At 50.0% G+C, this 139,664-nt stretch overlaps 1 protein-coding gene across 2 annotated transcripts; it reads left to right on the top strand.

The window, feature by feature from the left end:
• Positions 1 to 43,702: 43,702 nt before the first annotated feature.
• On the top strand, positions 43,703 to 102,698 carry LAMTOR4 (late endosomal/lysosomal adaptor, MAPK and MTOR activator 4). 2 transcript variants are annotated; one of them, XM_078668437.1, is made up of 4 exons: positions 43,703 to 44,100; positions 46,212 to 46,292; positions 100,717 to 100,834; positions 102,193 to 102,698. In XM_078668437.1, the coding sequence occupies exons 1-4, from the start codon at positions 43,954 to 43,956 to the stop codon at positions 102,288 to 102,290; spliced, it is 444 nt and encodes a 147-aa protein (XP_078524563.1). In that variant the 5' UTR covers positions 43,703 to 43,953; the 3' UTR covers positions 102,291 to 102,698. The 2 variants fall into 2 exon arrangements, with proteins under 2 accessions (XP_078524563.1, XP_078524564.1); XM_078668438.1 differs by lacking the exon at positions 43,703 to 44,100 and adding an exon at positions 44,288 to 44,353.
• The last annotated feature ends 36,966 nt before the right edge of the window (positions 102,699 to 139,664 follow it).

A 139,664-nucleotide genomic window follows, 5' to 3' on the forward strand; every position in this document is an offset into this window, starting at 1 on the left:
CGTAATGCTAATACCGTTATTCCGTTTCCTTCTATTGATTATTGCAGCACACAATTTCTCTGAAGAATCACAATGCTTTAATAAATATTAAAACTGCATGTTGTGTATTTCATGTGTATCTCTTTGGGTATGCATGAGTAACCAAACAAAAAGGGTCTAGATCTGTTAACATAATTTCCTTGGAGATTCATTTGTTACCTTGTAAGGTTTAGGATACAGATGGTGCACTGTGAAATAGCAGGACAAGGTCCAACATATTCTTAGGGTTTGCTCTGAATCAGTCAGGCACAGTTCTGACGTTTATGTTGTATAATAAAACACACAGCTTTAATTGGGAAAGTATAAGCCATACAACATCAGGATAATGCCTTTTAGAGTAACAACTAGCTCATCTTTGATATTTTTTACGTTCTGGTATTCACTGTAACTCAGAAGAAGTCGAGTGTGCTGGTTCCAAGACTGACATGTAATAATGTCATTTTAGTTTTAACATATCACTGTCTTGACTCGTGGCAGTGACCATTTGTTCCAACAAAATGGCAGTTGGTGGGCTTGATTTCACAATCAAATTTATGTAGACTTTAGCCATCCTGAAAATGGTACCATGGCACTGCAGAGGCACTCTTGAGGATTTTTTTTTATCTTTCCCTGGACAGTGCACGATTGTGTTGTTGTACTCTTGGAATCGTAGACCCCAATGTTCAATGCGAGGGTGCATCTTGGCCTTTGGATTGCCAAATATGATTAACAATTCTTGATGAGTCATCACAAGCACAAAAGGCTTTCCATATAAGAATGAGTGAAAATTATCACAAGCCCACACAACTGCTAAACTTTCTTTCTCAGGTTGTGAATAAGCACGTTCAGTTTGAGACAAACTTCTACTCGCATATGCCACACTATTTTCTCGGGCATTTAAATGTTTGGTGTGCAAGGACTGAGCCTAACCCAACTGAGCTAGCATCAACAGAAGCCTCTGTATGAAGCCTTGGATCAAAGTATGCCATTTCAGTAGCATTCACAATAGCTTGCTTGATTTTCTTGAAGTTTTGCTCACATTCATGTGACCAATTAAATGAAAAATTGATTTTTTGTCAAGTATCTCAAAGGAGCATTTACGGTGGTAAAGTCTTGTATGTATCTAGAACAGTAGCAGGCCATGCTAAAGAATGAATGTAACACGGGAACATCTTGTGGGGGATTGGCAGCTGACAACACTTACAGTTTAGCTTGAGCGTATATCATACCCCATGAGAAAGTATATGGACAAAGAAATTTTGCATTGTCTTATGGAACTCACATTTCTCATAATTCAAAGTCAAACCTGCAACAGTGAGCAAATGACACACTTGCATGAGAGCTTTATCATGCTCCTTCTGTGTAGCTCCGAAAAACAATATGTCATCACTATATTTGAAAGCATTCATGACAGGCTGCATGAAACATTGAATGACATCTTCAAAAAAGCTCTGCAGCTGATGACATATCGAAACGTACCTCTTAAAACGGAACAGACCAACCTATGTAGAAAAGGTTGTAATGTACCTACAATTCTCCTTATTTTCCAACTGATGATATCCTTTGTAGAAATCAAGGCGAGAGAAGACCTTGTGCGGACCTGGATGTCATTCTCTTTCAATTGCCTTATTCACCTGATGCATGTCAACACCGAAGCATACACCTCCTTCACTGTTCTTTTTGGATACTACCACTATGGGAGAAATCCATGGCGTTGGACCAGTGGAACGCTCAATGATATCGTGTTTGAGTAAGGATTGAAGTTGTTTTTCAACAGCTTCTTGTAAATTAAATGCAATATAGTCTGTGTCTTTGAACAATAGGACACATCCTCATTAATCTGTAATCGTACTTTTGTAGCCTTGAGTTTTCCTGATCTGTGAAACAACAAAGGAAACTGACTTACTATTTCATGTTGAGCATTCCTGTTATAGTTCACTGATATAAGTCCCAAGTCAGCAGCTGTGCTGAAGCTGAGTAAACAGAGCGATACAAAAGGGGATGATGGACGGAGCGTTTGAGCAAATCAAACACTCACCCCCAGTCAACTGATCTGGGTTTAATCCATCACCATTCTTTAGCCCACTCAGCCACCCCATTTCAGACATGGCTATATGCAAATCAGTCTGACCCTGTGCCTCATGGGAACAGTCCAGCCCGAACTGCCAAGCCATGTCTTCCATGGACCGGAAACAAGCATCCTGGGACCGGTTTCGGATTCATAATCCTCATCAGCCAGGCTATCTTGAATCCAGTGGCCAAGTGAGCAAGGGACTGACATCTGAGCATACCCTGCCACACTTAGGGCGAACAAAGCGATACAAAAGGGGATGATGGACGGAGCGTTTGAGCAAATCAAACACTCACCCCCAGTCAACTGATCTGGGTTTAATCCATCACCATTCTTTAGCCCACTCAGCCACCCCATTTCAGACATGGCTATATGCAAATCAGTCTGACCCTGTGCCTCATGGGAACAGTCCAGCCCGAACTGCCAAGCCATGTCTTCCATGGACCGGAAACAAGCATCCTGGGACAAGTTTCGGATTCATAATCCTCATCAGCCAGGCTATCTTGAATCCAGTGGCCAAGTGAGCAAGGGACTCACGTCTGAGCATACCCTGCCACACTTAGGGCGAACAAAGCGATACAAAAGGGGATGATGGACGGAGCGTTTGAGCAAATCAAACACTCACCCCCAGTCAACTGATCTGGGTTTAATCCATCACCATTCTTTAGCCCACTCAGCCACCCCATTTCAGACATGGCTATATGCAAATCAGTCTGACCCTGTGCCTCATGGGAACAGTCCAGCCCGAACTGCCAAGCCATGTCTTCCATGGACAGGAAACAAGCATCCTGGGACCGGTTTCGGATTCATAATCCTCATCAGCCAGGCTATCTTGAATCCAGTGGCCAAGTGAGCAAGGGACTCACGTCTGAGCATACCCTGCCACACTTAGGGCGAACAAAGCGATACAAAAGAGGATGATGGACGGAGCGTTTGAGCAAATCAAACACTCACTCCCAGTCAACTGATCTGGGTTTAATCCATCACCATTCTTTAGCCCACTCAGCCACCCCATTTCAGACATGGCTATATGCAAATCAGTCTGACCCTGTGCCTCAGGGGAACAGTCCAGCCCGAACTGCCAAGCCATGTCTTCCATGGACCGGAAACAAGCATCCTGGGAGCGGTTTCGGATTCATAATCCTCATCAGCCAGGCTATCTTGAATCCAGTGGCCAAGTGAGCAAGGGACTCACGTCTGAGCATACCCTGCCACACTCCGGGCGAACAAAGCGATACAAAAGGGGATGATGGACGGAGCGTTTGAGCAAATCAAACACTCACCCCAGTCAACTGATCTGGGTTTAATCCATCACCATTCTTTAGCCCACTCAGCCACCCCATTTCAGACATGGCTACATGCAAATCAGTCTGACCCTGTGCCTCATGGGAACAGTCCAGCCCGAACTGCCAAGCCACGTCTTCCATGGACGGGCAACAAGCATCCTGGTACCGGTTTTGGATTCATAATTCTCACCAGCCAGGCTATCTTGAATCCAGTGGCCAAGTGAGCAAGGGACTCACGTCTGAGCATACCCTGCCACACTTAGGGCGAACAAATCGATACAAAAGGGGATGATGGACGGAGCGTTTGAGCAAATCAAACACTCACCCCCAGTCAACTGATCTGGGTTTAATCCATCACCATTCTTTAGCCCACTCAGCCACCCCATTTCAGACATGGCTATATGCAAATCAGTCTGACCCTGTGCCTCATGGGAACAGTCCAGCCTGAACTGCCAAGCCATGTCTTCCATGGACCGGAAACAAGCATCCTGGGACCGGTTTCGGATTCATAATCCTCATGAGCCAGGCTATCTTGAATTCAGTGGCCAAGTGCTCAAGCGCTCTGTCCATCATCCTCTTTTGTATCGCTTTGTTCGCCCTAAGTGTGGCAGGGTATGCTCAGACGTGAGTCCCTTGCTCACTTGGCCACTGGATTCAAGATAGCCTGGCTGATGAGGATTATGAATCCGAAACCGGTCCCAGGATGCTTGTTTCCGGTCCAGGGAAGACATGGCTTGGTAGTTCGGCTGGACTGTTCCCATGAGGCACAGGGTCAGACTGATTTGCATATGGCCATGTCTGAACTGGGGTGGCTGAGTGAGCTAAAGAATGGTGATGGATTAAACCCAGATCAGTTGACTGGGGGTGAGTGTTTGATTTGCTCAAGCTCTCTATCCATCATCCTCTTTTGTATCGCTTTGTTCGCCCTAAGTGTGGCAGGGTATGCTCAGGCGTGAGTCCCTTGCTCACTTGGCCACTGGATTCAAGATAGCCTGGCTGATGAGGATTATTAATCCGAAACTGGTCCCAGGATGCTTGTTTCCGGTCCAGGGAAGACATGGCTTGGTAGTTCGGCTGGACTGTTCCCATGAGGCACAGGGTCAGACTGATTTGCATATGGCCATGTCTGAACTGGGGTGGCTGAGTGAGCTAAAGAATGGTGAGTTTCAGTTTGAGTTTAAAATATTTCTTAAGCGCGTGAACACCGAGCGGTTTCATGGCGCTGTAAAGTACTAAAACCCTGAGGGGGAGAAAGACAGGAACACAAAAAGGGGCTTTATGGTGAGAAGGCTTGTGTAAAGAGGAAGGTTTTGAGTGCCTTACGGAAGAGTGTGTACTGGGGGCAGGATCTCAGGTGCGCCGGGAGGGAGTTCCAGAAAGCAGGAGCGAGTGTGGAGAATTTGGAGCCTCCCCATTTTTTGCGTTTAAAACGGGGAACTACGAGCAGTTGTTGGGTAGATGAGCGTAGCTCCCTGGGAGGAACATAGGAGTGAATTTCGGAAGTGATAAAAGCAGGGGCTGAGCCGGACAGGGCATTGAAGATGATGCAGCCCAGCTTGAACAGGGCTCGTTCCTGTATGGGGACCCAGTGTAGGGACTTGAGGAGGGGCGTGACGTGGTGTGATTTGGACAAATTGAATACCAGGCGGGCCGCCTGGTTCTGGACCAGCTGGAGACGTCGCACGTTGTACGCGGGCATGCCACAGTAGAGGGCATTGCCGTAATCCAGGCAGGAGGTAACCATCGCCAGGACTATGAGTTTGAGTGCGGAGGGAGAGAAAAACCGAGAGACTTTGCGGATTGTATGGAGGGAGAGAAAGGATGAGGATACAACAGAGCTGACTTGGGAATGAAGGGAGAGTTGGTCATTCAGTTTGAATCCAAGAGTTTTTACAGAGGAAGATGGAGTCGGGGGGGCCTAAGGAGGGGGGCCAGAAGAGAGAAGACCAGGGACTGGAACAACCACCTGTCAGCACCAACTCCGTTTTGTCTGGGTTTAACTTCAGGTGGTTGTGATTCATCCAGTCCTGGATGAAGATCATGACAGACTGGAAATTGGATATTGACTCGGGGGAAGAAGATAGGGAAAAAATAAGCTGGAGGTCATCCGCATAGTTGTAGACGGAGACCTCCAGCTGTTGGAGGGCGAAGATGAGAGGGGCGATATACACATTAAATAGCAGAGGGGAAAGGGAGGAACCCTGGGGAACCCCGCATTGAACCGCACGGAAGTCCGCCGAAAAGTCACCCAATCGCACTGCTTGGGTGCGGTCACGCAGGAAGGAGGACAGCCAGACCAAGGCCGAACCTTCGATTCCCGCCGCTCTGACACGGGAAAGTAAGATGGCATGATCAACCGTGTCAAAAGCGGCGGAGAGATCGAGGAGGACCAGGGCCTGAGGATGGTTGGTGTCCATACCCTCTCTGAGGTTGTCAAGGACCGATAATACCACGGACTCCGTGGAGTGTGCGGGGCGGAAACCAGCCTGCCTGGGGGCTAAAACCCTGTTCTCCTCCACGAAGGTACTCAGTGTTCTGGTTACATGGCGTTCCAGTACCTTCGCCAAAAAGGGTAAGAGTGAGATGGGGCGATAGTTAATAGGAACCGAGGGGTCAGCACCAGGTTTTTTGAGGATGGGTAGGATAACGGCCGATTTAAGGGGTGAAATGACAATGCCCTGTGATAGTGAGCTATTAAGAAGGGTGAGGGGTGGCAAAACACAGGCAGAGTAGATCTGTTTCAGGATGTGTGCTGGGCAGGGGTCTAGAGGGGAACCGGACTTAACCAAAGGCAGAAGAGAGAGGAAAGAGTCTTCTGTAAGAAGAGGGATGGAGTCGAGGCGTGCTGCCACTGGGGGACACTGGGGGCTAACGAAAGAGGGGGGGGGATGTTAGCTTTGATAGTGGCGATTTTGTCAAGAAAGAAAGAATTGAGGGAGTCACAGAGGTGCTGGGTGGGGGAGGGTTTAAGGGTGGCCCTGTCGGAGTATGCGAGGTCGTGCACAATAGCAAAGATTTCTCTGGGCCGATTTTCGGCAGTTAGGATTTTGGAGGAGAAGGAGGCGTTCTTGGTTGCCAAAATAGATTTTTTGTACAAGGCCGAGAGGGTGATGTACTGGTTTCTAAGGATCGGGCAGTAGTCTCGCGGCCAGGAGCGTTCCACGTTAAGTTTTTGAACCTTCAGTTAATCGTTGAACCAGCGATTTGCGTCGTTGGAGCGTCTGGATGATATCCGCCTTAAGGGGGCGACTTATTCGCAGCCAGCTCGCAACCATGCGTTGATGGAGTCCGCTTGTCCGAGAGATGGCAACCCGTGAAGATCCGGGCTGGATGCGGAGAGTGTGGCAGACAGGGAGGCCACATCCACACGGTTCCATGAGCGCGCCCAGATGTTTTTGGGGAGGGAGGGCTTAAGGGCTGGGCTGAGGGATAGGGAAAAAGAGATGAGGAAGTGATCGGACCAAGTGCAGGGGGAGATAGACAGCGAAGTTACCGGGCAATTGAGGGACCAGATCTGATCAAGGATGTGGCCCTGGCTATGGGTTGGGGCGTGAACAGCGGGGACAAAGTTGAGGGAGCGGAGAGACTCCGAGAACTCTTTTGATGTTGAACATTCGGCCGGGTCAGAGGGCCAAAAGTTGAAGTCCCCTAGTACCACGATGGAAGAGTTATTTACTACTAGGGTGGCCACCAAGTCTTGGAAGCTCGGAAGAAAGAGTTGAGAAGAAGGGGGAGGGCGGTACATAAGGACACAAGTGAGCGGGGTACTGAAAGAAAGTGAACGGGCCACTAAAAAGTCTGATGAGCCAATGGAGGAGAAAGCTAGAGGTTGAAAAACGATATCTTTGTGGGCAATCAGGGCGACGCCACCACCCGGTTTACCGGGGGGACGGTCGGCTCGGAGAGCATAATAAGAAGCTGGAAGCAAGGCTAATAAGGAGGGAAGGGAGCTGTCACAAAACCAGGTCTCTGTGAGAAATAAGAGGTCGGGTTTGTGTAGGTCCAGTAGAGTGAAGAGTTCATGGTGATGCTTGACTGCTAACCTGGTGTTAAGGTAAAAGGCAGACAACGCGGTGGGGGGGGGACGAGCTGATGGAGCAGAGCCGGGACAGATGGCGGGTGACGAGGTTGAGGGATGGGAGTGGGGGGAAGCGTGTGGGGGGACAGACCCAGCTTGTTGATTCGTGCTATCGCAGTAACATTCAGAGGCCACGGGCCTTGGAGACTGGCTAGCTGCGCGGAAGAGTATTGTATGGAGTGGGCAGAGTGGCCGGCCCCTAGCCCCGTTCGGACGTGGACGGGCGCAGACGGGCTTACCTTTGGCGCGCCTTCGTCGCGCAAATGTCGCGCCCGCTGCGCTCGTCCGCTGCGCGTCCGAAAGAGGCACATGATTTATGGGTGGGTGAGGAGAGGGCGTGGCCTCAGAAAAGGGGGCGTGTCCTGCGACCTCGGCAGGATGGTGGCGAGGAGTGTCTGTCTCTGGTGTCAAGCAGCGCTCAATCTGCTGCAGAAACCAGAGTAATGACAGAGGGTGAGTGGTTTAAAAGCAAATAATAGGCAATAACATACAAGTTTTTTAAAAAAGCAAAGTGACTCCCGGCTTCCGCCTCAGGAGTTAGTACATTTACAAATGGCGGCGCTTGCAATCAGCGACCCTCTGTAGTCTACGGCGGGGGGCGTGGCCTCCGAAAAGGGGGCGTGGCCTGCGACCTCGGCAGGATGGTGGCGAGGAGTGTCTGTCTCTGGTGTCAAGCAGCGCTCAATCTGCTGCAGAAACCAGAGTAATGACAGAGGGTGAGTGGTTTAAAAGCAAATAATAGGCAGTAACATACAAGTTTTTTAAAAAAGCAAAGTGACTCTCGGCTTCCGCCTCAGGAGTTAGTACATTTACAAATGGCGGCGCTTGCAATCAGCGACCCTATGTAGTCTGCGGCGGGGGGCGTGGCCTCCGAAAAGGGGGCGTGGCCTGTGACCTCGGCAGGATGGTGGCGAGGAGTGTCTGTCTCTGGTGTCAAGCAGCGCTCAATCTGCTGCAGAAACCAGAGTAATGACAGAGGGTGAGTGGTTTAAAAGCAAATAATAGGCAGTAACATACAAGTTTTTAAAAAAAGCAAAGTGACTCTCGGCTTCCGCCTCAGGAGTTAGTACATTTACAAATGGCGGCGCTTGCAATCAGCGACCCTATGTAGTCTGCGGCGGGGGGCGGGGCCTCCGAAAAGGGGGCGTGGCCTGCGACCTCGGCAGGATGGTGGCGAGGAGTGTCTGTCTCTGGTGTCAAGCAGCGCTCAATCTGCTGCAGAAACCAGAGTAATGACAGAGGGTGAGTGGTTTAAAAGCAAATAATAGGCAGTAACATACAAGTTTTTAAAAAAAAGCAAAGTGACTCTCGGCTTCCGCCTCAGGAGTTAGTACATTTACAAATGGCGGCGCTTGCAATCAGCGACCCTATGTAGTCTGCGGCGGGGAGCGTGGCCTCCGAAAAGGGGGCGTGGCCTGCGACCTCGGCGGAATGGTGGCGAGGAGTGTCTGTCTCTGGTGTCAAGCAGCGCTCAATCTGCTGCAGAAACCAGAGTAATGACAGAGGGTGAGTAGTTTAAAAGCAAATAATAGGCAGTAACATACAAGTTTTTTAAAAAAGCAAAGTGACTCCCGGCTTCCGCCTCAGGAGTTAGTACATTTACAAATGGTGATGGATTAAACCCAGATCAGTTGACTGGGGGTGAGTGTTTGATTTGCTCAAGCGCTCTGTCCATCATCCTCTTTTGTATCGCTTTGTTCGCCCTAAGTGTGGCAGGGTATGCTCAGACGTGAGTCCCTTGCTCACTTGGCCACTGGATTCAAGATAGCCTGGCTGATGAGGATTATGAATCCGAAACCGGTCCCAGGATGCTCGTTTCCGGTCCAGGGAAGACATGGCTTGGTAGTTCGGCTGGACTGTTCCCATGAGGCACAGGGTCAGACTGATTTGCATATGGCCATGTCTGAATTGGGGTGGCTGAGTGAGCTAAAGAATGGTGATGGATTAAACCCAGATCAGTTGACTGGGGGTGAGTGTTTGATTTGCTCAAGCGCTCTGTCCATCATCCTCTTTTGTGAAGCTGAGTAAACATGCCCTTGACGCCGTACATTGAAGTACCTGAATGGGTGCTTGTACTTTTGTTTTCTTGTGTTTTATTGTCGCTACAAATGAACCTGGACTTTTTAATGCTGCTGATGCAGCCCATGGAATTACGACCTCAGGTAGGAGCGGAGTGTTTTAATTCTTAACCCACTCCCACCTGGGTTTGTATTGTTTTGCTAAGGGTTTTTAGTTTCTTTGAGCACTTAATGTAGGGAGGTCCCTGGCTTCCTTCTAACTTTTGTAGTTTTTCTTTCCTTGTAGCACCTAAGCGCTGGAGATGCCTGGCTCCGTTTTTGTCTCTCTGCCTATGACCTTACCTGATCCAGCCCATAAGAAGAGGGCATGGTGAGTGCCTCCACCACCCACCCTGCTCTCTCCGGACTGGTGAGGATTCGGTCCTGCTCCTGGATGCGTCTATTTCTGCATGGCCGCAGCGCGGACGCGTCGGATCACGACCTCTGGTGGGAGGGGAATGTTTTAATTCTTGACCCACTCCCACCGGAGTGCTTACACCACATGGTTTAGAGTGTTTGTAGTGCTTTGCTTATGGTTTTCTTAGTTCCTTGTAGCACTTAATGCGGGGACGTGCCTGGCTCCCTTTTATCTTTTGTAGTTTTCTTTCCTTGTAGCACCTAAGTGCTGGAGTTGCCTTGCTCCCTTTTCGTCTCTCTGCCTAAAACCTTACCTGATCCAGCTCACAAGAAGAAGGCGTGCCTCAACCACCAGCCATGCTCTCTCCAGACTGGTGGGGAATGGGCCACGCCCCTGGGGGGTGTATTTCTGCATGGCTGTGGCACCGACGCAGCGGATCATGACCTCTGGTAGGAGCAGAGGCCCACATGCATCAAGCATTTTTGTAGTCGCAAACGGTGCGATTCCTTAAAATCGGCCGTTTGCGAATGCAAAAGTGCTTTTTGGGATGCATGAAGCAATTTTAGAATTCGTAACATTTTTGCGAGTTCTAAAATTGCGGGTGCTTTTAAGAAGTCGCAGATGTGCGATTTCTTAAAAGCAATGCATCATTAGTTTTACAAGTGCAAATTCGCAATTAGGGTGCCAAATTTACCGAGTGGTTGAACCACTCGGTAAATTTGGAAAAAGTGTTTAAAATGCATAAAATGTTTTTTTTTCAACATTCATGTTTCACACACACATGTCCTTAGGACATGTGTGTGTGAAACATGATGCGAAAAATACATTTCAGGGGTGCATGGGGGGTCCTTTGGACCCCCCCTGCACCCATGAAATTTTCAAAGTGCCACTCGCAATTTGCTGATGCCTTCCTATTCACTCCTATGGGCCTTTTGGCCCATAGGAATCAATGGGAATTGCGAAAAGTAACTAAAGAATTCGGTATTCATTTGGGATTCGGTAAAAATTGCGATTTTTACCGAATCACAAATGAATACCGAAAATAATGATGCATAGCATTTTGCACTTCTTAATTTGCGATTCCTTATTTTTCGCAAATTAGGAAGTGCAAAATGTAACAATGATGCATGTGGGCCAGAGTGTTTTAATTCTTAACCCACTCAAATTAGAGTGTTTGTAGTGCTTTGCTTATGGTTTTTAGTTCCTCGTACCATTTAGTCGGGAGGTGCCTGGCTCGCTTTTAACTTATGTAGTTTTCTTTCCTTGTAGCGCCTAAGTGATGGAGTTGCCTAGCTCCGTTTTCGTCTCTCTGCCTATGAACTTACCTGATCCAGCCCATAAGAAGAGGGCGTGGTGAGTGCCTCCACCACCCGCCCTCCTCTCTCCGGACTGGTGGGGATTGAGCCATGCATCTAGAGGTGTCTATTTCTTCATGGCCACTGCGCGGACGCAGTGGATCACGACCTCCAGTAGGAGCTGAGTGTTTTAATTCTTAACCTACTCCCACGGAGTACTTACACCACTTGGATTAGTGTGTTTGTAATGATTTGCTTATGGTTTTTAGTTCCTAGTAGCACTTAGTGCTGGGAGGTGCATGGCTCGCTTTTAACTTTTGTAGTTTTCTTTCCTTGTAGCGCCTCAGTGCTGGAGCTGCCTGGCTCGTTTTTGGCTCTCTGCCTATCATTTTACCTAACTTACCTAATCCAGCTCATGAGAAGAGGGCGTAGTGAGTGCCTCCATCGCCCGTCCTGTTCTCTCCGGACTGGTGGGGATTGGGCCATGCACCTGGAGGTGTCTATTTCTGCATGGGCACCCTACGGACGCAGCATACCATGACCTACAGTGGAAGCGGAGTGTTTTAATTCTTAACCTACTCCCACCAAGTGCTTACACCACTTGAATTAGAGTGTTTGTATTGCTTGGTTTATGGTTTTTAGTTCCTTGTAGCACTTAATGAAGGGAGGTGTCTGGCTCGCTTTTAACTTTTGTAGTTTTCTTTTCTTGTAGCACCTAAGTGCTGGAGTTGCCTTGTTCCGATATCGGCTCTCTGCCTACAACCTTACCTGATCCACCTCACGAGAAGAGGGTGTGGTGAGTAACTCCATCACCCGCCCTGCACTCTCCAGACTAGTGGAGATTGGGCCACGCCCCTGGAGGCGTCTATTTCTGCATGGCCACGGCGCGTACGCAGCGGACCCTAACCTCTGGTAGGGGCGGAGTGTTAGAATTCTTGAATTAGAGTGTTTGTATTGCTTTGTTTATGGTCTTTAGTTCCTTGTAGCACTTAATGCGGGGAGGTGCCTGGCTCGCTTTTAACTTTTCTAGTTTTCTTTCCTTGTAGCTCCTAAGTGCTGGAGTTACCTTGCTCCATTTTCGGTTCTCTGCCTGCAACCTTACCTGATCCAGTTCACGAGAAGAGGGCGTGGTCAGTGACTCCATCACCTGCCCTGCTCACGCCGGACTGGTGGGGATTGGGCCAGGCCCTTGGAGGCATCTATTTCTGTATGGCCGCGATGTGGCTACAGCGGATCATGGTCTCGGTAGGAGCGGAGTGTTTTAATTTTTAACCCACTCCCACCCGAGTGCCTAAACCAATTGGATTTGAGTGCTTGTATTGCTATGCTTATGGTTTTAGTCCCTTGTAGCACTTAATGCGGGGAGGTGCCTGGCTCGCTTTTAAAGTGGCTTCTCCACTGCATCACAGGTTATGCACAATGAAACCGAGCCAGGAAGTTATAACTTACGTACAGCTAGTAGAAACTGGGTCTAGATTTCTCTGGGCCATACGTTCTGCTACCGGACAACATGAAGTATTTTATTTTGGCTGCGGACTACTTTTCCAAGTGGATGTACTTTTCATTTGTTAAGTCACCTGACATGGATTTGTCTGTAGAGTTCTTGGAGAAGGTGTTTAGCTTAGAGGGTGCTCCTAGAAGCATTGCAACCGACAACAGAACTCACTTCACCTCTGAGCATATGTGTACGTTTTTCTTAAAAACATATTACCCATCTAAAAGTAGTACTGCACATGCCATCCTCCAATAGTCTGGTAGTGAGAGGTAACAGACTTATCAAGGAGGGAGTACACACTGCATTAGCTTCAAATCTGGGTGTGAAATTGTTTTTAAAATAGAAAGTGGGGGCTATAATACAACACCACACTGTACCACTGAGGTGCACATACAGCCCTCTTTCTCACCTGGCAGGAAAAACAAGTGGAGAAGGTTGAAACAAATCACAGAATGGGTAAGGAGGAAGTTGGAGGAAGGAGGAAGGTGATTTCTTACTTAATAAAAATTAAGCATAATTTTGACAGAAGACACAAAGTGTCCAGCCTGGATATATGCAATGGTGACTGGGTGCTTATCAAAAGTCAAGTCAAAGTGAGGATGGGTAAATCTATTTATTATGCTCCTGTCAAAGCTTGTAAAGTTGGTAAAGGTGCAGCACTACATGACAATAAGGGGTGGAGGAAAAAACGCCAACTTGAGAATCTTTCTGATCAACAGGCTAACATTATACTGAAGAGTGGGCCCTTTCTGGAATCTGATTGGGCTGCATGCGTGCAACCTGCAACTGTTACATTGGATCAGGGAGAGCATTGTGAGCCTGCTGCTGATGAGCCTTGTTTTCAATCCAGTTCAGCTGTTTCATCACAACAGGTAAATGGAAGGCTGGTTGGTACATGATAAGTTAGAATACCAGCTAGATTCAAAGATTTTGTGATGTATTCATTGTTTAATAATGTTATGGAGCAGTCCCAATTTTAGTTTGATTGTTTAAAGTGTGACGGTGACAGTGGTACGGTCTAAATAAAGAAGAGTTTTTGGAACCTGTAGTTGTATTCCAAAACTAAGTTTTATTCCAGAAAAGGACCCACGACCGCTTGCCACAGCATTAGGACAGCCAATGAGACATTACAGTTCTACATTTCAAAATTCCCCACGAACATGACACAAGTCAATTCTAATACATACATTCCTCAGTTTTAAAGAAACATGTAATATAAATTACACAATGCCCATACTACACATACCCCTTTTTAAAACCAAAAAGAAAATGTAAAATATCAATAAGACATAACCTCTTAACCTAATAGAAGCTGTTCTAATTCTGTTACTACTCCTGTGCACACCACCACCATTTTCCACTGGGAGTATTACAAACTCCTGTACATCAGATACCTGGAAATGACACAATCATTAGCTCCTATGTCACCACCAGAAATAGGAGAACCTTCACCAGGCATCGTGCCTACACTGTTATCAGCCGAATAAGTCACATCATCTAGATCAAACCAATAATTACCCAAAATACCATTCCTGTTTCGTACATTCTGTTCATTAAACCGGTGATTACTGATGACTGCTTGTTCTACACTCAATTTGACCTAGGCAGTCCATTCCACCCTTTGTCTTGCAACAATACACCCATTTTGAACACTTTAATTACCTTAACCGGTTCTGATTACTTAGATTGTCCTTTCACTACCGTAACTGGATATTTGATTAACACTCAATCACAGACATTAGGTCCCGCTCTTTCCATGCTTACGCCAATCATAATCTCTTTTGCAGGCAGCTTGCTTTTTTTCACATGTTCTCAACCTTTCTGTAAATCCAAACAATGGGCTTGTCCCACTCTTTCTAGCAACTACGAAGGATTCAACAAGGAAATAGGTTTTCTCTCCCTTAAGAGTACATACGGTGAAACAATGGTAGTACTATGCGGAGTGGTATTGTAACTCCAGACTTTGTGGTGCAAATAATCTGCAACATTAAGTTTATTTGCAATTGTCATCTGCACCCCTTCTTTCAACTAGCAATCTTCCCTATCAACAAGTCAATTGGAAAAAGGACTATATAATGGCACAAAAACATGCTTGATATTGTTCTTCCTAAAACAAACTGTTCATCTCTTCTGAAACAAAATGCATCCCATTGCCCGTAACAATCTCTTTAGTAATGCCCGAACAAGAAATAAATGCTCCAAAAATTAGATGACACTACTGGTGTCAGCAACCTTAACAAAAGCAAAATACAACCATTTCGTAAACCAGTCAATGACCACAATAAGACATTTCTTATCACCACCTAAAACACTAAATGGACCAGCAAAACCCAAACCTATCTTTTCCGATGCACACTTAGGCCACTCAACAGGACACATGTTTAGTAGAACACAAACATTCAGGATACCTCTTAACTAACAGTTTAACCTGACCATCGATGCCAGGCCACCAATAGCTCAGTCTAATCTTTCTGACAGCAGCTGTAATGCCAAGATGCCCTTCATAAGCCAGTGTAATGATATTTCCTCTCAAACCTACAGGTGGAATAACCATGTCCTGTCTGACCAGAATGTTATTAACAAGAGATAATTTGGACGCTACCTAAGCAGAAGACCTCATCTGTTAAGACAAATTTCTATCACAAGGTCATCCTTCAATCAAACATTTCATAATCTTATTCAAACACTCATCTTTCTCACAACACTCAAACCATTCATTTTCAGTAATCCTAAATTATTCCACTACATCACATACAGTTAACACAAACTCAACTTCATTCATATACATTTCATGCATGTCTTCAAACTTCACAGGCAGACGCGAAAGACAGTCAGCTCTAATATTTTTTCCATCAGGCAAATTCTTAATATCAAAATTGAATTCTTGTACCCTTGCAAGGAATCTGATATGTCTTGAAGAGGCTTTGTTAGAACAACTATCCCCCAACATGTAATTCAAATATTTGTGGACCATAAACAATTCATATTTTGTTCCCTAAATATACATATTAAATGTTTCTGCTCCCCACGAACAAGCTAAGGCCTCCTGTTCTATAGGGCTATGGTTAATCTCTGCAGCACTAAGCATTCTAGACACAAATGCTACTGTCCACTCTTGTCCCTTAACATATTGACTCAATACAGCTCCAAGCCTTTTGCACCCACATCCACAGTTGTAATGCTCCTTTTACCATGAGTAAAAAGCCCGATAGCAGAAGCATTCACAATTACATTTTAACACTATCAAAAGCATTCTGAGATTCCTCAGACAACACATACTTCATGTTCTTCTTTAACAAATTTCTTAGTGGCTGCACAATCATGGCATAACCTTGAATAAATCTGGCATAGTACTCACTAAGACCAAGAAATGTTCTAAGAGAATCTTTGTCTGCAGGAATAGGAGCATCATTAACAGCGGTCAACAGTAACAACTGTTGTTTTATACAGTCACATGAAATCTTATGGCCAAGATAATTCACTTCCTCAGAAACAAATTTGCACTTACTCGAGTTGAGTCATACCATGTCTCCCTGATTCTGTCAAAACGTTTTCCAACAAAAGATGATGCTCGTCCAAACTTTCAGTGTGGGTGAGAATATCATCCTGAGAGGCTTGAACACCAACTCCCCCAGCAAACATCTGATCCATCACCCTCTGAAATACACTGGCTGCTGGCGCCAATCTGAACGGCATGATTTATACATAAAGGCGCCAAAAGGTGTCACAAATGCTGTCAATTGTTGGGATTCCTTAGAGAGTGGGATCTGGTGGAACAATGAGCACAAATCAATGGTGGTGAAGTATCTTACTCCCTCCTAACTTGGCTAGCATATCATGAATCCTAGGAAGAGGATGACAATCAACTATAATATTGCGATTGAGGACCCTCAAGTCCCCACACAGGAGTATGTCACCGGATCTTTTATGTGCTATAACAGCAGCGGAAACCCACTCAGATGGCTGTACCTGTATTATTATACCTTGGGAACACATATTGTTTAATAATTGTTTTTTAGATCCTCCCTAGCTGAGATAGGGACTGATCTAACTTTCTGTGCAACTGGAGTGACATTATTCTTCAAATTGATAATGTGCTGAAACCCTTTAACAGCTCTAACCTTGTCATTGAACACATCAGCAAATTTGGAAAAAAAGATTATTTAAAATGTCATCATGAACATGGTCGTGCACATGCTCCACAGATATAAGAGGCAAATCTCCCAGTATTACTGGCTCAAAATGTCCAGGTCTGCGAATCATGCCTAGGTTAGCTTGATCCTGCCTTCCCAGAATACCATGTCCATTAAATGCAACATCCAGCTTGGTATAAATTTCTCTTCCTTCAAACTTGATCACCTGTGTAAAATAACCTTTCATAACAATATCAGTCAGTCAGTCAGTAAGAAAACTTTATTTGATTGGTTACAACCATAAAAGGGTACCCTATACATAACATTGTTATTAAAATATAGCAAGAATCATATTAGAAACATGGTATAAATAAATACATATCATAAAATACTCATTTTCCTTCATGTAAGATACAAATGTCTTTCATTTTCCTCAGAATCCTTCCAAGGAATTCCAAGCCGTACCATTACCTTTTACATGCAGAGCATTACCTTACCCTGAGTGCTCATATAAAATAAAAGTTTTTTACTCTGTACACTTGAGGAACACCCTGACCTTACTCATAAATTTCCCAATGGCACAAGCAATGTCTAGGTTCTTCATTTCAACTAGAAGGCTAACAGTGTGCATCCTATTTCTGATCATATATTTTTTAAATATCGGGCATAAAATCTCTTCCCGAGAATCTAAAAACTTCGTACAATCTAGTAAAATATGGACAATATCGCAATGATTACCTAACGCACAAGTACAGGTACCATTACTATGCAACATAAAAAATTTTATCTCAATATTCCCATAGCAGGGGTTTATCCCCATTCGCACTTTTAGTACCTCCCGTCTTACGTGGAAGCTCAGCAATCTGTCTAGGTAGGGGTACTGTTTCTTAGATTCCCAAGCCAGAGTCATATGTGACACCGAAACATTCCGCAAGAGGTACTCTCTATCATATGTGCGGGAGGTCTCAGCTCCCAGTATTCTTAATTCTTTCTTAGCTATGCTTGGGTGACTAAGTTGCGGACATAATTTTAAACCCAACTCTCCATATGCTTCACTTAGTGTGGCTCTTGTCTGTTTCGCGGTACAAAAGGGGGTGGTGATGGACGGAGCATCTGAACCAATCAAACACTCACACCCAGTCAAAAGATCTGGGCTTAATCCATCACCGTTCTTTAGCCCACTCTGCCACCCCAGTTCAGACATGGCTATATGCAAATCAGTCTGACCCTGTGCCTCATGGGAACAGTCCAGCCCGAACTGCCAAGCCATGCCTTCCCTGGACCGGAAACAAGCTTCCGAGGACCGGTTTCTGGCATTACAGCCGTCTTCAGCCCGGCTTGCTTGAATCCAGTGGCAAAGTGAGCAAGGGACTCACGTCTGAGCATACCCTGCCACACTTATGGTGGCCAAAAGCGGTCCAAAAGGGGGTGCTGATGGACGGAGCATCTGAACCAATCAAACACTCACACCCAGTCAAAAGATCTGGGTTTAATCCTTTACCGTTCTTTAGCCCACTCTGCCACCCCAGTTCAGACATGGCTATATGCCAAATCAATCAGTCTGACCCTGTGCCTCATGGGAACAGTCCAGCCCGAACTGCCAAGCCATGCCTTCCCTGGACCGGAAACAAGCTTCCGAGGACCGGTTTCTGGCATTACAGCCGACTTCAGCCCGGCTTGCTTGAATCCAGTGGCAAAGTGAGCAAGGGACTCACGTCTGAGCATACCCTGCCACACTTATGGTGGCCAAAAGCGGTACAAAAGGGGGTGGTGATGGACGAAGAATCTGAACCAATCAAACACTCACACCCAGTCAAAAGATCTGGGTTTAATTCATCACCGTTCTTTAGCCCACTCTGCCACCCCAGTTCAGACATGGCTATATGCAAATCAGTCTGACCCTGTGCCTCATGGGAACAGTCCAGCCCAAACTGCCAAGCCATGCCTTTCCTGGACCGGAAACAAGCTTCCGAGGACCGGTTTCTGGCATTACAGCCGTCTTCAGCCCGGCTTGCTTGAATCCAGTAGCAAAGTGAGCAAGGGACTCATGTCTGAGCATACCCTGCCACACTTATGGTGTCTGTGGAAACTGCTGAAAAACTGTGATAAGTTAGAGGGTTGGTGAGACATGAAACAGAAGTTCAAGTAACTTAAATGAGGGATCCCAATTAAAGAAAATGTGTATAACATATTAGGGTGTCAACATCATTTTCAATATAACTGTAAAGACACCACGAAGTACTTAATTTTAAATATAATTGGAGTACTTGTTTTAAATATGACTGCTCGCAACATCAGCCCTATGGAGGTTACATAAGGAAAATTGCAGGAAGGAATAAACTGATGTGACCCCCTGTACAAATAGGCTTGTCTTATAATAGAATGACGTACAATACCTAGGAAAACAAAAAGTTAAAACAAGTAAAGTAGTCACCGTGGTCTAGCTAGAGGTCTTAAAAAATCAGTTCCCATCTGCACGGAGAACAAGGAAGTCGAATCGTAGAGGACAGTACTGCAGTGAAAATGACGACCTGTTACGGTGCTCATGTATTTGAAGTATATTGTATGTTCATATGCGGTGGTACTGAAGAGTCACTAGATGGCGTTGTATTGTTTTTATGCACAGCGTGATGGAAACCCAATACTTGTGGATTTTGCCGATCACATGATGGTGGCACGCTTTTGACGTTGTGCGGGGTGGCTCTCGGCACGATGATGCACCAAACATTGCTGAGTAGCTATTCTGTAGTGGCGAAAGCATCACAGAAGAAGATGGGATGGCATCGGAGGTAAGACAAGGCAGAGGTAAGAGTGCACGCGCTGTGTGCATGTGCACATTGGGAGGCTTGAGCGAAGTTTTGCAAATGGCAGGACGGTTCAACTGCCACGGTGCGAAGGCACAAAGAAATGTATTAAAACATGGAAATAAAGTGCCCCCGCTCACCGGATAGTGTAGCAACAGAATCTGGTGCTGAAAGCATATGCCGGCTCACCAGAGGTACCGCAGCACACACGACAAATACTCTGGCAGTCACTCTTGAGAGGAGGATAGGCTCACCTGCGGTGCAGTTCCTCCTGGGACTGATCGCTACATTTGAGTCCAATAGACTAGACTCGTCCCCTGTAGGCTGACGACAATGCAGGAAATGTAGCATAATGTAGATTGAATTGTCCAGACAGCAGGGCAAGTAGGCAGCAAGGCAGCACGGCAGCACATGTAAAGCAGGCAGCAGAAAAATGTAGATGCAGTCCAAAGGCAGCAAGGAAGGCAGTAGAGAGGAAAACCAGGCAGGGACTGGCGCACTGGTATTGATGATGGAGCTGGCATGCAGGCAGGAACTGACATGCAGGCAGAAACTGTGGGAAGAAACAGGAAGGCAGCAGGATCTGCAGGTAGGAAGTGGCACTGGTATTTATTTAAGTAGTAAATAAGGAGAGCCCCACCAGGAGCAGTCTGTGCTCTACTCAGCCAATTCAGCAACTGACCAAATCATACCAACATTCTAAACTTCAACATTTTAAAATACACACGTCTTGGCTGAGCAGCATACTACATATTCTCCCTTCTTTGCAATGAGAAAGGATACTTCAAAGAGGCACATCAAATGGTTACAATCAAAGCATTAAGTGAAGGGGGGGCGTGGCCAACTGCTGACGGGAATGGTCGCTTGCTAGGGCGACTCCCGACCCATGCCCGACAATCCGCCCCACTGATCCGCCTGCAGACCAGGAACCCCTCTGCCACAGGGGGAATTCCCGTCACAAACCGACTGTGCCCACATCTCAGCGGTGCTGGCCCCATCGGCGCTCCTCGGAGCCAGCTGCAGCCCGGCGCGACGAGATCCCCCGGAGCCCTCAAGATGGCGGCCATATCATTGCTCCGGCAGGCCTACGCCTTGGGCTCGGCTGTGGGGAGCTGGACCCAGACTGGGGCCGGACCCAGATTTGTCTCACCGTTGCCTCCCGGACCTGCTCCTCACCCCGCTGGGGCTAAGCGAGCCCCTCTGGAAGTATTGGAGGCGATCTTTGGCCGGGGCGGAAGAGAGCTGAAGGGGTCGTTTATGTGCCGGGGCGCCGATCACGCGATGCCCCGGCTTTGAGGCCTGTTACCGGCAGAGCTCCGGCTCGTCCTCCTCTTGCTGGCTTGACCTGGATCTGGGTCGTGATCTGTCCTGCCTCGACGCCGCCCGCCGGAACTGCTTTTCCTCCTGCTGGGGGGGGGGGGGGGGGGGGAGTGGCTGTGTGTGACTTTCCTGGCTGTCCTGGGCCTGAGTGAGGGTGAGCTGCCGGGATCATCTGCTCGCCGGAGCGCCACTCACGCAGCGCCCCGGCTTTGGGGCCTACCGACCTCCGAGCTCCAGTGTGCTGCTCTTTTGCCCCTGGGGGACCTGCGCCCCCCCCACACCTGATGCCTACGGGTCAGACCCGACGTGAAGTCGAGGGAGGTGTGCCACGGAGGGCCCAGGTGACTACTGGTTCTCATTGGCCTCCCATTGGACCGGGTCTGGGGCACTGCCTTTGGAGTTGTGGATTCCTTCTGGGGCCGGAACCACGTGCAAGCCTATCTGGAACGGACCAGGCACTTACTCCTTGTGCACCCTGAAATTGTCGCCAATTGACTCTACGCCACCACAGTAAGTGCGCTCAGGGCGCGGTGCCCTCCGGTGCCTCGACAGTCGGCGATTTTGTTTTTGCGTCTGGGAGGCGGACCTCCCCTTCTTGAACCTACCATCGCCTTCTGGCTCCTTGGCGACCGGACATACACGGTGGCTCTTCAACGGAGGTGGGCCTGCCAGCTTTAGTGTTGCCTTGTGTGCCCTGTGGATCTTCCTGAGTTGTCTCACTCTCTCTGTCCGGGCTCCAGACGCTGGGGCGGCTTGTGTTCGTGGACGTCAGCGCGGTGGGCCCTGTCTCTGCCGAGGCGGGTGGTGCAGGTGTGTTGTGGAGTGTGCTCCTGTAGTGGTCATCCACCGTGGAGGAGTGCTTGTCCTCACCCTTCGTCTTGGCTCCACCTCGTCCTGATTGTTTCGGGGGCCTGCTGGGCGCGTAGAGATGGCGTCTGGCAAGGGCCCAAGGCCTCCTAATCAGAGACAAATTACCAAGAACTCGTGGGGCACTAAGAATGATAACAGGGAGGCTGCCCCCCCAGGGGACCCGAAGCTTGCGTCTCCTTTGCAGGGAGCAAAGACACTCACCCTAGAGGATGTTATGGAGGCTATCGCAGGAGCCCGCTCCTCCCTTGAGACCTGAATTGACTCCGTGAATATTGAGGTGACTCTCTTGCGGGCCGACCTGCGCAAAATGGACACCAAAGTCAAGGACGTGGAGGTTAAGACTGCTGCTTTGATTGACGACACATCTACGCTTCAACAGCAGGTCGCCCAGCTTCAGAAACAACAGAGGCAGATGAGTAAACAACTGGACGACTATGAAAGGAGGGCGAGACGGAACAACATCTGTATCCTAGGGGTTCCGGAGAGAATGGAGGAGCCCTCAGCTGACCTATTTGTGGAATCCCTCATTACGACGCACCTTAAACCGAAGCAGCTCTCGAACTACTTCTCCATTGAAAGAGCACACAGGGTCCCAGGCGGTAGACCTAAGCCGGGGGTCCCCCCCGTCCCATCATCGCTAGGGTCTTCAACTTTAGAGACCGAGACGCTATACCCCAGGCTGCTAGATCAGGCCCACCTCTTCTCTTAGAGAACACCCGCATCTCCATGTTCCCGGATTTTACGGTAAAGGTGCAGGCGAGGCGTCGCAGCTTTCTGGAGGTCAAAAAGGTGCTGCGGGATAAAGGCGTCAAATACTCCATGCTCTTCCCTGCAAAACTCCGTGTTGAGAGAGATGGAAAAACGGGGTTCTTTCTTTCGCCGGAGGAGGTGTGGGATTGGATGGAGGGCTGGCGCGGGGTCGGAGAATCCCCGCGAAATTGATCTGCGCCGGAGGAGCTCTCAAGAGACGGATTTTTGCCAGAAAGTCAGGAACTATTTACCGGACCTCTTGATGGAGTGGAGTAACATTCCCTATTACAGCGGAACTTTTTCAAGTAGACTGTGGTATTTGCTACGTGGCTCCCTTGTGGTTGCCGCGGGTGTCCGGGACCTTTGGCTTTCGCCTTTTGTATTGACCTTTGTTCCTGGATCCTGTTTCCATTGGCCGAGGTTGGGCCGCACCAGCTGACATACAAGTAAATTTTCTACCATGTGAATATTGCATAAGTCATATCATATGTTCTCACAAGTGTACTATGTATACATTGATTCTTTAAGTCAGGCATATGGCACTGGCGGCTCACCAGTACCCCAGTTACGAGTGGGAGGGAGACAGGCACTCTGCCTAGTTGGGGTGTGGATAGTTCTGAGTCCGCGGGCAGGGAAGCAGGGTGGGGGGGGAGGGATGTGGGGTGGGGGGGTTTGGCGATGTTTTGTTGCTATGTTGCTGTTCAATTTTGTCTTCAGCCGAGTTTCTTATGATCACATGGTCTTACTTACCTGTCCTTGCGTCTCCAGCAGAGTTGTCTTTAGCAGTACTCTTTTGTCTGTCCGGGGCCCTGTCTTGCAGAGCCCGTTGCCCTGGCTGCTGCGTGGCTCCCGGGAAACACACACTTTATTCAGTCCCATGCTTCGAGGGGATCCAGGGTTTGGCCGCCACCAGTGGTTCCTCCCCGGACTTCCCGTTCAACTGACCCTCCACTCTCTAAGTCATGACACAGTTATTTTCTAGATCCCTTACTATTCTCTCCTGGAACGTCAATGGTTTAGGTCACAAAATTAAAAGAGGTGTGGTTCTCCAGTTCCTCAGGCGCCATTCCCCAGACATTGTATTGTTGCAAGAAACACACCTAGTCGGTAACACTTGCCGGGCACTCCAGAGAGGGGGATACAAGCTTTTGGTCCACGCGGGGTTTACCTCTGGGTCCCGAGGTACCGGGATCCTGGTTAGGAAAACTTTTGCACTCACTCACTCACGAAGCTGGGCCGACCCCCTGGGCCGCTTTGCATTAGTGGAGGCCACCTGGGAGGGGCGTCCCTTGAACATAATTTCTGCGTACCTCCCGCCAACGCTAGTACGAGACTCCCTTAAGGAACTGGGTACTCAACTGTTAAACCTCTCCCCTGGTACACTCATAATTGGGGGGGGATTTCAACACTACCATGTGTGATGACCTGGACCGCAGACCCAAGAAAGGATCGCACCGTCAGAGCTCGGAGTTGGCTGACTTTGCCCATGCCTTGGGACTGAAAGACATCTGGCGCCTTCACTTTCCGGACACACCATACTTCACGCACTATTCCAACGCACACAATAGTATGTCCAGGATAGACTACTTATTTTGCCCTATTTCGACGTTGGTTGCTTTGTCCGTCCGAGAGGTCTCCCTCGCGGTATATCAGACCACTCCCCTCTTGTGGTGGACCTGACCTATAATCGTCAGGTGGTGCGGGGACCCATTATTATCAACCCATGGCTATTACAGATCCCAGACATTAGAGAGGCGCTACAGGAGAGTACTGAACTTTATTTTGATAAGAACGTTGGCTCAGTGGACTCGGCAGTTACACTCTGGGAGGCCTATGTGGCAGTTGTAAAGGGTGAAGCACTAGCCCTTAAGACGGGTTATCTGCGTAAACAAGCCAAGCAGATCACGCAGGTGGAGACTGACCTCATCAGCCTTGAGGCGTCCCACAATGCAGCACCCTCTGACTCCACCGCTGCCCGCCTCCGTGCCCAGCAACTGAGCTATAGGGCGCTGACCCAGGAAAGGGCACAAGCACAGCTCCTCCGTACACGTCATCGGGTCTATGAGTTTGGTGACTGTGCAGGTAAGATGCTCGCATGGTTGGAGCGTCGAGACAAAGGTTCTAGATGGGTGTCCTCTAAAACTAGACCGGATGGCTCTGTGGTGGTGGAACCACAAGATATTGCAGAAGCATTTGCCGACCACCTGGAAAAGGTTTATTCAGCTGGCAGTGACTATTCGTCCGCTGAATCTAGACAACTATTGGATTGACATTTCCGTAGATGAGCTCACTACGGCGCTTTTCGCTGTCAACTCCGGTAAGGCCATGGGCCCAGACGGAGTTCCAGTTGAATTCCTGAAAGGGATGGTCCCCGACATTATTCCCCATCTTTTAAATATTTTCACTGAGAGTCTAGAACTTGGGGTCCTTCCCCTCGACCAAACACTGGCCTCGATCGCGGTTATCCTAAGACCTGCTAAGCCTCCCACTGACTGTGGTTCCTATCGGCAGATTTCCTTAATCAGCGCCGGAGCCAAGGTCCTGGCTAAATTACTGGCGACTCGCCTTCTCCTAGTCCTTCCTTCCCTAATACATGACGACCAGTCTGGTTTTCTTCCGGGCCGTAACACAGCGCTGAATCTCCGTAGAGTGAATAACGTGTTGAGCCGTCGGTCTAGTAGGCAGCAAGACGCCGCCATCTTATCTCTTGATGCAGCGATGGCATTTGACTCGATCGAATGACAATATCTGTTCGAGGTCCTCCATCGCTATGGCTTTGGACCCCAATTCATTGGATGGGTGCGTCTTTTGTATACGGATCTCCTGGGCCAAGTCCGGGTTAATAACTACGTATCCCGGAGATTTTCTCTTTGTCGCGGCACCAGGCAGGGCTGCCCCCTCTCCCCCCCGCCCTCACCCTGGAGCCTCTGGCTCACTGGGTCCGTACAGATGTCTCGATCAGGGGACTACGCTGGAATGACGAGAGTGTTGATAAGATCTCCCTTTATGCTGACGACATTTTGATATATGTGTCATCCCCACAGTCCTCCATTAACAGTCTGTTTCACGTCCTTACTAACTTTGGGAAGTACTCGGGATACGCTATAAACTGAACTAAATCGGTGCTGTATATGCTACATGGCCTGCCGCCGCGCCTGCCTGGAGGGTTCTCTATCACCATAGCCACTGAAGGTTTTACATATCTTGGTATTTTTATTACACCTGACTCTAAAAAGTTCTATGACCATAATCTTCTAGGCCTATTGCGTCGGCTTCGTAGTGATGTTGTTCATTGGCGGTCACTCCCGCTTTCCCTCCCGGGCCGGGCGGCACTATTTAAAATGCTGGCGCTTCCACGCTTCCTTTATGTCTTACAGAATTGCCCATTCCCCATCCTGGATTCTTACTTTAGGACAGTGGAGGGCAAGCTCCGATTGCTACTCTGGGATGGCGGAACCGCTCGCATTGCCTTATGCAAGCTGTTCCAGGGCTGGTATGATGGGGGAATCGCCCTACCTAATCTTCGTCTGTATTATTGGGCCTCTCAGCTTGCGGTGATAAATCACTGGATACACGGTTCGCCTCTGAATCCGGCCTTCCTATTAGATAGAAATCAAACCGGACGTGAGGGTTATTTGGGGGCTCTCTACAGTACACCAACCAAAACTAGATATGTTGGACCCATGGCGCATACAGTGAAAATCTGGCACAGAGCCAACAGACGATTGGGTTGGGCTGGCAGACTTACCAAAGCCTCGCCTCTCTGGTCTGCACAAGGCTTGGGCTCACTGTGCTTCTTCCAGGGGTTTGATAGGTGGGACACGATCGGAATTTCTGAGGTTGGAGACCTTGTCCACAAGGGTAAACTGCTGACCTTTAGCGAACTCCAAGCTAAATACGCCCTTGCATCCACTGAGTTCTTCAGGACATGCAAATTACACACGCTATCGAGGCCGCTTTTCCCGACCTCACCTCCATACCTGCTACCTCCCCTTTGGAAGACAGATTGTTATCAGAACCTCTTCCTGCGAAGGCCATTTCTCTTGCCTATCGTAAGCTCTGCAATAATCTCCCAGACTCCTTGCTGTCACTATGGGCTAAATGGGAGGTGGACCTAGGTCCCTTGGATGAGGAGGACTGGCGGTTGGCACTAATGTCCCCGTGGGAATCAGCTATTTGTCACAGATTTAGATTGATCCAACTAAAAGTGCTACATAGAATGTACATGTCCGCCCTTACCCTAGCTAAGATTGGACTGCGCCCTAACACACTGTGCCTTCGTGGTTGTGGACTCCCTGGTACCTTTTATCACATCTTATGGGAGTGCCCGGTGATACAGCAGTTCTGGAAGGCTACATTGGGTAAAATGAGTAGATCCTTGGGTAAACCACTTTCCACGTCACCTAGGGAATGTGTCCTCAACATCTGGGGGCCTAATGACCTGACTGTTCCAGAGTTGCAGTGGGCGGCGCTAGGTTTTCTGCTAGCCAAACGCTCCATAGCAACGGGGTGGGGCTCCCCGGACAAGCCGCTGGTGGTGGGCTGGGTGGCTGCAATGGATCAGTGCATGATAGCTGAGAAGACGGTGTATAAAATAAGAGGTTGCCCCAAAGTATGGGACAAGAAATGGGGACATTGGAACGCATACCGTGGCGAATTGTGTGATTCCCCTACGATAGAACTGGCACTGCGCCGTGGAGGATCCAGGGGCGGACGGGTACGATGAGGGATGCTGGTCCTGATTCTATTGCGATTTGTGTGTGTTTTTATGAATCTTGTGATAGCCCTCTGATTTTGTTCTGCATCAATAGGGGCCTGAGACGACGCGCCACCAGGGGTATGTGCTGGACTCTTGAGACGTAATATATGCTATTTTGCTTTCTCTGCTGGATTTATTCATTTGATTTTTGTTTCTGTTTCAAAAGTGGTGTAACTATCCTTCCTGTGTCCAACCCGGGATTTGATTTATTTCTATCTTTGCTCTATCCTACTGATATGCCGTCCGACCTCAGGGTTGTGGACTGAAGGGCTGTGTAATGCAATCTGACCTACTTATCGTTCTTCGTTTTTATACCTGCATGTGCACAGACGTGATTGCAATGTATGTTTTTTGACAAATCACCACAATAAAAAATTTTACAAAAATAAAAGCATTAAGTGAAAAGATGTGATAAAGAATACATTTTGAAACATGTAATGAGATGATGATACATTTTAAACACGTAATGAGTGGATGATAAATTTTGAGACATGTAAAAGAAAAGCACAGAGGAAAGCACTGAAGTGTGGAAAATGAAAGCAAAGCATGTATTAAGAAGGAACACAACCCTTCTTCCCCTTTTAACGGAGACAACTGAAGTGATTAAGATGAAGTTGTAAAGAGAAGAGTGATGTAAAGAAAAACAAGCAAAGAAATAAAGGAAGAAATTTGTGCGGCAATGGTGGTGCAAAAACATGAAAAATAAGGAATTGACATACTAATCACCACCAGGGCACACTGGTTGGCCAGACCGGTGTGGAGGTGGTGAGCAGAAAGGAAATGGAAATGAACAGTAAGTGCAGGAGAGAAAGGAAAAGCACTTTAAAAATGTAGGGGATGTGTGTGAGATACACCTAGGTGGATTTTGGAAAACAAATCCACTAGACAGAGAAAAAACAAATGTAAAATCACATACAGGTACCATGTGGGGTGAAAATACAAACTGTCTTAGATCCCATGAAATGGGAATATGTAAAAAGGGTTCCGCAATAGAACGTAATGTAAGAAATAAATAAATAGCGTGTAGGCTATTGTGACACATGCCTTAGGAACATTCTACGACAGGGGTTTAGAAAGAAGGCACTGTAAAGTAAGTAAAAGTAAAATAATGTAAATAAGCACTGTAATGTAAAGTGCAAGGTGTGCGGAAATGGCACACAGAACAATGTATCGCCTGAATTTGAGACAAAGGATGTGGAGTAAGACCACATGAAGAAATTAAATGTGTGCAAAAGGCAAAGTGCAAGCATGAATTGTAATGAAAGGAAATTCACGTAACTAAAATGAATGATCCCATTCAGTGGCATTACGGCAGTGAAAATACAATGTACATAGAAATAAAATATGCTAATGCAAATATAACAGTAAAAACACCATAAAGTACACATTTTGAGAATGGGTGAAATTGTAGCACAGCAAGACGTACAGGGCATGGCACATAAGAACTAAGTGACACACTGCTAAAATGAGGTGTGTCAATGTCCTAAGAAAATAATAAAATACAATAAATTAAGTGGTCACCATGGTCTGTGGAAACTGCTGAAAAACTGTGATAAGTTAGAGGGTTGGTGAGACATGAAACAGAAGTTCAAGTAACTTAAATGAGGGATCCCAATTAAAAAAAATGTGTATAACATATAAGGCTGTCAACATCATTTTCAATATAACTGTAAAGACACCACGAAGTACTTAATTTTAAATATAATTGGAGTACTTGTTTTAAATATGACTGCTCGCAACATCACCCTATGGAGGTTACATAAGGAAAATTGCAGGAAGGAATAAAGTGATGTGACCCCCATGTACAAATAGGCTTGTCTTATAATAGAATGACGTACAATACCTAGGAAAACAAAAAGTTAAAACAAGTAAAGTAGTCACCGTGGTATAGCTGGAGGTCTTGAAAAAGCAGTTCCCATCTGCACGGAGAACAAGGAAGTCGAATTGTAGAGGACAGTACTGCAGTGAAAATGACGACCTGTTACGGTGCTCATGTATTTGAAGTATATTGTATGTTCATATGCGGTGGTACTGAAGAGCCACTAGATGGCGTTGTATTGTTTTTATGCACAGCGTGATGGAAGCACAATACTTGTGGATTTTGCCGATCACAAGATGGTGGCACGCTTTTGACGTTGTGCGGGTGGCTCTCGGCACGATGATGCACCAAACATTGCTGAGTAGCTATTCTGTAGTGGCGAAAGCATCACAGAAGAAGATGGGAAGGCATCGGAGGTAAGACAAGGCTGAGGTAAGAGTGCACGCGCTGTGTGCATGTGCACATTGGGAGGCTTGAGCGAAGTTTTGCAATTGGCAGGACGGTTCAACTGCCACGGTGCGAAGGCACAAAGAAATGGATTAAAACATGGAAATAAAGTGCCCCCGCTCACCGGATAGTGTAGCAACAGAATCTGGTGCTGAAAGCATATGCCGGCTCACCAGAGGTACCGCAGCACACACGACAAATACTCTGGCAGTCACTCTTGAGAGGAGGATAGGCTCACCTGCGGTGCAGTTCCTCCTGGGACTGATAGCTACATGTGAGTCCAATAGACTAGACTCGTACCCTGTAGGCTGACGACAATGCAGGAAATGTAGCATAATGTAGATTGAATTGACCAGACAGCAGGGCAAGTAGGCAGCAAGGCAAGCTTGCAGCAGCTGTCAAGCAGGCAGCAGAAAAATGTAGAGGCAGTCCAAAGGCAGCAAGGCAGGCAGTAGTGAGGAAAACTGTTGTAAATTACATTCTCTATGCTCTTAAGATTGTTGTATTTTCTATAACCAGTAATTCTCTATGGTACTCATTCAGTTCTGGAATTACTGTAGGTTCTGGACTCCAAGTTCTGCAGAGTCAGTTGGTTGACTGGTCAGCAGGCGTTGGGTCCTTTCTGCTGTGCTAATCAATAAAACTTCATCTACACACCTAATTCTCTGTGGTGTCTACTTACAACATTTTGGCGACTTGAGCCTGCTGTCCTTGACGTCCAGGAGAGGTTTCAGGAGAGGAAATTCAAGCCTCGAACATCGCCAGCAAAAGGATTCAACAATTCGAACCCAGTGATGTCAAAGATCCATAGCGACTGAAGAAATTGACATCGGAAACCGGAGGACATCAGAAGCCTTCATGAAATCGGTAATTTTAAATAATTATCTTAAATGGCTTCTGCTCCGATCTAGGAGTACTGTGGTCTCCTAGCAACGCGTCGGCACGAGTGCACTCTACCGTGAGCACAAGAAGACTACGCAGCCACGTTACGACGTGAGTGTCAAGCCTCTCTTTCACTAGCGGCCATTTTGTTTAGAAGTTGTTTCTATAGGAAATACTTCAATTGTCCGGAAACATAATCCCTGCATTCCAAGCCTCGTTTCCACTGAAACCAAGCCTCGTTTTCATGTGGCAGCCATTTTAACCATCAAATTACTCGAACTTAATAGAAATTTACCGTTTTTGACATTTCTTCGGTGCACACTCAGCACAACGTCTGTCAAGAAAGAAAATCAAAGACAGGTACTTATAAATTTCATTTACAAAGACATAAATGGCTACAGCACAGAATATCAACATTACACTTCCTCCTCCATTTTTAAATGAACCTGGAAATCCTCCAGTACAATGGGAGGATTGGTATATAATGTTTGATAATTATTTAGAGGCAATAGATGGGCAGGAGTTCTCCTCCAAGAGAAAGAAAGCAATATTATTGAGTACACTTGGCAAGGAGGGACAAAGAGTTTTTAGATTCTTACCAATTGCTCTACAAGCAAATGGAGAAGCAATACCAGATCTTTACAAAGAGGCTATATCACGTTTAGAGGTGAAATTCGCAAAGGAAGAAAATTTAGTGATGCATCGATACAAATTTTATACTCAAAAGCAGAGATCAGAAGAAAATATTGATGATTTTGTCACTGGGTTAAGAGAATTATCAATAAAGTGCACGTTTGGTAATATGGCTGAAGAACTAATACGGGATCAACTCATAGTCCAATGTAGTAGCCGAAAGATCCAAGAGAGACTATGGGCTGCCAAGAATCCTACTCTCAAAGTAGCCATCGAACTTGCACAAGTAATAGAGGAATCAGAAAAATGCATCAGAGTTATAGAGAACTCAAAGAGAAAACAGTCAGAAGAAGTATCAGTTGTCTCAGACAAAGAAACAGAAAATGATAATCAAAATTATTCTGATGATGCAATTGCTATTGTCAAAAGCAAATTCAGAACATTTACGAAGAAAGCTCCAACTTCAAACAGATTTTGCAGTAGATGTGGCAGTAATTCACATTCTTCGGAAGCACGATTCTGTTTTGCAGCCAACAAAGAATGTCTCAAATGTGGGAAATTTGGACATTTCTCTAAGATGTGCAAAACAAAGAACAAACAGAAAATTGCTGTAGTGGAGGATTACCCCAGTGACAAATCTTCCATTAGTGAAAGAATGTTAGTGATATGTGAGTCCGACATAATTGCTAACTTAGATGATCGAAGATTGAACAGACCCAAAGCTATGTTAATTATTGATGGACGAGAAGTCCAATTAATGATTGATACGGGCTCACGACATACAATCATTCCTCAATGTACATTTAAAGAACTTTGGTCCAGTATGCCACTACAGAAAAGTGACATTTCACCTAAAGGCTTTAAAGGGGAAGTAATAGACATTCTGGGATATTTTGAATCTAATATTACTTTCAAACAGAGGTCTATAATTGGAAAAGTATATGTGTCCGTTGATGGACCACCGATTTTAGGATGGTTTCATCAATACGATTTATATATCATCATAAATCCAAGGGCCCCTGACCAAGTAATGGTGTTAGAGGATGATTCAATAGACACTATTTTGAATGAATTTAACTCTGTCTTTAGGAGCGAATTGGGTGAACTTAAAGGATATTCACACATGATAAAATTGAAAGAAGGATGTATACCTGTCCAACACAAACTACGAAGAATTCCTTTAGCAATTAGGAATGATGTGAAACAATTAATAGAGGAAATGCTCCAAAATGGAGTTATAGAACCTGTTGAGGGGTCTGAATGGGTTTCACCAGTTGTAATTTCAAAGAAACCTAACAATAAGTTGCGTTTCTGTGTTGACCTTAGGTCTGTAAATAAGAATGTGGTTGCTGATACTTTTCCCCTCCCAAACATCAATGAATTAGTATCCACACTTGAGGGAGCGAAGTTTTTCTCAAAACTTGATCTGAAAAACGCTTACCATCAGGTTAAGTTACATGATTCATGTAAACATATCACCTCATTCATAACCACGGAAGGAATCTTCCAGTTCACACGCTTACCATTTGGTTTAATATCAGCGGCAAGCGTATTCCAACGCATGGTGCATGAATTATTCAGAGGTTTAAAAAAGGTGGTCTATTTTCAGGACGATATACTAGTATTTGGCAGTTCTGTTCCTGAACATAATTTACTACTCAGTCAAGTGTTGCATAGAATTAATGATGCTGGTCTCACCTTGCGCAGAGAAAAATGTTCTTTCCTTGTCCAAAAAATTGAATATCTCGGCCATGAAATATCTGAAGAAGGCATCAAGCCCAAAAGAGACCTGTTATTAGCAATAAAGTCAGCTCCTTCCCCAGGTGACAAAGACCAGCTGAGATCCTTTATGGGTCTTATAGAATATTATTCCAAGTTCGTGAGAAATTTCTCAGAGAAAACCATTAATCTAAGAATCTTACTAAAACAAGCATTTACAATGCAATAGGTTTCGCAGCATTAAAGTTTGAGTTACTGGCATTGTGAATGACAATGCTTTGCATAATTATTATTATTTTTTTTTATTTGCAAGTGGTATATAAACATTGTTTGTGAATGGTTAGCTGTTGCTTATGCTAAGCAAAGTTGGCAGTAATATAGAGTGCTAGTCTTGCTTGTTATAAGCATGCTGATTTAAAGCGCTCTGATACCTGCGGGTAAAGTTTGCGCTATATAAAAGTGAAAAGTAATAAATACATTTTAAAAAGCCTACCTGTACCACGTCCGTTCTTATTCTGCGATGCCACATATCTTTGGGTCCCTGTACTTATTAACTGCACCCAGCTGTGGGAAACCTCCATGGCAGGAACAACGTGTTGCGGGGCAGACACGGGCAATGTCGCCACTGTCCTGTGGTAACAGTGTAGGGGCAGGAAGGCAGGCAGTTGGTAGTGCTGTGCCATAGCAGTGTAGTTCTCTGTGTATGCTGGGCATGGGGGTTGCTATTGCTGACAAGAAGTGGTGAGGAGCTGCCTGTTCGGTGTGCCTGCTTCCTGATCTTGGGCAGGCGACAGGTAAAAAAAGACCATGCTGCACCAGCGCACTCCTACTGCCCTATGTCTAGTGAACATGTCTTATTACAAACTGCAGCACTGCTGCCCAGAGATGAGATGCTGCAGGGCAGCTCAACTGTGCAGACTCACTATACACTGCAGCACTGCTGTCGATAGATGACACATTGCACCCCTTCAGCCAACAAACTGCAAGCAGAAGCTCAAGTGCCCTAAACCTACACGCTCCACCCTTGTACACTGAAATGGGCGTGTGCGAAGTGCTTGTTTACGTTATACATGTCTGTGTAACAGAGTCGGTTTGTGCGTGTGTGTTTGTACGTGTGCGCTTGGACGAGTGTTCTTGTGGGACAGAACGTTATTTGTAACTGTGTGGGAGATTTATATACGGCTACTGTCTGTGTGAGAGTGGGTGTGTGTAGGAGCGCTAGGAAGTGTGTATGAGCGATGTGTGAGTCATCGTGTGCTTGTGTATGTTTTCTACCGCCTTTTCTCTTAATGTGGATAGTTCTGAGTAACCAAGCCCCCTGTAGACCTGAACAATGTGGAATTGTTTATGTAAAAAAAAAAACGGTTTAATCCCGAAGTGTCCAGCATTGTAAAATGCGCGCGCGCTCCTGTGATACTCTGCAAGCCACTACCACCTCTGCACTATATAATGCAAACAGTTTTCCCTCTTCTATCCCTCTACTAACCTCCTCAACCCAAATAACGGACTAACATATCCACCGTTCAAATTACTTTCACTATACTAATCCACTACTAATACTGTAGGGGTTCCGGAGTAGCATGCTACTCACCGAAAAAGCACTTTGCCGCCTCGGCAGGGGTAGTAAGAGCCATATAACCGCAATATATATATATATACACACATACACATATATATTCACACACACACACATAAATACAAAAAATATTAAAAATCAAATGGTCTTGGCTAACACCAGACAAAGAAAATTATACATTACCAATATGATTACCATTAGAAATTAACCAAGAGAACCCGTTTACTGAATTGATTGAATCAGGCTAAAAACGATGCTACATTGGCACAATTTAGCTGAATAGTTTAGGTTATTGTAACAAATGAAGCCTCTGTCTTTACAACAATGGAATAAACACCCACAATGTATTCCCATGTCTGAAAGAAAAAACACTCTGCCACACACCCTAGTTACATGTTGATAGAGAGCGCACGGCAGAAAAGTCGTAGCAAAAGCAAACCGGGGACAATGTGCAATTAAAGACAAATTCGCTTTTTAAGGAACGCTACAAATTAAAGACATTTTCCATTCTTCACGAACGATGCCACTCCCGTAAGCAAAAACATAGTCGGGACTGCTTAGAAGAGGGGTTCACTGGAATAAAGCAGCACATTCTTTACTTTTCAGTACAAACAACTCCAGTCACAAACACCCGCTGGGGATCTTTAAGCTTCTCCCGCCCACCCGCTCGGCGCATATGTCATAAGTCATAACATTCGCCCCTTAATCACCATTCTCGGACAGTCACGATCCTGTACGTACAGTGACGTACCCAAAGCATTTATACCTGCTCTGTGGACCCTGACGATTTCCTTTTCCCGCCACCCGCCATGACAGGCATCTCAAGGCGCGCGCACGCTCCCGACATCCACACGTCAGGAGCGTGCGGGCGTACGCGCCGGACTTCCTGTATCCGGTGACGTACTAAATAAAATACTATATACCAGGTTGAAATGTATGCGCATCTAGTGACAGGTTTTTGAGGCACTTGATTGGAATGCAGATGATACAGGGCGATGTTTTATGTGTTACTTAATTAATAGCGAAACGTAAATTGTGTATTTTCTGTTCACGTAAACGGGAGAAATGACACAAATGTCGCAGAGCAAAATATTTACAATAATGCACAAAACCGACCTTATGCTCAACTGAAACAAGATTTTGTAAGATGGCTGCCTGAGAGCGAAGCCCGGCCACACCCTCCTATCTCGTTTGCTGCGGGAACGTTGAGAGAGTAAAGACAAGTCAGGTCCCGGGCCGCGCTGTGATTGGCTGACGTCACGGGGTGTCCCGGGCCGGCAGCCAATCACAGCGCGGCCCTGGAATGACGTCACGGGGGTGTCCCGGGCCGGCAGCCAATGGCAGCGCGGCCCGGGACAAAGGGGCGGGGCTTAAAAAAAAGCACCAGAAACGCCCCCGAATCGCGTTTTCGAGAGAAAACGCGATTGACAGCCTCTGCCTCCCAATGGCTAGCCTCCATTTATGGAGCTAGCCAATGAGAGGCAGAGGCGGTTCTAACCCCACTATTAAAAACAACAGATTTCGATCTGGGAGGGGCTTCGCCCCTCGCCAGGTTACGAAACCTAAAAAATGTATTCCCTGAATTTGAGTGGAACTGAGCAGAATTCCCATTCGGAAATCCACACCACTCAATCACGAGTACTCTGTTGTTCCTGCAGTTGGATTTACCTTTGAAAAACCAACAAACTCAATTTTACCAGCTGGAAAATCAGGACGTTAAAATGAATGCAGGAACTGGCTGTATTGCAGCCTCTAACCTTTTTCCTGCCCCAACCCCACCCTCATGGGGACATGTAATGCTTCCTCCTGTCGGAATAGTCTGCTCTGCCCTCCCACACCTTCTCTGCCTTCCTTTCTCCTCCCCCTCGCCTCACAGCATTACTTGCCCAGAGCAAATGGTAAATTTGAGTGATAATACCCATAGGAAAGGGAATACTGTACATAATTAAGTCTGGTAAAACCAACCCTGCACGGTTTTCCCCATTCTATGAGGATAAACTTGAAATTGCATGGTATTAATGGGGTGTTACCAAGTGGTATTAGTTTTAACAGTTGTGAATTTACCACCAGTACTGTTCTACTCATAATAGGAATAAAATGGCTGGAAGCAGGCAAGATTTGGTAGTTCAACGATTGCAATATTCTGACTCTGAGCACACCCACAAACTTAGATGTTTAACGATATTTACCAACTCCTCTTCGATCTCTTTCCATTGCGGAAATGGTTGATAATTCACATCTGATAAAGGCAGGCGTAATGGTTTTCACAGTGGGGAAATAGGGGGTGTTTGAAATGTGAATTTGCAGTTGCTTAGCAGATTTTCCCAAGAGCAAATATATCTGCGCATATTTGCTCATGAGAAAATGGATGTCAAAAAAGTTTGCTAGGAGTACAGTTGCCAGGCCTACTTCTATAAACTTTTCTGAATTCCTGAAAGTCATAAATCTTCACTTATGCAAGGACATATACCTGCTGGTGCCATTTGCTGGCTTCCCATTTTTTTTTCTTCTAAACATGGCATTCATCGAACAGTCTTATTAAATGATGTCTCATAGAAATGGTAAAGTTGCACAATGTGTCCTGAGCAGGAGTCGTGATAGCAATTCCATACCCCTGCATATATGCTAACATTTAGGAATACTTGTGGGGTGGAAGACAATTTACTAGGGAACCTCATTTGTTATAACCAGGGCCACCGAAATAAAGTGATTTTGCGGCTGTGGCATATACGCATAATTAAGGTTTACTGCATTTGCCACATAATCATCTGCTGCATAATCTGCAGATTTAAATGTGCTGTAATGCGTGTTGCTGCGCAGTGAAAGGCTCTTCTCAATTGATTGACGGGTTGAACGATTTCTGTTGGTTACTGCTGTATGTTGGTGTTAAATTTATATTAATGAGGAGTCCAGGAGGAGTTATGGTGTAAAAATAGAAAAAATGAAGTAATACTATCACTAAGTAGGGCGTATTGCGAGGTAAAATGTGCCTTTTCTTGTCGTATTATTTTGTCAACCCTGATGCATAATCTTTTTCCAGTGGCCCTGGTCATAAACACTTAACACTGGTGAAGAAGAAGGTTTCGTGACGGAAAGTAAGTGAATTTTATTTCCCATTGACTTACATTGCTGTAATAAATGTTTTCGAATAGAGAAAGAAAAAAGTTATCAAATATTAAAATATTTGGCTACACACTAGAGGAATTCCTGGCTAATTTAGGGAAAGTTTCTGGTGCATATGTTTACGTATCCCTTCGTATTAACTGACAACTAAATACTGATCTTGCCTCCCCACAACCTTTACATTTGAGGCGAGGCAGAGCTACAGTCTCTGGGACTCGGACGGAACACTACTGGCTGAATGCAGCGCTGGCAGAGAGTGGTATGTCTGCTGTTGCTGCCTGCGCTCCAGGTCTTCCCCTGCCAAGGGAGGGAGGCTGGCTGGTTATCCCCAGACACGTGACTCTGCTCTCGGATGGGGTGCTCCTCCGAAGGGAGGGGGCACGGGCTGTATGTGTGTAAGGGTGTTTGTGCGTGTGTGTACTTAAGGTCTTGTGCTGGGCTTTGCTGCCCGAGCTGCCACCACCTCTGCTCCACCTCCTCCCCCTCCCCCTCTTTGCAAAACTATAAATAGTGGAACAAAAGGACAACTTCCTTGAAGCTTGCTGAAACTGCACCAATGTCTTTTTCCAAATAAAAGCAGCAGGCTGCGCAATATCTTCTTCGTAGAATATGGGAGGTTAATTCCACCGGCAGATTTTAATTCGGAAGATGGCATTTTGGTTGGATGTTATTCGTGGCCGAACCAATGAAGCAGGTTTTCTGTCGTCACCGGGCTCTTTTTCCTACCTGGCAGATTCGGGATCCAGTAAGTGTCTTCCGATACCTTCTTCTTGGTGAATATTGGCTGTGGGGCACTGTACCTGCTGCATCCAAAGTATCAGGAGATGTCAAGATGTGTCTGATCTGGTAACAACGGACATATCTATTCCTGCTTGCTTTGACCTAGGACACTGGGGTGAAAACTCTTCACAGGCTTTGAGGCGTTTGGTACGTGATCGATGTGGGAATGTTTTAATGTCTACAGTTCTGCTGCTCGGCTGTCAGAAGTGTCAGTCTGTCGGTTTAATGTTGCTTTCGGGGGAAGATGGGATCAAGACATTCCAGATGCCCCAACGCTTAAAATCGTCGAGAATTTTATTGCACACCTTTGAAAGAAAATTGACTTATCCGGTATCATTGATTCAAAAAGGTAAGGTACAAGTGTTGGTGGATACACTGGGTAGTACGTAGACTCGGGGAACCATTTGCAAGGGTGAATTGTAAGATGTGGCTAATAATGCCAATTTCCCTAATGCTATCATCCCATCTACTCCCTACCAGAAAAGCGGATTTGACAGAGCGAAAATATACCAAACTGCCGGTATTTTGGTTCAAGTAGCCTCAGTTATTTGATACTTTCAGATCTTTTTAGAGGGTGTGACGGAGAATCAGCTGTCATCTTACCCTCTCCCTTTTCGGCAAAGGCTTGTTTACAGCCTAGTGCCGGTTTGTTTGTTTCCTCTGCACCTTGGCGATGGAGAGCACGCACCATCCTCTTCACGACCGTTCCTGCCCCCGACCCCCTTCACCCTCTACCCCACTGGAGGACTGGAAGCTCGGTCAAGACACCTCTCAATCAGAAGCTGGCTAAACAAAAAGTGCCAGTTATTGTGACAAAATGTAAAAAGCTATGCCGCTACTGGCTGCAGTAGGTGAGGCGCATTTAAGCGTTGCTGGGCAGGGGAGGGATTACGTCATTGCACCGTGCGCCCAGTTTGTGTGTTTTGTCCCACCAAACACCAGGGGACACCGGCTACCGGGAAAGCGATGGCGAGAGCTAGCCGCCTCCGAAGAGGCGTGAACGTTGTACCACGGCCTCCTCCTTTATTCTCGACCAGGGTAGGGTTCTTCTGTCTTCGCTCCCAGTGTGCCCGAGTCAAGCCGAAGAAAAGGCTACGCTCGCGCGCAGTGTTTACAGTGCCCGTAGGAGTGCTCTGACGTCACGTGACTGACAACTCCCTCCACCAGACGGCGCGCTGCCAGGGGGTTGGCAACAGGGCTAAATTAGGAATGGGACCGCGTCACGGACGCCTTGACAACAGTGGGCGGCACTTCCGGCTCCATGTGCGCTTGTCCTGCGGTCCTCGATGTTTAGTGGGTGTTTTACTCTGCTCTTCGGGTTGGGTGTTGTGTTTCGTGTTACTTTTTCCCCCTGTTTTGTTCACTACTTCCTGCTCGCCTTTTCGGCGTTGTAAGCTGCATTTCTTTAGGCCTTTCTACACCTTGCGCCATCTAATGTTGGCCTATAAAACTAGAGTTAAAACGGCGACAAAAGTATGGTAAGTTGCTTGAACTAATTGAACGAGCGAATGGTGATTGATAAACAAAAGACGATGGGTTTGAACAACGGACAAGCAAAGAGGGAAGAAACAAGTCAGGTCCCGGGCCGCGCTGTGATTGGCTGACGTCACGGGGGTGTCCCGGCCGGCAGCCAATCACAGCGCGGCCCTGGAATGACGTCACGGGGGTGTCCCGGGCCGGCAGCCAATGGCAGCGCGGCCCGGGACAAAGGGGCGGGGCTTAAAAAAAGCACCAGAAACGCCCCCGAATCGCGTTTTCGAGAGAAAACGCGATTGACAGCCTCTGCCTCCCAATGGCTAGCCTCCATTTATGGAGCTAGCCAATTGGAAACAGAGGCTGTCCTAACCTCACTATTAGAAACAACAGATTTCGATCTGGGAGTGGCTTCGCCCCTCGCCAGGTTACGAAACCTAAAAAGGTACAACATTTCTGTGGGGTCCTGAACAAGACTCAGCGTTCAATCTAGTCAAGAATGAAATTTGTGAAGCGGGTGTTCTAGCTCCTTTTGACACTAAACTTCCTACAATTCTTTTGGTTGATGCAAGTGCATATGGTCTGGGAGCGGTTTTGGTTCAGAAGCATGATCATGGAGAGCGTCCAGTTGCTTTTGCTTCCAAACCTTGTCTGTGGCTGAAAGAAATTATAGTGTCATAGAAAAGGAGGCTTTAGCTGCGGTTTGGGGCACTTATTATTTCCGCACATACCTTTGGGGAATACATTTTGTCATTAAAACTGATCACAAACCTTTACTTAGAATTCTTGCACCTGGAGGTGCTGTCAGAGGTTCTCCTAGGTTGGCAAGATTAGCAGCAAAATTACAAGACTTTCACTTTCAGGTTGAGCACATTCAAGGGTGGAGAAATCTCCAAGCTGATTGCTTTTCGAGATTACCACAAAAGTCATTGGAATCTGACGTTTCATTGGATTTACTGGATGAGAGTATTGCTTGGGTACAGGATCTTGTTTCTTTTGGAGTTGGTTCTTTCTCTCACCAGGATTGGGTTGATGCCATGAAAACTGATGAAGTTCTAAAAGATGTCATAAAACTACTTAAGGAAGGTTCTAGGAGGGAAAGTTGTCTACAAGTTTCTGTTCGTCCTTTTGTTAAAATTTTAGACGAACTGTCTACTTGTGGGGATGACATTCTCCTAAGAAATGACAAATTTGTTCCACCCAGCAGTCTACGCAAAAAGTTGTTCGACGTAGCTCATGAAGGACATCTTGGACAAACTCTGACTCAACAAAGACTCAGGAAAAACTTTTGGTGGCCTGCTATGGATGCGCAGGTTGCCTTGTGGGTTGAGCAGTGTAACTTGTGTAAAGAGGGTGAAAAACGTCTGAAAGTTGCTACCAATAGTACTATGGGACGGATTACTTGTCCTGATATACCGTGGCATACCATATGCTTAGATTTTATAGGACCTATGTCAGAGTTAAATGTCAATCAGAGATTTGCAATTGTGTGTGTTGATGTGTTTTCAAAGTGGATTGTGGTCAAATTTGTTAGAGACATCACTACTGAGACCACTATTCAATTTTTGAAGACTGTATTTCTTTCTGAGGGTTATCCCAGTGTCATTATTACTGACAATGGGACCCAGCTAGTTTCTCAGAAAATGCAACAATTTCTGTCTCATTCAGGATTATCTCACCATCGAACCTCACTATACAATCCTCAAGGGAATGGTTTATGTGAAAGGATCAATAGATTAGTCAAAGGAACAATACAACTGGCTGTCTCCAGCGGGCGTTGTGTATCTGATCTTGTTCAAGAAATGGTTTGTGCCCATCGTGCAACTGTCCATGGGAATGCTACAAAATCTCCTTTTGAGATTTTGCGTGGGAGGTCTCCCGGCTCAAAGCTCATTCCTTCTTGGGTCAAGCAGATCTTAAACAATGGTGTTGCCTTTGATTCTAGACCAGATTTGCCCTCCTCCTCTGTGAGTAGTAGTATTTTTGAAGGAGATTTAGTCAAGGTCAAACCTGGGAGAAACTCCAAGGGACTAAGCAAATTTAGGGGACCTTTTTCTGTTAAGAAGGTTTTTCCTAATTATGTGCTTCTTGAAAATGGTGAGAAATGGAATCTAAGGAGAGTTGCCATGTATAAAAAGAAAAATGAGAAAACTAATGTTCAGAATGGTTCTGATATCTCGTATTCCACTCCTTGCAATTCTTCTTCCTCTGTTTTTTCAAATGAGGAAAGGGGTAGTGGTTACATGTTCATATCTCAAGAGTGTTCACCTATGTCTCAAAATAGTTTTTCTTCCTCCTCTGCCAGGCGGTGTCATGGTGCTGGTGATGTTTTGGATACTTGTTCCTCATATACTACGCCTGACACCATCTCTACTTCTCACACTCCTCTTCCCCCATCTCTCTCCGTTCCCAGACTACAAAGGTACCGTAAACCTCCTTCTTATTTAAGTGATTATTTGTGCTAGCATGTTTAAGCCTACATGTTTCAATTTTTATTGTTGTTTTGCAAAGATAGGAGATGTGTTGTAAATTACATTCTCTATGCTCTTAAGATTGTTGTATTTTCTATAACCAGTAATTCTCTATGGTACTCATTCAGTTCTGGAATTACTGTAGGTTCTGGACTCCAAGTTCTGCAGAGTCAGTTGGTTGACTGGTCAGCAGGCGTTGGGTCCTTTCTGCTGTGCTAATCAATAAAACTTCATCTACACACCTAATTCTCTGTGGTGTCTACTTACAACAAAAACCAGGTAGGGACTGGCGCACTGGTATTGATGACGACTGGTGTAGCGGGAGCTGGCATGCAGGCAGAAACTGACATGCAGGCAGAAACTGTGGGAAGAAACAGGAAGGCAGCAGGATCTGCAGGTAGGAAGTGGCACTTTGAAGTTGAGGGCGACAGGTGGAAGGTCACTTGTGGGGCTAGTAATGCCAGATGAGTTAATCTGTTGCCTCAGAATTTTATTATCTTGAGGAAGCTTTATCTTGAGGTTTCTTGGAAGGTGAAGAGCAGGGCCTTTCCAAATCGTCACCAAATGTAATGGAAATAAATGCGGGTAGTCCATTCTTTGTAAATTCATAGATGGTATTTATTTAAGTAGTAAATAAGGAGAGCGCCGCCAGGAGCAGTCTGTGCTCTGCTCAGCCCATTCAGCAACTGACCAAATCATACCAACATTCTAAAATACACACATCTTGGCTGAGCAGCATACTACAATGGGTGAATAACGACTGACTCACAAGCAAAAGTTGAGAAGGACGGGGATTTCTGCACATAAAACTAACGAGTCTAAGAAAATCCTGAAATCTTCAAAACTAGGTCCTTTAAAAAACGTGTCTTTATTTGAAGCAAGTGTTAGTTGTCGATGGGTCCAGAACTTCCATAATTGAGCAATAACTTGTATAACTCATCGCAATATTGTGGTATGGTCCATAATAAAGAAGAGTTCTTGGAAGCTGTAGGTGTATGTATTCCAAAGTTAGGATTTATTCCAGAAAATGACCCACACCGCCTGCCACAGCAGCCGGGTAGCAAATGAGCCATAACCGTTATATTCACGTGCATGTGTTTTCGTTTAAACTTGTCTCTGTTTAAGCTTCTCACGTGCCTGCTAGCGGTGAGCATGGATTCCAACAGCAGTTGATTCATTCATGTTGGGATGATCACAACTCGCCGGTCTCAGAGCGCCCTGGGCGTTTGATACAGGAATAAATGACTTATCTTCAACATCATGGTGTACCGCCTCTCATTACACACTGTTCGAGAAGGTTACTTAACTTCTCCAAATATCCAGCTGAGCTTCCTTAACTGGTCCAAACGGCCACTCATGCTTTGGAGAAGTAAAACATGACAGCTAGAAGCACGAGCACCTTATCACGTGACAATGAACTGTCGTTAAGGTTTATTCCTCTAATAGGAACTACCCACTACTGTAATTATTGGATGAAAAACGTTCCGCAAAGTAGAAATAACGGTCTATTAATAACGGACAACATATTTGGATGTCGGAGAAATTCAAAGCAGGTGACCGCAGCTTGGGCAAACAGCAGAACCAGACCAAGCTGTAAATTATAATTATGAAAAAAACTCATAAACACAGCAAGTGTCGGCGCAGTGTATGTGGGTAATATAGAACCCAAAATTGTTTATGATCTGCCTCCATTTCGGACGACGTGGGAAAAGCGCGGCTCGGCCCTTGAGTTCCTCATGAAAAGGTGGCGGCGGCCCGGGGGAGACCCTCCCAGACCAAGATGGCCGCCCGGCTCCCTGCGAGCGGGGCGGGATTACAGGGCCTTGTTTTCCGTGTCCGACGAGTCAGGTGATCCGCCCAGCACGGAGAGGAGGCAAAACATGGTGAGGGGCGCCGTAGGAGCAGGAGATGCTGCTGGCGGGGGTGTAATGGGTGCCACAACAGGGGGTGTAACTGGAAGAGGAAGCGGCATTAAGCGTAGGGAAATAGCTGTGCAAAGTACTGGGTTCTGGAAAAGTGGCAACTAGCCCTGGCGGGGGTCATTGAGCGAGAGTGAAAGGCGTTGAAACACCAGTGGGACCTGAGATGACGCTCCTGTGTGCCAGACAGAGCTTGAATCACTGGAAGTTATACGGGGTGGAGCACTGATTACTTTCCTGTGCACATGTCTTTCTTTGTAGATTGATTTATTTATGCGTTTTTATATAGCGTGGGCATTACCGAGAGGTGTCAGGGCGCTTACAGTAGAGCGAAATAACGTTACATGAGATATTAAGAGTAACATAATTAGTAGGTGACTATACTTATAGCTACTACAGTTACTCATGGTGAGGGTTACGTTTTTACAAATTACATATCCTTTACAAATTACATATTTAGAACATTGGGGTTATGTAAATACATAAGTACAGAGTTGAAACAGAAGGGTTGTATTGGCTCTTGAGGGCGTCATGTAACAGTCAGGTCACGCCATTAAATGTGAGGGTGTGTGTCTAGTGCGGACTTTGGCGAGGAGTGTTAGTGAGACAAAAATTATTTTTGTAAGAGAAAAGTTTTAAGGTCCGTTTTGAAGATCCAAAAGACGTTGTGGTGCAAAGGTTTTAAGTAGTGCGTTCCAAATTATAGTTTAATTATCTGAGAGAGTGCACCATGAGTCTTTAACTTTTGACAGTGGAGCTTCGAGCAGCAGATTTTTAGCATTTCATTAAGGTCTAGGGACACTTGATATTTTGAGTTAATTTGCTAGGTAGCGTGTGGTGGAATGGGTGATACAAGCAATATGAAGCTGCATATTTGTGATATGGTCAGTTCTTTTAGCCCTGCAGACGAAACGTGCAGTCTAGTGGAGGATGGATTTAAAAAGAGATATGTGGGTCTTGGGGAGGCTTGCAAGGAGAGAATTAGAGTACTCCGGTCTGGAGAATACCAAAGACAGGAATGTTACGTCAGATTCCCCCAGAGAAGGCACAGTTGGAGGCGTGCATTTTGGGCCATGGTGCTGATTTGGGATTGGAGTTTGTCTTTTGTCCAGGATGACGTGTATGGATTTGGCTCTGTTACTCATATATTCAGGCAGTTGTAGTCCATCCAGTTTAACTAACCCATCTTGAAAACAACAATATTTAAAAGAAAACTCAGCAATGAAGCATTGTATCCTTGCTTATATGATATATAGTTTGGTAGCATCATAGGAGGGGCTCCGGGTGCCAGCTCAAAGCTTCATGTGGACCCATGTCATTTGTGACAGCATGAAGCAGTCGTAGCTTTTTAGAGAACCGTGCTGTTAATGCTTGATGATCAAGTTTATACTTTTACTGCCCGTTAAAGTAATCAACGTTATTCCTCAGTGTAAAGTGCCTTAAGACATCAGGATTGGTTGACTGTGCCACACATTACTTGGGCCTTTTGGAGCTATTCCAGCGTAGGGACTACTGAGTGTTAAGTTTGGGGATAAATGGGATACCTGAGCTGGCACATGCATCACTGGGGGTGCACACAGGTGCTGGCAATGCTAACCTTAGTGAGGCACATGGGACATACTCTGGAACAAGCAATGTGGTCAAATTACCAAGCAGGAGACGCAAACTAAAGCTAGCTTCAGCACACACTGAGGGAAGGGGTGCAGAATCCGACACAGATAGTTGTAGACAACCAGTGGAAGTTGAAAATTGGTAACTGACTTTAAGTGAGTATGCTAGACCGTTCTTCTATTAGATTGTGAGGCTGTTGGGTGACCTAACAAGGGCCGCCAGTTAGGGAGTGTCACATGTCTGAGGTCCTTCGGTGTTGGCAGTCTGTACGCATATCTCTTGAGGAGATGCCATACTGTAATCACACTTGAGTTGTGGCAAAGCAAAACCCAACCGACTGGAGCATTTAAATAGTGGCTCAATGGGAATGAGGCAATCACAGAGAGGGATTTCCAGAACACATATTGGTGCTAGAATGAGGAGCTACTGAATGCACTTTAACCTTTTTTTCTGTTGTGTCTAAGGCTTCCACGCTTACTCTTGGACTGGAGCGCATTCCTGACCAGCAGGGCTACCTGATCATCAATGAAGAAGGGGTCATAGCTGTAAGTACAGAATCTCAAGGGGATGGGTCTGTTTAGGAGACCTGACCAGATGAAAGTTAGGGTCCCAGTGGCGTGTGGGAAGCTGCTCAGAATTTGTCAGGAGTATCACTGAGAGGCGCCATTCACAAATATAAATGTGAAAAACAAGGATCCCCTGAACAGTAAATCGTTCAATTCCTAGGACAGGGAAAGATAATGTAAGTGAAAAACTTCCTAGGCAATCAATCAAGGAAACAAGTAAACAAGGGAAACAATGTCTGTTATGCTGACCACATAACGTACAGTTGTACAATCAAATACAATATTAAAAAAACAATTCTTTCTTTAAAAAGAACAATTTGTAAAAAAAAAAATGTATATACAAATGGTGGCAAAAATCAATCGACGCACGTTTCGGCGTATAAAACGCCTTCTTCAGCAGTAGCCACACATACACCTGTAAATAATAATAAATAACACTCAATAACATTGTATATACTTTACATAATTTAAAATAGTGACATAGACTTATTTTCACATTTAACAAACTTTGTCTCGACAAACATCATAAAAAATCAGCATTTCATCAAATTCCCTTGATACTAAATCGTTTCCATTCCAAAAGATTTCTAATATCCGAGTACTCATATTTTATGGAGATATTTATTTTAATCAACAGAACCCACTTATCTAATGCTAAGCAAGGGTTAACCTAAGTTTAAAACACTCGCTGATAATACAGAAAAAACTCATGACTCATTCACAAATATTGCATTTCATTTAGGGAGACAAGGATGCAAACCACTGCCCCAACTTATAAATGCCTGACATCCTCTTCTCCAGGTTACATCCTTCTTTCACTCCAGATCAACACAGCATGACCCATTCTTTGTTTATATGCGCACACAAACATATCTCTGAGAAACCCATTCACACAAAGTCAGACGCCTGGATTTCCACACAGGTTTTCAAATTTTTTTAGATCTAGCCTGCCAGACAGTACAAGCTGTCTGATTGAAGAAGACCTTTTATGAACTTAACAGAAACTTACAGTGGGCGTACAATCCGCCCATTCTTTGACACTGGTTGACTTCATTCATTTACTTGTTTCTTGTTAAGTGGTTGCCTGCCCCCTCTTGTTTGTCTTCCCCTGCCCCATAATAGCATAACATCGTCACCATCCTATTGATTGTCTGCCTTGTATCCTTCCATTGATCACTTTAGGAACTTACTTTTTAGGTCGAAGCACGACCTGCTTGTAAGCATTGTTGCAGTCTGCTTCGACAACTAATGTTGCCCGTTATTGGGAATGTGGATAGGAAAGGGTGCGCAGAGCTCGGATTTCACCTCGTGGGCGCGCACAGCCCATCTCCTGCCTCGTCAGTTTCAGTTTTACACAGGCTTCTACAGTGTGCTACTTTGTTGCAGTTTTAAAGTTTCCTTTTTGTTCTTACTGGTTCAGGGGCAGTGCAGCACATACTATTTTACAACACACACCATTCTTCAGCACACACCATTCTGCAGCACACAACGCTCTGCGGCATACAGCACTCTACAATGTACACCACTCTACAGCACACAGTATTCTACATCACATAGCACTGCACTCTACAGCGCCCCGCACTCTACAGCGCCCCGCACTCTACAGCGCCCCGCACTCTACAGCCCCCCGCAATCTACAGCGCCCCGCAGCGCCCCGCACTCTGCAGCGCCCCGCGCTCTGCAGCGCCCCGCACTCTGCAGCGCCCCGCAGCGCCCCGGGCTCGACAGCGCCCCGCACTCTACAGCGCCCCGCACTCTACAGCGCCCCGCAGCGCCCCGCACTCTGCAGCGCCCCGCACTCTGCAGCGCCCCGGGCTCGACGGCGCTCTACAGCGCCCGGCGCTCTACAGCGCCCCGCAGCGCCCTGCACTCTACAGCGCCCCGCGCTCTACAGCGCCCCGCGCTCTACAGCGCCCCGCCCTCTACAGCGCCCCGCCCTCTACAGCGCCCCGCCCTCTACAGCGCCCCGCACTCTGCAGCGCACCGCACTCTACAGCGCACTGCACTCTACAGCGCACCGCACTCCACAGCGCTCTACAGCGCCCCGCAGCACCCTGCACTCTACAGCGCCCCGGGCTCGACAGCGCCCCGCACTCTACAGTGCCCCGCACTCTACAGTGCCCCGCACTCTACAGCGCCCCGCACTCTACAGCGCCCCGCAGCGCACCGCGCTCTACAGCGCCCCGCGTACTACAGCGCCCCGCAGCGCCCTGCACTCTACAGCGCCCCGGGCTCGACAGCGCTCTACAGCGCCCCACAGCGCCCCGCACTCTACAGCGCCCCACAGCGCCCCGCGCTCGACAGCGCCCCGCCCTCTACAGCGCCCCGCCCTCCGCACTCTACAGCGCACCGCACTCTACACCGCACTCTACAGCGCACCGCACTCTACAGCGCCCCGCAGCACCCCGCGCTCTACAGCGCCCCGCGCTCTACAGCGCCCCGCACTCTACAGCGCCCCGCAGCGCACCGCGCTCTACAGCGCCCCGCGTACTACAGCGCCCCGCAGCGCCCTGCACTCTACAGCGCCCCGCGCTCTACAGCGGCCCGCGCTCTACAGCGCCCCACAGCGCCCCGCACTCTACAGCGCCCCGCACTCGACAGCACTCTACAGCGCCCCGCACTCTACAGCGCTCCGCACTCTACACCGCGCTCTACAGCGCACTGCACTCTACAGCGCCCGCACCGCAGCCTACAGCGCACCACAGCGCCCCATACTCTACAGCGCAACGCGCTCTACAGCGCAACGCACTCTACAGCGCCCCGCACTCTACATCGCCCTGCACTCTATAGCGCCCCGCAGCGCCCCGCACTCTACAGCGCACCGCACTCTACAGCGCACCGCAGCGCACCGCACTCTACAGCGCACCGCACTCCACAGCGCTCTACAGCGCCCCGCAGCACCCTGCACTCTACAGCGCCCCGGGCTCGACAGCACTCTACAGTGCCCCGCACTCTACAGTGCCCCGCACTCTACAGTGCCCCGCACTCTACAGTGCCCCGCACTCTACAGCGCCCCGCACTCTACAGCGCCCCGCAGCGCACCGCGCTCTACAGCGCCCCGCGTACTACAGCGCCCCGCAGCGCCCTGCACTCTACAGCGCCCCGGGCTCGACAGCGCTCTACAGCGCCCCACAGCGCCCCGCACTCTACAGCGCCCCGCGCTCGACAGCGCCCCGCGCTCGACAGCGCCCCGCGCTCGACAGCGCCCCGCCCTCTACAGCGCGCCGCACTCTACAGCGCACCGCAGCGCACCGCACTCTACAGCGCACCGCACTCTACAGCGCACAGCGCTCTACAGCGCCCCGCAGCACCCTGCACTCGACAGCGCCCCGCGCTCTACAGCGCCCCGCACTCTACAGCGCCCCGCACTCTACAGCGCCCCGCAGCGCACCGCGCTCTACAGCGCCCCGCGTACTACAGCGCCCGCAGCGCCCTGCACTCTACAGCGCCCCGGGCTCGACAGCGCCCCGGGCTCGACAGCGCCCCGCACTCTACAGCGCCCCGCACTCTACAGCGCCCCGCACTCTACAGCGCCCCGCACTCTACAGCGCCCCGCACTCTACAGCGCCCCGCGCTCTACAGCGCCCCGCACTCGACAGCGCTCTACAGCGCCCCGCACTCTACAGCGCCCCGCACTCTACAGCGCTCCGCACTCTACACCGCGCTCTACAGCGCACTGCACTCTACAGCGCCCGCACCGCAGCCTACAGCGCACCACAGCGCCCCATACTCTACAGCGCAACGCACTCTACAGCGCAACGCGCTCTACAGCGCAACGCACTCTACAGCACTCTACAGCGCCCCGCACTCTACATCGCCCTGCACTCTACAGCGCCCCGCACTCTACAGCGCCCCGCACTCTACAGCGCCCCGCAGCGCCCCGCGCTCTACAGCGCCCCGCGCTCTACAGCGCCCCGCACTCTACAGCGCCCCGCACTCTACAGCGCCCCGCACTCTACAGCGCCCCGCATTCTACAGCGCCCCGCACTCGCCAGCGCTCTACAGCGCCCCGCACTCTACAGCGCTCCGCACTCTACAGCGCTCCGCGCTCTACAGCGCTCCGCGCTCTACAGCGCACCGCACTCTACAGCGCACCGCAGCGCCCCATACTCTACAGCGCCCCGCGCTCTACAGCGCCCCGCAGAGCCCCGCACTCTACAGCGCCCCGCACTCTACAGCGCCCCGCACTCTACAGCGCCCCGCACTCTACAGTGCCCCGCAGCGCACCGCGCTCTACAGCGCCCCGCGCTCTACAGCGCCCCGCGTACTACAGCGCCCCGCGTACTACAGCGCCCTGCGCTCTACAGCGCCCCGGGCTCTACAGCGCCCCGGGCTCTACAGCGCCCCGCGCTCTACAGCGCCCCGCGCTCTACAGCGCCCCGCACTCTACAGCGCCCCGCACTCTACAGCGCCCCGCACTCTACAGCGCCCGCACTCGACAGCGCTCTACAGCGCTCCGCACTCTACAGCGCTCCGCACTCTACAGCGCTCCGCACTCTACACCGCGCTCTACAGCGCACTGCACTCTACAGCGCCCGCACCGCAGCCTACAGCGCACCACAGCGCCCCATACTCTACAGCGCCCGCACTCTACAGCGCAACGCACTCTACATCGCCCTGCACTCTACAGCGCCCCGCAGCGCCCCGCACTCTACAGCGCCCCGCACTCTACAGCGCCCCGCACTCTACAGCGCCCCGCCCCGCGCTCTACAGCGCCCCGCACTCTACAGCGCCCCGCACTCTACAGCGCCCCGCACTCTACAGCGCCCCGGGCTCGACAGCGCCCCGCACTCTACAGCGCCCCGCAGCGCCCCGCACTCTACAGCGCCCCGCACTCTACAGCGCCCCGCACTCTACAGCGCCCCGCACTCTACAGCGCCCCGCACTCTACACCGCGCTCTACAGCGCACTGCACTCTACAGCGCCCGCAGCGCACCGCACTCTACAGCGCACCGCAGCGCCCCATACTCTACAGCACCCCGCACTCTACAGCGCAACGCGCTCTACAGCGCAACGCGCTCTACAGCGCAACGCACTCTACAGCACTCTGCAGCGCCCCGCACTCTACAGCGCCCCGCACTCTACAGGGCCCCGCACTCTACAGGGCCCCGCACTCTACAGGGCCCCGCACTCTACAGCGCCCCGCACTCTACAGCACACTCTACAGCGCCCCGCGCTCCACAGCGCCCCGCGCTCTACAGCGCCCCGCAGAACCCCGGGCTCGACAGCGCCCCGGGCTCGACAGCGCCCTGCACGCTACAGCGCACCGCACTCTACAGCGCCCCGTGCTCGACGGCGCCCCGCACTCTGCAGCGCCCCGGGCTCGACGGCGCCCGGCGCTCTACGGCGCCTGCGCTCTACAGCGCCCTGCGCTCTACAGCGCCCTGCGCTCTACAGCGCCCCGCGCTCTACAGCGCCCCGCAGCGCCCTGCACTCTACAGCGCCCTGCACTCTACAGCGCCCCGCGCTCGACAGCGCCCCGCCCTCTAGAGCGCCCCGCACTCTACAGCGCACCGCAGCGCACCGCACTCTACAGCGCACCGCACTCCACAGCGCTCTACAGCGCCCCGCGCTCTACAGCGCCCCGCAGCACCCTGCACTCTACAGCGCCCCGGGCTCGACAGCGCCCCGCAGCGCCCCGCAGCGCCCCGCACTCTACAGCGCCCCGCACTCTACAGCGCCCCGGGCTCGACAGCGCCCCGCAGCGCACCGCGCTCTACAGCGCGGCGCGTACTACAAAGCCCCGGGCTCTACAGCGCCCCGCGCTCTACAGCGCCCCGCACTCTACAGCGCCCCGCACTCTACAGCGCCCCGCGCTCTACAGCGCCCCGCGCTCGACTGCGCCCCGCACTCTACAGCGCACCGCACTCTACAGCGCTCTACAGCGCCCCGCGCTCTACAGCGCCCCGCAGCACCCTGCACTCTACAGCGCCCCGGGCTCGACAGCGCCCCGCAGCGCACCGCGCTCTACAGCGCCCCGCGTACTACAGCGCCCCGCAGCGCCCTGCACTCTACAGCGCCCCGGGCTCGACAGCGGCCTGCGCTCTACAGCGCCCCGCACTCTACAGCGCCCCGCACTCTACAGCGCCCCGCACTCTACAGCGCTCCGCACTCTACACCGCGCTCTACAGCGCACTGCACTCTACAGCGCCCGCACCGCAGCCTACAGCGCACCACAGCGCCCCGCACTCTACAGCGCCCCGCACTCTACAGCGCCCCGCACTCTACATCGCCCCGCACTCTACAGCGCCCCGCACTCTACAGCGCCCCGCACTCTACAGCGCCCCGCACTCTACAGCGCCCCGCACTCTACAGCGCCCCGCACTCTACAGCGCCCCGCACTCTACAGCGCCCCGCACTCTACAGCGCCCCGCACTCTACAGCGCCCCGCACTCTACAGCGCTCTACAGCGCCCCGCACTCTACAGCGCTCCGCACTCTACAGCGCTCCGCACTCTACAGCGCTCCGCGCTCTACACCGCGCTCTACAGCGCTCTGCACTCTACAGCGCCCGCAGCGCACTGCACTCTACAGCGCCCGCAGCGCACTGCACTCTACAGCGCCCGCAGCGCACCGCACTCTACAGCGCCCCGCACTCTACAGCGCCCCGCACTCTACAGCGCCCCGCACTCTGCAGCGCACCGCGCTCTACAGCGCCCCGCGTACTACAGCGCCCCGCAGCGCCCTGCACTCTACAGCGCCCTGCACTCTACAGCGCCCCGCGCTCTACAGCGCCCCGCGCTCTACAGCGCCCCGCGCTCTACAGCGCCCCGCGCTCTACAGCGCCCCGCGCTCTACAGCGCCCCGCGCTCTACAGCGCCCCGCACTCTACAGCGCCCCGCACTCTACAGCGCCCCGCACTCTACAGCGCTCTACAGCGCCCCGCACTCTACAGCGCTCTACAGCGCCCCGCACTCTACAGCGCCCCGCACTCGACAGCGCCCCGCACTCGACAGCGCCCCGCACTCGACAGCGCTCCGCACTCGACAGCGCTCCGCACTCTACAGCGCTCCGCACTCTACACCGCGCTCTACAGCGCCCGCACCGCAGCCTACAGCGCACCACAGCGCCCCATACTCTACAGCGCCCCGCACTCTACAGCGCAACGCACTCTACAGCGCCCCGCACTCTACAGCGCCCCGCACTCTACAGCGCCCCGCACTCTACAGCGCCCCGCGCTCTACATCGCCCTGCACTCTATAGCGCCCCGCGCTCTACAGCGCCCCGCGCTCTACAGCGCACCGCGCTCTACAGCGCCCCGCACTCTACAGCGCCCCGCAGCGCCCTGCACTCTACAGCGCCCCGGGCTCGACAGCGCCCCGCACTCTACAGCGCCCCGCAGCGCCCCGCAGCGCCCCGCACTCTACAGCGCCCCGCACTCTACAGCGCCCCGCACTCTACAGCGCCCCGCACTCTACAGCGCCCCGCACTCTACAGCGCCCCGCACTCTACAGCGCCCCGCACTCTACAGCGCCCCGCACTCTACAGCGCCCCGCACTCTACATCGCCCCGCATTCTACAGCGCCCCGCACTCGCCAGCGCTCTCTACAGCGCCCCGCACTCTACAGCGCCCCGCACTCTACAGCGCCCCGCACTCTACAACGCCCCGCACTCTACACCGCGCTGTACAGCGCACTGCACTCTACAGCGCCCGCAGCGCACCGCACTCTACAGCGCTCCGCGCTCTGCAGCGCCCCGCGCTCTGCAGCGCCCCGCACTCTGCAGCGCCCCGCACTCTGCAGCGCCCCGCACTCTGCAGCGCCCCGCACTCTATACCGCACTCTACAGCGCCCCGCGCTCCACAGCGCCCCGCGCTCTACAGCGCCCCGCGCTCTACAGCGCCCCGCACTCGCCAGCGCTCTACAGCGCCCCGCACTCTACAGCGCCCCGCACTCTACAGCGCCCCGCACTCTACAGCGCCCCGCACTCTACAACGCCCCGCACTCTACACCGCGCTCTACAGCGCACTGCACTCTACAGCGCCCGCAGCGCACCGCACTCTACAGCGCACCGCGCTCTGCAGCGCCCCGCGCTCTGCAGCGCCCCGCACTCTGCAGCGCCCCGCACTCTGCAGCGCCCCGCACTCTGCAGCGCCCCGCACTCTGCAGCGCCCCGCACTCTGCAGCGCCCCGCACTCTATACCGCACTCTACAGCGCCCCGCGCTCCACAGCGCCCCGCGCTCCACAGCGCCCCGCGCTCCACAGCGCCCCGCGCTCCACAGCGCCCCGCGCTCTACAGCGCCCCGCACTCTACAGCGCCCCGCACTCTACAGCGCCCCGCACTCTACAGCGCCCCGCACTCTACAGCGCTCTACAGCGCCCCGCACTCTACAGCGCTCTACAGCGCCCCGCACTCTACAGCGCCCCGCACTCTACACCGCGCTCTACAGCGCACTGCACTCTACAGCGCCCGCAGCGCACCGCAGCGCACCGCACTCTACAGCGCACCGCAGCGCCCCATACTCTACAGCGCCCCGCAGCGCCCTGCACTCTACAGCGCCCCGGGCTCGACAGCGCCCCGGGCTCGACAGCGCCCCGGGCTCGACAGCGCCCCGGGCTCGACAGCGCCCCGCACTCTACAGCGCCTCGCACTCTACAGCGCCTCGCACTCTACAGTGCCTCGCACTCGACAGCGCCCCGCATTCTACAGCGCCCCGCACTCGACAGCGCTCTACAGCGCCCCGCACTCTACAGCACTCCGCACTCTACAGCACTCCGCACTCTACAGCACTCCGCACTCTACAGCGCACTGCACTCTACAGCGCACTGCACTCTACAGCGCACTGCACTCTACAGCGCACCGCACTCTACAGCGCACCGCAGCGCCCCATACTCTACAGCGCCCCGCGCTCTACAGCGCCCCGCGCTCTACAGCGCCCCGCACTCTACAGCGCCCCGCACTCTACAGCGCACGCACTCTACAGCGCACCACGCTCTCAGCGCCCCGCAGCGCCATGCACTCTACAGCGCCCCGCACTCTACAGCGCCCCGCACTCTACAGCGCCCCGCACTCTACAGCGCCCCGCACTCTACAGCGCCCCGCACTCTACAGCGCCCCGCACTCTACAGCGCAGCGCACCACACTCTACAGCGCACCGCAGCGCCCCATACTCTACAGCGCCCCGCACTCTACAGCGCCCCGCACTCTACAGCGCCCCGCACTCTACAGCGCCCCGCGCTCTACAGCGCCCCGCGCTCTACAGCGCCCCGCACTCTACAGCGCCCCCGCGCTCTACAGCGCCCCCGCGCTCTACAGCGCCCCCGCACTCTACAGCGCCCCGCACTCTACAGCGCCCCCGCACTCTACAGCGCCCCGCACTCTACAGCGCCCCGCACTCTACAGCGCCCCGCACTCTACAGCGCCCCGCACTCTACAGCGCCACGCACTCTACAGCGCCACGCACTCCACAGCGCCCCGCAGCGCCCTGCACTCTACAGCGCCCCGCAGCGCCCTGCACTCTACAGCGCCCCGCACTCTACAGCGCCCCGCAGCGCACCGCACTCTACAGCGCACCGCAGCGCCCCATACTCTACAGCGCCCCGCGCTCTACAGCGCTCCGCGCTCTACAGCGCCCCGCGCTCTACAGCGCCCCGCAGCGCCATGCACTCTACAGCGCCACGCGCTCTGCAGCGCCCCGCACTCTACAGCGCCCCGCACTCTACAGCGCCCCGCACTCTACAGCGCCCCGCAGCGCACCGCACTCTACAGCGCACCGCAGCGCCCCATACTCTACAGCGCCCCGCACTCTACAGCGCCCCGCAGCACCCTGCACTCTACAGCGCCCCGGGCTCGACAGCGCCCCGCAGCGCACCGCGCCTGCGCTCTACAGCGGCCCGCACTCTACAGCGCCCCGCACTCTACAGCGCCCCGCACTCTACAGCGCCCCGCACTCTACAGCGCCCCGCACTCTACAGCGCTCCGCACTCTACACCGCGCTCTACAGCGCACTGCACTCTACAGCGCCCGCACCGCAGCCTACAGCGCACCACAGCGCCCCGCACTCTACAGCGCCCCGCACTCTACAGCGCCCCGCACTCTACAGCGCCCCGCACTCTACAGCGCCCCGCACTCTACAGCGCCCCGCACTCTACAGCGCCCCGCACTCTACAGCGCCCCGCACTCGCCAGCGCTCTACAGCGCCCCGCACTCTACAGCGCCCCGCACTCTACAGCGCCCCGCACTCTACAGCGCTCCGCACTCTACAGCGCTCCGCACTCTACAGCGCTCCGCACTCTACAGCGCTCCGCGCTCTACACCGCGCTCTACAGCGCTCTGCACTCTACAGCGCCCGCAGCGCACTGCACTCTACAGCGCCCGCAGCGCACTGCACTCTACAGCGCCCGCAGCGCACTGCACTCTACAGCGCCCGCAGCGCACCGCACTCTACAGCGCACCGCAGCGCCCCGCACTCTACAGCGCCCCGCACTCTACAGCGCCCCGCACTCTGCAGCGCACCGCGCTCTACAGCGCCCCGCGTACTACAGCGCCCCGCAGCGCCCTGCGCTCTACAGCGCCCTGCGCTCTACAGCGCCCTGCGCTCTACAGCGCCCTGCGCTCTACAGCGCCCCGCACTCTACAGCGCCCCGCACTCTACAGCGCCCCGCACTCTACAGCGCCCCGCACTCTACAGCGCCCCGCACTCTACAGCGCCCCGCACTCTACAGCGCTCCGCACTCTACACCGCGCTCTACAGCGCCCGCACCGCAGCCTACAGCGCACCACAGCGCCCCATACTCTACAGCGCAACACACTCTACAGCGCAACGCACTCTACAGCGCCCCGCACTCTACAGCGCCCCGCACTCTACAGCGCCCCGCACTCTACATCGCCCCGCACTCTACATCGCCCCGCGCTCTACAGCGCCCCGCGCTCTACAGCGCCCCGCGCTCTACAGCGCCCCGCGCTCTACAGCGCCCCGCACTCTACAGCGCCCCGCAGCGCCCTGCACTCTACAGCGCCCCGGGCTCGACAGCGCCCCGCACTCTACAGCGCCCCGCAGCGCCCCGCACTCTACAGCGCCCCGCAGCGCCCCGCACTCTACAGCGCCCCGCAGCGCCCCGCACTCTACAGCGCCCCGCACTCTACAGCGCCCCGCACTCTACAGCGCCCCGCACTCTACAGCGCCCCGCACTCTACAGCGCCCCGCACTCGCCAGCGCTCTACAGCGCCCCGCACTCTACAGCGCCCCGCACTCTACAGCGCCCCGCACTCTACAACGCCCCGCACTCTACAACGCCCCGCACTCTACACCGCGCTCTACAGCGCACTGCACTCTACAGCGCCCGCAGCGCACCGCACTCTACAGCGCACCGCACTCTACAGCGCTCCGCGCTCTGCAGCGCCCCGCGCTCTGCAGCGCCCCGCGCTCTGCAGCGCCCCGCGCTCTGCAGCGCCCCGCACTCTGCAGCGCCCCGCACTCTGCAGCGCCCCGCACTCTGCAGCGCCCCGCACTCTATACCGCACTCTACAGCGCCCCGCACTCCACAGCGCCCCGCGCTCCACAGCGCCCCGCGCTCCACAGCGCCCCGCGCTCCACAGCGCCCCACGCTCTACAGCGCCCCGCGCTCTACAGCGCCCCGCGCTCTACAGCGCCCCGCGCTCTACAGCGCCCCGCGCTCTACAGCGCCCCGCGCTCTACAGCGCCCCGCACTCTACAGCGCCCCGCACTCTACAGCGCTCTACAGCGCCCCGCACTCTACAGCGCTCTACAGCGCCCCGCACTCTACAGCGCTCTACAGCGCCCCGCACTCTACAGCGCTCTACAGCGCCCCGCACTCTACAGCGCTCTACAGCGCCCCGCACTCTACAGCGCCCCGCACTCTACAGCGCCCCGCACTCTACAGCGCCCCGCACTCTACACCGCGCTCTACAGCGCACTGCACTCTACAGCGCCCGCAGCGCACCGCAGCGCACCGCACTCTACAGCGCACCGCACTCTACAGCGCACCGCAGCGCCCCATACTCTACAGCGCCCCGCAGCGCCCTGCACTCTACAGCGCCCCGCACTCTACAGCGCCCCGCACTCTACAGCGCCCCGCACTCTACACCGCGCTCTACAGCGCACTGCACTCTACAGCGCCCGCAGCGCACCGCACTCTACAGCGCACCGCAGCGCCCCATACTCTACAGCGCCCCGCAGCGCCCTGCACTCTACAGCGCCCCGGGCTCGACAGCGCCCCGGGCTCGACAGCGCCCCGGGCTCGACGGCGCCCCGCACTCTACAGCGCCTCGCACTCTACAGTGCCTCGCACTCGACAGCGCCCCGCATTCTACAGCGCCCCGCACTCGACAGCGCTCTACAGCGCCCCGCACTCTACAGCACTCCGCACTCTACAGCACTCCGCACTCTACAGCGCACTGCACTCTACAGCGCACCGCACTCTACAGCGCACCGCAGCGCCCCGCGCTCTACAGCGCCCCGCGCTCTACAGCGCCCCGCGCTCTACAGCGCCCCGCACTCTACAGCGCCCCGCACTCTACAGCGCACGCACTCTACAGCGCACCACGCTCTCAGCGCCCCGCAGCGCCATGCACTCTACAGCGCCATGCACTCTACAGCGCCCGCACTCTACAGCGCCCCGCACTCTACAGCGCCCCGCACTCTACAGCGCCCCGCACTCTACAGCGCCCCGCACTCTACAGCGCCCCGCACTCTACAGCGCCCCGCACTCTACAGCGCCCCGCACTCTACAGCGCAGCGCACCACACTCTACAGCGCACCGCAGCGCCCCATACTCTACAGCGCCCCGCACTCTACAGCGCCCCGCACTCTACAGCGCCCCGCACTCTACAGCGCCCGCAGCGCCCCGCGCTCTACAGCGCCACGCGCTCTACAGCGCCCCGCGCTCTACAGCGCCCCGCGCTCTACAGCGCCCCGCGCTCTACAGCGCCCCGCGCTCTACAGCGCCCCCGCGCTCTACAGCGCCCCCGCGCTCTACAGCGCCCCCGCACTCTACAGCGCCCCCGCACTCTACAGCGCCCCGCACTCTACAGCGCCCTGCACTCCACAGCGCCCCGCAGCGCCCTGCACTCCACAGCGCCCCGCAGCGCCCTGCACTCTACAGCGCCCCGCAGCGCCCTGCACTCTACAGCGCCCCGCACTCTACAGCGCCCCGCAGCGCACCGCACTCTACAGCGCACCGCAGCGCCCCATACTCTACAGCGCCCCGCGCTCTACAGCGCCCCGCGCTCTACAGCGCCCCGCGCTCTACAGCGCACCACGCTCTCAGCGCCCCGCAGCGCCATGCACTCTACAGCGCCACGCGCTCTGCAGCGCCCCGCACTCTACAGCGCCCCGCACTCTACAGCGCCCCGCACTCTACAGCGCCCCGCACTCTACAGCGCCCCGCAGCGCACCGCACTCTACAGCGCACCGCAGCGCCCCATACTCTACAGCGCCCCGCACTCTACAGCGCAACGCACTCTACAGCGCCCCGCGCTCTACAGCGCCCCGCGCTCTACAGCGCCCCGCACTCTACAGCGCCCCGCACTCTACAGCGCCCCGCACTCTACAGCGCCCCGCACTCTACAGCGCCCCGCACCGCACTCTACAGCGCACCGCAGCGCCCCATACTCTACAGCGCCCCGCACTCTACAGCACAACGCACTCTACAGCGCCCCGCGCTCTACAGCGCCCCGCGCTCTACAGCGCCCCGCGCTCTACAGCGCCCCGCACTCTACAGCGCCCCGCAGCGCCCCGCACTCTACAGCGCCCCGCACTCTACAGCGCCCCGCAGCGCCCCGCACTCTACAGTGCAATGCAGCGCCCCGCACTCTACAGTGCAATGCAGCGCCCCGCACTCTACAGTGCAATGCAGCGCCCCGCACTCTACAGTGCAATGCAGCGCCCCGCACTCTACAGTGCAATGCAGCGCCCCGCACTCTACAGTGCAACGCAGCGCCCCGCACTCTACAGTGCAACGCAGCGCCCCGCACTCTACAGTGCAACGCAGCGCCCCGCACTCTACAGTGCAACGCAGCGCCCCGCACTCTACAGTGCAACGCAGCGCCCCGCACTCTACAGTGCAACGCAGCGCCCCGCACTCTACAGTGCAACGCAGCGCCCCGCACTCTACAGTGCAACGCAGCGCCCCGCACTCTACAGTGCAACGCAGCGCCCCGCACTCTACAGTGCAACGCAGCGCCCCGCACTCTACAGTGCAACGCAGCGCCCCGCACTCTACAGTGCAACGCAGCGCCCCGCACTCTACAGTGCAACGCAGCGCCCCGCACTCTACAGTGCAACGCAGCGCCCCGCACTCTACAGTGCAACGCAGCGCCCCGCACTCTACAGTGCAACGCAGCGCCCCGCACTCTACAGTGCAACGCAGCGCCCCGCACTCTACAGTGCAACGCAGCGCCCCGCACTCTACAGTGCAACGCAGCGCCCCGCACTCTACAGCGCCCCGCACTCTACAGCGCCCCGCACTCTACAGCGCCCCGCACTCTACAGCGCCTCGCACTCGACAGCGCCCCGCATTCTACAGCGCCCCGCACTCGACAGCGCTCTACAGCGCCCCGCACTCTACAGCACTCCGCACTCTACAGCGCACTGCACTCTACAGCGCAGCACACCGCACTCTACAGCGCCCCATACTCTACAGCGCCCCGCGCTCTACAGCGCCCCGCGCTCTACAGCGCCCCGCACTCTACAGCGCCCCGCACTCTACAGCGCACGCACTCTACAGCGCACCACGCTCTCAGCGCCCCGCAGCGCCATGCACTCTACAGCGCCCCGCACTCTACAGCGCCCCGCACTCTACAGCGCCCCGCACTCTACAGCGCCCCGCACTCTACAGCGCCCCGCACTCTACAGCGCCCCGCACTCTACAGCGCCCGCAGCGCCCCGCGCTCTACAGCGCCCCGCGCTCTACAGCGCCACCCGCCCTACAGCGCCCCGCGCCCTACAGCGCCCCGCGCTCTACAGCGCCCCGCGCTCTACAGCGCCCCGCGCTCTACAGCGCCCCGCGCTCTACAGCGCCCCGCGCTCTACAGCGCCCCGCACTCTACAGCGCCCCGCACTCTACAGCGCCCCGCACTCTACAGCGCCCCGCAGCGCCCTGCACTCCACAGCGCCCCGCAGCGCCCTGCACTCTACAGCGCCCCGCAGCGCCCTGCACTCTACAGCGCCCCGCACTCTACAGCGCCCCGCAGCGCACCGCACTCTACAGCGCACCGCAGCGTCCCATACTCTACAGCGCCCCGCGCTCTACAGCGTCCCGCGCTCTACAGCGCCCCGCGCTCTACAGCGCACCACGCTCTCAGCGCCCCGCAGCGCCATGCACTCTACAGCGCCCCGCACTCTACAGCGCCCCGCACTCTACAGCGCCCCGCACTCTACAGCGCCCCGCAGCGCAGCGCACTCTACAGCGCACCGCAGCGCCCCATACTCTACAGCGCCCCGCACTCTACAGCGCCCCGCGCTCTACAGCGCCCCGCGCTCTACAGCGCCCCGCACTCTACAGCGCCCCGCACTCTACAGCGCCCCGCACTCTACAGCGCCCCGCACCGCACTCTACAGCGCACCGCAGCGCCCCATACTCTACAGCGCCCCGCACTCTACAGCACAACGCACTCTACAGCGCCCCGCGCTCTACAGCGCCCCGCGCTCTACAGCGCCCCGCGCTCTACAGCGCCCCGCGCTCTACAGCGCCCCGCACTCTACAGCACAACGCACTCTACAGCGCCCCGCGCTCTACAGCGCCCCGCGCTCTACAGCGCCCCGCACTCTACAGCGCCCCGCACTCTACAGCGCCCCGCACTCTGCAGCGCCCCGCACTCTACAGCGCCCCGCAGCGCCCCGCACTCTACAGCGCCCCGCAGCGCCCCGCACTCTACAGTGCAATGCAGCGCCCCGCACTCTACAGTGCAATGCTGCGCCCCGCACTCTACAGTGCAATGCAGCGCCCCGCACTCTACAGTGCAATGCAGCACCCCGCACTCTACAGTGCAATGCAGCGCCCCGCACTCTACAGTGCAACGCAGCGCCCCGCACTCTACAGTGCAACGCAGCGCCCCGCACTCTACAGTGCAACGCAGCGCCCCGCACTCTACAGTGCAACGCAGCGCCCCGCACTCTACAGTGCAACGCAGCGCCCCGCACTCTACAGTGCAACGCAGCGCCCCGCACTCTACAGTGCAACGCAGCGCCCCGCACTCTACAGTGCAACGCAGCGCCCCGCACTCTACAGTGCAACGCAGCGCCCCGCACTCTACAGTGCAACGCAGCGCCCCGCACTCTACAGTGCAACGCAGCGCCCCGCACTCTACAGTGCAACGCAGCGCCCCGCACTCTACAGTGCAACGCAGCGCCCCGCACTCTACAGTGCAACGCAGCGCCCCGCACTCTACAGTGCAACGCAGCGCCCCGCACTCTACAGTGCAACGCAGCGCCCCACACTCTACAGCGCCCCGCACTCTACAGCGCCTCGCACTCTACAGTGCCTCGCACTCTACAGCGCCCCGCATTCTACAGCGCCCCGCACTCGACAGCGCTCTACAGCGCCCCGCACTCTACAGCACTCCGCACTCTACAGCGCACTGCACTCTACAGCGCACCGCAGCGCACCGCACTCTACAGCGCCCCATACTCTACAGCGCCCCGCACTCTACAGCGCCCCGCACTCTACAGCGCCCCGCACTCTACAGCGCACGCACTCTACAGCGCACCACGCTCTCAGCGCCCCGCAGCGCCATGCACTCTACAGCGCCCCGCACTCTACAGCGCCCCGCACTCTACAGCGCCCCGCACTCTACAGCGCCCCGCACTCTACAGCGCCCCGCACTCTACAGCGCCCCGCACTCTACAGCGCCCCGCACTCTACAGCGCCCCGCAGCGCACCGCACTCTACAGCGCACCGCAGCGCCCCATACTCTACAGCGCCCCGCACTCTACAGCGCCCCGCACTCTACAGCGCCCCGCACTCTACAGCGCCCCGCACTCTACAGCGCCCCGCACTCTAAAGCGCCCCGCACTCTACAGCGCCCCGCACTCTACAGCGCCCGCAGCGCCCCGCGCTCTACAGCGCCCCGCGCTCTACAGCGCCCCGCGCTCTACATCGCCCCCGCGCTCTACATCGCCCCCGCGCTCTACAGCGCCCCCGCGCTCTACAGCGCCCCCGCGCTCTACAGCGCCCCCGCACTCTACAGCGCCCCGCACTCTACAGCGCCCCGCAGCGCCCTGCACTCTACAGCGCCCCGCAGCGCCCTGCACTCTACAGCGCCCCGCAGCGCCCTGCACTCTACAGCGCCCCGCACTCTACAGCGCCCCGCAGCGCACCGCACTCTACAGCGCACCGCAGCGCCCCATACTCTACAGCGCCCCGCGCTCTACAGCGCCCCGCGCTCTACAGCGCCCCGCGCTCTACAGCGCACCACGCTCTCAGCGCCCCACAGCGCCACGCACTCTACAGCGCCACGCGCTCTGCAGCGCCCCGCACTCTACAGCGCCCCGCACTCTACAGCGCCCCGCACTCTACAGCGCCCCGCACTCTACAGCGCCCCGCAGCGCACCGCACTCTACAGCGCACCGCAGCGCCCCGCACTCTACAGCGCCCCGCACTCTACAGCGCCCCGCGCTCTACAGCGCCCCGCGCTCTACAGCGCCCCGCGCTCTACAGCGCCCCGCACTCTACAGCGCCCCGCACTCTACAGCGCCCCGCACTCTACAGCGCCCCGCACTCTACAGCGCCCCGCACCGCACTCTACAGCGCACCGCAGCGCCCCATACTCTACAGCGCCCCGCACTCTACAGCACAACGCACTCTACAGCGCCCCGCGCTCTACAGCGCCCCGCGCTCTACAGCACAACGCACTCTACAGCGCCCCGCGCTCTACAGCGCCCCGCGCTCTACAGCGCCCCGCACTCTACAGCGCCCCGCACTCTACAGCGCCCCGCACTCTACAGCGCCCCGCAGCGCCCCGCACTCTACAGCGCCCCGCAGCGCCCCGCACTCTACAGCGCCCCGCAGCGCCCCGCACTCTACAGCGCCCCGCAGCGCCCCGCACTCTACAGCGCCCCGCAGCGCCCCGCACTCTACAGCGCCCCGCAGCGCCCCGCACTCTACAGCGCCCCGCAGCGCCCCGCACTCTACAGCGCCCCGCAGCGCCCCGCACTCTACAGTGCAATGCTGCGCCCCGCACTCTACAGTGCAATGCAGCGCCCCGCACTCTACAGTGCAATGCAGCGCCCCGCACTCTACAGTGCAACGCAGCGCCCCGCACTCTACAGTGCAACGCAGCGCCCCGCACTCTACAGTGCAACGCAGCGCCCCGCACTCTACAGTGCAACGCAGCGCCCCGCACTCTACAGTGCAACGCAGCGCCCCGCACTCTACAGTGCAACGCAGCGCCCCGCACTCTACAGTGCAACGCAGCGCCCCGCACTCTACAGTGCAACGCAGCGCCCCGCACTCTACAGCGCAACGCAGCGCCTCACACTCTACAGCGCCCCGCACTCTACAGCGCCTCGCACTCTACAGTGCCTCGCACTCGACAGCGCCCCGCATTCTACAGCGCCCCGCACTCGACAGCGCTCTACCGCGCCCCGCACTCTACAGCACTCCGCACTCTACAGCGCACTGCACTCTACAGCGCACCGCAGCGCACCGCACTCTACAGCGCCCCATACTCTACAGCGCCCCGCGCTCTACAGCGCCCCGCGCTCTACAGCGCCCCGCGCTCTACAGCGCCCCGCGCTCTACAGCGCCCCGCGCTCTACAGCGCCCCGCACTCTACAGCGCACGCACTCTACAGCGCACCACGCTCTCAGCGCCCCGCAGCGCCATGCACTCTACAGCGCCATGCACTCTACAGCGCCATGCATTCTACAGCGCCCCGCACTCTACAGCGCCCCGCACTCTACAGCGCCCCGCACTCTACAGCGCCCCGCACTCTACAGCGCCCCGCACTCTACAGCGCCCCGCAGCGCACCGCACTCTACAGCGCACCGCAGCGCCCCATACTCTACAGCGCCCCGCACTCTACAGCGCCCCGCACTCTACAGCGCCCCGCACTCTACAGCGCCCCGCACTCTACAGAGCCCCGCACTCTACAGCGCCCGCAGCGCCCCGCGCTCTACAGCGCCCCGCGCTCTACAGCGCCACCCGCTCTACAGCGCCCCGCGCTCTACAGCGCCCCGCGCTCTACAGCGCCCCGCGCTCTACAGCGCCCCGCAGCGCCCCGCACTCTACAGCGCCCCGCAGCGCCCCGCACTCTACAGCGCCACGCAGCGCCCCGCACTCTACAGCGCCACGCACTCCACAGCGCCCCGCAGCGCCCTGCACTCTACAGCGCCCCGCAGCGCACCGCACTCTACAGCGCACCGCAGCGCCCCATACTCTACAGTGCCCCGCGCTCTACAGCGCCCCGCGCTCTACAGCGCCCCGCGCTCTACAGCGCCCCGCGCTCTACAGCGCACGCACTCTACAGCGCACCACGCTCTCAGCGCCCCGCAGCGCCATGCACTCTACAGCGCCACGCGCTCTACAGCGCCCCGCAGCGCCCCGCACTCTACAGCGCCCCGCACTCTACAGCGCCACGCACTCTACAGCGCCACGCACTCTACAGCGCCCCGCACTCTACAGCGCCCCGCACTCTACAGCGCCCCGCACTCTACAGCGCCCCGCACTCTACAGCGCCCCGCAGCGCACCGCACTCTACAGCGCACCGCAGCGCCCCGCACTCTACAGCGCCCCGCACTCTACAGCACAACGCGCTCTACAGCGCCCCGCGCTCTACAGCGCCCCGCGCTCTACAGCGCCCCGCACTCTACAGCGCCCCGCACTCTACAGCGCAACGCAGCGCCTCGCACTCTACAGCGCAACGCAGCGCCCCGCACTCTACAGCGCAACGCAGCGCCCCGCACTCTACAGCGCAACGCAGCGCCCCGCACTCTACAGCGCAACGCAGCGCCCCGCACTCTACAGCGCAACGCAGCGCCCCGCACTCTACAGTGCAACGCAGCGCCCCGCACTCTACAGTGCAACGCAGCGCCCCGCACTCTACAGTGCAACGCAGCGCCCCGCACTCTACAGTGCAACGCAGCGCCCCGCACTCTACAGTGCAACGCAGCGCCCCGCACTCTACAGTGCAACGCAGCGCCCCGCACTCTACAGTGCAACGCAGCGCCCTGCACTCTACAGTGCAACGCAGCGCCCCGCACTCTACAGCGCCCCGCGCGCAGAAACTTTTACAAATCATAGAAATCCCACCATCGACAGTAGTCAATTTATCCACGAAAGTATTGACAAGGGATGAGGAATCTGTCCTCAATCTAGGTTTAAAATGTGTTCCCAGTCAGCAAACATACAAGGCAGCTCCAATAATATCCTATTGGCGAGCTAGTCCTGGCAATAGTGAAGAACGAAATTAGCAGTATTTCACTATCATGACATGTAATACATACCTACACATGTCCCACCTTTAACATACACTGCACCCTGCCCCTGGGAGTGTCTTGGGCCTACCTTAGGGGTGTCCAACATGTAGTAAAAGGGAGGCTTAGGGCCTGGCAAGAGACTGCACTTGCCAGGTCGACTTGGCAGTTTAAAACTGTACTCAAAGGCACTGCAATGGTAGGCTGGAGACACGTTTACAGGGGTGCTTATATGGTTGGCATAATCACTGCTGCAGGCGCACTAGATGCATTTGATTTACAGGCCTTGGGCACACACAGTGCACTTTACTAGGTACTTACCAGTAAATCAAATATGCAAATTATGGAGAACCCAGCAGAATTAAAAATGACAGAGGTAGCATTTGCACTTGAGCACTGATTAGCAGTGGTAAAGTGTACGGAGTACATAAAACAGCCAAAAAGAAGTCCAGCATAACATCAAAAATACAGGTGGTAGAGCAAAAAGACAGAGGAAAACACGTCAAGGATGCCAGGTCTTGCAACTGCTTAGAGATCTTTGAGTGATGACAGGTCACATTGCCTCTCTCTCATCGTCTCATGACCCCAAAAGACAGAGGTCAGTCGCAGGTGTCTAGGGATAATTGGTGCACCTGAGCCCACTACAAGAGAGCGCTTCGATCCACGAGAATCCACTGCAATAATCAATCTAAATTACACCGCGCTGTGTTTGTTTACACTTCCTCTCTCGGGTGGGTTATTTTCAGATGTGATCCCATTTGTAGCTCAGCAGACAGCAGCTTACCCTGACAGAGCAAGAGAAGGATGATCCGCACTCTGCTGCTTTTGGTCCAGCTCTCTCATTTATGTGTATTTTGTTGCCTGCGAGTGTTGTTTTTGTTATCACAGGAGAGGGGCTTGGCCTGATTCTACTCCCCACTACGAGCAAGGAGCCACGTGAATATCACCTGTGTATGTCCATTACGAAGTGATGCTAGAACACGTTTTATTTTAAAAATGGATTAGGCCCCAGAAGGTGTTCAAACAATTTCGAGGCATGGTGCTCATCTTCTCAGCATGAGAAGGATGAAATGCTGAGCCGAACTTGCTTTGATTCCAAACTAGTGGCCATTAGGTTGCAGTTGCATCATTGTAACAGGTGCATCAACCAACTGAGCTAGCTTGAAAAATTCCGGAGTGCAAACATACTAGATTAATAATGTAAGGTTCCTTTTGTAACACCTGCTTAGGACAGCTGCTAATCACCAAACATCTGATGCAGAGACACGCATTTTTTCCTTGACTGAAGCAACTATAACGATGATGCATATGTCATAAGTACATAGAAAGCTCACGAAAGTAAGCATGTGATGCTGAACATTTAAAAACATGATGGAATAACAATCTAGTATTTTAGCTATTCATCTTAACAAGACCAATGCATTGAACACCGTTACGTTGGCTGATAAAAGCGCATTTTATTTACAGTAGTCTAAAAGAGCAAAACTGCAGGAAAATGACCACTATACAAAATAAAAATAGCACTACTCTGCGCGCCGCCACTCCCGTGCACCATTTTAATTATGAAGACCCGGCCCGCCTCCAGTGCGTACCACTACCAACTATTTAATTAATTTTAAAAAGGCTCAGGCCAGGCCGGTAGGGCGTGCGCACCACGGCACCATAATTAATGTTTATAGGCCGGGGCCCGTTACCATCCGTCCCTGGCGTGCGTTGCGCACTGTAACTATTATAATATAGGCTTGCCTGCTTGCTTGCTTCAGCAGCAGCCGAGGGCAAATGGAGCAGGCGAGGAAGCAACAGGGGTTGGGGGGCTGGTTGAGTGCAAGGGCGAACCCAATATGGAGGGAAGCGGCACACAGGCAAGAACAGAGAGCAACACTGAGTGCGGCCCCGGGAGCAAAGAAGTACAGAAGCGAGAAAGCATGTTCTATAGGAGGGACAAACACGAGTGACAAGTTGGGACATAAATAAGAAGCAGGCAAATGCCCGACAGGAAAGCAACTAATTAGTGCACGCAGCAGGCCTGGAGGCAGGCAGCCAGCAGCAGCCCTGCCCCGCCGGTCGGTGACGGAGACGGAGTGACAGACTCTGAGTGACTTACTTTGGTCTTCGGACTCGGATTCGGAAATCTGACAGGGTAGCTCAGCGTGGGCGGGCCTGGCCGCCTGGCTGCTTTGTCTTGGACTTGGAAGGCAGTTAAGTTCATAGTTTTCGTTGTTCTTCTCTTGTCTTCTTCTTTGGCTATGCGCGCCGCCTGCCGCGCCCCATATGCCACGCACAGGGGCTTACTGCTTATTGGCCCGCATGATGTTGTGCGTGCCCTGGGGCTGCCTGGCATTGCTCACCACCACTCAGCAGCAGCCAGCCCTGCTGCCCACGCCCCCCACGCACGCGGCACGCGCATACGCGGCGGCAGAAGTGCGGAACGGAAAGTGAAAGAAAAGGATAAAGGCCTGTCCCGCGTCCCGCCGCCATTTCATAGAATCAGGCGGACTTAGACTAAGATAACAAAAAGTGCCTTACACACTGTGTAAGGCACGGTTTGTTATCATTGTCACTTTTGCCTCATGTAATGTAACGTTTGCCTTTGTATTTTGTTCACTAGTAATGTTCTCATGTATCAGTTCTGTTTCTATTGTGAATTCGCTCTGACACCTTCGGGTGAAGTCCGCACATCCCTTCTTACTCGGCTTGCTTAGCTGGCAGAATGGTGTTGCAGCGTTGGCTAGGAGTTTATTATAGTTGAGCTTTTTTCTTTCAGTTAAACAATAAAGTGACATTCATACAACCTAAATTCAGGATGCTGCCTCCCTGCCAATGTTTTAGGCATCTCTCTTTTTAAAGTCGGGAACATTCTGTTAAAACAGCTGTTTAGGATGTAAGGTATTACTTCTCACGAAACAGACTGATTTTTAGGTTTCGACCTGGCGATCTGCGCAAGCAGTTCGCGCAGGTGAAATCTTTTGTTTACCATATTGGCTATCGGAACGTCCCCCACCTCCCATTGGCTAGCTCCATAAATGGAGGCTAGCCATTGGGAGCCGGATCTGTCCGTCAAGGCCGGACCAGATTCGGGGGCGTTCCCGCGATTTTTTCCCTCTCCACCCACTTCGGATCGTCATCGCGGCGGTGGGTGGGTGTTATTTTTTTTTTGAGTCTGCCTGTTTTCTTCATTGTACAAGTTTCTGTTGTTGGAGTTGGCTGCAAGATTCGAGTTCCCACGAGGCAATCAGGTAAGGAGCATTGTGTTTATAAATGTGTTTTCACTTTGTAAGTTTACACATTTTGACGTTTTCGCTCGTAATGTATTTCTTTCTGTTTACTTTTGTTTTTATCCCCCCCCCACCGCCAACGGAGGAAGCCTTCCCGACCCCACCACTCCCTCTGTCCGTTCCCGCCGCGCCCCCGTCCCCCCCCGACCCCCCGCCAACGGAGGAAGCCTTCCCGACCCCCCCTCCCGCTGTAATTTCACTAAAAGTGATGCTATCTTATATCTTATACCGGGCAAGGCTCGAGGAAAGGGCTAAAACCGGCCAGCTTCACAAGTCTGAAAGGGAGGTGACGGCCGCTGCAGGCGGACTGCCAAAGGCACCCGGGGTGTGGGAGGGGGGAATACTACCTTAGTTTACCTCCCCGAAAGCGCACACTCTCTAGTACGTAGCATAAACTAGGCCTGTAGGACAATAAATGGCTTTTAAGCTAGCTCCGCGGGTTGTCTGCAGTTGATCGGTGTAAACTGCTGGACACGGGTTCGAGTCACAGCTTTTATAGATGTAATGCGGGCGGTCCAACCAGTGCCTCGGTTTACCAAGACTCATTACAGCGCCAAGAAGGGATAGCGTGTAGAGTGCGATGCACAATACCACGTGCACGGCTCGTGCACCGTTGCTTTGGGTCTGTTGTAACCTGCCCTATGTGCTCGGAGCCTGCCCCTCATGCACTAACCCTCCCCCACTACAACCCTCCCTGCTTGAAAACTCGGATCCTTCAGTCGGCCACAGAATCCGCTCAGCCCGACTTGGCAATTAAAGCGCTTTGCCGGGCACAGAGTGGAGGAGATCCTTGGTGAACTTCGTTGTTTAATGCAGTGTCGGCTACAACTGCCCCCACCCTCCTCAATAGCTCACTTGTTTTAATTAATGTTCATTCGTTTGTATACTTGGGCAGCTTTTTCGTTTTTTGTTGTTGCTGTTTTAAATAGCATGAACTCGACCCGACGGTATTGGAGCGCTTTACACGAGCACCAGTTACCTTACACAAGGACTCGTTAATTTTTGTAAGCACGGGGAGATTACGTGATTTGCCCAGAGTCCCAGGATGTTGAGCCCACGCCGAGATTGCAACCTGGTTCCTCCGTTCTAAAGTCGCCAGCTCTGGTTGTTACGCCGCACCCGCTCCCTTTGTTTTCTTTTTGCTGTGCTTCAGAGCGGCAGGAGTTAAATCCCAGACGGATGCTGCAGAAAGGTCGCCTGTTCCTCCGCTAGACTGCTGTGAACGGGTAGCACTATTAATGGGAAGAACTCGCATCACAACCCGATCAACCTTTATTTTACAATTTCAAATGAAGTGCATTAAGAGACAAGCCACATAAGATAGGAAAGTGTTACATCTTTCACTGTGCCCATTGTGTTTCAAAGCAAAAAGTGCAGGGCATTCCACAACTCACCCTAAAGCGCGCTGATACTTAGAGACTCACAGGCCAATAATTCCTATGAAAATGCTGGTGGCCATGAGCGGCAGGCCAGGACTCGCCGCGGACATCTATTTTGTTACAGTAATTGTCATGCTACTAAGCACGACTCAAATGCGTTTGCACTCAGTGTGGTACAGGTTACAGTACAGCATCAACATGCGATTTAACACAGCTAGGGACATGCCACACCTCCACTGAAATGCGAGCTGACACTGCGCCTTGCCGCGTCCCGAAGCTTATCAGTGGAGGAGCCTTACTGCAGTCTCCTCAGTACACCCAATCAATCCAAATGGCGGCCTGTGACTTATTCTTGACAGTTGGGACATCTCGTTGCTAACTTTTCTGTTCACAAAGGCTATGAGGAAGGTCAGCTTTGAAAAGGTGCTCAGCAGAAGCTGAACGAACTTTCAGAAACTCTGCATTTGCTGAGAACTTTAGACCGAGCTATTCAGAGCGCAGTATTTATGGCGAACGTTCATCAAGTTCCAATTCAGCCAACATCACTTTTGAGCAGAAATGTTCATTGTACAAATTAAAATCTAGCAGCGGTCCGCAGATAAAAAAAAAATGCTGCCTCTATTCTGAAGTTACTCAGGCTGCGCTGCTTAAAAATAAGAGGAACAGACGAACACTATTTACACTATTTACTGGTGAAGTGGCAGCTTGCGGGTCAGTATATACGGCCCTGTCCACCCCTTTTTATCCACAGTCTCGAACCCCCGCCTCCTTCCTCAGTATGTACAAGGCTCCCTTACTCATGTGCTGCAACATGCTAAGGCGGACAGCACAACTCTACCCCAGCCGTCCATGAGTGCTTCGGGGTACACTCTGATGTGGATTAGTGCAGAGAAATGCAGAGGTTTCCGGTTCCACCACAAGCTTCCTCGTGCGCCTTTGTCACCTTTCAGATTGGTGAAACCCGTTTCCTCCCAGGCGGAGACACCATTGATGTAGGCTGGCGAGTAGCGGGGCGGACAGGATATGAGGCGATCCGTCTTCACAGGTTCCCCGGCTCTACCTTCTAATTAACAGAAAGTGGTTTAGCTTGCAGGGACTCGGCTGAGTAGGCCTGTCTCAGGAATGTCCGTCCGTCAGCAGAGAATGCATGAAAACACAAAGACGGGCTATTTACTGTTCTAATTGCTGGCCACCTATTAAGGTAGGTGGTCGGCTTTGTTAATACTTTTCTCACTTCCCCTCCCGCAAGAAAAGCAGGATTTACTGGGTTGTGTGTGTACTTCACAAGCCTCAGAAAATAAATCGGGCTGGTTCTCTTCTTTGCTACTGCATTTCACACAGTCACTCTGGTAAGCGGACTGGATAATATTCAAATAGTTTGTTCCTTCAAGTGGCTTTAAAATAATGTTTATTTGAAACACTAATCCAATTTTCTGCCTCAGTAGACTCTGGACAAAGCTCGCTTTGAAAACACCCGTGGCTTTCTGCTTGCTGACTATTGTGCGATTGGCTATATCTGCACAATAAGATGATATACCCCAGAAAACCTACAAGTATACACCCAACTAGCACAAAGAGCATGACAGACATCGGAATACTGTGCCACAGCAGCCCATAGCTGTCTGCCTTTTGATTATCAAACGTAAGAAGACCTAAGTATTTAGTGTGTGTTCTGGTTGGTGTTGCTGGTTTCACATTTAAGTGAGCATGCTGTGTCACAGACGTCTCTTTGACCAGGAGGGCTTTCCTCCAGCCCCTACTCTGGGACACTAACTAAATATCCGTGCTTTTTAACTGCTATGTTCAGAATAAGAATAACGACTTTCTCTGATTGTTTTCAAACCTAGAATCTTTTATACAGGCAAACAAAAATGAGGTATTGATTGCAAACAAACAAGTTTTATTTTTAAGGGTTCTTTCAAATGAAGCATTCCATGACCATTTCCTTAACAACGCAGGAGCCAATTATTAAATAGAGAGTGGGGACATACAGACATTACTCTTGTTATGATCGTGTGAGCATGGCTGTTTAAAGGGGAGGATTATAAAATATTTAATTTGCATCTTTTTAATCTTTTTGAGATAGCTGAGTGGGTTAATTCCCTCAAAATGTTCATTCTGTGACACCAAACCTCCCCAAAGATCCATACATCGGACCATCCTGATTGTTCTACCTCCCAAAGGATTATGCACTTTATTTAGACACTAGGCATCTAAGGTGTGACACTTCATGCCCTCCATCATCCTCATGGGGGACTGTTTGCTATATTTAGAAATACCTGCCGGCATGGCAGGGATCTTTAAGCCTAGAAGGGAAGGAACAGCCACATGGTGTTTCCCTTCACAACAGTGAAGCTTGTTTATTTTTTTGCTTGTAGGCAGAATTCCTTCACCCCCGCTCTTCCTGGTTGTGCTGGTGTCCGTCACCCCCCCCCCCTTCTCTTCCTAATTGTGATGGGCAGCTGTTTGGGAGATGGCTTCCCAGCAGAACAATGGCCACTTGTGCACTGTCCCTCAGTAGGTCACACTGCTCTTAAAACCTCAGGCCCCCTTCGTGTAAAAGATGTTTGTCATAGTGCTGCCCTTATCTAATGTAAGAGAATTGGAGCCCCCCCTGCAAATAATTTACTCATAGCCTCCCCTAGGTAAGAAAACTTGGTGAATGTGTTAATCAGTAAATATTGCAAGCAAGTTAAACCTCGACAAAATGCTGTTTGATTCTAGGCACCACTGAAGTGGTTTCTTGAGGTAACCTCAGTCGTTGCCTGATGTCACCAGACTATCCCTCCGTGGCCCGCTCCCTACCCACTTCCTCCAGTGGGAGCCCCCCCCCCCCCCGCAGCTGAAGACCACTGATGTACCAGAGCACTACAGAACGATTCATCCAGAGCCATTATTGAAAAACCATGTGTCTGTTCTATTTACAGTCTGAGTCCACTGTAAACAGTAGAGGGCGGTTTAAATTGAGCAGAGTTTGGGGTATGTTGTGCCTGAGCGCAGAACACTAAGCGCTGATGCAGAGAACGAAAGGGACAGTGATTTTGTTCCCTTGCTGTGCCCTATGAATGAGAGATGTAAGGCTCTGTGTGCAGGGTCCTTGCAGACCATTGTACAGCCAACCACGACAGTCACCTCAGCTATCGTCTCTCTAGGTCATGCAGCTGCTCCACACCGCTAGCAAAGCAGCAAAAGGTCAACATATTGTCCCACGTACAGCTATATCTTCAAGAATCTATCACCTCATAGCCCAAGCTAAGAAGTACACTATTTCCGGTGGCTGGAGTCACACCGTCATCCAGGTCCCTCCCCACCCCCGCTCTTCCTGGTTGTGCTGGTGTCCCTTCCCCCCACCCCCGCTCCTCTTCGTTGTGCAGGTGTCTGTCCCCCCCCACTCTGTCTGTGTGAGGGTGGCTCTGTGTGTGTGAGGGTGGCTCTGTGTAGGTGGCTCTGTGTGTGTGAGGGTGGCTCTGTGTAGGTGGCTGTGTGTGCGGGTGGCTCTATGTGAATGACTCTGTGGGTGGCTCTGTGTGTGTGTTACTCTGTCTGTGTGGCTCTGTCTGTCTGTGTGGCTCTGTCTGTGTGTGTGGCTCTGTGTGTGTGTTTGTGCTATGTGTGTGTGTGCAAATGCAATAGGTCTCGCATTTGTAAGATATTAAGCTATTGGCATTGTAAATGACAATGCCATTTATTTATCTGTTTTCAAAATCAACACATAAATACAAAATTTGTCATTTACAATGCCAATAGCTCTAACTTTTAAAAAGGCGAAACCGTTGCATTGTAAATGCTTGTTGATAATGTCCTGAATGCAGCAAGGACCGTCTGAATCAATGTAAAGAATTGCAGTGTTCCTAATGTTCTATATGCGATTTGCCTTCAACTAGTAATTACCATTGGATCATTGTGTGCTGTCTCACTCTTAATGCCTGTTTAAAAAGAGTGCTCTTTATACTGGACCCAAGTATGTTGCTATTTAAACAACACCAGCGATCAATGCACGCTTCCACCACACGCACACAGAACCAGACGTCGGTGCACGCTTTCACCAGGCGCACACACACACCACCAACCGTCAGTGCACACTTTCACCAGGCACACCCCATCAGCCGTCAATGCACGCTTTCACCGGGCACACACGCCACTAGCTGGCAGTGCACACTTCCACCAGGCACACACACCATTAGCCATCAGTGCACATTTTCTACAAGCACACACACACCACCAGCCATCAGTGCACGCATCAATGGTTAGCACATCCACAATTAACTATTGTAGCAATCGCAGTATGGCGCACTTTACTTCTAAACATGTCAGTGCACGCTTTTCCACCATGCACACACACCATCAGCCATCAGTGCACACTTTCAACAGGCACACACACACCACTAGCCATCAGTACATGGTTTCATCAGGCATACACACCACCGGCCGTCAGTACACACTTTCAACAGGCACAGACACCATAAGTCATCAGTGAACGCTTTCACCGGGCACAAACACCACCATCCGCCAGTGCACCCTTTCACCAGGCACAAACACCAACAGCCGTCGGTGCACGCTTTCACCGGGCACAAACACCACCAGCCACCAGTGCACCCTTTCACCAGGCACAAACACCACCAGCCGTCAGTGCACACTTTCACCAGGCACAGACACCATAAGTTGTTCGTGCACGCTTTCACCGGGCACAAACACCACCATCCGTCAGTGCACGCTTTCACTGGGCACAAACACCACCAGCCAATACAGAGTTTGCAAAAGAATTCATGCAACACATTGTCATATACAATGCCAATAACTCAAACTTGAATGCTGCGAGACCTATTGCATTGCAAATGCTTGTTTTACTTTTAGGTTAGGCACTTTGAGAGTGCATGCATTTTCCAGCTCTCCCTCTTGAGCTTCCCCTGTCAAATAACCTCCCCCGTGCTTTGTGTTTGCTCTTTCCTTCATGTGTTTCTACCCCGGCCCCATGTTGGGCTATCTTTCATGTGCTGCTTCTCCCCTCGTCACCCACCCACCTACCTCTATTTTCTATTTTATTCCACCCCACTCGCTGTTTCTTGACCCTCCTTTTCTACATATATATTGTTTATTTCGTAGGCCTGGGCAGCAAATTGCTGCCAGCCCCTCTGCCTTAAAAAAGCAGGTTGACACTCACTGTATTTTTAAATGTTTTAAATTTATTGATCACCATAGATCAGTAAAAAATAAAATGAACGAGGTGGTCAGCGTGCTTTTTTTATTTTGAATAATATCACCATTGTCAGTAGTTCCAAAATACTAGACCTCTTTGCTTTGCCAGGGCTTGTTATTATCTGCCAACTTTAAGCACCACCCTTATATTGGTGCCCGGTAGCTTCTCAAGCATAAACAAATGATTGACTGACTTTTATAGCAATCACTACCCCACGACTGTATCTTGGTGCTGGTCTTGGAGAGCCAAATTGCCAAACTAACTGTACTTTCACTCTTTCGTAAAGACAGTAAGTGAGGTGGTCTGTCTTAAGTCAGTTGGGAGACTTCCGCAAATGGGAGTGTGGACCAAAAAGGAGCAGTCGCGTCACATTGCGAGACAAAACCTTGAAACTTCTAGCAAACCATGATTATTGCTGCATGGTCTTTGAGCGGTGCATACTCAATTGGGTGGATAAATACACTGGGTCTAATTAATTGAGACATTTGAAAGTAGCCTATTTTGAAAGTAATTCATGCTGTGTGCGAAAGCCAGTGGAATGATTTCTGGTAAGGTACACCAGCTCTTACTTTCTCTGGAAAAAAATCTTGCCATAAATGTTGTATTCTGCGCTAGCTGTAACTGGCCTGTTAGAAGGCATGAATATAAAGGCATTACATGAGTTCAAAAGTTAATGTATCAATTTTCCGACCAGAGCTGCTGTGTGAAAGATCAGGAGGGAAAATCCATCTGATCTTTTTCAGTGGCAATGAAGCATGACAGATGTGATCTTGGGAGGCAGGGACATGTCAGCAACTAATAAATCCCATGTTTTTCACTTTGACTTCAGGCTGTAGAGTCTGACTGAACGTGGGACTGCTTGGGTTGTAGGCAGTTGTTCTACCTCTAACACTAAAAAAGATTACAATCTCTTAAAGAGCATTCGGCTCCATCAATAGTTTGATTTAGCAGGGAGTCCAGTGATATAGCAGAGTCCGAGTTTCAACACAACTGGATGTATTGATGGAGAACATTGATTTAGCATTGTGTGTTGACTCCAGAGTTCTGGAATATTAGTGACAAGGATCCTGGAGGCACATACTGACCTGGTTTATCACTTCGAAGTAGAATGGGCCAAGTTGGACTTGTTGAATCCAATCCTGCAAGAAGGAATTAAATCGGCTGATGCTGGAGGTTGAAGCCTTTGGCATGAAGGACATTACAGACCCGCCAGGATATAGCGGCATGGATTAGCAAATTTAGCAGCACAAATATGGAAATTTAGCGGCACAAATATGGAAATTTTGTGGCATTTTTGCAGCATTTTATTTTACTCATGATCATTCATTTTCTGCCTTAAATCAATGGAAACTGTTTTAGCAGAGTATTCCGCTTTGAAATAGGCAGCCTGGAATATGGAACAGAGGAAGCAGCCCACAGGTGAAGGCCGTTATCCCTAGGAAAGGCAATCCTCCATTTGCTTTAGTGTAGGTTCTGAGAAGCTCTGTAGGCGATATGGCCAGCTGCATAGCATTGCTATTCCTAGCTCTCAGTGGCTCGAGAACCAATGTGAATTTATAATACCTATGGTATGGAAACTTCACCTCCTTCCTAGCCTATCTTCCCAAGGCCGCACGTATTGGGAAAGCACAAACTCCTGCTCTCTTCTAACCGTTGAATGGCCCTCTTCCTATTCCTGGGACTGCATCACCGAGTTGAACTTATAGCATGCCTGGTATCTGGCTCTGGTCCCAGGAGTCCGTGCTAATTCTCCTACCATTTGCCCCACTCTACCAAGTGCCACCATTCTGCTCTTAAGGGTGTCCTCTCCTTCTTCGCCCAAGAGTAAAGCATATGGAATTTCACCCACTAAAAACGATACAACATGCCCCTGCCAACTTTGTTGTGTGGGAATGACAACAAGACCAGTAAAATCACCAATCAGCGAGCACCGCAGCATGATCCGTGAAATCGTGGAGGGTCTGGATAGGGAGAATAATCTTGTTCCCACAACTGAGGCATGCCGCATGCACATACCCGTGCTTTACACACCTTCACCGACAGCACGCTGTTTAGGACATAACACGTCCTGAGACGTGCCCGCCATTTCATTACTGCACCAAGGGTTTTACTCTTCCCCCCCCTCCCTCCAGGCACTGTCTCATTACGGAAAAGAATCTGAAATTCAGGGGTTGCTGGGGACTGAGACTCCGGCTCCTGCAGGTCAGATGAAGGGGAGACCTGGGCATCCCTAATTACTGGGGGAACTGCCGCATTCAAAACTGCATCAATCTCCTCCTTCGTTCTGCGCCAAATACAGTTGGGCATCAGAAAAAGGGACAAAACGTGGAACCTTCTCCGTCTCGCGATCCCCCCCCTGTTCCATAAGAAACTCAACTATCATAGGGGAGAGGGAGCGGAATTAGTCGACAATGAGATGAGTGTATCCAATTCTTTCGGCCCTCCACTCTCACTGCCGCCCTTGTCGTGATTAGCACTAAGTATGGTCCTTTCCATCTGGGTTCTAATCGGTCTCGTCTCTGGAAGTTCTTGACTAGAACAAAGTCACCGGACTGTATGGTGTGCCCGGGGCCCCTTAGGTGCTGTAGGGAAAGCTTCATGTATCTGTTGATGGGTATAACGTAAGCTTTTAGTGAGATCCTATAAGTAATCGGCAAGCAGAGGATAATCTATTTCAGAAAACCTTGTCGGTCTAGGGACGTCGCACACATTTGCGCGGCGGCTAAAGACCACCTCATAAGGCGATTAATTCCTGTTCTTGATGGGCTGTCATTCTAGTAGACAATAGAGCAAGGGGTAATGCATCTGGCCATTGCAACCCAGTACTTTCCTTAATCGTTGCCAATTTTAGCTTGAGAGTACCATTGTCCTTCTCAACTAAATCTGCTGACTGAGGATGATTTGCTGCATGAAATTTTTGCTTGATGTGCAGACCATCGCACACCAACTGTATCACTTTTGCATTGAAGTGACTTCTGTTGTCATTCCAAATAAAACTGGGCATGCCATAGCGCGGGAATAACCTCCTTAATAAGAGCCTTTGCCGTTGCCATGGCTGGGTTTTTCTTAGATGGGAAAAGCCTCAATTCATTTACTAAACGCACAAACAACCACTAGCACATATTTCAAATTATTAACTCGTTGCATTTCAATAAAATACATCTGGAGAACATCGAAAGGGAAGGAAGGTGGCTCAAAATTACCAGAAAATGTAGGGGTACCTTTCCCAGGATTATGCTTCAAACAAATCATACAATGTTTCACCAAATGGGCAGCAACTTTTGGGATATTGTAATTTCGCCACACAGGATCCAGTAACCTACAATTTCCCTTTGCGCTAAAATGAGCTGGACCATGTGCCATTGTAACTACAGGTAATACATATGCGTCCGGTAACATCTATCTTTGTTTTTCGGACTTACCAGTCCGCCCTTTGTCATCTAAACGCCCTGTACTCTCCTGCCACACTGCCAACTTATCAACTGTTGCCTCACTCTGTATTTCTCTAACACTTTGTAACGATTTTTCAAACATAGTAACATCTGGTACCCATCTAGCCGGACTTGCCACAAACATTTTCGTCATTTTCAACCTGGCTGTCTTTTGCTATCTGATCTGCAAGTGCATTTCCCCTCCTGCATTATCAGTAATTGCTTTATGGGCACTATACTTCACTATTACCGATCGTTTGGGAAGTGTCTGGGGTGTCAAAAGCCTCTCTATCAACGGACCATGTTGAATCTTAGTACCATGTGAAGTCAAGAATCCTCTCTGCCCAGAGGCACCCACAATTATGAGCAACCCCGAAGGCATACTGGCTGTCAGTATAAATGTTGAAGTCAGTCCTTCACTCAATTCACATGCTCGCAAAAAGGCTATCCGCTCCGCAGCCTGCGCTGATTGGTAAAGAACACGTAAGGTCTCAACTACAGTGCGCAGCGTGGCAATAGCATACCCTGCTGTAGTGCTGCCATCTGGCAATTTGAAACAAGAGCCGTCAACATATAGTTCCCCTTGAGTGTCCGAGAAGGAAACGTCAGTCAATTCTACCCGTGCCTTCGTCTCTTCTTCAGTGCAAAACAAACAATCATGGACATCTGTGTCCATCTTCCGAAGGGAGGGTAGTAATGTGGCTGGGTTCAGAATGGCTCATCGTTCGATAGTAATGAGGTACAAAGAGTCAATTCATAACCAGTCAGATGAGCACTGGTGAGGTGTTGCGTCTTTGTCTTGTTTAAAAGTACATCCACAGTCCACAGCATGAGGTACCATTAGGCTCTGGCGGTAGGGTCAAGCGTAGCAGAAAAATGAGCACACAGCCTCTGCTTACCTCCAAAGGCTTGTGTTAACACCGAAAGCACACACCCAGCCATTTCGTGTAAATACAGCACCGAACGGGAACTCCAAAGCCCCCGCTTCTTATAAAGGTTGGACGTAAGGGAAAATAGATATCACTATTTTGAGTGCCGGGGTACTTGTATTATATATTGCATTACACAGCAACTGTTCACAGAAGCTGTATGTTCATGCACCCAAGGTAGTAGGGTGCATTTGTAACCCTGAGTGGCACCACAACTAATTGCTTGTTTGTCATCTATGATAAGGAAAATCAAGAACATTACTTTAACGGCTCCGTCTGATTATACATTGTTCTCTGAGGTGCGATCTGTTAGACACTACTACCGCTCTGTTGTATTTTGACAGCACAAAAGGCTTCTTATAATCAGGCATACCAAGCACAGGTGCAGAGCAAAGCGCTACTTTTAATTGTTCAAAAGCATGCGTCCAGGGCAAGGGTTCATGCACATCTTTAGTTGTTAGTCGAAGCAGGGGCTGTATTAATAAAGAATAAGCGGGTATCCAGTGTCGACAATATGAGATGATGCCTATGAAAGCACGCACATCCCTCTGTGTCACAGGGGAAGGCATCTTAACAATGGCATCAACTCGTTCAGGTGTTAGCCTCCGACCCTCTTTCGACAGCAGGTGACCTAAATAGGTGACCTGCTGTTGGCAATATTGGAACTTGGAAAGAGACACTTTGTCCTTTATTTGCCAAATGCTTCAACAATTTTACCGTGGCATCCCGACCACCCTCTTCGGTTTCGGAGGCTATCAAAATGTCAACCACGTACTCCAATAATACATTACCTGCAGGAAGAGAGAGTCCAATTGAATTTTCAAAGCCTGGCTACAAATACTGGAACTTTCAGTGTACCCCTGAGGAGCTCGACCGAATTGAAAGCTCCTACAGGCCAGAGCAAATCCAAAAAGATACCTGCTATCCAGATGAATAGGAATACTAAATAAAGAAGCATTTTTCAAATCAATGACAGAAAAGAATTTGGCTGTGGGAGGAATCATTGTCAAAAGAACAGTAATGTCTGGAACTACCGCAAACTGGGGGTCTACTATTTTATTAACCTCCTGCAGATCAGTCACAAAGCAATAAACATCAGGATGTGTATCAGGGGAATCCAAAGGTGCCGTCTTAAGAATGGGGCTATTGCATACATTCGCTACTGTCTCCTCGACCACCCCCGATTTGATCAAGTCTTGTATAATCTGCATCAAAGCCTGTTCCCCAGCCTGTGATATTTTGTATTGGGAAACATGAGGGAGCACAGCATTATCCTAGACCTGTATTGAAACTGGTGGTATCTGCAACAGCCCCACATCTGTATCCCCTGTGGCCCGCAATGAGGACGACACATCTTTAAATTCAACAGGAAGCGGCGCATCCTTTGCCAAACACTGTTTTGAACCAACCAGATTAGGTCCTAGAGTGATATATACACCATCCGGAGAACAATAAATAATAGCATGTAACTTCTTCAACAAATCTAATCCTAATACATTTTCCCCACAATTTGCCATCAACAGAAATGTGGAGTCCACAGTAAAAGGACCCACAGTCCAAGCAAGTGGTCGGGAAATGGGGCTCACAACCAGTGCGCGTAAAAAAACCGACCAAAATATTTTTACGGCCAGACAGGGCTGCCATGGGACCACCAAACGAGAAACCGAGCTATTCATTGCACCTGTATCCACCCAAAATTTCTGTGCCGAACCATGCAAATCTGCTGTGACATAAGGACCATGCTGATGTACAGGAATTTGGACTGGTCCCCTTCCCTGCCCCTGGCTGTTCTAGCCATAGGCCAACCCTGCATCTTCATCCATATCATAATCCTCATGATAGTACTGCCTTCCCCGGAGTCATCAAAAATGTTCTGGTCAGAACGACCCCATGAGGATGCTCCAGTTTGAGCCTCATCCCGACCAACCTCTCCACTGCCCCTTCCACTTGAACCCCACCCTCTAGGTACTGCAATTTTCTGTAACAAATCTGGACATTCACTTCACCAATGTCCCTCCTTGCTGCAATACGCACAATGATTCGGCCCTAGGGGTACGCCGGCACCCCGCGACGTCTGAGCTGGACCAGTGCCTCGTCTCCTGCCGAACCCGCTTGCAACCTGCTGCATCAACACCCTCGTCTTCAAATCCTTACTCTTCTTCTCCACCTTGTCCTTTTCCTCATTTTCTCGATGCTCATAGTACTGAGCCATACTCCATATCACCGAAGGGGTGGAGGTAGTCCAAGTACTCTAAGAAGCTTGCAACCAAGCCACAATCGCTGGAAGCAAAATCGTAACAAACCTGTTAACAAACAGACGAACACCACCGTCGACTGACAAATCCTTCCCACTGAAATCCCAAAACACCCCTTCAAACAGAGTAAAAAAAATCACACACTCTCCTCTTTCTTTTGATGGCATGCCGTCAGCTTATCCCAATCTACTCGTCTGGGTGGGAGAAGAGAATGCATATAGGTGATATAACGACTTGGCAAAGCCAGAATCTCCGCTTTAGATGTTTTAACTGCCTTTCTCTCCTTATCCCATGTCCTAATCTCATTCCAAGTGCCACCCAACTCCACTGCGTGGGTATGCACCTGCAGCCAGATATCAATAGGCACCAAGAGCCCGAAAAACATCTCAATATCTGCTAAGGTCATTACTGACAAGGAGGCAGCCTCTGTTAACTCTTTTTAATACGCCTTTGGGTTCTTCCTAGGATCCAGTAACTGACTCTTAAGAGCTAGCATCTCGCTTCTCTTCCACGGGGTATAAACCCACTGTTACTGAAAATGAGCCGCTACCCGCTGTTGGACCACATCACCTCTCTGGTTACGCTGCTCTGGGATCTCGGGGTGAAAACAGGGTGCACCTCCCTCATCGGAAATTGAGACAAACTAGGCAGAATATGGTGATGTAATCTTTCTCGATAATAGGGAAGTGTCCCAACATTACTGAGAACTTCTGCAGGAGCCATACCAGTGGAATATACACGATCTTGAATGTCATAATTAATTTGAGGAGCTGTGCTGCCAATACACTCTATCCACAAACCAATCAATGTAGCCGACATGTGTTGAAGGGCGTGCTGCTGTACAAATGGCTCAATCTCTCATCTCACTCCATATTGCTCCACACTATACGGTTTAAAAAATTGCTCAAAACTTGGTTCTTTACTTTAGCTCATATCTAGACTGCTCCGGCTTCAAACCCTCTCTGTTCAGTTCATAGCGCCAAGAGACCGTTGGTGAACGTGAGCTCAAGAAATATCCATATAACTTAACTATAACTCGGACTCCGAGCCCATTGCGCCGCCTGATTTGCAACCTTCTTTTTCTCCTCTTCACCCACATCAGATCGAATCAATACCCCCTCCATCCGACCCACATACTGGCGACTCAAAACTACACAACAATGAGGATGAAATGGCTGGGGAAGTTACAAGACATAAAGACGCAGGTGTCAAGGTTAGCAATGACTGGGTTGTAGGTGTAAGAGAAGGAGAACCATGAGCAGAAACAGCAGATACTGCGGAATGCCTGCACTCACCACACTCTCAGCTTGTGAAACCAGAGGGGAGGTAAGCAGGGCTGGAGCCCAAGCAGTTGAGTCCGCAGAAAGGCCAGAGCAAGGCAAAGGAGCAACGGGGGACTGAGACTTTGGAACAACAGGATAAATTCTCTTTGGTGCATGGGAAGGTGGGGGATGAGTGTCCAACAGATCCTCCACATAGGGATCTTCATCCTCTCGAACAACATAGGACCTATTACATTGTAATTGAAACTTCCTATCTGCACACTCAATACCTTTTTCAGTTTGTTCTCTTATCATAAGCTACAGCTTTCTGAATCACTGTCTGCATTGCCGTCTTCCTAGGCTCCTTCTCGGCCCGTATATGCCTCTGCTTAGGTTTCTTCTGCCATACCTGCAAAGTATCAAACATTGACTGCCTACTTCTTCTAGTAAACAATTTGTCCTGTAAGTAATTAAATTTTTGTTCGTCAAAGGTACCATCCAGTGGCCACTGAAGCTTAGCATTGTCCCTCGTATACTTGTGCCATAATGTACAAAACATAATAGGGCCAATACCGTGCTTCACATACATCTCAAAACTCGGAGTGCCTTCTGGTGGCGCAGGCTGCCTTTCCTCCTGCCGATACTCAGCAGAACAGCAGCAGCACCCTAAGCATCACACTTTACTCCAACAAGGCATCCTAGCATCACACATTCACTATTCACTCAATCAACACACACACGCAGTAAAGACACAGGCAAACAAAGTGCTCTCAAATACAGACCTCAGACTGCACCAAGTCAAGTCAGTCCTGAGACTTTAGGTCCTAGCCCCAGGCCTTTTACAAAATAAGCCAAATTCAACAAGTGACCTGGCAGAACCTTAAAAAATGCTCCATATCACGAGGGTCCACAGACCCACCAAGTTAATCCAATCAGCGCCGCTTATACCAAGAATCAAGATGAACTCACCTGGTGCACAAAGGTAAATGTACAGGATGTAAATGTAAATGTACAGGAATTTATATAGCGCAAATCACCAAGCGGTTTCTAAGCGCTTGCTTAGGGAACCCGTCCTGGTATTCCCCTGTGAGATAACCCCGGCAGGGTATCCGCAAGGTGAAAGCCAGGCATCCCGCCGCGAGGGGCCGTTGTGGAGATTAAGCAAGCTATTGCCCAGAGTCGCAGAGTGTAAACCTGTGAATCGAGTAGGCACCGGAGCGAGAATTGTCGAGTCCATGGACATTTTAGGACTCAAGACCCCGCCGAGCCGGGAATTGAACCCTGGTCCCGGGCTGACCTCTGCTTCCAGGTCTGCCTCCTCTAACCAGTGAGCCACACTTCTCCACTGGTGCACAAAGGTCAGACGAGTATTCTCCACTGCCGATTCTACGGACCAAATAGTCAGATCCAAGGGTGTCGCCTTTTCAGGACCCCAGCCGAGATGACCACCAGACGGGGAGCTGCCCGATCAGACAGGCGGGGCAGCCGCAAGAACCAGGCACTATCATATGGGGATCCCTGATCCGCCCATCCGACCGGACGCAACCCGACCCCCACAATCCTACTACAGACGGGATGGGTCACCTGGTGGAGACCTTGTTCGGGTGTGAACTGAAGGAAGTAACCCAACTAAGGTCACCCGGGTCATTCTCGACCTCCTCTAGCCTTCCAAGAAATGAAGAGTCAATGACGCAGTAGAGAATGCAATCTAACTAGTTTATTCACAAGGTACACTGCAGTGGAGTCCAGTCTGACCAGCCTCCTATGATGGCAGACGAGGGACTGACTCTTACAAGCATTAAGTTACATTATGTATGTTGCGGAGCCCAGGAAGACCCTCCTATTACGGAACAACACTGGTAGATGTTGTAATACAATGTGGGTATAGTGCATGAATTTTGATTCCGCAGCCTGGCACAAACTATCTACTGCCCAAGGTCGTCTGGCTTTATCCTCCTTACTAGACAAGTGGGAGAGGGCCTTTATACACAGGGAAAGGCATGTGTTAATGAGCAAGATGCAACATTTGAGCAATGAAACTCGCCAAGGACCATTTATCGTAAATGATCAAGTAACAGTTTTGTTTATAATAAAAGATGGCGTCTACGGAGAGGTAAAATGGTGGCACAGATGTCAACCTAACTTACACGACATCTGCCCTTGTTAATTGCGTATGCATCCAGCAAGAAGTGTATTATGAGATAGCTAAATAAATACTAACATAATACCTGGTAAAATACGAGTAATATGGCAGTAATACGTTTGAATTCTAACACTCCTCTATTTTCCATTTGGAAGATGGCGAGTAGGTGGTGCGGGCAGTAGAAAAGGCTACTGCAATTTTAGTCAGATCCTCCACTTGTTGTTTACCACTGTCCAGTTCTTTCTCCACAAATTTGCTACTGTGAAGCAGCCCATCAGCCAGGCTTTGTAACCGTTCTTCTTTTAGTGCACTGTGTGCACAGCTTTACTTTAAGGGTCCCACTTCTACGACCAAGTCCAGCTTGCTCTGTTATTTCGTTAATAAACCAGGGTAGAATGCCCTAATACATGTTAGAGAAACGTTTATTCATAACTAAAAGTTCTTAACTTTCAGAGGTTAAGACATTAAATGAACATCCTTCTTTCTGGTTAATTTCAGGCAAGAGATGTAGAAGCTTTGGCTTGCCTCTTTTTTTCCTGGACGTTCTCCAGTGTTAGGAATTGTTGGCATGCAGGTCGAATAATCTACTGTCTCACCCCTGAAATATCACACAAAAAGCACGCCTTTATTTGGAGATCACAATTTATAGAGTTGGACCACCCGCCCTGCTGCCATCCCAGTTCTTCATTCTCAGTGCACTGATTAACTCAATCGGGAATCCTATGTGAATTACCTGATTAGGAAGATCTCCCAGGCCTGAACAGGGCACAGAGGGAAGCAGGGTTACAGATTTTATAAGGATCTAAGAATGATCTCGTCTCTATTTGCCCTTCTCTGTTCATGAAGAACAAGTTACTTACCTTCTGTAATGTTCTTTCTGGTATAGAATCTATCTAGCTACAGACAGCACCTTTTTGGATATTCCCCAGGTGTGAGACTGGATCTGGAAACTTTTCAGAAGTACTTTTGTGTCGGTAGGCGGTGCTGTGCAGTTCTGTATGGATGCCTTTCCTCCCTAAACCTGATGTGCAGGGCCTACAGAGGTGCCACTCCAGCATGCTGATGTCCGTTGCTTTACGAGAGACCACACCCTTAAATGCAGAGGCCAAAAGAAAATTGGTGTTACCAGAGTGCAGATCCTTAGACTTGAGATCTTCTTAATGAACAGAGTTTGATCACAGAATGGAGACTTTTAACCACAGATTCCTCACCTTTTGAATAGATACCAAAGGGGCACCTATTTGCAGGTGGGTCTGTGGCTGGACTCAAAACAGAAAGTTCTGGAGGACCGATTAGGCAACATGCCCTTCTCTGCAGACCTGACTGTTCAGATAATAGTGCTTTGTGGATATATGGTGGGGCACCCAAATAACCACCTGGTAAATGTCCAGGACATTATTTCCACATGCCTATGTAGTAGTAGCAGCTCTTGCCTTGGCAGAACAAGCATGCAGTCCTTCTGAAGGCTGCCGTATATCCATTGAGTAGCAGATCATAATGCAGACCTCGATCCAGTGGAAGATGATTCTCTTCTTCACAGCCTTGCCCTTTTTCGCTCAAGAGAACACAAGGAACTGGTTGTCCACCCTGTGCTCTTTGCTACTATCTATGTAAAAGCTCAGTTCTCTCTTGGGGTCCAAGTGATGTAGTCTCTCCTCGTCCTTAGAGAGACGAGAAGGAGAATGATGGCTAGGTGATATTCTTACCGATGTGGAATCACGTCACAACTTTAGGCAAGAAAGAAGCCCGTGTCTACAAAGCAGCTTGTCTGGAGAGATGGTGGTGCACAGTGTTTTGACACACAGTTCAAAGCTTACTTAAATGCTGCACCAATGTTATGGCGAAGAGGAACACTGTCTTGAGGGTGATGAATAGCAACAAGCAGCTGCGAAGGGACTGCACATCAGAAATGTAAGGACCAAGTTAAGCTCCCACTGCATGACAAAGGGAGAGTGAGAAAACAGTGTAGTAAACTTTTCAAAAATTGCTCAACTTGAGACTTAAACAATGAGGGCTGATCAAGCAATCGCAAAGAAACCAAAAGGTATTCTTTAATGCTGCCCAGAGCAATACCTCCCCGGGCCAAGGTCAAAACAGTAACAAAGCATCAAATAACTTTGCCTGGAGGGGTCTATCTGCATAGCTCCGTACCAAGCCATAACTGTGTCTCAATTTTTGCTGAGGGATGCCTGGCTGCCAAGGTGGCATCATCCACCTCTAGAGAAAGGTAAGTCCCAGGTGCAGAACCCTATGCCGCGGCTACAGCAGACCCTCTTGGAGGGGCATCCTGATCGGAGGATAGATGCTCTAGCCATAATCTCCATGCGCAGTCCAGAGGCACTAGGACGACTGATGTCGATCCTGATGTTCTTGAAAACATAGGTCAGGAGTGATATCGACAAACTTATTCACAAAGTCAATGTTGCACTCAAGGCGAAATGCATCTCCAAGCAAGAGACACCTTGGAAACTCTAACTCACAAAAGTACTGATGTTGCTCGTTCTCAGCGGTAGCAAACAGATCGAGCCTAGGTTCTAAACATTCACAAAAGAAACTTTGTGCCACCTCTGGGTGTAACTGCCACTCGTGATCCAATTGACTCGGACGGCTGAGCTTTTCCTCCCCGGCATTCAATAATCCTGTCTGGTGGTAAACCACCAGGAAAATTCCTTGGTGGTCCAGCCATTTCCAGAGGTACATGGCCTTCTGGCACAGGGTCCATGATATCTCTGCTTGCTGTAGTACCTCATGGCAGTGGTGTTGTCCATAAGCACTTGTACCAGCCTACCCTAGATGGATGGATGGAAGGAAGGTCTTAAACATAAAGTGGCTCTTGGCTCCAGGAGGTTGATATGGAGCCAGGACTTCATTGGAGAGCAGAAACCTCTGATCTCCACCTCTCCCAGATGGCCACCCAACCCATAAATGATGCATGGGTCATCACTGTCCGCTCTGGGTGGGGAAGAGAGAAGTGTCCAGAATGGCTCAGATAAAAACAGAGCTTTTGAGAAGGAGTCGGGTGTGACTTAAACACGTTGATGGTGAACTCCACAGATGACCGTAGGTCTGCTGTAGTCTGGGGTGGTTCATGACTGCCTAGGGCGAGTACACCTTCAAACAGCCAGTTGTCAAGGTTGGGGAAGAATGGCACCTCTGACTTCTGAATCTGTCCTGCCACCATCACCATCTTTTTTGTTCGCACCTGAGGTGCCCTAGCGAGACCAAAGGGGAGAATAGAAAACTGAAAATACTCCTGTCCCACTACAAAGCACAGGTAGCATCGATAGGCCTGCAGGCAGAAATATGCATCCTGCAGGTCCAACGCTGCCCTCCAGTCTCCTGGGTCAAAAGCAGACAAGACCTCAGCCAGTATGAGTTTTGAATGTTTTCTCCCAGAGGAAGACATTGAGGTGGTGCAGGACTAAAACGGGATCAAGGCCTCCGTCCTTCTTGGTCACCAGAAAGGAGCAAGAACAACAACCACGTCCTACTTCAGCCATGGACACTCTCGATACCCCCTTTGGCTAAAAGGTTTTGTGCTTCCTGAGACACAATGGAGAGATGGTTTTCCGTCAGTTGCTGGTGGGACAATGGAAGGTGCAGCATCGAGGGAATTCAAGAAAGGGCAAATCCCCACTGAACAATTTGCAGGGCCCACTTTCCTGTTATGGCCTGTCAACCCTGCAAGGATTCTCTGATCCTGCCTCCCACCAGGTGGTTGTGCTTTGCTAAAGGCACGATAAAAGGGTTTGGTTTGTGAAGCTGCAGGGGTGACTGGGCTTCCTGTGGACCTTGACCGCAGGTGTGATGGGCACCATGGCCTCCACCGTAAATCTGCTGGGTGCAGTGTGGAATTTGGATTGGCTGGTGGTATGGGTTACCTCTGCAGAAACTACGAAAGGAGCAGTAGAACTGCAACTGGCTAGGTGGGTTATATAAACCCAGGGAGCATGCCGCGGCTCTGCTCTCTTTGGCTAGCTCTAGGGCAAAGTTTGCTTTGCCCTCAAATAGACGAGTATCGAACGGCATGTCCATGAAACATGACTGGACACCCCCTGGGAAACCGGTGAATCGCAGCCAAGGGTGGTGGCAAATGGCAATAGTAGTGCCAATGACTCGTCCGGTAGTGGTCAAGCCACAGCGAATTATGAACTTTGCCGTATCATGACTGTCCTGTATAGCCAGAAATACTGACTGAAACAAGACGTGTGGGGGCAGGTTGGTCTGAGGGGAGTCCTAATTTGTCAATTAAATTATAGTGGCAAATGAATATATAGAACACTTTTCATACTGTATGCCCAAATATAAAATAAACAAATCCATCAAAGATATAGGAAATATGTATAAAAAACACAGTTTATTCTAGTACCTCCCTTAAGGGTTACAATCTAAATTATTAAAATGCATTAAAATAAATTTTCCACATAATGAAAAATCTGTAATAAAAAAGTCAAGAAGAAAGAGTTGACGCGGCGTTTCGGTGTTCGTTTACAATAGTCACACCTTCATCAGGACATTTTGACATTTGATTTGTGATCTAAAAAATAAAAAACTGTGTTTTAAGTATCTTGTAATTAAACAGATATACACAAATACAGTGTTTATTATTCTTTTTCTTTTTCTTTTTAGTGTTCTTTTGGCCCTATAGACTCCTAGACCTGTTCCTCTGAGGGGGAGGAACAGGTCTAGGAGTCCATAGGGCAAAAAGAACACTAAAAAGAAAAAGAAAAATAAACACTGTGTATTTGTGTATATCTGTTTAATTACAAGATACTTAAAACACTGTTTTTAATTTTTTAGATCACAAATCAAATGTCAAAATGTCCTGATGAAGGTGTGACTATTGTAAACGAACACCGAAACGCCGCGTCGACTTTCTTTTTGACTTTTTTATTACAGATTTTTCATTATGTGGAAAATTAATTTTAATAATTTAGATTGTAACCCTTAAGGGAGGTACTAGAATAAACTGTGTTTTTTTATACATATATCTTTGATGGATTTGTTTATTTTATAGTATTTGGGCATACAGTATGAAAAGTGTTCTATATATTCATTTTCCAATATAATTTAATTGACAAATTAGGACTATGCCTCAGACCAACCCGCCCCCACACGTCTTGTTTCAGTCAGTATTTCTGACCTCATTTAGTAATAACAAACCACAGGGTCTCTCATTTGGCACTGTTCTCCCCCTCCCTGTGAAAAGAATCAGGGGAACCTTCCAATAAATTTGTTGTGTCCTGTATAGCCTGCATGAGGACAGGTCTGAGACCATCAGGAGTACTTGGGTGGATTTGAACCACCGATTCCCAAAGGGTGTGAGACCGGCACCCCAATAGAAAACTGGCATTCATAGATTGCAGGGCCAAACTGTTAAGATGACAATGTCCTTTTACTGAATGTCTCCACTTGTTTTGACTTTTTATTGGGGGAAATAATCAGGAATGTATTGGGCTTAGTTTTGCTAGCAGAAGTCTGCACCACCGAGCTTTCAGGGAATTAGTGCGGTGATCACAAATGCCAGGTTGCCCTCGTGCAAGCTTTGTGGGTGACCAGGAGGCCAGAACAAGGTTCTATCCATGCCCCCAACAAAGTATTCATAAGGGCATTGTTAAAAGGTAAGAGGGGCTGACTCGAGTTTTTCTCCGGCCGAAGGGCATCTGTATGACCATTAGTCCTGACTTCTAAGGTGCAGAACTAGTTCAAGAACTTCCGCCGCCCTGTGCATAACCATGGCATAGGAAATACTCTCCTCAGTGGCTAGACCTGGGAGTGGGGAAGGTGTCAAGGCCAGTAGTCTCTTGCAACTTGTTTACCAAGTCTCCACATGGTGTGGCTAGCCAATCTCATCCCCAGTGTCGTAATAGTTATCCAAATCTGTCTCAAACAGAGAATACAGAGTAGGTGTCCTCACTGTGAAGGCTCTGACAAACGAAGCAGTGCCTTAACAGAGGCCAGCGAGCCTCAGTCAAGGTCGAACTGGCGCTAACTCTGAGTCACAATGTACAATAGGTACCTCATCCTCCAGCATCAATGGTGTCGGCAACAGTGTCAAAGTTCCGGAAACCGGTGTGGATGTTGGAGGTGAAGTCGGAAATAGTCAGAGATGGCGAATCTGAGGGTCCAATTGGTGCACAGGGTAAACTTGGCAACGTTATTCCAGATGGAGGGCCTCTTTATTCCATGGGGCCCAAAGGCATGCCAGAGGGAGTCTGCAAGAATCAAAAGGCAGAGCATGGCCTTGTGGAACTCTTCAAACGGTTTTGGCATGGCGGACGGCACAAGAAACTCTAGCTGTGCTGGAGCAAGCCATGGGATCAGCTCCAAAGTTGAGCAAGTTGGGGAGCGAGTAGAAAATGTACAGTGCCGCCCCCGCACCTTCTATGGAGAATGTGAGTGGGAGGAAGGGTCTAAGTTCAACTTAAATTTCTTGTATTTGTTTTTCTTCTAACCCGACAACTTTGATCAAGATGAAGATCGACTACTGGAACAACACCTGGGACTTCGGGATCTGGATGGGATTGAATTTTTGACTTGTAGTGGTCCTGTCGCAGAGTCTAACGTGCTTTGCCTTTTGGTCTCGAATGGCGTTAGGGTTCTTCACCATGCAATCGTTGCAGTCCATAGTCGTGGCTAAAAAAAAAAAAAACACCATGAGTCCCCGTGTACGTGTGTTCATCAACCGTCATCTCGGAATGGGTATTCTAAAAAGAAATCCCATTAAATATTCTTGACCTATTTGTGAACATGTGTTTTTGTTATATGCTTTTTTAAAGATGATAATTCACTCTTTTAGAGCCTCGATGTTTTGGCTTTGCCAACACTCGTTACATTTTGGGATTTCCAGCTGTAGTGAGACATTGCTTATGGAATGTTTCAAGCTGCCCAAGATTTCTATTTTCGCAGCCAGATTCTTTGTCGTGTTTAGTTCCTTGTAGGTCAGATGGAGCACTTTGCCCTGTAGTTTGGCTCCCAGGTGTAATCGGCATTATCGAGTCTTTACTTATGAAAGCTATCAAATTACCTAAGATTCCTCTTTTCCCAGAGAGGTACCTGGACATTCCGAGATGTGTAGTCAAGTCAGCCAGATGCAGCACTTAAATTGAAGTCAGGCCTTTCTGGGGCAAAGGAACTCTTGTATCTCCTTTCCTGTGAAATAATCAGAAAAAAGAACAGTTGCCCCCTTATGAACCTTAGGTTTTCTGTGTACCAGTCTTGACGTTTGGATGCTGCTAATTGTGCTGTGTGGTTCACAGTCGAGGTGGCAATAAAATGTATTGTTGCTTTAGCTGGTGTTTGAAGAATTTCCTGTATTATAACTTTAAAAGAGGAATGTGTTGGTGAAAACACTGCATGGTTAAATATTGAGGCAGGACTTTTATCCCAGTGTGTCTAGCTAATATCGTTTTGATGAATATGTGTGCCTTTAGTCTATCATTGGAGGAGCAAATGATAAGGTGTGAATGAGAGGTAGTAGGGAGCAACATAGAGAGTATGGAGTGGGATATGTATTTGGGACTGAGAGCAAACGCAATTAGGAAATGGGTATTCCTAATGTTTTGTACATCTGGCCCTAGATGTCTAATTTCCTGAATTCTTGGAGAATTGTTTATGGGACGTATGTATATTTATATTGCATTAAACTCTCCTGTTCCCTCAAGGATGGCAATCGTTTGGTGAACTGTTGTTCCCAGAAGGGTAAGTGGAAGCACGTTTTCCTTAGTGAGAGAACTTGTGACTAATGGTCAGAGTGCAAGTTATCGGTGTTGATCTATACCCCAAGATATTTAAAGTGGTCTTTCTCTATTTGCATGTAAATAAGGGCCTGAAGAACTTTGTCCAACTTATGCTGAACCGGGCTCTCTTTTTGTATGTAGTAAATATTTATACTAGAGTTTCTAACGTTGCTTTAGGGTCTATTACGTAAATAGAACGTCGTTTTTATGTGCAGCGCTGTATGCTTCTCCCATTTGCAACTCCATTTCCATTCCATCCTTTCACCAGGTCATCTCCATATCCATTCAATGAGGGGTTGTCTTGTAATAGTGAACAGTGTAGGGGGAGTGGACTGCCATGTCTTGTTCTCTTTTGTATTGAAAACATTCTGGAGTGCGTTCTATTAATCTAAACACTTACAAGGGGGCGCCCAACACGTTAGTTTGACTCAATGTCTAAAGCATGCACCAATTCCCATATTTTCAAGTGGCAGCAACAGAAAGGGCCCTCAATGGAATAAAAGGCTTTGTAAGCATTTAGCAATACTTAGGCTATTCCTCCATGACTAGTTTGGTTTAAGACAATTGTTTATGTCGCCTCACTAGATTTAATCTAGTCTACCTGCCAAGCACAAAACTTGACGGGTCCAGATGCGTCACACTATTTATCACTCAAATCAGATAGATCTCTATTATTTTAGCAAGTATTTAGTGTTTAGCAGAGAAAGGGGGCGGTACAACGAGCAGTGTTCTCCCTTTACAAGGTTTGTAAAGCAAAACAATACAGGGTAATTTTAAGTTGAGTGGTAAACTTTCTTGCTGCCTACAGCAAATCTAACAGAAGTTGGGTGTTTAAATTCATTAAACTCCTATATACTTCTTTTGTTATGGCATGGTGTTGCGTGATTGCATTTTCAACTTTGTCAAGGGTCTTTGTCAAGTTCTAGTATTTGTTCAGCAGGTTATTGTTCCATTTTACAGTCTCATACGAAGCTCTCCAGTTCCACCGCATCACAACTCATATTAGAGTCATAACCGTCTTGAAATGATCTGCGGAAGCATCTGTCTTTGAGTGAATGTGATCTGTATTTTCCTCTTCTCTTTTAAGGCCTGCTATTAATTTCCAGCTTGTTTTGCCCGTTATGTTAAGGTGTTTTGTGACCTAAGGTAATTTGCCCTGGCGTGTTAATATTGAGTTGTGTTTTGTCCGTTTTGCGTGGAGTAGTCTTTTTTGCGACCCCTGGATTCCTTATGTAGGCTTGTCTAGCCGTAGTAACTCTTGTTTTACGTCTGTGCAGTGTGTTCTGTTTCTGTACATATTGTGGTTGAAATTGGGTGATCCGGTAATCTCTGGTCTGTATGCTTCCAACACCATGGTTCTAATTGACACTGATCTTTTTTTCCTTAAATTTGCTTTCTCTTGCCAGTTTTCAAAACCATCTGTTGTTTTGTTAAGTGCCACCTATCAGTTTCCACTTCCCTTTGTGATTTGGTTTATAGGATTTGGGGGCTCATATATGGGGTGTGGTCTGATACTCCTCCTCCCAAATATGTAGTTCTATGTGCACTGTACTGCTGAGCCCTTTTGAAAGTACTCTATTCTGGAGTGTGTGTCGTGCACCTTATCTAAAGGAGAGGCTCCGTCATTTACATGTAACTCCTTCCTGATCCCATGTAGGGACATGGCCTGGCTAAAGCCTTTCAGTTTAGTGGTGGGGTGGCTTCTGGTCCTGTTGATAGTCGAGCCATCAGCTTCTTCTATGCCATGTTAAAGTTCACCTCTTCCCTTTCAGGGTTTGTACCACGGATGGAAACTCCATCAGTAGATTCTCCATTATTACCACCATGTTAGATCTCACACAGTTTGGGACATATACATTAACCCAGATCAGAACATTGGAATGTTGAGTACTCCATTGTAAACAATAGTATGCCACCCGGTCTTCTACTGGCCGGTAAAAGCCTGAAGAGTAACATTCCAATATTGTTTTCCTTTCACAGCTGCTGCTGTAAACAAAGGCCTCTCGGAGCCCGAGGGGATTTAAAACCCCTCGGGCTCAGAGAGGCTTTGTTTTTTCTTTTTACTAATTAGAACATTCTGCCCGCTAAGGGCGGAATGTTCAAATAGCGTAAGATCCCTCCTAGTGGGCTCTACTGGCCATTAAAGGCCCGCTCCCATGTTAAAGGTACTCTCCTCCTGCTCGGGCCTTTAATGCAGGAGTGGGCCTTTAATGGCCGGTAGAGCCTTCTAGGTCGGGCTCTCAGGCTTTAGAATGCTCTTATCTTCCCAGACTCAGGACTGCCACAACTGCTGTTCTTAGCTAACCATATGTTTTCAGTGTGAAACATGGTGCATATTTTTTTTTCAATAGTATGACCACGCTTTTTGCACTGGATTTGTAACCCTAGTGGCGGGTCAGCCTGTATCTTCTCGGGCAATAAAGTGACAGGGAAGAACTGTCAAATTAGTTTCTTGGAGGAGGAACATGTGGGCTCTACCGTAAAAGCAGGCACCAAACCATGCTCCTTTTGAGGTTTTGCCTAGGCTGAGCATATGCTATTCTCTGCAAGACGTTTGTTTACATACAGTTGGCTTTCAGCCCGCCCATAGTTTACCATTGTTAGCTTCAGCATCACACTCATTGTCTTCGTCCACATTTGTCGCAGCATATGGGCATCATGTCCTCTTCTTGTGTGTGTCCCTCTCCTGGAGCATGGGCCAAGTACTTGTTTCCATCCCCTGCTTAGGTTTTTGGAGCTTCTTTTTTGTGTTGAAGCACTCCATATGAGTGCTTGTGTATTCAGTTTGTCCATGTATCTTCTGTTCACTCCCCTTCCTTGCTACATCTTTTCTCTCCGACCCCTTACCCTGCACTCCACACCCCTGCACTCTACTTTGTACCGTTCTACTCTGTGCCACTGCACTCTACGCCACTCTGCACCGCTCTATTCTACACCACTGTTTGGTACTTTGCACCTGTCTACTCTACGCCACAGCACTATACTCTGCATTACTGCATTCTGCATATATGGCACTGCACTTTACACTACTCTACGCTACTGCACCCTGCACCACTCTGATCTAATCTACACCACTTCTTTCTATGCCAGTCCACTTCTCTTTTCCCAGCGCTACTCTGTGCCACTCAGTTTCACGCCACTCCACAGTGCCACACTACCCCATTCCACACAGTCACACCTCACTCTATGCTTCTCTACTCTGTACCACTCTACTCTTCGCCAGTCCACTCTACTCTATTGTAGGCCGCTCCACACCATTCAAGCCGCTCTGCTCTACATCACTCTACGCTGGTATGCGCTCCACTCTACAGCCTGGCTAAATGACTTTGGCAAAGCCTATAGCTCTCGCATAGCTGAACCCTATTGGCTTTGGCAGTGCTTGTTTTATTATCTTATTACCTAGGACATTGCCATGCCATGCCTTGCACTGTAAGTATCTTGCCACGTGTCTGGTAAGGTGCAGGCATTCTGGTGCTGCATGTTTGTACTCCCAAAACTTGGATAAATTACAACCCCGACCTACCTTCCACCGCACACTGTCGTACCATGAACCTTGAACTGTACTCTGCCCAGGTGTGTTGTGTGTTGCCCCTACTAAACTTATTAATTCTAGCTCTATCGGTTAAAGTGTACAGGGCCCATTCTAGGTCCAGTGCTTGAGGGAGTGTCCGTGCCAGCCCCAGTCCTGTCCTGTCACATGCATTCACGTATTGCAAACCCTCATGGTCTCTCTGCACATAGCACTGATCCAGCGCCCCTATAGAAAATGTCATAAGCAACACTACCCAACTTCACTATACTCACCATTAATCATATATCATTCACAAGGCCCATAAACTAACATGACATATTTTGAGCAACTGAATCATGTGGCCTAATTAATAAAACCTATTCACAAATTATATACACATTTATATACAACTGCAGTTTAAGGATTTCACCATGATATCTGTAAAGCTTTGCATTTAATTAAGCCACTTAGGCTAATGGATCTTTTGATAACATGACTCTGAAATAACAAGACCAGCATGTCTTTTCAAAAATCTTGTTTTATTAACTATTTATTCAAGGAAAGTGCATTTTATTAGAATTTTTTTTATTCAAGCATCATTATTTGAGGATTAGCAAAAAGAATTGACAGTTTCAAGCAAAATCAATTAGCATGATTCGAAAAGAATAAACAGTTTCCCATCACCTAAGCCCTAACGTCCCGGTCTAAAACTCACTTCACCTAAAAGAATAAAGTAAAAGTCATTTAGCCCTATTGATCCTTACGTGCTCCAAGAAAGTCCGTCAGCACGTCACGCCCAACTGGTGTCAGGAAAAGATGAGCAGCAAGCGCGCCCTCCCTTCCAGGGAAACAGTTTTTATACCTTTCTAACTAACTAAAGTATCCATATCGTATATTTTTTTCTGTCAAACCAAACATCTCATTGGTTAAGCCACGACAGTCCACTCTGAGGTCACACACTCATGACCAAGTCCGGGGCTTCATCTTTGCCCTTATTGTTCTTAGTCTCACCATCCTCTTTGCTTCCTCAAAACGATACGTTTGACGGGGAAACATTCACTTCCTAATCTTGGCAGGCCTAACAGCATCCGTCCTGTCCTTGGAAATGTCACCAAGAACACATTCAATACGACCAGGATTTCTTCTGCATACACATTGTCAGCTCAGCAAAATGTTCTGCGCATGGGTGACAATTTCACTCTGGTGAAGTCTCAAAGACTGCAGTGCTGGCAGCCATCTTCTTTAGGCCCACTATCAAAACTAATGTATAAACAAACCCAAAACATTGATTAATGTGAGAAATAAAGTTTGTTCTGTTACCCACCCACCTTTACTAATTATTACCCATTAATCTGTTACCTAGCAGAAGCAAATGAAGCAACAAACCGATTCGTGCAACATTTAAGACAGAAAAACAAAACATGAGCACACAGAAATAAGCACATGCCATTATAAAACAGCCGCATTTAATTCTGGCAAAGTAGATAGACAAAATTAGTTTATTATTTTACACACACATGCATTTGCAACATGAAGCACATATATAAGCACATATATTAGTATCCCGCGTGTAATGATTTGCAATTTTAATCTAAGTTGGTTAATAAATCTCACTGCACACTTTGTTAATATTATTATTCATTATGGAAGTTTAACTTTGCGAGTTGAAATAAATTTATTTCCAAATCTCGCTCCATCAGCACATTAACCATGTATTCCATTCACCTTCCCGAGAATGGCATCCAAGAGTTGGTCAGACTCTTCCTTGGTGTCGGATTTTCTAGTTCACATTTACAGTTCTGGGGTGCCCCATGTCTACTTTCTCCGGCCCACGCCCCTGCCCCCCCCCCACCTTTCCTCCATCGGTCCTGCAGTTGTCACTTTGGACATGCTTGATTCTATGTTGTGGCTAATAGACTGATAATGATTCAGAAAAGGGGGTGGTGATGAACAGAGTGCCTGAATTAAGCAGACCACTCTTACCCAGTCCAAAGATCAGGGCTTGATCCATCACCGTTTTTTAGCTCACTGCACCATCCCAGCTCAGAACTTGGCTATATGCAAATTAGTCTGTTCCTGTCCCAGTGCATGATGGGAACAGGGCAAACCAAACTACCAAGCCAATTCTTGTACTGGGAAGGAAACAAGCTTCCGGGGACCGGTTTCTGCCATTTCAGGCGTCGTCGGCCCGGCTTGCTTGAATCCTGATGGTGCAATGAGCAAGGGACTCACATCTGAGTATACCCTTCCACGCTTATGGTGGACAAAATGATTCAGAAAAGGGGGTGGTGATGAACAGAGTGCCTGAATTAAGCAGACCACTCTTACCCAGTCCAAAGACGGTGATGGATCAAGCCCTGATCTTTGGACTGGGTAAGAGTGGTCTGCTTAATTCAGACACTCTGTTCAGCACCACCCCCTTTTCTAATAGACTGATAGGCTGAAATTTTTGGAGTGATCCATTTTCAGTCTCTCAGAATGTTAAAGAGTGGACGTTAAACACCTGCCCCATGCCTTTATTGCCCTGACTGGAGTAACACAGGATGGGGTTGATTCATAAGAATGTAAACTAGTCTGCGCCATTCAGACTTTGTACAGTGTCATCAAGTACAGTCCAAGCCAGCATGCACAAGAGTGGAATGGGCTGTCAGAATGCCCGACACCACAGGAGACATTCATTCAGACTTTTAATTGATTTATCTCTGTACATTAGAACCATCGGTCATAACTGATGAAGACCCCAGGACTGACTTTAATTAGTCCCCTAGATCTCATACTACCACACTTTACTTGACCAGGTACTAATGCAAGTCACGGTTTGCTTTTCTTAATGAGCGCAGTATGTATGGTTCTACACAAGTGACTATGCTGTACCCCATTCTCCCTACTGACCTGTTTCCTGCTTCAGTCTGCAGGGGACCTCGAGAATGATGAACGCACTGCCGCAGTGATCATAGAGATGGTAAACACGGCCAGCGGCTTCCGCATGCATGGCAGCAAGGAGCTCCCCTTCAAGCGCCTGTCTGGTGAGTGCGCCTCAATAAAGGACTGCGTGGTACAGCAGAGAAGGAGTGAGGATGGTTCATTGCGTCAGCTTGGTGGGTTCTGGAGCAGCAGTAGTGGTGCAGTGTGACTTGTTAGCAGTGCTGTGAGAGGATTTGCAGTGCATGCACCATGTTTTTTGGGAGGGGGATTGATGGGTCCTGCTGTTAAATAAAAAAAAATTAAAAACATCAGTTTCTTTTTTTGGGGGGGGGAGTTTAGAAATGCTTTATTTAAGAAAATAAAGGCATTACATCTTAGTCAATCCAAGCAAATATTAAAAAGGATATAATAAGGTGGGTTACTATAACAATCTAATAATAGGAGGATAATGAACATATAAAACCTTGTAGAGTAAACCTATCACTAGTACTAAATTATGAACTTAATAAACTTGAATAGAAATATATAACTGTAATGCTGAAACAAATGCATTTTAATTATTTTATAAGGGTGAAAAGGTCAGTAAAGAAAGAAAGGGGGGGAGAAGAAAGGAAGATATAATGGAGAGATTAAATTAATCAAACTAACATTAAAAAACCAAGCGGTACCATACATCAATATGATATAGACATTCGATTCTTAAAGGAGGTTCATAATTAAGGACCTTAGAGATGGGTTGAGCTGTACGCTTGGATAGAAATTAAGTAAGAGGTGATCATAATAAGTCTTTTTTTTAATTTTTGAAGGAAAGGAAATGGCATGGGCACGATCCAATCTATGGTGATGACATAACAGATCCCACCATGCGATATAGGAGATTTTAGTTGTATCTGTCCAATTGGTAATGATTATTTCTAGAGCTAGAGCTATTATATGTTTTTTAAATTAAATATTGGACCACAAGGTTTGGAGCAAGGCCATGTTTCTGGGATGACGCCGACTATGAAAAGGATTCCCATATGTACTGATTATATGTAAATCTGTCTTGTGGATAGTCTGAAAACCTAGCATTGCTGTGTTAATATTTTCAGCATTGTCAGGCACTGACAGTAAGAACTGCCTAGTCAGTCCTCACTCAGCGCCTGGCTGCCATCAAATGAACCCCACAAGTGTTCTTTGACTTACTAATGTCTTAGGGCAGGGAAGTCGTGATCTTGCTTTATATTAACTGCAAACCGAGGGGTGGGTAGGGGTTACCTGTCATCCTTGCCAGCACCTTGGCACTGAACAGTTTTAAAATCCCTTTTAACCCGTCCCCTTTAATTAAAGAAGCAAGAAACTAACTCCATTATGGTGAATACCATTCTTTAGAGTAAAGAAAAAAGGGGGCTTTGTGACTTAAGTGAAATATGTCTCTGAAGCTGATTAGTCTTTTCTTCCTTCTGCTTTTCCTCCTCAGTGGTTTTCGGCGAGCAGACCTACCTGGTCACTGTGTCTGGACAGAAGATCTTTGTGGTGAAACGGCAGAACCTTGCGCGGGAACCTGTCATTGTTTAGAGTGCTGCATTGGTCGGTTTTGATGAAACGCACACAACAAAGTCCTTCACCTCAAGGGCCCACATTTTGGGTCTATGGTCATGTGATATGCCTTTGCCTGTGGATCTGATGCTGGCCATAGTGTGATACCAGATATGAGGGTCCGCAAAGACAAAAAGACTGCGCACTCACGCCAAGGGATCCATACACCCCATTATTGTGAGCCACTGGGATAACCTAAAGAGAAGATAACTTGACTTACTAGCACATTGAAGTAGTAATGTAAAACTGGTGGTGCCTCTGAGTTTGAGAGGGCAAAGCCTGCAGCGCCATAATGTAAATCCAACTTGTGTACCACATCTCAGCCCCTTTTGAACGCTATACTGCTTCTGTTTAAAATTAAATAAATTAAATGCTGTGATAAAAGGTCGTCTGTTTTGCTGAAATTATTGTACGGTTCTGCTCACAAAAGATGCCGTCCATACCTGTGTAAAACCTGTCTCCCTTCCCCTTCATTTACTTAAACCCATTTCCAGATCTATGAACCAGGCCAGCTGTTAGCCAGGACAGACCTCCACATCTAGGAACCACTTGCTCACATCCATGGTTTCCTCTATGCCCCTCTCTTTCAGAAAAACCCTACAACCTTTTTTTTAATTCACCACTTGATTGATCATGTTATAAACCAATAAATAATTTTATCTGCGTGTAAGCACTGAAACCTCACTTTATTAACCATGTTTTTCTTTCTCCCAAAGAAAAATAGTAGGGAAAAACCTGATTAATTTAGCAGAAAGCAAACCTGCATGTGCAAACTTAATTTAAAAAAAGGTGTGCTTTTTAAATTTTGCATATCCAAGTTCTGTTTACAACTTGTGGTTCTATTGTGTGTCTATAGTAGGGCTCTAGCAGCACCCATGTCCATGTCAGAACAGAATTTTACACTGCATATGCATAATGTATGTGTCTCAGTACAATAGACTTTGAGATTCAAGATATCAGACCTTAAAAAGAGAAGACATTTAATTTCACATTTTTGTGGTAAAGAATGAATTATTATTTCCACCCTGTTCAAATTGCATTCAGATATAGCATGTTTTATGTCACCCTGCAAAGTTCTTCCTGCGTCCATCTTTTGGGCACATTAATTCTGCCTAGACCAAGGTGTTGCCATAATTTTTGTCAGTTCCATACATTGGAGCATTTTTTATTGTTGTGATCTGCAAATTATGCAGCATAAACGTGAATATGTAGCACCTGTGGGGTACACTACCCATAGTTAATTGGTGGGTACTTCAGTGCAGTCATGGATTTAAAACGTTCTCACATACAGAGACTGGGTTATTAGAATAAGAGATGGTGCCGGACCATATCCATACAGACAGTTTGCAGGAAGTCTGAATTAAATATGCAGAACTGCTTGAGCACCCAAGGGTTATATACCATGCTGCATAAACAGAAAAATGCAAAAATTATAGATTCCTTACCTTAGAATTAGACCCAGGCGTCAGACTGGCTCCAGAAAGTTTTTTGGTCTGCAGTACCTCTGCCCGTCGGCCGGCTCCGCGTCTGTCATTGGCGTCGTGGTTGCCGAGATGACATTGCGGTAGCTACTTAGACGCCTCCCTTGTGCGCTGACGTCAGTTCTTTTTCCACGCCAGCCAGCGCAGATCCGGGAAGAGCGGTACCTCCAGTAATTTTTTGACTGACGTTTTCTCGACTTTTGTCGACTTCTTTTTCGAGTCTTCGACTCCTATGGTGCACGACGGATACCCGCCTTCAAGCCATGCAGTTCCTGTCATCGGACGATGTTGGTGACGGATCTGCACTGCGTGTCTTTTTTGCCTGGAGCACTACCACAACCCCAAGTCGTGCTCAGACTCCCCGTCCATGGCGCCGAAGGCTTTGCGGGAGCGGTCTCGAAAGCTGCTTGAGCACCGGCAGTCGGCTCCGCGCCAGTCGAGGAGCCACCATCATTCGGGTTCCAAGTCTTCGAAGTCTTTGCACTCTGGGTCGGGTAAGTCGAAGCATAAGAAGTTGAAGAAGCATCGTTGCTCTTTGATTTTTACTCGTCGGGCGGCCGACCTGACTAGGGACGCGGGTGGTGCCCCTCCCGCGGCTCCGCATGCAGAACCCGAAGTCGACTCTGCGTTTCCCTCCCTTTCCGGGACCCTGAGCGACTTCTGCTCCGCTTCGTACGTTCTACGAGGTGATGCATGCCATCTTTAGGCGGCCCGAGCCCGCCTGTGGACTCGGTTGGGGGGTCTAGGCTTTCTTCGCCTGCAGCTCCGGTGCCAGAGGCCCCCCTTGGATCTCGGCCTGGATCCGGATCGGTGCTGGTTGACCTGATTACGCCTCCACCTGCGCCGTTTCCAACAGCACCACTGCCACTTTCGATTCCGGTTGGGCCCCCGGCGGGCGTCGACCCCTGCTTCCATCCTGACGTGGAGCCGGGCTGGCATCGTCCGACACCCGGATCCGGCGCAGAGGGGGATTTGTATGCCCCTGTTCACACCTGGGGCCTCTTTTAAACCAGAATAGCACCAAGATGATGATGAGGAGGAAGACTGGGAGGGGTCAGTTGACCCTCTAAATGACCAGGTGGGCTGTAAATAGGGCTGGAGAGAGGAACAGGGGGAGGCCAGTGGTTTGGACACCTCCCCTGACCTAGACATGTTGTCTCCTCCTACTGCGCCCTACGCAGTGGTGTTGCGTAGGGCGGCCAAGGCTCTCAACCTCGAGCTCCCTACGGTGGCTCTCAGGACTAACCTGACGGAGGTTCTTAAACTGGCTGAGAGCGCTTCAGAATTCTTGCTACCGTTTAATGAGGCCCTCACCGACATCCTTTTGGGCACAAGGTCCAGGCCCAACATGGGGGCTCCTGTGGACAGGATGATTGCCTGACGCCACCGCCCGGCTTCGGGCGAACCCACTTTCCTTTCCCAACACCCCACCTCGAAGAGCTTGGTGGTTCAAGCCACCACGTCCAAAAGCGCCTTCCCTATCGCTCCACCGGAAAGGGAATCCAAGAAGCTGACCACCTTTGAAAGAAAATGTTCTCTTCCGCCAGCTTGGGACTGTGGTCCGTAAAGACTGCAGATCTCTTGGGCCGTTATGCCCACTCTGTATGAGATACAGTGGCGCATGTGCTGCCTCCGTGTCTGGAGGAGGCCCGGGCAGTGCTCTCCCAGGCTGTTGCTGCCGGGAGGGATGCAGCAAAGTTTGCGATACGTTGTGGGCTGGACACCGCTGACTCTCTGGGCAGAACCATTTCAACGTCGGTAGCGCTTAGTCGCTACGCCTGGATGAGGTCGACTGGTTTTTCAGGGGATGTTCAAAACACCTTGATGGACATGCCCTTTGATGGCCGTCGCCTTTTTGGTGGCAAAGCAGACCATGCTCTTGAGCGTTTCAAGGACTCATGGGCTACGGCCAAGTCCTTGGGCCTCTCCACCCACCCTGCGCAGTCTGCTTTTCGCCCCTTTCGTGGCTACAGAAGGGGTGCCCCTCTACGTCCTGCCCAGAGCCACAAGGCAGCAGCAAGTTACCCAACCTTCGCGCGGCCAGGGACGCAGCAGCAGCAAGCATTTTCAATTTACCGTGCTCCCCTTTGGCCTCACCAGCGCCCCTCAGGTGTTCATAAAGGTGATGGTGGTGGTTGCAACCCATCTGCGCAGATCAAGGGTTTGTCTTACCCGATCTCGACGACTGGCTGTTGGAGGTGGGCTCGCCTCAGTCAGTCATCTCTCACCTCCAGACTATGGCGGACCTCCTGCATTTGCTCTGATTCTCCATCGATGTGCCAAAGTCACACCTGATTCCCTCTTAGAAGCTCCTCTTCATCAGAGCGGTTCTGGACACAACGCAGTTTCAGGTCTATCCTCCCGAACATCGAGTCCGGGATATTCAAGCTATGATTCCAATCGTTCAGCCTCTCTCTCTGGTTTCGGGTAGAATGACTCTGAGGCTGCTGGGCCTCATGTTCTCCTGCATCCTGCTAGTTGATCATGCCAGATGGCATACGCGGGTTCTGCAGTGGAATCTGAAGTTCCAGTGGGTGCAGCATCAGGGGAATCTGTCCAATTGCGTCCACATCTCGGAGGGTACTTCTCAACAACTGCAGTGGTGTCCCACAAACCAGGATTGGGCCAATGGCAGATCCCTCTCCCTTCTCCAACCAGACCACACTGTGGTGACAGACCCATCCCAGAAGGGCTGCCACATGGGAGAGGCAGAGATCGGAGGCCTCTGGTCTCCGGCGGAGTCCATGCTCCACATCAACCTTCTGGAGCTCCAATGGTTCGTCTTACACTCAAAGCATTCCTTCCCTCTGTCCGGGGAAGAGTAGTGCAGGTGTTCACGGACAACACCACCACCATGTGGTACTGCAACAAACAGGGCTTGGGGGGTCATGGGTCCTATGTCAGGAGGCCCTCCACCTCTGGACATGGCTGGAACATCAGGGCATAACCTTGGTGGTTCAAAACCTGACAAGTTCTCTAAACGCCATGGCGGACGAACTCAGCCGCAGGTGCATAATGCATCACAAATGGCCTCTTCACTCGGAGGTGGTGCAAGTTCTCTTTCAACAGTTGGGAGAGCCTTGGTTACATCTATTCGCCACAGAAGAAAACTCGCAATGTCAGCAATTCTGTGCGTTAGAATTTCCAAGGCAGCACTCGCTAGGTGACGCTTTTCGTTGCTAGTGGAGTTGCGTCTACTGTACACCTTTCCGTCTATACCACTTCTGTCCAGAGTGCTAAAGAAGATCTGGCGCAACCGGCCCCTAGTAATTCTTGTGGCGCCGGATTGGGCACGAAGAGTCTGGTATCCCGAGCTGCTCAACATAGCTACCAGACTTAAGACATTTTCGGGCTGCACCAATTGGTCGAGTTATCCACCCATTCTGCAGGGCATTCATTGGACGGTGTTTGTTCTAATTTCCCGGCACTATCTACTCTTAACCCAGTCCCACAAACTTGGACAGACCACAGTCTTATCCCGTTTAATATCTGTCTTTAAGGTCCGATAAAAACACCTAGTGCTTATCAGCAGTCAACTTCTGATACAAATTGGAAGAAGGTGGCTGAGATTATAAAAGCTAACCCCCCCACGCCAGTTGCAAGCTCCCAGTTTGTTAGGAGATGCTATTCATGATTCTAGAAATTTCCACTCTTGGATGCATCAAGTCATCACAGAATGTGCCACGCCCAAAGTACGTCAATATAAGGGCGTAAAGCCAAAACCGAATGCCCCCTGGTTTTCACAGGCGCTGGCAGAAAGTCACCTACTATGTAGGAAAATGGAACGTAAATGGAGGAAATCCTATGACCAATCAGCCAAAATTGCCTATGTTCAACAACGAAAATCCTACCTAGCTAACATTAAACTGGCCAAAAGGGAATACTATATTAAGGCCATTAATGATGCCCAACAAAAGCAGAAAACTGTCTTTTCCATAGTCAAATCTTTTACGCACCCTAAAGCTCTCCAGCTGAAAATTCCGCCTTCTGAAGCTTTCTGCAACCAAATCGCCGACTTCTTTGAGGAGAAGATTGCGCTTATCCAGAGGGACTTTCCTAGTCTTTCCCCTGTCTCTCCTTCTAGTCAACTGGGGAGGGGGGACAATGTGACTCATACTTTGAGCACTTTTCGACCTGCCTCCCTTCTTCAAACTAGAGGTCATTTTGGCCTGTAAGTCAGGAGCACCCTCTGACTCGTGCCCTCCTCAGATACTCCATCAGTTAATCGATACAGTTAACCCCATTATTAATGCTATTGTCAACGCGTCATTAAGCTCAGGGGTTGTACCTCGGGACTGGGAAAAAGCGATCGTTAAGCCGTTAATGAAGAAACCTAACAAATCCACCACTGACTTGTCAAATCTTCGTCCAATATCACTCCTTCCAGTTTTAGGTAAAATAACAGAGCAGATAGTGTACCAAGAACTAAAGGACCTGTAGATACTCACAACATTCTACACCCGCAACAGTCAGGCTTCCGACCGAGACATTCGACGGAAACTGCGCTCATCGAGCTCACTGACTCTATGAAATTTTTGCAGGATGAAGGGAGAAAGGCTGTCCTGATTTTGCTGGACCTCATGGCAGCGTTTGATACCATCTCTCTTGAAATTCTGATTGATAGACTGAGAGGTATAGGTATAACAGACGTTGCCCTGTCTTGGATGGTATCCTTCTTGACCGATAGATCTCAATCGGTCTTTTGGTCCCTTTTCTCTCCAATGAAAAAAAGGTCTTATGGGGGGTCCCTCAGGGCTCGATTCGAAGCCTTTTACTGTTCAATATTTATATGTTATGTTATGTTACGTTGTTTTTGTATAGCGTACGGCTACTCGAACAGGAGTGTCCCGACGCTTTTTTCCACCAACGGCTGATAAAAGGTAACACAACACAGTAAAAACAGAAACCTAAAAGAAAATAAAACAAACCCTTTAATAGAAAAACAGACTAAGAGTTAAAAAGCCACGTCTTCAGGCTCCTCCTAAACTGAAGCAGATTGAAAACACTACGCAAAGCAAGCGGAAGCGAATTCCACACCTGGGGAGCTCGACAGCTAAAGGATCTCCCTCCAGCGCGAGCCTTCCTTACCCGTGGAACCACAGCTTTAAAGAGGGATTCCGAGCGGAGAGAACGAACTGGATGATAAAAGTTCAGCCTCCGCTGCAGATATCCCGCCCCTGATCCGTGCAGAGCTTTATGCATCAGGGTCATGGACTTAAACAGGATCCGCTTCCTAATAGGGAGCCAATGAAGCTTCTGAAGCAACCCCGAGGCACGGGCTCGCCTACCAAGACCAAAGATTGCCCGGGCAGCAGAGTTCTGCACCACCTGGAGACGCTGGACCAAGTAATCTGGGAGGCCAAGAAAGAGGGCGTTGACATAGTCCAGCCTAGAACCGATAAGAGCCTGAACGGTAATCCTCCTGTGCTCCTCCGATAGCAAAGGCAAAAATTTGCGGAGCATCTTCAGGATTCCGTAACAGGTACTGGCCAGGCCAAAAATATGGGTTCGCAATGCCAACTGGTTGTCTAACTTGACGCCCAAATTTTTAGCGACCTGGGAGGACTGAGCGGGAGGATTCATGTCGGACGGCCACCAGTGCTGCCAATCCGGCTCGACGACGCAACCAAAAAATAAAATCTCAGACTTGCCCGAGTTGGCCCTCAGACCGTTCCGTTGGAACCAGTCGAAGACCAGCGCGAGGCAGTCCCGGATTCTCTCTCCATCAAACTCTTGATCTTTCCTGCAAGTGAAGAGGAGTTGCGTATCGTCGGCATAGGAGACGATCTGGGCCCCATGAGCCTCCACCAAGTCCGCCAAAGGGGACATAAAGATGTTGAATAGCGTGGGGCTCAACACAGAACCCTGTGGAACCCCAACTCCCAATGGCGGCATCTCGGCGGAGCTCTGAGAAACCCAGACCGTCTGGCGGCGGTCTTCAAGGAAGGAGGTAAACCACCTGAGCACCGTCCCCCCTAAGGCCGATGTCATAAAGCCTCGCTAAAAGCGCCTTATGGGGGACGGTGTCAAAAGCCGCCGACAGATCCAGCATGACCAGCATGGCCCTACCGCCGACATCCAGAGTCTCCCTAATAATCTCAGTTACCTCCAACAGAGCTGTTTCCGTGCTAAAATTCGGACGGAACCCCGATTGCGATGAGTGGAGCAGATTGTTAGCTTCCAAAAAGCTCGACAGGACACCGTGGGCGTGTTTTTCCGTGATCTTCGCCAGTGCAGGTAAAAGCGAGATGGGCCTGTAGTTCGCCAAAACCTCGGTGTCAAGACCCTGTTTTTTTAGGAGGGGGATCACCATCGCTCTTTTCCAGGAGCTGGGGACCCTTCCCTCCCTCAAGGAGGTATTGAGGACAGAGTTGACCAGAGGATTCACCACCGCCGCCATCCCGGCCAAAAATTTGGCAGGGCAGGGGTCAAGTGGCGAGCCAGATTTAAGATTAGCCAATAACGTCTGAGAGACATCACAGGCAATAGTAGGGAAGTCGGACAGCGTCCCCGCAGACATCTGCGGAGGACTACGGTCCACCCTATCACCATTGCCCGCCTCCGGTCCCTCCCCAAAGGTGGCCTGAATGGCCTTGATCTTACTTGTGAAGAAGCCAGCAAGATCACATGCCCAAACATCCGCTGAAGCTGGCGGGGGCGGATGGGAGCTGGGGGTGGTAAACTCCTTCACAACTTTAAAGATCTCCTTACAGGAGTTCGCCGCTGCCTCTATCCTCCTTGCCAGATAGTCCCTCTTGGCACCAAGGATGTCACGATGGTAGGCCTTCACAGCCGCCTTACAGGCAAGCTTTGCCTCCCCATCGTACATACGGCGCCACGCCCTCTCAGCCATCTTGCACTGACTACGGGCCACACGGAGCGCCTCCATAAACCACGGGGCCGATTGCCGAGCCACCGTGGACCGGGGGGCAGCCTTAGGAGCTAAATCATCAAGCCTGTCGGTAAGCCAGCACTGCAGAGACTCCACATCGCTGTCTAAATCACCCGAAAGATGACAAGGGTGATCCAGCAGCGCCTGCTCGAGTACGTCAGGTGTCACTCTATACAATGCTCGCGAAGCTGGTCTAAGCAACGTGGGCGCTCTGTACTCCAGGCGCACCGATTCCATCACTGAAAAGCTAATCAACCGATGGTCAGTCCAGAGCATCTGCCGGGTAGCAACCTCTGTAGGTGGAACAGATGAGAACACTTGATCCAGGGTATGCCCCTTCTCATGTGTAGGCCCCGACACGCAAGGCACAAGACCCAGCGGAGATGTAACATCCAACAGTTTGGCTGCATCCGAGTCATCTGCCACATCCAGATGAAAATTGAAATCACCGGCCACAATGCAGTGCTGTGTGGTCAGTGCCAGCTCAGAGGCCGCCGTCTGCAGATCCTCAAAAAAAGTGCCCACCGGGCCTGGTGGCCTATATACCAGCAAGCCCTTCAGGGCCTGACCCGGTGATAGTCTGATCGTAAAGGCCAGCGACTCGGCATTCCCAATGGAGTTCAAGGGAAGCACTGAGCATGGAACACTCTTTTTCACCACCACCGCTACTCCCCCTCCCCTGCCCCTCGCTCTGTCCATCCGGAAGATGTTATATAACGGGGGAATGGCAGAGAAGACGTCCGGATTGGACGCCTCTCCCAGCCACGTTTCCGTTAAAAGCAGACACAAGGGATTTTCTGCGACCAACAGGTCGTGGATATGCAGGGCATGGCGGCCAACCGACCTGGCATTCAACAGCAGGCAAAGATGTTTTGCACCGACAGTGGCCGGACGAGGTACCACAGTGCCCGTCTAAGCAGGCGTCCAACCACAGGCCGGGCAGCGACTCTTGCCCCTAAACCGACCCGGGAAAACCGAACAGCAGGAGCGAGAAGTGGCCTGCAGATCACGCAGAGACGCAGAGGAATAGCAGATCATTGCAGCCCGTGTAAAGCCAGAGTCTCCCGCCGGCCCGACGCCTCCTGGCGCGGACGGGCGCAGACGGGCAGGACTCTGGCACGACTCAGGCGCAGTGAAGGCGCACCCGCTGCGCGTCACCGCTGCGCGCTGAAGGGGAGTGTTAAGTGGGGCGGGCGGAGGAGGCCCCGAGAGTTAGAGCGCTCGGTCCGGCACCCACACCCAAGATGGCGGCGCAAATGCAGCAACAGGCTGAGAGCCCCCAGATCCCGGACCCGCTAAGCAGCGGTGGTACAACTATTACAGTGCAAGGTAGGGGCCAGTGCCCTGTTAAAACAGGGACGCGCTAAATAAAATGCACCCTAAGTACAAAAGCGAGCGTTTTCCTATAAAGCGCAGCGCGCTGTCAAATTACACAAAATAAAGCTAAAAACGAGCGTTTTCTTAAAAAGCGCTATGCGCTGTCAGGCGGAGCAGCGAGCAGCGTGCAGGTCGCCAGCCAGGTGGAATTAGAATGGTCAATCGGGCTAACCCGCTCAAGGCCAGCCTTAAGTGGGGCGGGCGGAGGAGGCCCCGAGAGCTAGAGCGCTCGGTCCGGCACCCACACCCAAGATGGCGGCGCAAATGCAGCAACAGGCTGAGAGCCCCCAGATCCCGGACCCGCTAAGCAGCGGTGGTACAACTATTACAGTGCAAGGTAGGGGCCAGTGCCCTGTTAAAACAGGGATGCGCTAAATAAAATGCACCCTAAGTACAAAAGCGAGCGTTTTCCTATAAAGCGCAGCGCGCTGTCAAATTACACAAAATAAAGCTAAAAACGAGCGTTTTCTTAAAAAGCGCTATGCGCTGTCAGGCGGAGCAGCGAGCAGCGTGCAGGTCGCCAGCCAGGTGGAATTAGAATGGTCTATCGGGCTGACCCGCTCAAGGCCAGCCTTAAGTGGGGCGGGCGGAGGAGGCCCCGAGAGCTAGAGCGCTCGGTCCGGCACCCACACCCAAGATGGCGGCGCAAATGCAGCAACAGGCTGAGAGCCCCCAGATCCCGGACCCGCTAAGCAGCGGTGGTACAACTATTACAGTGCAAGGTAGGGGCCAGTGCCCTGTTAAAACAGGGACGCGCTAAATAAAATGCACCCTAAGTACAAAAGCGAGCGTTTTCCTATAAAGCGCAGCGCGCTGTCAAATTACACAAAATAAAGCTAAAAACGAGTGTTTTCTTAAAAAGCGCTATGCGCTGTCAGGCGGAGCAGCGTGCAGGTCGCCAGCCAGGTGGAATTAGAATGGTCAAAATCCCACTTATTGCATTAATAGAGTCATACAGCATACTTGTAACATCATATGCCGATGACACCCAACTCGTAGTCTCTCTGGACAAAAACTCCACCAAAGCAGAACAAAATCTTAAGATCTGCCTGACTGATGTATTCCGCTGGATGGACAACAACCTCCTAAGATGTAATGCCAACAAAACCAAGATTCTACCTCTGGGTAAAGAGGCCTTCTTTTGTTCTAAAGACTGGTGGCCTGAAGAGTCACCCGCCCCGCCTCATTCAGTCGAAATTGCAAGAAATTTAGGGATCCTATTTGACTCCTCTCTTTCTTTTGATCAGCATGTAAGGAACACGGCAGGAAGCTGTTTTAGCATTATCAAATCCCTTAAGAAGTTCTTTGACTTCTTGCTTACAGACTCTCGAAAATCGGTTGCAGTGGCTCTGATACTATCGCGATTAGATTACTGCAATGGCCTAATGGCCGGTGTAAAAAAAACTACGTTAAATAAATTAGTGTGTCCAAGACTAGTTCTGAAATCATCTAGAAGATCTTCTGCCTCCACCGCGCTTCAGACCCTTCACTGGCTGCCCCTACATAAAAGGATTTTTTTAAGATCCTGCTAACCGCCTTTAGATCCCTCAATAAGACAGGCCCGAGATACCTTGCGAGACGTTTCACTCGTTATGATCCTCCGAGATGCCGGAGGTCATCGGGGGGTAATTAATCAACATCCCTAGATTCAAGCTTAAAACTAAAGGAGGAAAGACGTTTTCAGTACTGGCCTCTAAGGCCTGGAATGCCATGCCCTTGAACCTCAGACTCCTTGTACAGGAAAATGCCTTCAGGAAACATTTAAAAACTTGGATCTTTAGTCTGCCAGATGGTTTCGTAATGGCTGCCATTTAGAGCTTCCTACTTGGTTTGTACATGTGTTTTCTGATAGATACATCTGCCGTGTGGATTCCTCACCTTGTGAATACCCCCTTGCGTCAGCAACATTCGGAAATTCTTTTTTCGTAGCCTCGCGCCGACGTGGACTCCTGACGTCATAGAGACACGACCTCGCTCGCGACTCCGCTGACGTCACCGACGCCTATAATAGGCCCACGCCGGCGTGATGACATCAGTTCCCTTTTTTCCGCGTCGTCGACGCTAACGGTTATCGGGAATCTCTGTAGCCAACGGATACTTTGTTGTCTATATTGTTAACATTTTCTGCGTCTCTGTATCCTGTCTCTTCGACAATGTCTTCAAAAAAGACCGGCTTCAAGCCCTGCAGAGAATGCGGAAAAATGATGTCCATTACCGACCCACACAGCGACTGCATCTGGTGCTTGAGCTCGGACCATGATGTGGAGGACTGCTCTTCGTGTAAGAAAATGAACCCGAAGGCCCTGAGAGAGAGAGAGGCGAAGCTCCTGGTGGCTAAAATGAAAGCTGGAAAAGGAAAATCGTCGAAGTCTCGTTCTCGAAGGTCGAAGTCGAGATCGAGGTCCAGGTCTAGATCTCGAGGAAGGTCGTCTTCGAAGTCGGCTTCGGACCATGTTTCAAAAAAGAGGAAACATAAGAAGAGGAGACATGAGTCCCGACGTCGTTCTGGTAAGGAGTCGGGGTCGAGGTCACCGAAGGTTCGTTCGAAGGTGGTGACCATTGAAGTTTCGGATCCAGAACCTGAAGGTGAGGCTTCCCCTTCTGAGTCACGGGCGCCGTCTCCGGCTCCGTCTCCGGCTCCGAATCCATCTCCGGCGCCGTCCCCGGTCCGAGATGAGGAGGAGCCTCATGAGGATGAGGGTTCCGAGCCCTTAGGTGAGCCGAATCCGAACGCTCCTCGGGACAGGTCTGAAGGTTTTCATCCACCATTTCCTGCCCCAGGCCAGGACCCTTCTGCGTTTCTCAACGCGATGTATGGAGTCTTTTCGAGGTCGTGGTACCCCTCTGGTGCACCTTCGGGTCCCATGGGTCCTTTGGCTTTTAACTTAGGAGTCCCTCACTCCTACCCTCCGGCTCCGTTTATGCCTTACATGCCGGCTCCGACGCCGCCGTGGCATTTTCCGGCTCCACCGAAGCCGTCGACGCCGGTTCCGGCTTCGCCTGCTCCGGGTCGGCCTAGAACACATCCCTCTGAACCTGCGGATTCGATCCCGACGTCGATTCCGAATCCGTCGGAGCCGATGGTGGATCTGAGGGCAAAACGGGTCAAGATGAGATCCAGAAAAGAGGCTCAGCGCCTTCTGGAGGAAAGGAGGTTTTTGGATTCACAATCTGACCTTGAGGAGGGTGAATTGGATGAAGATACTTTTGAGGATTTGGCAGAAGCAGGAAGCCTGGATTTCTCTCCAGAGTGGGAGTTACCATCAGGTTCTAGTACTCCTTCTAAGGACGTTCAACCCTATCATTTGATTATGAGAAAGGCTGCCAGTCTACTTAAGTTGACTTTGCCTACAGCAGAATTCAAATCTAATATTCTGACTGAAGTACTCCATTCTCCGAGTTCAGTGGTGGAACCTCTTCTTCCTTTCAATGATGCTCTGACAGAGCCCATTCTGGAGGTGTGGAAAAAACCTTTGTCGGCTCCAGCTGTCTCTAAAAGTGTAGCCAGAAGATACAGTGTTGCCCCTGATGATCCGGCCTTTTTAACCTCTCACCCTTCACCGGAGAGTTTGGTCATTCAGGCTGCATGCTCCAAGAAGAACATTAGTGCTTTCCCTCAGGTTCCTTTTGAGAAGGAGGCAAAGAAGCAGGATCAGGTGGCAAAGAAGTCCTTCTCCTCTGCCAGTATGGCATTGAAGTCATCAAATGCCACTTGCTTGATGGGGAGATATTTACACGCTCTGATGGACTCTTTGCATGTTCTTGTTCCAAAAAATTCCTGATGACAGCAGGAAGGATTTTGAGGAAGTCATCTCTGACGCTCAGGCAGCGGCTCGCCAGGTCATTCAGAGCGGTTTGGATACTGTAGACTCTGTGGCGCGCATTATGGGCACTGCTGTCGCTACTAGGAGGTCTGCCTGGTTGAAATCTTCTGACTTTTCGGCTGATGTTCAGGCGACATTATTAGATCTTCCTTTCGATGGTTCAGGCCTTTTTGGGAAGAAGGCTGATGCGGCCCTTGAGAGGTTTAAAGATTGCAAGGCGACTGCTAAATCCTTGGGTCTTCAAGTGAGAGGTTCTTCAACTGGCAGAAGATTCAGAGGTTTTGGCCGCCCTGCCTTTCGGAATTTCCGGCAAGGCCAGCAGCAGCAGCAGCAACAACAGCAGCAGCAAAACTCCTTGTACAGGTCTTACAGGGGAAAGCAAAGAGTGCGTCCTCGTGGACGTCAGGTCTCTTCCTCCTCCACTTCCTCCAACCCTCCTGCCCCTGAGAAGCAGCCCTAGATCCGACATTCAGGATCATGTGGGGCCGGCTTACCCATTTTCTACAGGATTGGGAATCGGTTACGTCAGATCTTTGGGTTCTCAGTCTTGTAGAAAATGGGTATGCCCTTCCCTTTCGGGAATTCCCTCCCAATTTCCCTCCTTGCCAAGGGTATTGCTCCGAGGAGCATCTGTCTCTTCTGCAAGAGGAAGTTTTAACTCTGATAAGAAAGGGTGCGATAGAGGTGGTCCCAGAGCAGGAAAGGGGTCAGGGGTGCTACTCCCGGTATTTCCTGATTCCGAAGAAGGATGGCAGGCTTCGTCCAATCCTGGATCTCAGGATCTTGAATCTCTATCTGAAACAGGAGAAATTCAAGATGCTCACCCTTGCTCAGGTTCTTCAAGCGCTGCAAGAAGAAGACTGGATGGTGTCACTCGACTTGCAGGATGCTTACTTTCACATCCCAATCCTGAAGTCGCACAGGAGGTATCTCCGTTTTACGGTGGGATCGCAGCACTACCAGTTTGCGGTCCTTCCGTTTGGACTTACTACTGCGCCTCGAGTCTTCACCAAGGTGATGGCAGTGGTGGCTGCACATCTCAGAAGGTCAGGGATTCCTGTATTCCCTTATTTAGACGACTGGCTGATCAAAGCGGAGTCGTCAGAGAGAGTGCTCCATCATTTGCGGGAGACAACCCAGTTGTTGTACAGGTTGGGTTTTTCAATAAATGTACCCAAGTCTCACCTGGTGCCCTCCCAGCGCAACCTGTTCATAGGTGCGGTACTGGACACAACCGTATGTCGTGCATTCCCTCCTCCTCAAAGGATTCGCGACATACAGGAGATGATTCCTTTATTTTTCAATGGAGCGGTTGTTCCAGTCCTGAAGGTTCTTCGCCTGCTCGGTCTGATGGCTTCATGCATTCTGTTGGTCAACCATGCACGCTGGCACATGAGGGCACTCCAGTGGTGCCTCCGCAGGCAGTGGTATCAACACAATGGAGATCTCAGGGAGTCAGTGAGGATCTCCAGAGAAGCTGCGGCGGATCTATCTTGGTGGGGCGTGGAAGGCAATCTGTCTCAAGGAAAGCCTTTTCAACTGCCTCCATCGGTGGCCACAGTGATATCGGATGCATCCACCCTGGGGTGGGGTGCTCATCTGGGGGATCTGGAGGTCAAAGGTCTTTGGTCTCCAGAGGAAAGGTTGCTTCACATCAACCTTCTGGAATTGCGGGCGATACGTTTGGCGCTCAAGGCCTTCCTCCCTTCCCTTCGCGGTCGGTCGGTTCAAGTCCTGACGGACAACACGACCACGATGTGGTATGTCAACAAGCAGGGAGGAGTGGGGTAGCAGTGTCTCTGCAGAGAGGCTCTGCGTCTCTGGTCCTGGGTTCAGGACCATCAGATTTGTCTGATGGCAAATCATCTGGCCGGAGTGTTGAACGTTCGTGCAGACAGTCTCAGTCGGCAGTTCTCTGCCGACCACGAGTGGAGGCTTCACCCGGAGGTGGTTCACGACATCTTTCAGATGTGGGGGACTCCTCGGGTGGACCTGTTTGCCACTCGCGAGAATGCGCACTGCCTGTCGTTCTGCAGTCTCCAGTATCCGATGCAATGAGCCTTGGGGGACGCGTTTCAGTTGAGTTGGAGAGGTCAACTCCTTTACGCGTTTCCCCCCATACCCTTGATTCCTCGGGTTCTGAGGAAGATTCGTCAAGACCGGGCCCAAGTCATATTGGTCGCTCCGGATTGGCCAAGAAGGGTGTGGTATACAGATCTACTCCACCTCTCCTCTCACCCGCCGCTCCGTCTCCCTCTCAGGGCAGACCTCCTCTCTCTGATGGAGGGTCAGGTTTTACACCCCCACCTCCAGACATTGCACCTTCATGCCTGGAGATTGAGCGGGGCAACCTGAATTCCTTTTCCCTCCCGCCTGACGTTGTGGATGTCATTTTATCAGCCAGGCGTGACTCCACTAAGTCCATCTATTCTTATAGATGGTCGAAATTTGTCACGTGGTGTGGGGAAAGGTCTGTTGATCCTTTGAGGGCCCATTTGTCTAATGTTCTCCAATTTGCTCTTTCTTTGGCGCGGCAGGGTCTGGCGGTTGCCACGGTAAAGGGTTACCTGTCGGCGCTGTCGGCTTTTCTCTGCTTGCCTGACCAGCCCTCTCTTTTTAAGTCTCCTGTGGTCTTAAGGTTTTTGAAGGGTCTTACTAATATGTTCCCTCCTTCACCTTTCATTGTGCCTCAGTGGGATTTGAATCTTGTATTGACCTTTTTGATGGGGGCTCCCTTTGAGCCTCTCCACAAATGTCCCATGAGGCTTCTTACCCTTAAGACAGTCTTCTTGGTTGCAATAACCTCGGCAAGGAGGGTTAGTGAGCTTCAAGCTCTTAGCTCCAAGCCCCCATTCCTGACCATTCATGTGGATAGAATGGTTCTTAGGACCAGGGCTGCTTTTCTGCCTAAGGTGGTAACTCCCTTCCATCTAGGACAGTCCATTACCCTTCCTACCTTCTATCCTCCCCCTCACCCTTCCAAGGAGGAGGAGAGACTGCACCGTCTGGACCCTAAGAGGGCGGTGTCCTTTTACTTGGACAGATCCAAGGACTTTCGCTTGGAAGACCAGCTCTTCGTTGGATTTGCTGGCTGCAAGAAAGGAAGAGCGGTCCATAAAAGAACTTTATCGAGATGGATCGTCCTCTGCATAAAGATCTGCTACTCTTTGGCCGGTAAGGAACCACCAGAGGGTATAAGGGCTCATTCAACTAGAGCTAAGTCTTCAACCTCAGCATTGGCTAGAGGTGTGCCTGTGGAGGATATTTGTAGGGCGGCAACTTGGTCTTCCCTCCACACTTTCGCGAAGCATTACTGCTTGGATTCCGAAGTGAGGAGGGACGGCCACTTTGCGCGCTCTGTCCTTCAGGATTTCCTGGTTTAGAAGAGTGGACACCCTCCTCCGGGAGTGGGGACTGCTGTGGGACTCTATTCACAAGGTGAGGAATCCACACGGCAGATGTATCTATCAGAAGAACAAGTTACTTACCTTCGGTAACGCTTTTTCTGGTAGATACTATATCTGCCTGTGGATTCCTCACTGACCCACCCGCCTCCCCGTTGTCCACTCTTCTATGCCAGAGTTACTGTAGTGTAATATATATATATTTTATTGTCAAGGAAATGTTTCAGTTGCTTTCCTGCCTTTGCTTAACACTGTGTGTTTTGCCTTGAGTACTGTGTACTGTGTATACTTGTATATTTCTACTGTCATTGGTCCGTCCGTGTGCCTCGATGGCACGGAAAAAAGGGCGGAACTGATGTCATCACGCCGGCGTGGGCCTATTATAGGCGTCGGTGACGTCAGCGGAGTCGCGAGCGAGGTCGTGTCTCTATGACGTCAGGAGTCCACGTCGGCGCGAGGCTACGAAAAAAGAATTTCCGAATGTTGCTGACGCAAGGGGGTATTCACAAAGTGAGGAATCCACAGGCAGATATAGTATCTACCAGAAAAAGCGTTACCGAAGGTAAGTAACTTGTTCTTCAGCGCCAGGATGCTCCTTCCGGAGCGACAATTAGCGCTCTAGAAATACCCCATGCAAAATACAAATACAAACATAGCCATCGATCCTCTGATCCGACTGCCTCTTCGGGAGGATCTTCTGTCGCAGCAGCAGGGTACGGTCCTCCACCCAAACCTGTCCAGTCTCCACCTCCTTGATTTGATTTGATTTGATGCGGATTTATATAGCGCGAATTGCTGCCCGGAGGCGTCCAAGCGCTGTGAATACCAGGTCCGACAGAGGGGGGAGGCACGGGAGAGGGAGGAGTTTAGGTTAGATGGAACAGGAAGGTTTTCAATTGTTTACGGAATGTCGTGACGTTAGAGTTGGATCTTAAATGCGGTGGAAGGGTTTTCCAGGCCTTCGCCGCATTGTAGGTGAAAGACCTACCTCCAGCTCTGGATCTCCTTACTCTCGGCGTGACTGCTAAAAAAGATTGATCTGATCTTAGGTTCCTGTTGGGCCTGTAGTGATGGATTAGGTCCTGTGTGATCTTGGGGCCAGAGTTCCAGAAAGACTGGTGGGCTATGCATAAGGCTTTGAACAGCACCCTTTGACGCACAGGTAGCCAGTGGAGAGAGGCCAGCCCGGATCTGACTGACTGTCTGCGAGGGATGTTGAGTAGCAGACGTGCAGCACAATTTGCGCTATCTGCAGCCTCCTCAGAGTGGATTCAGGGGCTCCGAGGTAAAGAATGTTATTAAAATCAAGGCGGGATTGAATCAGGCCTTGTATCGATGCTTGCTTGGCTTCCATGGGAAGGAGGGGGAACATTTTTTTAAGCATCTTCATGATGCCAAAGCAGGTGGCCGAGAGTTTGGTGGATTGTACATCGAAGGAGAGTGATTTGTCCAACCAAATTCCCAAACTTTTAATACTGTTTTTGGGGGTGGGTGGAGGGCCCAAATTGGGTGGCCAAAGATTGGTCGGGAGGCTGGAGACCGAATTGCCGAGGACCATAAGCTCGGTCTTGTCTCCGTTTAGTTTTAAGGATGAGAGGGACATCCAGGATTTTACCTCTTCTAGGCACTCCCTGAGTCCGCTCTGTACAGGTGGGTTGGTCTCCTGTGTAAGGGAGACCACTAGCTGCGTGTCGTCCGCGTAGGAAATGATCTTGATCCCATACGGACGGACGACATCAGCCAGCGGCCTCATGTACAGATTGAAGAGAGCCGGGCTCAGGGAGGATCCCTGGGGGACGCCACAGTTCAGGGGAATGCTCCTTGCGAGGAGATTGAGTGGCGGCAGTTGATGTTTTTTGACCTGCCACCCGAAGTTTGTGATGTAATCTTGGCAGCCAGGCGTCCCTCCACAAAGACGGTATACGCCTGCTGGTGGAATAGATTTGTGGCATGGTGCACAGCAAAGGCTGTGGATCCCTTTTCTGCCCCTCTTTCTGAGGTTCGCTTGTTTCTTCTCTCTTTGGCCCAGTAGGGCTCTGCTCTGGGCACTATCAAGGGCTATCTTTCGGCCATCTCTGCCTTCCTTCGGCTTCCAGATCAGCCTTCTCTTTTCAAGTCCCCGGTAGTTGACAGTTTCTTGTAAAGCTTAATGCATCTCTTTCCTCCAATCCCCTTCATTATACCTCAGTGGGACTTGAACCTTGTTCTTACCTATTAAATGTGCTCTACCTTTGAGCCGCGTCACAACTGCCCTTTAAGACTCTTAAGACTGCTTTCCTGGTAGCCATCACTTTTGCTAGAAGGGTGAGTGAGCTCCAGCCCCTTTCTTCCAAACCTCCTTTCCTGTCTGTCCATCCGGACAAGGTGGTTCTCAGGACCTGCCCATCCTTCCTTCCTGATGTGGTGACTGCCTTCCACATCGGGCAGACCATTACTTTGCCCACCTTCTTTCCACCTCCACATCCTTCGAAAGAGGAAGAGCGGTTCCACATTCTGGACCCACAATGTGCGCTCTCTTTCTATTGCACAAAACAGTTCCGGGTGGATGACCAACTCTTTGTTGACAAAGTGGGCGCCAAGAACGGTCAGGCCGTACACAAACGCACCATTTCTAGGTGGGTCGTTTTGTGTATTAAGGCATGCTATTCTCTGGCTAAAAAGGAACCTCCGGTGGGGCTATGCGCCTATTCCACCAGGGTGACGGCAGCCACTACTGCCCTGGGAAGAGGAGTTCCTCTAAATGACATCTGTCAGGCGGACACGTGAGCATCGCTGCACACGTTTACCAAACACTACTGCCTGGACAGCCAAGTCTGGAGAGACTGCTTCTTTGACCGTTCTGTTCTCTAGGACTTTCTGGTGTGATATTGGTTCGCAGACCCACCACCGGGGTTGGTATTGCTGGGGTATCTATTCTAAGGTAAGGAATCTATTCTAAGGTAAGGAATCTAACTAACATGTTTCTTTCAGATGAACAAGTTACTTACCTTCGGTAACGATATCTGTAAGAAACATTAGTTATAGATTCCTTACCGCCCCACCCATCCGCCCCGTTCTGCGAACTGATCTCTAGGGTTAAGGTCATCCTTTCCGGGCCCTAGTTTTATGCACCAGTGGTCAGTGTCTTGCATAGCTCTGCGTTTCTTGTGCGGAACGTCGTGTTCAGAACTGACGTCGGTGCGCGAGTGCAGCGTCTAAGTAGCTACCGGTACGTCATCTCGCGACCTCAACGCCAACGACAGACGCGGAGCCGACCGACGTCACCTTCCAACGTGCAGAGGTACTACTGAGGAAAACTTTCCAGATCCAGTCTGATGCCTGGGGGTAATTGTAAGGTGAGGGATCTATCACTAATTATTGTTTCTTACAGATATATTGTTACCGTAGGTAAGTAACTTGTTCTGTAGCACCACTCAATTAGATATTGATACTTCTGTGAGTATTACGCTGAGTATTGAGCGGTTATATACTGCTCACCCCCTTCAGGACCCCATGACATCATGCACGCCTTTCTTAACAATATACAACTGCCTCAGGTATCTGCTGTGGATGGGGAACTCCTCTGACACCAGGCAAACTTCCAGTCAAAGTTAAATTCCATTTGGAAATATTTAACAAAAACCTAGTTACAAATCATCCACCATTCATACTGAATTATAGCTAATATCACCAAGAAATCCTGATAAGATCAAAGTTCCGGTATATAATTTTATTCTTTTTATAAGCAACCAGTTAGAAATTATCAAGTATATAAATTATACATTCATAATGGCAATACAAATATACACAGCAAATCTCATTCTTTGCACTCTCAAATGCCACACCAGAGTTGTTCTAAAATCAATCAATCATTCCAAGTACTCGAAAAATTCATATTGCAAAAAAAGGAGAGCATATCATAGGCATAAATTATGTCATTTTAGCGCACTATTCGAACTCAACAAGAATCCTTGGTCATACCACTGATGAAAAAGTCTTTGTTCAGCAAAGCTGAGTCGATTCAATGGTTTAGTAACTCTGCATCGACGCGTTTCGTTGGGTTTTAGTGACCCAACCACCTTCTTCAGGAACAAGGATAGATGTCTCCCACAACTTTAAATCAGCAATAGAAATGTTGTGTCTGTTAAATCAAAGCTCCTTCTGGTTGGCTCCTTAGATCTAAATGCCACCGATGGGTTTCCTTGACATATGCATCAATAAAAAAATTCACTTTGAGGCTTCGTCTGTCCTATTCATTTTGTAATGTCTCATGCAGGATTGAATTATCTCCACTCTTCGCTGTGTCCAGTTAGTGTTTACATGGATCAGATTCTCAAGATCCCAATCTGTACCGAGACACAAGCAGCCTTCAGTCCTCCCAAGTTGGCCTTCTATTTCTTTGTTCAAACTTTGCCATGCTATTGATAAGCTCGCTTGTAATAAACTGCCCAAATCAATAGGATACCTATTGAATTTTACACTACATTTCGTTCTCCACTGATTCCACAATTGGAATGGCTCTATAACGTGTCCTTAGAAGTGGGCTCACTGCAGGTTTTGGTTATATCTATACTAAAGCCAGGCTGCAACCCAGAAGACCTGTCGTCTTAGAGGCCTCTATCCCTCCTAGACACAGATTGCAAAATATTAATAGGTATTGGCGGGACAGTTGGTCCCTCTGCCCCCCAAGTAATTCATGCAGATTAATGTGGATTTGTCCGCGGCAGAACACCTCATTAAACATACCGCACATGTATCAGGTGATGGATGTAGCTTGCGAGCAATACCCAGCTGCAGTCAGCCCCATCTTAGACCTACAACAGGTATTTGACACATTGGGATAGGATTATATGCTCTCTACCGTGGTGAAATTCAATATTCCTCCTACCTACATATGCTGAGTCAGCTATTATACGCTAATCTCACATCCAGGGCAAAGACTGGCACATGTCATCACAGTACCCGGTGCTCCGTGGCATCAGACAGGGATGCCAGTTATCACCCCTATTATTGGTTTTCGCTATGGAGCTCTTGGCGCAATACCTCAGGCAGGCGGCCTTCTCCTGGGCTATCTCACAGGGACCCATGGTCCATACCGTTTCCATTTATGTAAATTATATGATTTTATATATCTTGTGACCGCAAAAAATATTTGACACCTATATCTGAGCTACTCTTTTCTTTTGGTAACCTGTCGGGCTTTCGGGTAAACCACAGTAAATCCCCTGTGTTCTCATTCCAGAATAAAACGGAGCATGACTCTCTGCCCTTTGGTACATATAACATACAAATGGCACAACACATGTTTCGATTTGGGCATCCAAATCTATAGAAGCATGGAGGACCATTACGTTGCTGAAAACTTAAATTCTGTGAATCACTGGCTCTGTCATTAGCGGGCCGGATAACACTGACTAAGATGATAATGTTGCCCTGCTTGTACTACTTAGTTAATTTACCTATCGTTATCGCTTTAGCGGTTTTCAAAACACTCAATTCCTTATTGCTTGGGCTAATGTAGGGTACTGGACGGCGTTGGGTTAGCCAACTCCATATTCAATTACCGGCAGTGGAAGGAGGAATGGGCGCCCCTGACTTTAAAGCTTATTGTTTAGTGGAGCAGCTTTAGTGGCTGTCCTACTGGTTAGTGGGCTACCTGTAGAACCGGCTTTTTGGAGACCCCTCCTCCCCCCCCACTAGGAGAGTCAAAGCCAGTGGTGCAGGAGACACCTAGAATCTACGGGGTTCTTCTTGCTCAAATCATACATTACCAAAGAGACCAGGACAACCAGCCGTGGAGGGAAATAAGTTATTTATTAGCTCGAGCTAAGGACAGAGGTCCCAGAATGGTACAAAGACAATTCTACGGAGACTGCTGTTATACTCCACAGCTTACACATATTTATAGCGCTAGCCACGCCCATTTGTACAATACACAGTTCCACATTTTGATAAGTTCCTCATTCTGACAAGTTCTTCGTCAGTCTTGTGGTGCAATCGTGGTCAGGGGACATCTTTTCTCTGATTGCACAATGTCCACAGCCCTGTGCTTCCTTGCCCAACTGGTGTGGTCATGGGGCACAGCCTCGTGCTTCCTCTATTAGTTGGTGTGGTCACAGTGCACAGCCTTGTACTTCCTCTATCAGTTGGTGTGGTCACAGGGCACAGCCTCGTGCTTCCTCTATCAGTTGGTGTGGTCACAGGGCAGCTGGTCGTGACAGGTTGAGTTACCAACAATGGACAGGATGTGGCTGAGTCTCTGGCACAACTGGGGGGTGAAGCACACAGGCAGCTTCTCGGAATCGGCTCGACCACAAGGAAGGAGGGTTGAGCAAGCTTCAGCAGGGACATAAAAAGTAATTCTTCATCAGGTTGCCGAGAGCATGGCAACACAAAATGGAGTCTTGATGGTCATTTTCAAGCACAGTTCAATAGTGCCTCCTTTTCCCATGCAGAGGCAACAATCAGTCGTCATCCAGGTCAATGTCGATCATCTCCTGGACCTCTTTCTCGATCATCATTTGGGACATAATGAATACAAGGTGATTGGGAGAGAAATTTAACCTAATGTAATAGATAGTCAGGGCATTAGTGTTGTTGGAGCTCTTCTTTCCAGTGTCCTTTTTATGGTGAGCCATCACTGGTAGGCTCCCATTGTTCATTTTAGCGTTGGCGCTGTTGAGCACCGGCGATGGAGCTATGCGTCCAGCTCGGATCCAGATTCCACGTTGCAGGGCGAGGTCGTTCTTTCTCTGGGATCACAATCCCTTTTCACTAACTAATCTATCGCTGGTACCTTAGACAAGGTACCCGCACCTTATTATTTATCCGTGAAGTCTATCCCTACTAACCCTATCCTATCTTTGTGCATTGTTCCTTCATCAAGTTGATAAAATCCCCATGTGAAAAGGGGGGGGGGGTTTAGAGGAGCCAAAGGAAGAGAGGGTGGAGTGGGGTCAGACTGGAGATGGATCAAGGGGGACAGAGACTCCGCACAAGTGAGCCCACCAATTAGGCCCAATGGGCTGAGACTTCAGGCACAAGTAGACCAACATGCTGGGGGCTTCTGGACAGCCCTTCTTTCTTTCATTCTCCTTGTCGGTGTTAGTGCCTTGTCCAGCATATCTTTGCTCTGCGGCTCCACCTTGTTCGTGGTCATAGGTGTTCCACGCCTTGCAGTTAAGGCTGTGCATCGCGTCCGACCTCTCTCTTCCAATGACTGGAGGGCATTCTTGAATCTAGCAGTGAGTATAAAACGAGTTTTTAGAGAACTGGCAGGGGAAGATGTTACACAATTTAGTTTTCTCTCCCAACCCCAAGCAGCTGAGGAAATACGTATAATTTACTAAAAAGGAAGATACTGTTGATAATCTGAATCTTTACATCTGTGTATATTACTTATTCATGAACTTTCACTGTTGTGCAGGTCTACAAACACCCATAGGAATTTCCATCATACATATTATCTTTTGTGTCCATTCCTTTCACATTTATGGCTGTGGCAGGAAATCTAAAATGATTAATCATATAGCCTGTCAAATTCAAACAGACTTTTCCAGCAAAAAAAAAAACCCGTTGTTACAAAACAAATTCCTGCAGGGCTACATTTTCTTCAAGATCTGCTAACCACAATAAAAAGTGTGATGCTTATCATGGGCATACAGGTACCCTTCCTAGTATTGTGCATTATAAATAGTACACAGGCTGAGCGTTGGCCCATCCTGTCAATGTTTCTTACTTTCAACTAAGCATCTTGACCTCAGTACCCATTCCCTCAGCAGAAATTATAAAACAGTCAATAAGAACATTCATAAAATGCAATTTTAAACCTAGTAGCTTCCCTGTTAATTAAATTGTTTTCTTGAAACAACTGCTAACTATCTCTGTTTTGCAGAACGAGAAAAACACCTCCCACCATTTTTAGACGACTCTTTAAAAACCAGGACATGAGCTACATTTCTTGAAATTTGCTGGGACAGCTGGTTAAAAACTGGGACCGTCCTGGCCAAACTGGGACGTCCGGTCACTCTTATATGCAATGTGTGTGGTAACATAAACGATGATGGTGGTGCCACTAAGGCATTAAAAACGAAAGCCACCGACATATAGCTCCCTTTTAAGGGTCAGATATGGGGACATCAGTCGTCTTACCCGTCCTTTCATTTTCAGCCAATTAAATGACATCATTTTACAGAAAGGAGGGGGGGTAACATGGCAAAATATGGTATTTTGTTTGTCAATTTGTTCAAACACTTGTGTTAAAGCCAATTAGACGTGTACTTGTGAGGTACAGTGTCGTCATTTATTAAAAAGCGAATTTACAGCATTCTGTGAAGTGAAAGGCTAAGAGTGAGTCCACCCAGTTGTCATATGGAATTGATCCTAGCATGGTCATTCCTGGACAGCGTAGGTAGGCTCAAAGAGAGAGAGAGTGTGAGAGTGCACTACAAGTTATCCAGTGCACTTACCACATAGGACAGTACAGGACAATTCGCATATTAAGCACATAAGCCAAAGGAAAACACAAAATGCACAGTCTTTGTATACACACAATACAGAATAGGACGTGACAATACATGTACCAAGCACATAGAAAAATGCAGTGTTAGTTACACAAAAGGACTTTTTCATGCACATCGCGCATCTCATAGTTGACCTGAAAATACTTACTTTCGATGCCTAGACACAGGTACAGTCGTACTAATACCTACAGTTGGGTCCCAAATCAACTGTGTGAGGAACCATAACTGTAAGTGCAGTGTCAAGGACCAGGCCAGCAGATTGGCGAATGGATATGGCAGCTGCTGCTCTCAAGCAGCTGGGTAGTGCACAGGCTACGGGATCTAGAACTGCAGAAAAATGTGCACGGGGCGTTGTCTGTCACCAAAACACTGTTAGTACTGACAATGCGCAACCATTATTCTCGTGTACAAAAAGAGTGAAGGGCTTCTGATAACTAGGGGTTCTCATCCAGGGGATACTCATCAATAGTCATAATCTATGAATAATCCCCGCCCATGTGCGGGATCCCGGAGCATATAGAAAATACATATGAATATATATGTATATATATATGTGAAAACATATATTTGCAGCCTAAAACATTTCCTAACTGGCAAAATTGCCGCAAAATTACATAAATTAGCATACATACAGTAGTACTCTTCCAAACCCTAAGGAAGAAAGAGAGCAGAAAACATTTGTATACAACAATGCTTTATTGCCATAGGAAAAACCTGTAATTGCAGGCATTTGCCAGTAGGCTGCAGTAGAGTATAAAGCAAACAAAGAAAACTGACACCTTGCCTTTAGGGCATTAGAGTAGGTGTACCGTGCCTTTAAGACCTGGAGGCAACCCCCTGCTCCCATGATGCACCACAGGTGACAGTTGGGTCAGTTCTTTTTTCCGGCTCCTTCTGTGAGGATCCTGGAGCTTGAGCTCTTCAGTTTTCAACTGAAATTGTGTTTTTGAGAGAATTTTCTCTTAGATTTCGACATTTTGTGAATAAATAAGGCTTCTGATTTATTTTTCTGTGGTAACCCACAGGAATTTCCTGTCAGAATGCCTGCTCTGTTTTGGAAATGTCCTTCTTGTGACAAAAAGATGGCTCTGACTGACCCACATTCTGTGTGTATTGTGTGCCTTCCATCTACACACATTCCTGATCAGTACCATCACTGTAAAAATAGTCGGACTCTTCGCGACAGGGAGAAGATTCGACTTCATGCCATGCAGGAGATGGACAAAAGTCACCAGGTGGGTGCTTCCACAGTCCCTAGATCTTCTCCTACAAGCAAGCACGGCCAAAAACGGCGTCATTCCACTTCTCCTGTTCCCAGAAAGAGGAATGAAGGTCGAAGAACTCCGTCGACGTCGAGGTCGCCGTCGAAGTCGAAAAGGCCCGGATCATCTTCACGACGTCGAAGATCTCCGCCGCAGTCAAGTAAGTCGGCGTCGAGGCGCCATACTTCGGGCTCGAAGTCCATGGCTGCTACTACATCTAAGTCTCCGTCGACGTCGAGGCTTCCGTCGACGTCGAGACACTCTCCGCCGCCCCGGAGGGGATCGGCGTCGAGAGCTAGGACGGCATCTAGGTCGCCGCTGACTAGGGGGCCGCCGTCGAGAGGGACTGCCAGATCCCATCCTTCGACGTCAAGGAGGTCGACGCCGAGGCGACGCCAGGAAAGGTCGCCGTCGACGCGAGGTCGAGGAAGGTCATCGTCGACACGACGTCGAGAGTCGTCGTCAATACGACGTCATGGAGCATCTCCATCTGATCGACGTCGAGGGAGATCGACGTCGAAGTCTCCGGTTCGATGTCGAGGTTCTCATTCGAGTCCTGCTCGACGTGATCGATCGCCGTCGAGAGCATCAAGACACCGCTCGATGCCACTAGTCACCCAAACGTCTTCGACGTCGAGGCTTTCGAGGGATAAAGTGCCGGTGGTGGAGTCCCCTGGTTCTGAGACTTCAGGAGGCAAATCATCATCTCCTGGCTTGAACATCGTGCAGGTCTCTCCAGAATCTTCGCCCAGATCTGCGGGCAGGTCACGCAGCTTGGTGTCTCAACATCCTCAAGGGGCTGTGTCTGGAGATCAGAGTAGTCCGGGCTCGGATTACTCCCGTACATATTCTCCGTCTAAGGCAAAAACTCCGGCCAGACCATCTAGATCTCCTCGGAGTCCCAGGATTTCACCCAGGCCAAGATCTCGAGCCAGATCACGTTCTCCAGTGCGTCCAAGAACACCTGTCAGACCAAGATCTCCAATCCGGCCATGACCGAGGTCTCCATCAAGACATTGCTCTAGGTCCAGGGACAGTCACAGCAGGAATCGTGACAGGACCCATAAGAGGCGGCGTACAAGATCTTCCACAAGGTCGTCTTCGTCTAGGTCGTCTTACCGAGATTACTCTCCGACCTTCTCCTCTACGCCTCCTTCCAGAGTCTCTCCAATTGATGACCTCGCGACTTTCTCCGATGTTCTGGGCAGGGGAGCAAAAAAGCTGAATATTACGCTGCACACTCCAGTGGTTCCCACTTCTGTGATTTTTGATACCCTCTGTCATCGCACAGCTCCCAGGCCTCTACTGCCCCTTGTCCCCGGCCTCCTAGAACCGGCTATGGCTACTTTCCTCACACCAGCAGTGGTGGGATCTGTTCCATCTCGGATAGCCAAGAAGTACAAGGCCCCTGCAGAGGATCCCTTGTTCCTCAGATCGGATCCTCCTGCGGATTCCATTATTGTGGCGGCTGCCATGAAGTCCCATGCAGGCTCTACTTCTTCAGTACCACCTGAAAACGATAGTAAACTTATGGACTCCTTTGGTAGGAAGGTATGCAACACCTCTTCTTCCTTTATGAAGGTGGCTAGCGCCTCTGCCTTTATTGGAAGGTACGACAGGTCCCTTTGGGACTCCCTGACTCGCTTTACAGACAAGCTCCCCAAGGAAGATCGCCAAGATTTTCTGGAGACTATACAGGAGGGAGGCCTTGTAGCCAATCAAGTTATTAGCGCCGCAGTGGATGCCTCTGACCTTGCGGCCCATGGCTATTCAAGTGGTATTTGTTCCCGTCGTTCGGCCTGGCTCCGCCTGACAGGGCTCAAGCCAGACGCCCAGAAGAAGATTTTGAATTTGCCCTTCAATGGGAAATCTCTGTTTGGTCCACACGCGGACGACGGAACGTCCAAAATGAAAGCAGAAATGGACACCGTCAAGGCTGTGGGATTAGAAAAGCGCAAGGAGTTCAAGAAACGCTTTCGCCAAGGAGACAGGAGGTCTTTCCAACAGAGGGTTCAAACCCCTCAGTGGCAATCTCAGTCTCAGCAGAAGACGCAGTTCCTGCAGCGTCGTCCTGGCAGAGGAAGAGGTGGCAATAACAGACAGCATCCTCCCTCAAAGCAACCTCCTAAGCCCTGAGCCATTGCTTCCTCCACGTCTGTTCGCCACTCCGGTGGGAGGGAGTGTTTCTCATCATCTGACAGAGTGGGAATCCATTACAAAAGACAGATGGGTGCTGAATATTGGGCAGCATGGTTACTTGCTGAGGTTCAAATCTCCTCCTCCGCAAGTCCTCCTCCAATCGCGACATCTTCCACGTTACAAGAGTCAATTGCTACAAGACGAAGTCTCCGTCTAGAGAAGATGGCCATAGAGGAGGTCCCCTCAATTCACAAAAATCAAGGAGTGTACTCCCTCTATTTCTTGGTTCAAAAACGAGGAACTGTCAAAGAATACAGGCCCATTCTAGATCTTCGAAGGCTAAACAAATTCATACGAAAAGAAAAGTTCCGTATGCTCGCCTTGCATCAGATCTTCCCACATCTTCATCAGGGAGACTGGATGTGTGCCATCGACTTGCAGTACGCCTACTTCCACATACCAGTGTCAGTCAAGCATCGGAAGTTTCTAAGGTTTCAGATCGGACGTCGTCACTACCAATATCGAGTGCTGCCGTTTGGACTGAAATCTGCACCTCGGACATTCTCCAAGTGCATGGCGGTGGTGGCTGCTTTTCTCCGCAAAAGAAAGATCTTCGTCTATCCATATCTAGACGATTGGCTGTTGAAGAGCTCCACCCCCTCGCTGCTTCAGAACCATCTGTCGTTCTGCCTCAAACTGATGGACTCGTTGGGTCTTCACGTCAATCTGGAAAAAATCAGTTCTCAACCCTTCTCAGCGGATCCACTACCTGGGTGCTTCTCTGGACTCACTACAGGCAAGCGTGTGTCCTTCGGAGGAGAGGTTGTCATCTATGCTCCTGAAGGGTCGCCTTCTTCTGGACAATCAGGCCCCCACAGCCAGACAAGTGTCCTCTCTTCTGGGATCGATGGCTTCATGCATTTACGTCGTGCCCAATGCTCGCCTTCACATGAGACCTCTACAACAAGCCCTCGAAGATCAGTGGTCTCAGAGATCGGATCAGTGGGAAGACCGGGTCTTGCTTCCTTAAGAAGCCAGGGACTCGATCAGATGGTGGTTGAAACGATCCAATCTCCTCCGAGGAGTGCCGTTCCATCGTCCTCCTCCATCTCAGTCAATTGTCAGTGATGCCTCCCTTCAAGGCTGGGGTGCTCACATGGACCGACTCCAAGTTCAAGGCCTCTGGTCCGAGGTAGAGCAAGGCTACCATATCAACTTCCTGGAGCTTCGAGCAGTTCATCTGGCTCTCAAGTCTCTTTATCCTTCTCTGCGCACCAACCACCTCCAGGTTCAGACGGACAACTATGTTCTAACTGAACAAACGGGGAGGCACGAGGTCAAGAGTCTTGTCCCTGGAAGCACAAGCCATCTGGCATTGGCTCCTAGCAAGAGGCCTGTCCATAGTGGCAGTTCATCTACCAGGAATTCAAAACGTCCAAGCAGACTGACTCAGCAGAATCTTCGTAGAAGCGCACGATTGGGTGCTCAACGAGGAAGTGGCTCAAGAGGTTTTTCGGTGTTGGGGCGTACCGGACCTAGACCTGTTCGCAGACGCGGCCAATACAAAATGCCCCGTCTTCGCCTCCAGGTTCCCTCAACAGGGATCACTGGGGAACGGTCTTTTGATCAGCTGGTCGCAGACATTACTCTACGCTTTTCCTCCCCTGCCTCTGATCCCGGCGGTGATCCAGAAGTTCTACAGGACCAACACCAGAATGATCCTGATAGCACCAGAGTGGCCACGCCAGTGGTGGTACCCCGATCTTCTTCAGATGTCGGAGGTTCCTCACCGGCGCCTACCATGCCGTCCAGACTTGTTGACCAAAGACCAGGGGAAGGTGTTTCACCCCAACCTTCCTTCCCTTCGCTTGACGGCATGGCTCCTGAGGTCATCCAGTATGAACATTTAGACCTCCCAGCAGACTGCATGACTATTCTTAAAGAATCAAAACGACCCTCCACTAGGAAGTCCTACGCTTTCAAGTGGAAGAGGTTCTTCTTATGGTGTCATGAGCACTCTCTTGACCCGGTACATGGCCAAGAGCAGGTGATTCTTCCATATCTATTGCATTTAGCGAGATCAGGCCTGAAATACCCCTCCATCAGGGTTCATTTAGCTGCAATCACAGCATATAGGAAGTCTCCTAATCAGACATCTTTCTTCCTTATGCCTGTAGTTAAAGATTTTCTAGAAGGTCTGAAAAAAAAGTCTTCCCACCGGTGAGGTCCCCCTCCCCTCCCTGGGAGCTTAATATGGTCCTGACTAAGCTGATGAGTGCTCCTTTCGAGCCTATACAGAAGGCTTCTTTGCAGCACTTGACCTGGAAAGCTGCCTTTCTAGTGGCGATTACCTCTGCCCGTAGGGTCAGTGAAATCCAGGCCTTGTGTTGCAAGGAACCTTACACAGTTTTTCATGTGAACAGGGTGGTCTTAAGAACGCACCCAAGTTTCCTGCCTAAGGTAGTTTCAGACTTTCATATCAACCAGTCTATTACCTTACCTACTTTTTTTCCTAATCCTTCCACTCCCCCGGAGAGGTCATTACACTCTCTAGATCTCCGGAGGGTCCTGAAATTCTACTTGTCAAAAACCCTGCCTCTTAGAAAGTCTGACCGGCTTTTTGTTAATTATGGTAGTACTAATACTGGCCTGTCAGCTTCCAAAAGGTCCATTTCTCGCTGGATTGTCTCCTGTATAGCTTTAGTTTATCAACTAGCTAACAAGTCCTTGCAGGGTAAACCACATGCACATTCTACTAGAGGTAAAGCTTCCACTACAGCTCTCCTTCGTAATGTTCCTATTTCTGAAATTTGTAAAGCGGCAACTTGGCGGTCTGTCCATACCTTTACCTGCCATTATTGCCTGGAATCAGATACTCAGGCGGATGCCAGAGTAGGGCAGGCCTCGTTAAGGAACTTGTTTGCATAAGATGTATTTGCAATATATGTCTTAGTCATTCTGTGAAGTTTTTTTTTTATACTTCTTGCTCGTCCGCGAGACTTTGGGTATGAGCTTGCTAATCTATTCATAGATTATGACTATTGATGAGTATCCCCTGGATGAGAAGGATTAGTTACTTACCTGTAATCCTAGTTCTCATCCAGGGGTATACTCATCAAAGTCATAAGCTCCCGCCCACCTCCCCGGACGAGCAGAGTTACACAGTTATGAGATGTTTTATTGTGGATCTCCACAGGTGTTATGCACCTCCAAAAAGAACTGACCCAACTGTCACCTGTGGTGCATCATGGGAGCAGGGGGTTGCCTCCAGGTCTTAAAGGCACGGTACCCCTACTCTAATGCCTTAAAGGCAAGGTGTCAGTTTTCTTTGTTTGCTTTATACTCTACTGCAGCCTACTGGCAAATGCCTGCTATTACAGGTTTTTCCTATGGCAATAAAGCATTGTTGTATACAAATGTTTCCTGCTCTCTTTCTTCCTTAGGGTTTGGAAGAGTACTACTGTATGTATGCTAATTTATGTAATTTTGCGGCAATTTTGCCAGTTAGGAAATGTTTTAGGCTGCAAATATATGTTTTCACATATATATATACATATATATTTATATGTATTTTCTATATGCTCCGGGATCCCGCACATGGGCGGGGATTATTCATAGATTATGACTTTGATGAGTATACCCCTGGATGAGAACTAGGATTACAGGTAAGTAACTAATCCTGCCTAGCACCGGGGCCGAACACAAGGCTGTTTTCAGTTCTTCAAATGCATGCTGGCACTCATTTGTTCAAGGGAGTGGGCGGGGAACATCTTTAAGTGTGAGGCTCAGTAAAGGTTTAATGAGTAAGGAAAAATTGGGTATCCATTGGCGGCAGTAGCAGGTGATGCCAATAAAAGCACGTACCTCTTTCTGCGTTTTTGGTGGGGGCATCTTACTGATTGTTTGTATTCGTTCAGGAGTGAGGCGGCGTCCCTCCTTCGACAGGAGATGGGTCACCTCATGTCGACAATAGAACTTTTAGTTGCACCAGTGTCGACCAAGAATTTTTCCGTAGAGCCTAGTGTTGTAACAAGAACATACGGTCCCTTTTGGTCAACAGGAATAGACACAGGTCCCTTGTCTTGTCCTTGGCAATCCTAGTGGGACAAAAAACCAGTCCCTTCTTCAGGCTCATAATCCTCAGTAAAGTAATTGCGGTCCTCATAATTAGCGGTATCAAACATATTCTCTTGCATAAGGGAGCGCCTGTCCTGTAACTGTGTTCTAGGTCTGCCTCGTCCTCTCTGGGGCAGAGTTGTTCTGGGCCAACAAGGGACACTCATCGTGCCAATGACCCTCCTGGCGACAATAAGCGCACTGGTTGGGTCCCAGCGGTGGGCGAGGAGTCACGGGGGCACGTTTCGGAGCAATTCGCTGAAACTTAGGGGCACCTCTGTTTTGGGTCTGGGTCGGGTATGCTTGTTGGAGTAAGACCTTTGTCTTTAGACTTTTTATCCGTTCTATCTCGCTCTTCATTCTCCCTATTCTCGTAGTACTGGGTCATTGTCAAAATGCCAGATGGGGTGGAAATGGGCCATGCACTTTCTGACATTTTGAGCTTAGTCCCAAGTTCTGGCAACAGATTAGACACAAATTTATCCACAAACAGTCGCTGCCCCCCTTCTGAAATCATGTCATATCCACTTTAGTCGTTGAATGTGCTTTTGAATCGTGTGAAAAAGTCAGAGACACTTTCATCTTTCTTTTGTTTGCAAGCAGCTAATCTGTCCTAATTAATACGGTGGGGTGTCAACATCTTTTTCATGGCAGTAAGTATCTGGGCCGGAAGGGCCAAGATCATGGGATCTGTTTTCTCACCACCAGTTCGAGCTCTGTCAGCTTCCTCAAATTCCTTCCATGTTTGGCCAAATTCTGTCTGATCATTATGGCGTATTTTGGACCATACTTCAGTCTGTACTACCTGTCCCATTAACATATCTATGTCTGCTAAAGTCATTCCGCAAGATTGGAGTGTCTGAGTCAATTCCTTATAATAACGTGCTGTATTTTTATGTGGGTCAGGCAATTGGCTTTTGAGTTGGAGGACGTCAGACCTTTTCCAAGGGACATGAACCCACATCTGCCTAAAACCTGCCAGTATTTCAGTGTTGCCATCTATGCCAGCAACGCGGTCTCTCCAAACAGGCTATACCTCCCTCATTGGGAAACCCTTTTTTACCGAAACACCAGATAAGGAGTCTCTGTGGGCTTAACATGATTAGATCGCATAATAGTGCTGGGCCCTGAATGTCCCCTTTTTCAACCTTATGGCGAAGGTCAGACAGACCTGGGGGTGGACCTGACTCTACAAAATCCTCCCACGTTTGGATCAGTGTGTCACACATTTCACAAAAAATGTCAATCTGTTTAATGCGTGTCCACTGATCCATTGTCATCCATATATCCTGAGCGGTGTACATAGTGTTATTTTCCATCCACATACGAGCTTGTTAACTCATAGCGAGTTGTTTCTGTGTACTACCTAGCAGTCTGCGCAAGGTGCGTCAAGTGGGTGGGGTATGCGGAGTTACATAAGGGATATAATCACGGACCACTGACCAGGCATTCGCTAATAGCCCTGCACTGGGGGAAGGTGTCGGATGACTGTCAACAAGAAATCGGTTGGTTGCAATGGGAGTTGAAGGCATATTATGTTGGACAGGTACGGGACCAGTGGAAGGTGCAACAAGAGGAAAAGAAGGGTGGACTGGCATGGGTACAGTGGCCTGAACAGTTGGGGCGTTGGGAACAAGTGGCTGAGGAGCTGAACAAACCAGGGTATGGGCAGGGGCAACAACTGGAGCAGTCGCGGGGGTCAATTGGGCGGGATTACTATACCCTCTTCTATTCTCTGATTACCATTATTCTGGGCTTTCTGAATCACACTCATATGCATTACTTTAGCTTTGTTCTTTTTGAGTTTGATTTCTTTCTGTTTGGACTCCTTGTGCCAAACCTGAAAGGAATCAAGCATTGCAGGCCTAACCTTTCTCTGAAATAATTTCTCCACTAAATTATCTAATACAGGAGGCTCAAAACTACCATATATTGGCCATTGCAATTCAGTTTTACCTTTTGTATATTTGTGACTTCATGATTAGGGGTCCCCAGAGGAGGAATCTGATAAGATTCCTCCAATGTGGAGTGCCATGTACAACAACAACAATACCATTTCCGGAATTTACTAAGTCCAGGCATCTCTAGATGTGTATCCCAGATCCAAACGTCAAAGGGTACAATTGAATATTTACAGCCTATAACTGTACTTACCCTTTGGCTTTTGCAAAAGTTGAATCAAATACCAAAACCAAAATACAATTCACCAAAGAAGTGGGCCACTCCCACTCTTACCTGACCGTTAATCTTCCGTCACACGGCGAGTGTCACAAAGGTCTCTATCTCCCAAAACTAGGAACCAGAACTGGGGCGTCCGTCGGGGCCAGTCAGGTAGCCCATAGGAAGGAGGAATCACGCAATCGGAGACCTCGGGCCCACAAAGACAATTTTCAGCCAATGTAGTGGCGCGCCTCCCTTGGAATTCGATCACAGACCCCTCACGACCACCAGGCTTGATGACGACCACCTAAGACGCCCCACGTTGAGGCGCCAGATTGTAGAACCAGCTTTTTGGAGACCCCCCCCCCACTAGGAGAGTCAAAGCCAGTGGTGCAGGGGACACCTAGAATCTACGGGGTTCTTCTTGCTCAAATCATACATTACCAAAGAGACCAGAACAACCAGCCGTGGAGGATAATAAGTTATGTATTCGCTCGAGCTAAGAAGAGGTCCCAGAATGGTGCAAAGACAATTCTACGGAGACTGCTGTTTTACTCCACAGCTTACACATATTTATAGCGCTAGCCACGCCCATTTGTACAATACACAGTTCCACATTTTGATAAGTTCCTCATTCTGACAAGTTCTTCGTCAGTCTTGTGGTGGAATCGTGGTCAGGGGACATCTGTTCTCTGATTGCACAATGTCCACAGCCCCGTGCTTCCTTGCCCAACTGGTGTGGTCATGGGGCACAGCCTCGTGCTTCCTCTATTAGTTGGTATGGTCACAGGGCACAGCCTCGTGCTTCCTCTTTCAGTTGGTGTGGTCACAGGGCAGCTGGTCGTGACAGGTTGAGTTACCAACAATGGACAGGATGTGGCTGAGTCTCTGGCACAACTGGGGGGTGAGGCACACAGGCAGCTTCTCGGAATCGGCTCGACCACGAGGAGGAAGGAGGGTTGAGCAAGCTTCAGCAGGGACATGAAAAGTAATTCTTCATCAGGTTGCCGAGAGCATGGCAACACAAAATGGAGTCTTGATGGTCATTTTCAAGCACAGTTCAACACTACCATCTAGGTGAAATTGGTTACACACAGCCCAAACTTAAATTAGGCACCCTTCATAGATTGCTCCTACCTGGAATGATATGGCCCACTCTATTGCTCCGTATTGCACTAACCAAAATCGCCCTCCTTAATGCAAATTCACTCCCGGTCTACCTCTGACGGAATTGCCTACATCTCTGGGCACGTTCATGGCAACTAAACTATTGCCCTGCGAGAGTGCAGGGATCACAGCAGTGGAAGATCTGTTCAAGGAGAATGCATTAATGATACATCAGAATTGTACACAACTATATGGTTTACATGACTCCCTTTTCTTGTCACACGCCAGTATTCTTAAATATGTTCACACATACTGGGCCCCATTGGGCACTGAGCCTCCTATCCATGGACTGATGCCAGCAGGATATCGTATGGGTCATGGTTGATATCTGGTTAAATGGATATATTGATAGCTGCATACCCATATAAGTACATCATTGGACCCCTGCAGATTAAATGAGAGGATGATCTACCCTGACCACGGAATGATAAGGAATGGCATTTTATCCTGGAATACCCAAGCAGAATCTCGCAATTAGTGATTTAAATGCATACAATTCTCAATTATACATAGAGAAGCATAACGCTGCAGAAACTTCAGAGTCTTCCCCGTGGCCTCCCCTAACTGCCCTAGACGTCCTGCAGACCTATGGCATCTTACTGTACAGATATAGGTACAGCACTTTCTGCGCTGACAGGCGCTAAACACTGTCTATTTGGCCTCTATCCCATACCCCAAGAGTTTTAAAGTTATAGCAAGGTTTGTGGATTTGCCGCTCCTTCTGACAAAGCAGCAAACAACCAGAGGCTGGAAGTCTCTGAAGGTGCCCTGTGTTGAGAGGTGGTAAGATGCCAGGGCACGGCTGTGAGCTATGCTTTGCGCAGTGAAGAATGCAATGGTCTGCGTAAACAACCTATTGCCATGATCTGGGATGATTTATTGGAAACCTTTGAATCCCAAGAAGTATTTAAGTAACAACAACTCTTATTAGTTTCAATACATATCCTTCCCCTCCCTCCTTCTTAAGAAATGGCACTCCAGCTTTGTCCTGACCCTGGCTTGAGGATAAACTCTGGGATATGCGCTTCAT

This window comes from Lissotriton helveticus, chromosome 12 (genome assembly GCF_964261635.1).
Source record: "Lissotriton helveticus chromosome 12, aLisHel1.1, whole genome shotgun sequence".
Taxonomy (NCBI): Eukaryota; Metazoa; Chordata; class Amphibia; order Caudata; family Salamandridae; genus Lissotriton; species Lissotriton helveticus.

Bases quoted from the DNA above. Each gene is read 5' to 3' on its own strand.
- LAMTOR4 (XM_078668437.1), top strand. From the start codon at position 43,954: ATGAAAAGGTGGCGGCGGCCCGGGGGAGACCCTCCCAGACCAAGATGG. The intron at 44,101-46,211 runs GTGAGGGGCGCC...GTTGTGTCTAAG, and splicing joins CGGAGAGGAGGCAAAACATG to GCTTCCACGCTTACTCTTGG. The intron at 46,293-100,716 runs GTAAGTACAGAA...TTCCTGCTTCAG, and splicing joins ATGAAGAAGGGGTCATAGCT to TCTGCAGGGGACCTCGAGAA.